Raw genomic sequence first — 141956 nt, 5'->3', positions numbered from 1 at the left:
GAATATGTTGTCCAGTGTCATGGCTAGAATTTACAGTGAAATGCCTCACATAGCTCCCTAGGCCGCTCCAGCACACAGAACAGTGGCGCACACACACACAGTAGGAGGCAGGAGTTCCCCATGCTGTCCATGTGTTGGAGCCTGTCAATGTTACGATGCTCGGAGCTCCACAGAGTCTGCTCCCTAGCAAGCGGCAGCTGGAGCACTCAGCTGTTCGTCTCTGGGCGTCCATGTTCTGCACCTGAGGACGCTGACATGAAACATGACTGAGAGCAAACAGGCCGCCAGGGCTGATGATGGAGGTAGTCAGTGCCAAGCCAAACCAAAGCTTGGAGGCAATTGGCATGGCTGCATTTGGAGTTTTTCAAAACATTTCTAAATGCCAGGCTGGCAGATGTTTACTCCAACTAGCAAATCAACGAGCAAATCTGGCAACAAATGTCTGACACTCCCTTCACCTCCTCCACCCCCCTTTAACTCTCTTGCTCTCTCTTTCTCTTTCCCTCGTGTTGAAAACATTGTGCAGCCTAGTGCCATGAAACCTGGATGTCAGTGTCGGCCAGTATCAACAGTGACGCGCTGGGAGTCAGACTCATTCACTTCCCCTTGCACTGACCCCAGGGGGCAGCGGTGGTGGCAGCCATGGCAGATTGACTACATGGGGTTTCAGGTTACACTTCTGAGCGTTTTTAAGCCTATGACCAGCACCAGCTGTTACACAGTGCATTGATGTGGATGTACACGAGTGAAAGAGAATTTGCTCACTGTTTTGGATAAACTGTTTTTGAGAAAAATGTCTCCTAGATACTTAATATAAATACTTAATGTAATAAACATGCTATTGTTATTTGATATACAAATACTGTAATCTAATGTAAGTAATATTGTGATTCAATCAAAAACGTGGACTTACAAGACACCAGGCCACCAGAAAAACAAGAAAGCAAAAAGGAAGCAAAACATGCAGTCTAGTTGGTTTAGACGGGTCCAGACCAAGCTCCTTCCCAGAATCCACAATGTGGCGCAGAGCTAGAAATTCAGCTCTTTCAAGACAGATGGGTTGCAGAGGGCCAGACTAAGGAAAACAATAGTTTTGGTTTGCGATGAGGGCAGAATCAGCTGAGCGTGCACAGTCCTCCCCACGTGATTTTTTAGAGCAAATAGTAAAATCCCAAAGAGTTGAACCAGGCTGCTCGCCCTTGTGCAGGGTAACCTCACTCTAAAAGCACCCTGGTCATTTGAGGCTTTGGGTTGTGGTCAGTGAAGCTGAAGCCCATGTATCACGCATGTTTAGCAGGATGCAGTTTTAAGAAGGAATACTACCCTTCACTGGAGTAGTATTTCCTCTTAAAACTGGATCCCTGCTTACCCTGAAGGATGGGTGAATCTGTTACTCCCTAATTGTCATGTCACCCTAACCCTTAGTTAACGTGTATATGTAAACAAGACCTTTGAACCATATAAACATAACCATCTAAGAGCCTGTCAGGGGGAGTATAGGAGTTGGCCTTTGTGTCCTCTGAGAACCAATGTACAGATAAGCTATAGTGATTTTGACCTATAGTCATAGATTGGTACTGACATGAACACATTGAAGTTTCACTGTAAGTGTTAAATGGCCCTGTTATGATCTGAAGAGAGTAACATCTCTAACTATTTAACAACTGTCAGAGAAGTTTTAACACTAATTGAGTGGGACTTGACTCAGAATAGTGTTAGAATCAACCCTTAACTGAACATTGTTGATTTTACTGTACTGTACTGTAAGCCACTAACTCTGGGTTGGGGAAAAGTATTGTGGCATTCTAACCAAACAGAATCTGTATGTCACTCCAGCAGAGACAGTAAAAAACAGAAATGAAAGAGCCCCATTCATGAGGAGCAAACTGCATCATCACTTAAGGTTAAGTCTCAATCGAGCTGGGAAAAAGACACACTGGCGAGGCAAATGAAGAGGCAGAGTCTGGTATCCCTCAGTGTGGATGACTCAACTTACGCAAAAGTCCCCAGACCCCCCCCCCCCCCCCCCCCCCCCCCCGTACAAGGTTACGATGGACTCTGCTCCCAACGCAGCGCCCACAGATGGTCTTGCTTAGCATCACATAATTTATGAAGTGTGTGAATTTGTCTCTTTTAGGACTGTTCCTCTCGACTACTTTGTTTCTCACATGACTCACGCCTTTTTCCACTTTCACAATAAAATTTGAGTTGGAGGCTTTTCTTCCATTTCTCATTTTTCAAGATGAACTCATCCTAAAACACACCACTTGTGTGAAGCCCCTGTTAACAAAACAACCTTTCAGAAATCCACTGCCCTCACGTTCACCGGGCGCAGCACAGGCGGGTGGTGGATGGAAACTTTGCGCCGTCCAGCCACCCTGACCGAGCTGTCTTAGGTCATCCAGAAGTGACACGGAGGATTATGCAGTGAGTTATAAGCCAAGGTCGAAACGGCGCAAGAGTGGAAGAAGGACTCTGTGTGGTTGTGGTCAGGGCAGACCACAGACCACAAGAAGTTCAGACATCTTGGAAGGAATGACCCTCGATCTGAACTGACCCTCTTCTCCACACCAACATCAGTGTGTCTGTGTGTGTGTGTGAGAGAGAGAGAGAAAGAGAGAGAGAGAGAGAGAAAGAAAGAGAAAGAGTGCTTGAGCGTATGTTTATGTGTGACTGCATACAAGTGGCAGGTGCTAGGATGGGGAAAGGAGTGATAGCAAATGGTTAAGTGTGAGATAGAGATTGAAAGATTTGGTGAGGATTATCGAGTGAAATGCAACTGTGGTAATTATCACCCTGTGGAGAGGACCTAACACCACGCTGAAGAGCACAAATCTCAGCCAGCACCACAAACAGAGAAAAGCAAAGGTCTACTGTTATCTGTGTTAGATTAGCACCTCCTTTGTGGTGTGTCTATACTGTGGTTCACTGGCAGGAGTTTACTTAGCATCTTCAGTGAATGAGGTCACACTGAAAAGCATCAAAGAGAACGGCTTTCCTCTTAGTATTTACATAGGGAAAGGATATTTATGCCATTTTAGTTGTGGTGCATTTGTTCATCTAACTAAAATGAAAAGAAAGTATAAAGATCACTTGTCTTCTTGGGTTTGCGGAGTTGACATAACTCAACAGCAACTAGGGGTCATGCCACTGTGCTTCTACTGAAGTGAGACAGTAAGAGAGAGAGAGAGAGAGAGAGAGAGAGAGACAGAGAGAGAGAGAGAGAGAGAGAGAGAGGGATAGAATTTGTTGTAAAGTTTATGTGAGTTGAGGATGTTTGTACTATAGACAAAAACAGCTATATACATATACAAAGTTTATGTGTAATCAGAATGGTCCCAAATGGCAGCTTCTTCCTGTGTTTATTTGTCCCAGAATTCCCCACTGACTGAAAAAACACCCAATCCAATTGGCCATTCTTGGCTCCTGCTCCCTCCTGCTCTTTCTGTTTCTCCAAAAGAGGAAACTCTGATGAGAGAGATTAAAACGGCCACATTTGTTGCACTCAGAGAAATCCACACATACATTCTACTTTAATCTCGTTTTTATTGCTCAGCCTCTCCCAGTAAAGATTGTCTGGCCTTTGTGCAAAACGCAACTTCAAGAGTGTGTTTCCTCATAACTAAAATACGGAAAAACAAGTGGTCTGGATCACAGCTACATCAGAGCCATTCAACATTGTGAAAAGGGGCATGAAAGAATACTCTTTTAAAAACCTTCCAGTCATGTTTGAGAACAAGATTGCTTCAAGTGGAAACCAAAGAAAACTTGCACAAAACAGGGATTATGTATGTTTTGTGGGGAATTGCTGTCCCGAAGGGATATGGATTTTACCTTTCAGAAGAAAAGGTTGACATGTGAGAATGTAAAGATTCAGGCAAACAAGTCAGCCTGTCCATCATAAAGAGAGTTTGTGATAGTCCTGATTGCCCTGTGGCGTTTGACAGGCACTCTTGCCAAAAGCTGTGTACCAAGTCTTTGCCGTATTGAGGTAGCCTGAAAAGAGAACAATGAAGGGGCATGTCTGTGCAGTAAGAGATGGACCCAGTTCACTTAAATTAAACCACAAAACCCCCACAAGTAAGTAATGGAAGAAAAACATATTCAAGAGTTCCATATTTTCCCCTTCCATTTAATGTGAAGTCATTCTTTTGCTCTAGCTCATTCTTTGGACATGAGACCAAGAGACTCCAAAAAGACTACAACTAGCTACAGCCAAACCCCACAGAATGTGTTTTTTGAGCACTTACACCACCTAAACTTGGCATATAATGTGTCTTGTTAACGACACACACTCACTCAGAGCTATAACCACTGAGCGGTTTCACCATGTGAAGAAGTTATAAGGGTACTGAGTGGACAGGATTTACTACGGGCAGAGTGGACAGGTGTCACTAGAGAACTTGGCCAGGAGGGAAAGGGTCGCAGCTTTTGCCCCATGATCTCATGATCCCATGAAGTGCAGGCAGGTGTGTTTCCTGCTCTGAACACTTTGGACCACTTTGTATTTGGAGAGTTTCTTTTTAAAATAAGGTGTTATTATTTTCCACTTTTGGCAAGGAGACATCTAGAAAGTAAAAAGAGTAAGAATTCCTCCAATATAAAAAAATCCAATGAAAAATGAAAGAGAAGTACAATCCCAGTCCCTCTATGGAGATAAGGGAACAATACAGGTCTGAGAAACATCCAGAAACATTATCCAAAGAAACAAGGGGAGGAAATTATATTGAGAGACATTTTCAGTTTCTACTTTCACACTGCATTCTGCACACCTGTTGTTTGCACCAAGATTCACAATGTGATATCTAGCCATATATATAGATTTGTCAAAATAATTATTTACTTTTCTTCTTCAATAAGACATGTATAAACATGTTTTTATTCATTACCATGTGTTGATTAAATGTCCTTTTTTAGTTGATTATTTAGATGCAGGTATACTGCTATAGTGAATGAAAAAACTTGATTGTTTGTTTGATTCAGAGGTTTGAAACTCAATCCCGATAAACTTGTCAGAGATTTATTGCCGGTACAAATAAAAGTGACACTTATAGTTTACCACTTGTGCTTTTGTAAATAAACAAGAGTGTTTGTAAGAGCTTGCTGATTTGTCCTCTGTCAGTGATGCAAGTATGATTTCAAAGTATAAATCAGTACAAAGCCTGAAGGTTACAGCCTTCTGCGCTTGAAAGCTTTTGCATCACAGAAGTAAAGCTCCAAAAAGGTCACACTGAAAAGGCTGGCATCCACTCACAGGCACTGAACACTAGAACTAGAATGGTGGAGGTGAGTTGACAGAATTGATCTTCCTCTGTAGGCTAATGCTCTGTTTAGCGGTCAGGGGGCCTTTGTGTGTTAATCAGAGTTGCTTGCTGAGTCCATGTCAAATAGCCACAGTGGGAGGTTGTGTGTGTGTGTGTGTGTGTGAGGGGGGACCAACCCCCCCTGGCTAAACTGGCTTTCCCGAGGAGTAGCACGTCCCCTTAAGGTAAGTCAGTGTGTGGGCCCTGGGGGAGGTGAAAGGGGTTGAATCTCTGGTTACCACGTGCAACTTTGCTGACAACTGGAGAGGACCTACTGACACATCAAGGAACAGACAAGTCTGACCCCGGACAGGGACAAGTGTTTCATAGGTAGAGGGGCCTCACAGAGTTTTGGCATGCCGGTGTGCTTTGACAGAGCCAAATTTAACCACCAGTGTCTTGACCTTTTCAGGAAGCTCCACAGCATACAGCTAAAAACAAGACAAGTATGAAAACATCTCACTGGCCTTATAAAAAATAAAACACGGCATTACATTAGGGTGTTGCATTGTTGTTGTTGTTGTTTAGTTGCTGGGAAAATGTCCTCTTAGAAATGCATGTGTGAATAATGTTTTCCGAGGGTGTGGTGGTGGTGGTGTCTAGGCCTCTGAGGACAGTGTGTACCCCTGTTGAGCCTGGACACTCCGTCTCTCGTCCAGCACAACCCAGAGTGACCTCATAGGTGTTTCTGAAGGATATCCCTCTCCCTTCAAGGCACAATGACAGAGCTTCCTGTTTAAAGAAAACAGAAAGTCAGCCAACCCATGCACGGCTCACTTAAATTGACGTAATTCCAGTTTTAAAGTGGACCTCCATCAAGAGTCTTCATCTTATGTATGGAAAAGGACCAAAAAAATAGAATTTGTAGACAGCGCAGATTTTAAATAGTAGTAGAAAAAGTATAGGATATATCAAATGCATCACCAGGAAGAACGATGCGATGTGGTTTGAAACCAAGCTTTTAGTTTTGTTTTTTGTTTTTTTTCCTTTTTGAATGTTTTATATAGGCTACATTAAATTTTAAAAAAGGAACAGATTCCAAAAGGAAATCAGTATATTATTAATACATACTGACTACTGTCTTTATTAAAATTAGCATTATTGACCTAGTGTTTTCAACAACAGGAAGTAGCCTGTATGAATTCTGTCTTTTGTTAATGGACACACACACACAACATTTATTTTCATATTTAGCACTTTCCCAATCCCATAGCTCCCTGGAAATATAGTCCTTCAACTTTTGATTCATGATTCTATATTTAAGAGTCTGAGAAGGTACCCAGGGTAACCCTTAGGATTTTATGAGTAATTTTAGTTAATGACCAATGAAAACAAACAACAGGATAATCCTTTAGACTTTAGGCCAAATCTTGATTAATACAGCCTATAATAACAAACGGAGGTCGTATCGTCTGGTGATCACACACGGTGGGAGTGACCCAACTCTTCACTACAGCTTCAACAGCCAAACAACGAAAGTCGGAGAGACCAGCCCACTTCTCGTCGACTCATGTCCTTGTATCAGATGAAGTTGCGTTACACTCTTTTGGGACCGAGAGCTCAGCATACACCGACAGTTTACCTCAGACTAAACTCAGTCACTCTGAATCGTGAAGGTAAGCTGCTGTCTCCTCTTTGCCTAGGCTGTATGGAAAATGTCAATTTCAGCATGACTTCGTGGGGTGGGAATATGAAGACCCTTTATAGGCTACATTGTTTTACTGTAAAATAAAGCCAACCAGACAGCTAAAATGTTCTGAAGTAAGACTCCAGACTCTAGGCTACTAACTTAAACTCGTAAATTAAGAAAAACACTGATACTCCAAATGTGTCACTGTGGAGGAAGAATAAGTAGACTATTTTTTATATGACTAATGTAGTTGTATTATAATTTATTCGCGTGACATTGTTTTCAGCCAAGTGGTAAACATGAGTGTTTCATCGCGCAGTGACTAGAATAATAAATTACGGACGTAATTTTGGAGAACATTACACCGTTTTAATTGCCTGGTAGCCAAACAACCCATCAACTTGGCTACATGTTTAAGACATAATGGGCACTAATCTAGGAAATACATAGCGTAGCCTACATATGGGCATTGAAGTAACAGATAGTCATCAATTAATTCACCTACCACTCCGTAATGCACCGATTTGATTCAAATTAAGTTTGCAGGATCGCAGGATGTTGGCGTTCTTGCGCACGGTGTTCACTAAAGCCTTTCTGTTCCCTCCAGAACACCATCCTGTGGCGGTCGGTGATATAGCACAGCTGAGATTGGAGCTGAAAGGGAGTTTCTGAAGACAGCCGTGTTTTTTTTTTTTTTTTACTTCATATCCACCCAGTCTGAACCAGCGACCCAAGGACCTATTTTTTTGTATCAAAGGATATCTTCAAATTCAAATTGTATTTTCACGTTTATCATAGCTGAAAAGCTATGATAGTCGCAAGAACTAAGTGGTGACAGGAGTTTTCAAGGGGACTATTTTCTGGTGAAGTAAAATCACTTGGACTAAAGATGGAGGAAGCATCACAATATGCCTATTCTGCCACATTGCCAACTGTGGCTCCTGCCGTTGGCTACCTCAGTATGTTCCATGAATACCACAGCAATGCGGCTCTGGTAACACATTACAACTATACGGGAAAGCTGAAAGAGAACAAGTACAGAGATGGACTAAAACCAGAGGCCATACTCTTTCTCATCATCTGTCTGCTCATAGTGCTGGAGAACACTGTGGTGCTGGTGGCTATCTGGAAGAACAAAAAATTCCATCTGCCCATGTACTACCTGCTGGGCAACCTGACACTCTCCGACCTGTTGGCAGGCTTCACCTACATGGTAAACATCATCACGTCTGGAGCAAACACCCTGAAAATGACACCACTGCAGTGGTTCCTGAGGGAAGGTGGGGTCTTCATCACTTTGGCTGCCTCTGTCATCAGCCTACTGGCTATCGCCATTGAGCGACACGTCACCATGGTGAGGATGAAGCCTTACCAGGGGGCCAAGAGAGGACGCATGTTTGCCCTTATCGGAGCCAGCTGGGTGGTCTCGGTGCTGCTGGGGGTCCTCCCCATCATGGGCTGGAACTGCATGGGCCGCCTGGACCACTGCTCCACGGTCCTGCCGCTGTACGACAAGAGCTACATCCTGTTCTGCGTCACAGTCTTCAGCGCAGTGCTGATGGCCATCGTGGTGCTGTATGCGCGCATCTTCCGCATCGTCAAGTCCAACACTCAGCGCCTGGGCTGCGGCCCCCAGCGCAAGGGCTTGGCGCGCAAATCCCAGAAGTACCTGGCCCTGCTGAAGACGGTCACCATCGTGCTGGGGGTTTTCATTGCATGCTGGCTTCCCCTCTTTGTGCTTCTCATCCTGGACTTCTGCTGCCCGGCGCGGAGCTGTCAGGTGCTGTTCCGCGCGGACTACTTCTTGGGCATCGCCATGTTCAACTCCTTGCTCAACCCCATCATCTACACGCTCACCAGCAAGGACATGCGGCGGGCCATCATCCGGCTGCTCTGCCGCCACTGCCTCATCACCAAAGACGGACAGGTCAAGAAAATCGGCCTGCCCTTCCTGGAGTGCAGCACCAGCAAGACGGAGCTACCCTCCCACCGGCTCGAGGGAGTGGAGAACACCGTCTCCTCGGGGAACTTCACCCCCTCTACCATCAAAGCCATTTACCCAAGGATGTCCAAGAGCTGAGCACATTATTGGAGCTCTCAAAAGGACTATCCATAACATGTAGAGGTGCTGGAACTCTGACCTGGTGAATGGAACTCTGAAATGCACTTCACGGCACTACTACATTGAGTGCCTAGTCCCTACACTTCCTCTGAAGACTGAGACTTTTAATGACTTCACATTGATAAGTTGGCCCTCAGCAAACTATTTTATGCATAGGGTTGATCATCCCTATGAATGAAGTCTCTAGCACTGTCAAAGTTGGGATATCATACTGAGAGAGAAAAATGAACACCTTCAAGGTAGAGTACCATGCAACGTAATGCACTCAGTGCATTGTAAACCAGAACTCTTTCAAGCATAAATATATTATCAGGTTATGTCTGAAGATGCATGTTCAGAAGGAGCCGAATAACTAGACTGTGTTGATGCTGAGACTATTTCAACAAGGCTGTGTGCACCACTTGGTTTTCCCTCAGAAACAGTATACACAACCAAAAAGAGAAAGATGCACACATAGGAAAATAACAGGTTTCCAAGTTTTTCCTTTCTTTGCCAATGGTCTCTGGGCTGTTTGGCCAGAAATCAGGTTCTTGTGGCCTCAATCTCCACTCCTTAGCATGGGGTTCTGGATTGCTCCAAAACATGCGCCTGGCAAGCGCAAGCACAAACGACTAAACAGATCCATGTGGCTTTTCAGGGCCTTGCTGGTTTTGTGAAATATGTTGTCGTAGAGACTCGAGGCCTGAACCTGCCTCCGCATTTACTCCAATAAAAATGTATGAATACAAACAATACAAATTATCGGTAGCATTCAATTAACTGACCACAATGGTAGCAATACTATGTATGGAATAAACTGCATTTAAATGTAATGTACAGAATGTTTAGAGATGAAATGCCTATTTTATAATGTATATCTATGTGTTGTGTACAGTTTGACGGAATGATGAAAATAGGTTTACTTTTAAGTTATGTATCATCTTGTAATATATGTAAAATAAAAGCTTTTGATCAGTTATTATGGCTTATCTTTACTCAACTGAACCGATAACATACCTTCAATATTCAAAAACAACTGAGAAAGTTAGAAGAACTCAGTGAAGTTTAGTACATGGCATTTTATTTTTTGTAGCCTTTAAATATGCAGAGAAAACAAATACGCAACAGTCAACTATGCCTATTATATTAACATGGTGGCTGATGGCAACCATCAGCATGCTGCAGAATTTAAGATTGAAAAATGATCCAAGATTCTTTCTCCAAGTCGCCATCAAGCAATGGGAAAAATGAGTGCACTGACATCTAGTGGACAAATAAAATAGTATGAATATGAGTAGACTTTGTGAAGGTATTATATCACATTAAAAACATCAAGGACACAAGGACACAATAGACAAGACACATAGAGCAGATACAAAAACAATTTCAGAGACAAACTAGTTCCATTCTGTGCTGACTAAACTCCAGAGTTTATCACTGACAGCACATGGCGAGAGCTGGGAGGTGTCAATGTTGATGGGGGTAACCAGGTCTTTCCCATAGTGAACTTAAAGGAAAACAAGACAGTTTGTGAGGGAAAAAAAAAACTACCTGCATTCAATTTTTTATAACATACATTTAACAAAAACACATGCACTTTCTCCAAATTTAGAAAAATATACATTGTTGAGTTTGTTTTCAGGATAAGAGTGGCAACTCCATTCCTTCTCTTATTTTAGGCAAGAGTAGAGGAGGTCCTATTAAACTGACAAAAAATTCCATTCTCCAAACTTTTGTTTAAAATATCCAAAGTAAAAATTCCAATGATACTGATACTTAGTAGACACAATGATACTAAGTGTTATGTGAGCAATATTACCTCCTTTCAAGATTTTTGGATCCCCATCCATCTCCAGCTTGATCTTAGTGACTTTGTAGTAGAGCTGAGCCAGGTATCTGCAAGACAAAAGGTAAGAACAGAACTGACAACAGAACTCTACACAAGACTTTCTCCCCATCATGTGACACCAGCTATTTTTTTTAGATTACTTTGGACAGAGTTCCATATTCAATGTATGAACAAACTGATGATGGGTCATGATTTAGATGTGCAAAAAGCAGCATTTACTTTGAGCAAGCTATGAAAATATCTGGAACAGAGGATGGAATTTCTTGTATATTGGCTACCATCTAAATTTTGCAGACCATGTTTGAGTTGAAAACACTGCTATTCAGCCAAAGACAATATGAGAATATTTAAGTTCCTCACATGGCAGAGGGGATAATCTCTGTGGTGTCCTCATCCACCTCCTGCTGCAGGGCTTGCATCTCCTGCTCTGATTCACGCAAGTGCTCTAGCTCCCTCTGCAGGAACCTGCCAAAAAGCAAGGCAAGTTAATGCATGTTTCACATTGATATGGCCTCTTCTCAAACCTCTATTTGCATACGGCCTCTCTCCTCGGTCCTCCAGTTTGTGCCCCAGAAATCGTTCAAAGCCTAACGTCATTTTTTCCCTACTAATTTTAACCCCCACCCAATTTTGGATGTCTACAGAAGTTACCAAATATATTTTGACGAAAGAAAAATAATTGTGTGTGAATTACCTTCACAGCTATAAATGCCCAATTTTAGGGTCTGGGCTGCTTGCTTTTGAAGCTGGCTGTACATATTTGGTTGTGCTTACTGGCTGAGGCTGACTGTTGAGACTGACGTGCACTGGAATGGATTCCCTTCAATATTTTAGAAAAGTTAGACTAAGCTATTTAAATATTTTAATAGGCCTACTTTATATAATTTACTATGTGCATCTATTGTCCCATATGCAGCACAGCAAATTAAAGTTAATCCACTACTTTACAAAGATTCTAGATGCCCAGCGCAACTCCAAAAAGGAGGACAAATGCGCATCCGGCTTGAGGCTGCGCCGGACACCGGACAGGGGTTTTAAAATCCATATGTCAGGCCTAAATTCGAACGTATGGCCAACTTATTGTTAACTGGCTTACCAACTCTTTCTCCCGCTCACGTAGGCTACCTGAGTATCTCAGGCCTCGGCTACACCACGAAAACGTCAGGCATATTTGTACATACTGTATTATTACCATTTTCACAACTTTAACCACACCCGTGAAAAATATCTTCACTCTGCAACCACTACACTTCCTCCACTTCCTTCACTTACAATTGCGTTTTAAATACACAAAACAGGATGGAGACATTTCACTCGCTCTCTTGCACTCGCTGGCGGTCCCATACGCAAATTTAATACCTCCCTTTCGAAAATTCAAGACATCCCAGACTTTTTAGGCCTTAAAATCTGAAAGTTGTATTTAAGACTTTTTAAGGATCCGCGGGAACCCTGTATATGCTGGAATTATTATGAACTACCATGCAAACTTTTTTTTTAAAAGTTCATGCCTGTTTTGTTCACACATTGTATAATAAGTATTTGTTCATGTCGAGAACTATCAAACATTACCTCATTATTAGGGTGAATAAGTGGGAAGAGAGTCCATGTTCATATGACATTTTTTGGCTTTGGTATAAACACATATTCTCTGCAATTTGCGTGTCTGTTTATTCTAGCCTAAGAGGTGATGCGCCGCATCAGTAATTGACGTCTCTTAAAAGTGATGCGTGAGTGAGGAGGACATCTCAGCTCTCATATCGTCTCTCCTTCATTCCTTCATCATCCTATCATTCCTTCCTCGTTTCCTTCACAACATTAATTAGGAGGGGCTAGGACCGGAGGAAGGAAAGAAGGAAGGGAGGGAGAGGGAGAAGAGGCCTATGCCATCAGAACAAACACACTGCTTGAAGCATCACATGGCATCATGAATATGAACTTCTTGGTAACAGCACTGTGTTAGGCTATACTAAAACCAGGGTTCCCACTCTAAGTGAAATGTAAAATTCCATGACTTTTCCCTGACAAAAGAAAAACTGAATTTCCATGACCTACTATATATGAAGGTCTATACTAGGTCTATATACTATATATGGCAGGTGTGCACAATGTTATTTTTGAAAATAGCCGGCCACGTGTAAACATAGTATTAATGGTTGAATATTCAGTTTCATTTTTTAATTCACTTGAGTTGTCCAAAGCATTTGTTTTCAGAGTTGTCCAAAGCAGAAGTCAAGAATAAGGGGTGTAGCTTACTGTGACTCTGACTCCAGGTTCATGCCTTGGGTTTGCTTCTTTTGAATCTCCCGCTGAAGCGTCTCTAGTTCCTCAGTCATTTTATTTGTACGACTCTCCAAATCCAGAAGTGTTTGGCCCACTCTTTCTTCGGACTGGATAAGGTCTTAACATGGCCAACACATGAAATGTATTGTTACAAAATAAGAATTTGCCAACAGAGCTGTATTTTACTACTTAAAATAAAAGCTCAGCGTTTACTTACCATTTAGGAGCTGGGTCGAGGTCTTCTTTGTGTCCAGGTGGTGATTAAACAGCTGTGGTGCTTTATCTCGTATACCTTGCATGTTTCCCTCCGCATTACTGCTATCGATTAGTTGAACACATGACTCTAGAGACTCTTCCAGGTCGTTAAGATCGTACTGTGACCCCATTTCTTAGGTCTCGAAAGTCTTCCAATCTTGAAAAAAAAAAAAAATAGTCTTAACAAACTAAAAAAGAATGTGTAGCTCATTAATAATGCAACTACTAATCGGCCATGGACGTCTGTGTGCACAGACGTAAAAAGACGTGTCAAATTTGAACACACTGATTTTAGCCTCAACAACATATAACTTGTTAACTTTACCACTAATCTTGCATCGTAACAGGCTAACAGCAAGCAACTGTAGGTTACGCTAAATTTAATTATTATTATTATTATTATTATGCTGTCTGTTTGGTAGGCCTACTGGTGCTAGGTAACGTACGACTAGCGTGTTAGCTAACGCTAATAAACCGTGAAGCAAACACAGACATTTGATGTTCTCCGATAATCTACGATCCTTCAAATTTAGCATATTTACAGTAAGCTTATTCCATTTGTGCACTATTGTGTAACTATTGTTGTACCTTTAGCACATCGAGCCCTAAAGTCATAACTTACCGTCAAACACAACAACAAATCCTAGGTTTAACATTCGCTTGAGTACTTGAAAAATCCCGCGATCTTCTTCTTTTCCTGCTACTTTTGAGTTGACAGTTTGAAATGTTAGTGCATTACCGCCATCTGCAGGACTGAAATGTGATTGAATACTTCTGGCCAATATTGATAGGCGGGTTCTCCACTTAATCCTGATATTTCCAAGACTAATTTTGCATTTGACTCCATTAAGTGATGAAATCAAAACGCCAGAAATACTAAAGAAAAAACATTTCGTAGTCGGCAGGATTCGAACCTGCGCGGGGAGACCCCAAAATTAGACTTGGAAATATCAGGATTAAGTGGAGAACCGCCTATCAATATTGGCCAGAAGTATTCAATCACATTTCAGTCCTGCAGATGGCGGTAATGCACTAACATTTCAAACTGTAATGCACTAACATTTCAAGACAGTTTGAAATGTTAGTGCATTACCGCCATCTGCAGGACTGAAATGTGATTGAATACTTCTGGCCAATATTGATAGGCGGGTTCTCCACTTAATCCTGATATTTCCAAGACTAATTTTGCATTTGACTCCATTAAGTGATGAAATCAAAACGCCAGAAATACTAAAGAAAAAACATTTCGTAGTCGGCAGGATTCGAACCTGCGCGGGGAGACCCCAATGGATTTCTAGTCCATCGCCTTAACCACTCGGCCACGACTACTTCATTACATAGTATTTGAACAGCGACTTTAGGGGTCCAAGCAGCGAACATACCCAGAATTCGAAATATTTAGTAAGGATGACAACTTTCCTTTCTTTTTTGCGTGAAAGTTTCTACGCAGGTACCACTACAACGGTCACCAAAGAGTACAGCAGCCATTAAATAGGCTACTTTTAATTTGTTATGGATGTCTCATAAAAATTGTAATTACCTCTGCATAACTGTAGGAGGTACTAGGTTCCATAAATAACACAGAGCAGCAGGTTGGAAGATTTGCTTTAAGTTCTTAATGCATTTCAACAAAATCCCAACAAAACTAAATACACACGCAACCTTGGGGAAGAAAACGCTCTGTGGCCGGCCACAATGTTATAAACTTATAAACCTAATAGTCGGCTGCTGTAAGCTAGAATCACAATTTGTTTATACCCTTGCTGTCTCAATGATAATAACATCTCATTCCAGACTTTATTTCAGTTTGTCTTTTATTTGCATTATTGATATAACATAACATCTACAGTTTTTTGGCAAAGACATGCATTCCTTTAGGGATATTGAACATTCTCTAACCATCGCTTTTTTCGATAGGTGCGGTTTTCAGTACAAAAACTCCTTATAATCTTTTCATGGAGAGCACTGCTCTATGCTGTTCTTTTGTGCTTTCTGCCCCATTGTTGAGCACACATGGGTTTTCAAGTTCAAGTTCAAGTAGTTTATTGTCATGTACACATAAAATGAATTATGGAATTCTTGTGCTCAAAAGCCAGCTCAACTTTAAAGAATACATTAAAAGTAGTAATTAGTAATTAAAAATATATATTGTGTGTGTAATGGGGGGGGGGGGGGGGGGGTATGGTGTGTGTGTGTGTGTGTGTGTGTGTGTGGAGGGGGGGTGTAATGGGGTGTGTGGGAGGGGATGATTAAATGAGGGATAATGGTGCTAATCAGTGTTAATAACAAGTTAACAGTTAACTGGTGCTCTATGTGATTGTTGGTTTGATATGTTGATTTGATGCGTGCCTAATTTGCATACAGATATCTGCAACGTCATTTCACCTAGTCAAAACGTTAAGTTTGACTATCCAGAATTAACATTGTAGATATCAACAACATCTTTCTGACTAGTCGCAATTACATTTTGGATAGTTGGAATTGTCATTCAAGATATCTGTAAAGTTAAAAGGGCTTGACATACTTTTTGCCTAACTATCTGAAAAAGATATCTGAAAAGGAACATGTAGATCTCTTGAATTGAGATTAATTAAAGATATCTTGAACTGGAGTTATGGCTAGTCAGAATCAAATTACAGATATCTAATTCAGTGGCAGATATCCGTAATTCTCATATATCTGCAACTGAATTGTATATCTGTAGGCCCTAATGATAAACCCCATACAAATGAATGGCAAAAGTGACGTCATTTGTCCTAGGAAGAATGTCTTTGTGGATATCTGAAATGACAATTGGATAGGAAGAATGTAGTTGCGGATATCTGACATTTTTTTGAGGCAAAACTGAATTACAGATATCTGCAACACATATCCAGTCTAGCTGTTAAATGTTAAAATTGCTTAGCATAGTCTAACGTTATAACAGATGCTCAGAGATAGAGAGTAGCACTCAAAAAATCCTCCATAGAAATACATGGGGTTAGTTTGTAAGGAAAAAATATTGTCTACACATCCGCCCCTTCCTTTCGACATGTACATTGTGCCAATCATGTGGTGTGTTGTGAATACATTGTGCCAATCATGTCTTGTGATCTTGCTGCTGGAGAAAGGTTGGTGTCGTGAAGCCTTGCACAGGCGCATTTCTGCTGAAATAGATGCCCTATCTATCTATCTATCTATCTATCTATCTATTACAGCTTGATGGCAGTAACGTTAACGTTAGCACGTAGTAGTATGTCTCAATTAAATTTTGTCAAAAATGCCCTCCTCCTCTCCTCGCCTTTGATGCTTCCCTAACTTAGCTGCAGTGTAGACTATATCCTTAGCAATAAGTAGATGCAGCATTGCGTCTTGAACAGGGTAGTTGAGGCTAAATGCAAGTAAACACAGTTTCCACCTCTGAAATTTCAGAAATAGTTATTCCATCTCTTATTAGAGTTTATCCACCTCTCAAAAGAGTTTATTCACCAATTACAACATTTAAAAATCACACTATTATCCACAATAACAATAGGCCTATGTACACTCATCAACACTCTATGAACCACTTAATGCCACTTGTTATAAACATTGGACAATAACCTCCACCATCATCAAACATGTTCTGAATGCCTTTTATAAAAATCCACCTTACCGTGATCACAGAATTCATAGTTTACCCACCTCTGATTTTACCACTACATTCCTGGTCTTGAAATATTCACAGGAATCCACAGGAATTAAATATTCATGTTGTTTTATCCAATATTGTGCATAATATGTATCGTCCATCTTATACACACCCATGAAGCCAACAAAGAAAATGCAAAAATAGAGACATTGGTGTAATTATTCCATTTTGTGTAGTCATTCTATATCAGAACCTGACATAAGCTACAATCCAAATAGTCTACAAGAAACCTCAGAAATGCATACTTTTATTGTCAGTATGCATTTTGGGTAACCAAAAATATGGGGAGTTTCCATAGGGCATTACAAAACGCATGAGCATACCTTGGCAAATAATGATCTAAAGTACTCATTTTTCATTCTATATTGATCTACTTTTGCACACAGCTTTACAAGACCTGGTGCTAGGGCTCAGTTGTGTTTCTAAAATCATATCAAGAGGGCTGAAATATGGTCAATTCAGAGATGCTTGTTATCCGGCAGAAAGAAAATAACAATATTCTAGGCTCTGTAACTCTGTGCTTCCTAAGAAACTACATGATCTTAGCTTGCTATGTCCAGCATTTGATGGTAGGCCAAAAGAACACGCTGCCCTCTGAAGTAGGGGGGGCTAAATATGGCCCAACAGGTATGGGAAGATTTAAAAAGAGAGACTGGCACTCTTGCACTCTGGTATCATTTGTGTGGTCCAGGTAGGCCTACCATTGCATAAACAAATGGTTGTCATTCACAAGACTACAACACAGTATTTGTACTTGAGTACGGGAAGTGAGTACCAGTACTTTTGCCATCTCTGCCGCCGAGTAGGACTTGCCTAAAAGGACTTCGGTATTATTGCTGGGGGCAAACACCTTACTGTCTATGGGCAACATTTGCCAGAACACCGGCAATCAGAGACACCTATATGATTTCCAGTCAGAGTCAGTCATGTTTCTCCATTGTTGCCACCACCATGGCGGCGCTCGTTCTGGAGCCCAATGCTATCAAAGAGTATAAGTTAGGACTACTTCTATACTATTTGATGCGTCATCTAGCTTTCTAATATGGTAATGGTATTAAGCAGACGCGTTTGTCCAAAATATATGGTAAATTCAATTTGATTGAGTCTTATTCGCTCTTGGCCTAGACAGAAGTGATGAAAAGGCCCTAAATAGGCTATTTCATGAGCAGGTGAAACAAAACGGCTATCTGTTCTCAGTTGCTCCTCCATGGGTGATGGAGACTACAAGTCTGTCGACAAAGCATGGCCTGTTTTATCAGTTATTCTATGATAGCCTGTTACACAGATGGAACGTGAACTATGCGTAAATCTAAAATAATTCCTTTACTTAACCCATTTGATGTCAGATTGTCCCCAAAACAGCCCCACAAAACGTGAAATTATACCTTACATACCTTTATGTTCGGTCATGTAGCCTACGTGTCTTCATCTTCCTTTCTTCTTTTCCGCGGAGAAGTTCTGCTTGCATACGGCTATCCCGTTATTTTGCGCTTTGCCACTAGGGTCACAGAAACCAACTGTAGCATAACTTTTTTCTTGTTTACAAATCGTATACTTTTTTTCTTTCACAAAACAGATTCATTAAGAGAGGATACTTAATTAACCATCAGTGCCACCCTGTCCCCCTCAACACACAAAAAGCACAACTTCTGAAAAGTGTGCAGTCATTTGGGATTACTTTGATAAAAAAACAATGTGGTTTATCCTGATCCTATCTGAAGGATTGATTCGAAGTGGATTTCAGGCACAAAAAACATTAACGTTGGTCAAATAATATATTAGTCATGTATAGCCTAAGCACTTTTGTTAACTGTTACAGTAGTAAATATTATTTATTTGTTGTGGATTAGAGAGGGGTCTGACTGTTTATAAGAAACTGACAAAGGAAGGGGATGTTTATGTTTTATTGTGCTTTTTTCTCACTTGGAATAGATAACACAACTAAAACAACACAATGGATTATTCTAACTGTACCTTGCATGACCACTTGGCTAAATTGTGATATGAAGTCTAATTTAGTGGCATTGATAATCCAGATTATGTAATACTGAAAAGTTTGTACCTGGATCAGGGTGATCCAATTCAAAATAGTTTTGAAAAACCACTTAACAGTCAGATGGCTAAACTGCTAGATAGTAAAACGTTGGATTTCCAAATACCACATGGACATGCTTGGAAGTACTTTACATCCCTATATCTGTAAGCAGCCTATTGTTACACATGAACTTCATACTATTTCTAAAGGATCACATCGTTCATAATTTCTCCAAAGGAGCAGAATTAAATTCAGATGCATTTTCATGAAATCACATAACAGCTACACAACCGTGACATTTCCTTAAAATGTGCTATTGTCATCACTCTACATTGCCCTTCCCAGAGATCTGAGTTATTGTATGTTTCCATTTAACAGCATTATATTACAGACAACAACATATTCTGGGAGAATTGATTCATAAACCATTTAATGAATTTACATCAAATATACAGTGAAATAGACGTGTCCCTTTATTTGGTGCTTGTGCACACTGAAACTGATGAACAAAAACTAGGAGTAGCTGGTGACAAACATTGTCAAATGCAGTTGGTAGTCGTTATGTTTTTTAGGACCATTTCTCTTGCATTTCTTTCTGCAGCAAGGCAACAACTGCCTTTGTTTAATAATTAAATACAGGTGACCCCCCTCCTCTTCTCCCCCTCACAACTCGTCCACAAATGGTGTGTTCACCAGATGTCCACTGCTGACCATTGTTTTCTTGCCGGACACAAACTTCTTTGCAGCCTGCAGGAATAAGTACAATAAAACCAGTAACTAAACATTGTTCAATCAAAACACATGGGGCATATTTGTTTCACTGAATATTTCATCTACACAATCAATGCGTTTTAAGTGGAAAGTGAGTGATAATAGAAATTTCACAAATAACGTTAAAAGTCACATTATTTTACCCGTTTTCCCACAATTTGATGTAGTTTCTTGAGGTCTTACTAAAACACCTGTGTCAAACTTTGGTCAAAATACCAAAAGGAAGAAGCATCACCACAAAGTTATCAACCCTGTCTGAAGAACTCTGTTCAGAGCACCTTGTTTGTGTGTCTGTTCCTTTACAAATATGAGCATATTGCACGATAGCTTTGCTTTGACATGTTTGCAGGATGAAAAGCTAACTTTCGCTCTTTCATTCTTCAGGTGTTAGTGGAGACTTGGTCCAGATCGACAAAATGTAGGTGGTTTTATTTAGCGGTTTAGCAGGTGGAGCAGCGATAACGTCACTGACTACGAATCGATTGACTGGGTCTGTGTCGCTTCCTCTGTGTCGCTTCGGACAAAAGCATCTGCTAAATATCAGTCAATGTTAACTTCAACTTTATTCAACAAGCTTCCCTTCTTGACATCATGAAGGCCAAGAAGTTCTGAATGGCTCATTCTCATCTCACTGAACCAGGTTTCCAGACCTAGGCAGCCCATAAATGAACAATTCTGTTTTATTTATCAAGAGTCAGGCTCTGACTTGATTGGGGCATAACTTCCAGTCCACAACCAAAGTTGGCATGGTAAATCCAATTAATCCTGTCTATGATAAATGTGTGTATGGTGGGAACACTCACGTTTGTAACATCACTGGAGGTTACAGTGTCGATAGCCTGGAGCACTGCCTCAGGTTTGCTATAGGCTCCACTGCTAAATACCTGTGCTGCCACCTCCTCCAGGAGGCCTTCTGTGGTCTCTAAGGACATGAGGTACTCTGCCTTCACCTGGTTCCTGTAGGAGAGAAAAAACAAAAACAAATCTGAGGCTCTGCTGTGGGAGAACACATTCTTAAAAGGCACCCTTTAGTTTAGTTTTTTTTACCATATCATTTCCAAAATCATTTTGATGGCTCATAACATGACAAACGCCACTTCTGCCATTGTCTTAGTGGCCCTCTATAGGCGATTACAGACCTAGCAACAAACACTGCCGCCCCTCCTCCGAAATTAAAATGGAGTTATGTTCATACTTTGTAGCAAAAGATTTAGTTTGTTTATTATTGCAAGAGCAAATCTTCTTTAGTGCCGCTTTAAGGAGGATGTTGGTACTTTTTGTTGCAGATGTGTTTAAAGGACAATTCCGGCGCAAAATGAACCTACAGTGTAGGGGTTAATATCACATGTGTACCAAGTTCGTCCGTTCTCTGGGATATGTTTTCATGCTAATCGAACGTGACCAGTTTTACCACAAACCGCTAATTGGCGTTTAACGCTAGTCTTCGGGGCACACGCAAAGTAAAAAGAAATCGCTATTTCTATACCACTAACAAGGCTCAAAATAGCACCACACTTCCACGGTAACATAATGAGGGGCCCTACATGTAAACCGAAGCATTGAGAAGTTTGTAAGTGTACAGACAGTTTATCGAAAAGATTGTTTAGAAACAGTACCGTTCACAGTATACAAGCGGGCGCCATCTTGGGAAAACAGTCACGTGACAGTTCAGCTAGCGTTGCTCCCATAGACTGTCTATGGTTACTCCAGTCCAGCGTCGTGCAACGTGAGCTGAATTGTCACATATTTTGAGCCTTGTTAGTGGTATAGAAATAGCGATTTCTTTTTACTTTGCGTGTGCTAGTTGCGCCACAGCTGGGGCGCATATAAACCATTCTCAAAGTTAGATATCGCTTGCCTTCTCTGAAGATCTCAACTTGAGTATGTCAACTAGCATTCTGTGTTGACATGAGGCCTGATGTTCTCACCACACAAATGTACAGTCATGTTTATGTGGGTGAGCTCAGCTGTGGTCTTACTTTGCCCTGGCCAGGTCCTCCGCGGAAAGTCCTCCATCCGCAATAGCAGCCACCTGAGCCAAAGCAGCTCTGATCACCTGAAGGGGCCACATAAGGGAGATATGTGAGGACATGGCTATGTTCTCCAATCTGTAAAGTTGCTCTGGATGAATAAGTGGGAAAAACACATAGTGCCCTTTTTTGTGCACGAGCAAGTGTCTTTACTAGTTTCTGATCTTTACTGAGTTTTCTAACCTAGTGTCCATATCAGAATCCGAATTAGAATCAGTTTTATTGTCCAGGTTTGCATAAACAAATGAGGAATTTGACTCCGGTTAATCTTAGCTCTCAAAGTACAACACTCACTTAACATATAAGAATAAAAAATAAAAGACATAAAAAGAATAAAAGACTAAAAACAGAACAGTCACAGAAAACAGAACAGAAACCAAATATGGTTTCATATAATAACAGTCCCCCCTAGAGCAGGGACTTACTTCACCCTGTTAAAGTTCCTGAAAGTGATCATACTGTGGCAGTTCCGCCGGTGGGCACACGCATAAAGATGGGAGAACCCCCCAGTTCCTGCAGTGGAATAGCCCCTCTAGAGTTGCTCCACCCTTGGGCTAAGCCAGCTGATGTCAGTCTTTCAAGTACTGACTGCCTACTGTCTATATCTGGATGAGCATACTGACCACATGTAATAGCTTCTGCACAGTTACTGAGCAGTACTCACATCTCCAGCAGCATCATATTGTGAGATAGTGTAAACCCCAAAGAGTCCGGAGTCTGAGTATGTGGCACTGAAGGCTGTGGCCTACAAGAGAGATCATCCATCATCACTACCACAACATCATCTTTCTAAATGTTATTTCCTATCTCAAAAAATAAACGATATGTGTAGATGTTTAATCATTGGTAAATAAAAATCATAGCAGCTGAATGCCTACACATCTACTTACATCAAATGGTTGTGTGGTGGCCTTGGCGATGCCCTGGCAGAGTTTGCTGCAGATGTTGGCTCCTCTCTTGACATGAGGGCCAGCTCCCAAAGCCCTCTGCAGCACACTGAAGGCGTTAGCCTCCACAGAGCCAGTCACTGCTAACTCACTGGCCACTAGAGCATGCACCAGCCCATCAGCACTCTGCAGCCGCATCTCACCTGCCAGGGAAGAGTCGCCAGTCAGCTTACACATCCATATACACCATATTCATCTTAGGGTTTACATCAACTGGCAATATGCCGGCTTTTAGCCATGGCACGGATAGTTGTCTGGTAGATGAAAATATCAAAATATGCGGATGGGAATAAGCCAAATAAACTAAATCGATATTAACAAAATAAATATACTAAAATATGCTTTATATGTTTTGTAACCTACTAAATATTTCGCTCTTACCTACTGGACAAAAGTATTGGGACACCTGGCCCTTACACCTACAGGAACATTTATGATGTTCCATTCCTCATCTTTAGGCACTAGAAAACTACAACAGCTTTCAAACTCCTAGGAAGGTTTTGGAGTATGTTTTGCGGAATTGATTCATTCATTGAGTTCATCCCAAAGGTGTTTAATGGGGTTGAAGTCAGGGCTGTGTGGGCCCATGAAGTTCTTTCCCACTCAACTCAGCCAACCATGTCTTTATGGATCTTGTATGGTGCACCCTATGACCGTACCATGCTTGAATACAATGGGATCTTCTTTCACAAATGTTTGTTATCGCAGACTACACAACTACTGGTAGGTGCTTAATTTTTTGTGGTAATGGGTCTGAATGAAACACATGAATTAGTTTTATCCATATGGTGAATAAAATGTGTTGCCAAGACAACTTATGCAAAAGTATATATTGCACCACAATCACTCTATAGCAACAGCCCTGTTCTGGCCCAGCCCTGGCTCAACTCTGCATATTAGCGTGAAATTGGGGCTCTTGGATTCTAATCCAAGAGTCAAAATACCTGTAAAAATGTGTGTCTTAAAGAGAGCACTCTAAGCCTCATGAGTGAGACTACAGTAATAATGGCATCAATTCTGGCCAAAGGCTGTTGAAATTTGAGCTCAACAGCAGGGCTGCACAATTATTGCAATATAAACCAACACAATTACCCAATTGCAAAATCTACAAATAATCATGCACAATCACAATCATGCTCATGTTAATTTTGTCACATTTCTGACTTTTATATTAATTTCATCATCACTGACTATACCGCTTCTGGTTAGTGGGTGAGCATAGTGTGTGAGGGGCACAGCAATTCTGATTGGTGAGCTTCACAGTTGGTCATGGGTGCTGTGCTTCTTGTGCACCGGGTGCACTCACCAATCAGGGGTGGCACAAATCAAAGAGAAATTTGGAATAGTATTGAGCTGAATCAATTAATTGACATTCAAAAATCATATCTCAAATCGCAATTGCAATATCTGTCAGAAAAAAAAACAATTAGATATTTTCCCCAAACCGTGCTGCCCTTCTCAACAGCCAATCGAATTACAGCCCTCACTTCCCTGTTCCTGAATCAATGAGTTAAAATCATTGGAATAGTCACTTTGATTGTTTTAAAATTTACAGATCCTGGATTGTGCACAAACAATATATTTTTAATTGGACACACTGGCCAGAGAGCCAGAGGAATGTCAGGAAAGTTTCACTTTGTGATGTTGTAATAGGATTATCAAGGATGGCACCTTGAAGCTGCAGCAAGTGAAATAAACAGTACTCCTTGCATTTGTTCAGGTGTTCCCAATTCTCCTACCTCCACGGTACACAGCTTTGGCCCCAGGTACACCAGCTCCAGGATGGACGTTCAGGTACTGCTCTCCCATCTGCTTCAGCACGGAATGCTTTACACCTGTGTAAAAAAAGCACATTAACAATAATCAAGCCAGGGCACAACAGTGACATGGCTAACCTACAAGTACAACATATCACAAACTCAACTGTTACTCACCAAGTCCAACAACGGTCATTCTTGCACTGGTGTAATTATTCTCCACAAAAGACTGCAGCTAATTAGAAAATTAACACAAATAATTAAGTTAAAATACATTTAGAAATGGGCACTAGAACTTCAGATCAGAGACTGTAACATTATTCTGACACTATCAGTGTGTCTGTACTGTGTTCTGAAAAACCCAGTGTCTAATATTTACCAGTACTGTATGTAGTGCAGTGCAAACCTGCTCTCAATTTTTTGGTGAAACATGTCCTTTACCTGGTCAGACCTGATTTTGCCCACATTGAAGTCTGGGCAATACAACGAGTTGGAAAGGCCATTTTTGTATGCAGCTTCATGCAACTTCTCCACAACACCTACAACATATTGAACAAGACATGATGTCTTATAAGTGTTTAGGGGGGAAGATGTTGAGATTCTGAGCATGTATGAACTCCAACATCAAGGGGGGAAAAGTACAACCATGTCACTGGTTTGAACTGTTGACAGACTTACCGATTTGTGGACACTCCTTAGCCATGGCTATGTCAACCTTGATTCTTGGGATGAGGTCTGACAATTCCCATGGTCTAAACTCAGGGGCAGTGATCACGTTGATCAAGTACTCCATGACTGTGTCACTGTCAGAAATATCAGGGCAACAGATGAGAGAAAATGGTCACAATTTTGTTTTGCAAACAATTATAATGCTGGTACATTATTACCTTGTGCACTCACTGATTTAAGTGGATGTTTTTCACAAAAAAACATGGCAACGATTACTACGCATTATCAAAACATCTTGTTTTAAAACACAGCCTGTGAAATTTGTTCCCTACTATTTACATACACCAGGAAATAGAAAAGAATTGACAGACTTACAAGTCATCTCTCAGACATTCTGCAGAGTAAGCCATGTGTTCCCTGGATGATGTCACACTGTGAGATATAAATAATAAATAGAGTTGTCTTAAGAATGGGACTAGCTCAAAAGTCAGCAGAGGCCCTGTGGCAAAAGGTCATATGAGTATAGTTGATAGCAAACTGACCTGAGAGAGCCTCCCACGGCCTCTATACTCCGACAGATCTTTAACGCAGATGCGCCTTTTGTGGTCTGTAAACCACGAACAACCGTCAATCAGTGCTTCTGTATGTAATCAGTGCATTGGAATATGGCATCATATGCTATGCTGTGATCTTACCAGGTTTCCTGCTAATCGCAGCACATGTGTAAGCCCAACAATGTCTGGTGTCTCATAGCGGCTGCCAGCATTCACAAACACACCGATTTTGGAAATGGGAGAATAGTTTTCTAAGGAAGCAATCAGCAGGCCACTGGGCAGTTTGGATACCTGAGGAAACAGAATGCAAAGACAACCATGGAATTTTGCTCAGCACAGTCTGAAATAGTTCCATGCCAAACCATATTCAATAGGAAAGCCAATGGAACCATCGTAGTTATAGGTCTAAGTAAAGCCTTAAATTGGAAAAGGAATTCAGGTGTGCAGGAGCCAACCTGGATATCCTGTGGCTGGAAGACTGGCTTGACAGGGGCATTGCGGCGGTCCACAGGTAAAGGTTCGGCCAGCGAGCTCCTTCTGGCAGCTGCATAACATCGTCTCTGTGAGGATGGAGGAACAAAAAGCTAACCTCAAAAATCCAGAGGGAATCCTTAAACTCCGAAGGAGGTCTCAGGGGTGGGTGAATACAGTACTCAAGGTTTAGGCACAGGGACAAAACTAAGTGAAACGGGACACCAGATAGAGTGGCTATCTATAGCTTCAGTAGTGTGAATTCATACGACCTGGGATAGTGACCCGAACGGGTCGGCATACAACCTAACATGACCCAATACAGTACCTTGTGTTGACTGTCAGGGAGAGAGAGGAAATGGCAGGGGGAGAGAATTAAACACAGACATAAGGATAAGAAATGCACGTTCTTTTACCTCTCTAAACTGGTAACTCCCTGGTCATTCTATAGCCTAACCCAAATCTGAAACCCTTTCCAGCGGTCAAGCTAAACCGACGGCACAGCAGGGAATAAAAATCACATGCCCGTATGTCAAAGCATCCCTTCATGAGGGTAACGTTACATAACATCTGAACAGTAACGAACACTGATCTATGTCTCGGTGAGATTACAGGTTAACTTTACAAGTACCAAGATGACGTTAACCTGGGTCTTCAGAGTGGTAGAGAAAAGTCGACTCTGGAAGTCCGGTGCTTGCATCAACTAGGCTAACGTGAGTGCTGCCAAAACAGCGCTAACTAACAGCATTAGCCAGAGGACGTCTTTTCTGTTCGGCTTTCTACGGTTACCTTGTGGTTGTATCTCTCAAGACCTACACCGATAGATCGACTCTCAGAGAGAAGTGGGAGATTATAGTGAAGTTTATTTGTATGATGAAATATCTATCTCCATATCAATACAATGACCTTCAGTAGGCTACCACTAAAACGTTAGCTGGCTATGCTAACGTTGTTGCTTGCTATGTCTATGAACACCTCAATCAAACCTTGCTAGCACGTTTGCTAAATGTCAACATCATATCAGGACTTTGGGAGTAAGCAAGCACTATTTCACAAAATGTAAGCTCACAGCAGAACTGAAAATAGATGTAAAACTTTAGTCATACAGCCATACCTGAAACACGTTATTGCAAAATCTAATCTGACTGTAAGTGGGAGTCCTTGCGTTAACAACCGATTCACTTTTGTTAGCTAGCTAGAAGCTACTATATCAGCGTCTTAATATTTTAGAGATTGACAGTTGACCAAAAGCTATCATATACACAGAAAGAACAGAGGGATTTAAATGAAATATTATCAAGAGTAGGAAAACTTACAGAGAGATGATTCAGAGGTCGAACTCCTTTCATGACTGTTTCTCGATGGGGGAAAAAGGCAGATATGGCTGACTTGGCGTCCTACCCCAAGTACTACCCAGACTCCACGGTAGTAAAAAGCAACCCTACTGGCCGAGCCAAAGATGGTCACAAGTTACCTCAGAAAAAAAATGTTCTTAGAAAGCTGGGTTCTTCATCAACTACATGTACCGCAGAGCGGTACAAAATATGACCGCCGCCCAGTCCAGCACATTTTTTCCACAAAAAGAAATCACGCTGAAAGGCCTATATGATTCTAACTGTCTCACTAAATTGCATTATCCACACTCAATTCTCACTGGTATCTGCTAGACAACAAGTACCAAAACATGATTAGTTAATAGATTTCACATGTAAAATTCATTTTATACAACCCCACCTCCATCTTGCCTGTTCATAATTCTGAGAAATTCTTGATTGTTTGTGTTATGTTATGTGTGTGGGTGTGTGTGTGTGTGCGTGCTTGTGTGTGTGCCTGCGTATGTGCCTGTGCATGCAAGCGTACATATGTCTACTGTGTGAGTATGTGTCATACGTATGATTACTGTAAATGTGTGTGTGTGTGTGTGTATCTGTTTGTGCACATGTGTGCACATGAAATGGGTTAACATGACCCCTGGAGGCAAACATACGGAAAAAAATGGTCTAGGCCCTACAGTTCTCAAGATATTCACAGAGAACACAGTGTCTGCCCTACCCTCCTTTCGGGGGGTCCAGTCCAGCGGGGGGGCTACAGATCAAAACGAAAAATGACGGTTCCATGCTATCCATGTGGGGGTACATGCCCACCAAGTTTTGTGTACCCCGGTCTTTCAGTGTCCCGGGAATCCTTGTTGGTGTACGTCCCTAAATGTACACATAAATTATTTTATTGTAAGGCCCCCCATGAACGAAAGTACACAAAACTTGGCATGCATTCGGAGGGTGTCATAATGATCCTACACTTTTAATTTCGTGCAGTTTTGATCTTGTCAGCCAGAGATATTGTGATGAAAACACCTATTTTTTTGCTTTTTCATTTTTAACTAGGTGGCGCTATACATGAAATAAGTGGTAATGGGATGGGTTGACATGCCCCCTTAAGACCAACATACATAAAAAAAGGTGGACCTCCTAGGCCCTACGGTTCTCGAGATATTCACAGAAAACTGTCTCCGGCCACCTAGAGGCCCGTTGGTGTATAGTAACATAAATTAATTTATTGTGTGGCCCCCCATGAACGGAATTCCAAAAAACTTGGCGTGCATACAGAGGGTGTCATAATGATCCTACACTTCCAATTTCGTGCAGTTTTGACTATGTTAGGTCACAGATACCTTCAATTAACACCTCATTTTTACTTTTTTTGTGTTCAACTAGGTGGCGCTATACATGAAATGAGTGGTTATGGAATGGGTTGACATGGCCCCTTGAGATCAACATACAAAAAAAAATGGTCCTCCTAAACCCTATGGTTTTCGAGATATTCACAGAAAACTGTGTCTGCCCTACCCTCCTTTCGGGGGTCCAATTCAGCGGGGGGGGGGGGCTACAGATCAAAACGAAAAACAATGGTTCCATGCTATCCATGTGGGGTTACATGTCCACCAAGTTTCGTGTACCCCGGTCTTTCAGTGTCCCGGGAATCATTGACGGAAATTTGGGCATGCGAAAAAGAAAAAAAAAAAAAGAAAAAAAAAAAAAAATCTGACTAAACCTATATGACCGCCGCTTCGCTGCGCGGCGGTCATAATAAGAAGCAAAAAGGCGACGAACGACCGTTTAGCCTACCTATCCTCGTGGTTGTGGAGGATGATCGTTAGCAGCTGTGAAGTCTTATTCTCAAGATAGCCTAATGGTGTAGCCTACTGTCTACGAAGACGTAGGCTAAAATACTACTATCTACAGTCATCCAAAAATGAATTGCCAGAGATAGACTATGAAGGGAAAAAGTGCAGCATTTTAAACATGGCAAGATTACTTTTACCGGAACAGTTTGTTCTAATTTGTCTCGTGAAATTCGTGCTTGTGGACATCAATCACCTATCTTCTGTCCTTCTATTTCAAGTTATCATGAGTGTCATTTGATTATATAATCACAACAAATGCTAATAAATGAAAACAGAATAGGCTTATGTGCTATAGGCTAACGTTATAGGTCATGCTAACTCCCGTATGTCAAAATAAACTGATTTGATCCTAATTGTTTAGCGATCACACACAACTTAACACAGCAACCTCAAACACCACTGTTGAACCTAGGCTACTGCTTCAGTCATGTAAGAAATAAGCAGTTTATGAATTACCTTTACCCGTTTAATCAAGTCCACATGACCAAAATAACAACATATTTAAAGGCTGAGCTAGCATAACAGCCTAATATAGGCGATGCTGCAATGGATAACTAATAAAAAGTTTCATACAATTAATGAACTTTATCACTCACATTCTGAGTTTTTCTGGGTGGTTATATCAAAGATTGTTAAAGCGGAGCCTTAACAATCTTTGGTTATATATCCATGCAGATCGTCTTCGAATAAGCCATCGCTGTTATATGATATAATATGTTACAGGATTCGCCATTAATGTTACATGATGCTGACTGACTCTGGCTATAACAGCAGGCTACCGTTTTAACGTCTGCTGAGTCTACTGCCTACCAATAACGTCTGCTGAGTCTACTGCCTACCAAGACCTGTCGCTGTTCAGTTGAAGTTAAATGATCAAATATTGTTTGATTTTGTGTCAGCTTTCAGAAGGAAGACATGTTCCTTTCTGGTCAAATTTCACAGCTTCTAAGAAAGGCTAAACCGAGTTTTGAACAGAGAAAAAAAGTTAGGCTACCATTAGATCTACATGCAGGTTCTCCCATAACGTTATCGATACAGATCAATGGACCAAATCAGGGCGATTTTAGCGAAACAACGTTCCTGTGACAGGCTATCAAATATTGAACAATGGGATAACGTTTCATCATCACCTTTATTGATGCCTGAAATGTTGACATTGCTGAAATACAGAGATGTAGCCTACTGAGAGGCAGCTGCAGACAACGATGTTCAATGGGTTCAACTTGTCCCTTGCCTACCAGCTGGATGTAAACAAAGCTATAAAACCTAGAATACGTCACATGAAAAACGTTAATAGACCCTTTCAAGAGAGTTCCATTATCAGCATCATAGTTGGCCCCTAAGGCTTCCGTTTTAACATTCCATATGTTATCTTAATGCAGAGGAAGTCGATTGGGAACCAAATAGAATGTTCAAGCATTGTTTTTGTTTTTATTGTTGAACCCTTTACTGATATCTATGTAATGCGTCTTGGTGATTGTTTACACTTGTATTTAGGGCTAACCACTTGTGATCGGATCACATGCATTTTAAAAACAAATGTAAATGAGAAGTAGTCTACGTGGTTTAGTGACAAACCTGGGTAGGTTAACACAGAGTAAGTGGTAAACCTCCTACAAGGATACAAGGAAGTTTATTGTCACATGCATATAGTTACTAGAAATGCAGTGAAATTATGTCTGGTGTCAGCCTATTTGTGCATTAATGGGGGGGGGGGTAAAGAGTGCAGTAGAAGAGGGGTTTAGTAGATTAAGTGGCAAGGGCTGCATAAAAAAGGTGGTGGAGGATTGGGATTGGGTGGGGGGCACCAACAAGGAGCACCCAAGAGCAACAGGGGCAAGGAAAAACTCCCTTACCAAGGAAGAAACCTTGGGCAGATCCACGGCTCAAGGGGCTAACCCAACTGCCAGGGGTCTTGGTGTGTGTGTTGGGGGGATGACAGGGGAGATGGGATAGTGTGCTGTGTATGTGGGGAGAGGGCAGTGTGCAGTATGTGTGTTGGGGAAGCTTCCTCATGAGACAATGTGCTGTGTATTGGGGGGGGGGGGGCAGTGTGCTGTAAGTATGTTGGGGATGTGTGTTGGAGAAGCTTCCTGATGAAATAATGTGCTGTGTATGTGTGTGTGTGTGTGTGTGGGGGGGGGGGGGGGGGGGCAGGGACTTCCCAGATAGCAAGCATAGTCGGCCCGATTCTGGCTGAGTGCTGGCAGTGTCGGCTGAGGTCCGAGTCGGCTGAAGCACAGTAAACACAGTCGGCCCGATCCTGGCTGAGTGCTGCCACTGTCGGCGGAGTTTCAGGTCGGCTGAGGCACTGTCCCCTTGAATGGGCCGACACTGACACGCAGTAGTTGGCCCGATTGGGGTTTGATGGGCTACTGCCAGTTTTCGAATCAATCTCGGCAGACGGATTTCATACAGTGTGTGGCCCGATACTTCAGGAACGAACACTGATCAGTATCGAGGCTGTTGGCGGCAAAAATGAAACATTTAGCGACAGCCGGACGCTAAACGTACATGGCCCAATTCTGTGAAGTGACTGTCGGCCCATTACATGTGGAAGAGCCACGAGCAGAGCAACTGTTCAGTTTGAAACCAGCAGGACGGCGCGAAACTGTCTCGTTTTGGACACTGCCTGTGGTAAGTAACATGCAACTTTACCTGTTATTGCATGTAAATCATTATGAATGTACGTAGGCTTATTATTGCAGACAAAGTTTAACAAGTAGCATAACAAGAATGGGTGTTTCAGTCTAACCCCCTTGACGATGACGAAGCTAGCGGTAACATACGTTATGATTTCTTAGCCTACTTTGTTGGCCTAATTAGCTGCTACCTTTAACGTCAGTGTTGGTGGTCAAAAACGTTCAGTGCTGTAACGTTAGCTATACTTGCATAATTATGTGGTTTTCAAAGAAAAGTGTGATCTAATCATTTTAGAAATAGCTTAACAGTTAACCAGTATTGCGTGACTTAGAATATAGCGATTGGTAATTGGGCATTTCATCGTTATCTATCCAACTTCAGGCACTAGGCAGGCAGGACTGAGACTGTATGCCTTAAGAGAGAGTGTGTGTGTGTGTGAGAGAGAGAGAGATGGTAGCAGGGTGGGTCCTGTCCTGGTCATGTAAAGCTCATCAAAATCTGTATTTTAAGGTCGTTCTGTATTTTGTACTGAGGGGTTGTTTTATGATCATGTAATCATTTTGAGCACATATACTTCCATTAACCTAACGTTACTGTGACTTTTTTTAAATGTACACCTCAGAATCCAGGCCACACTGACCAGAGACCTGCCTGCACTCCTTTGGATGAAGAAGCTACCTGTGTATACATGTGTGAACCATTTCTTGTGTTGGAAAAACAGGAGACCTGAAGAGCTCTTGGTAAGTTGTACATTGATTTAATAGAATAAGTAATACGTTTTTGTTTAGATGAGCCAAAATCATAGGAATCAGCTTTCATCTAGGCCTGTGTTTTGTGATGTGTCATTTTTAGATGCTTTTGGTTTGCCTCATCCATTATGTCAGCAAAGAACAGGAGTGGGCAGGAAACATGCGCTGTTGAAAACATGGCCAACCAACTGGAGCACCCACAAGGCTCTTGTGAAGGAAGTCCACAAGTGCTTCAGGTCTGTATGTGTTGACAAATATGTCTTGCTCTTGGTGATTGTCATTGGTAATATATCAGCATTTAACAATCACACAATGTAAATGTTGCCCAAAATAACTACCAGGGAGGTGTTACCAAGACAGCTGCAGAATGGCAAGACTGGGCTTTAGTAATATTTTGTCAGACAGTAAAGGATACATAGTTTAATGATTTTTTTCTTTTCTTTTGAAATGACATGCTGTCCATGCATCTCAAATTGAAGGATGGATGGAAAGAACTCTTTGATCAACCCCCACAGAGAGCTGAGGTGGCTATCTGTAAGTATATTTGAGTGGACAGACAGAACTTCTGACAGATGACATGTTGAAATCTTGCTTTAGACCTCATAATGATCTTATAATATTCTTTTATACCTAAATGCAGTTTGGAGACACCCCCGGCTGGTAGTGCTGCTGAAACTGGTGGAGGCAACAATGAAGCGGCAACAGAAAGAGAAGGCAGGTGGCAAAGGTTGCTGCTATTGAAAAATACTTTGAGAGTGAGTATGTGTGCATGTATGTAGCTGGGTAGGTCATGGTACATGGTACAAAAATACAGAATTTAAAGCACTTAACACTTAACTCACAACCCACAACTACTGACAATGGAATTACTCTTTTAGAGTGAGTGAGTGAGGGAGAGAGATAGAATATTTCTGTAAATATTTAATGTTAATTTAGAATCATTTATTTCTTTGAATCATTATACAGTTTTAAAATGTTTAATTGTTTGTGTTTTTGTATATGAAAGAAGTCGATTGTTGTAGATAAAAGTAGATTGTATATTTTAACTTGTTTAATATCTAAAGTGTATATATGTAAAAGCTTGTATAATTTTTAAATGTTTGTTTTATTTGCAAGGTTGTGTTTGTCAAACTTGTTAATAAAAGTAGCTTGTGCTTTTAATTACTAGTTCTGGATTTGTGTTTATTTTCAAGTACTTTTGGTAGTTAATGGGCCACATGTGGCCCGGGGACCCAGCCGACATTCAGCCAACACTCAGTCAGATCAGTTTTATAGTGCGTGGGCCAGTACAGGCCCAGAGGCCCAGCCAACACTCAGCCAACACTCAGTCAGATCAGTTTTATAGTGTGTGGGCCAGTACAGGCCCAGAGGCCCAGCCGACACTCAGCCAACACTCAGTTATATAGTGTATGGGCCAGACCTGGGCCAACAGAATGCATGACAGTCATTTCACAGTGTGTGGGCCACACCTGGGCCAACAGAAACAATAAGAGTCATTTCACAGTGTGTGGGCCACACCTGGGCCAACAGTTCCAATAAGAGTCATTTCACAGTGTGTGGGCCACACCTGGGCCAACAGAAACAATAAGAGTCATTTCACAGTGTGTGGGCCAACAGAAACAATGAGAGTCATTTTGCAGTGTGTGGGCCACATCTGGGCCAGAGGAAATTCTTTGTGTCAGTTATCAGTAATTGGGCCATTGTTGAATGGGCCAACACTCACAAAACCCTGAGGCAAGGTAGTGGGCCAGAGGTGGGCCGGTCAAATTTTGCTATCTGGGTTACTATTGCAAGCAGAGTACTGGATGTATGATGTATGTGAGTGATGACAGTGAAGATGTGTGTGTACAAGTCGAGCCCTATACGGTATTGTTTTTATTTGGAGAATGAAGCCAAATATAGCTCTTCTACTAGGAGGTTTACCACTTACCGAGTTAACCACTTACCAAGTTAACTTACCGAGGTATTTGGAATACCCCCCTGTTCACTCCCTCGGAGGGGTTATGATAAATGGAGCCCTTTGGCTTTATTTAGTTTGAAGATGTCCCGATTAAAACAAGTGAATATTTTTTTAAAAATTGCAAAGTTATGAAATAATATCAATAATAAAGAAGGACTTTTCATTTGACATGTTAATCAATTGGCGCAGGATTATGACACACCGTGTTCGGACACGCCCCTCAACTGACGATTCTGAATCGTTCTGAACCATACCCGGGAACTGCAGTGTGCGTATGTGCTCTCAACAGCAGGAAAGTGGCATTTCCCTCCTTATATTAATTTTTTTTTTTTTTTTTTTTTTTACAAATCAACGTTAAGAACAAATTCTGTCCTCCGTGAAGCACACGCCGAGAGGACTGCATAAGACTTATACATTTTAACTTTACCTACTACGAAGTTAGTGAATATGGTAAGTCATGCACCATTTGCTAAGTTAACGGCTAGCCAGCTAAAGATGCTTATTGCTGATGTTTGCTGTTTGATGTTGTGAACGTGTGTACCAAACACGACAAGCTCTTGTTCGTTTATCAATAAACGAAGTAAAATAGAAATAGTTGCCTATCGTTGATAACTCCGTGAATTAGCTAGGTAGCTCGGGCATGCTAGCCTTCAGTTACAGGCTAGCACTGTTGCTGTGACCTGTGGCTGCAAGTAACCCACGTGCTGTCAGCACTTTTGTGTACAATTTGATGGTTATGAGTTTATTTTACAGGATTACTATATATATATAACGAATGCAGTACTGTTTATTATTCACTACTAGCTGTATTATAAGTACAGATCGAGTCACTGACATGCTTTCCGTTAACATTACAGACTGAACCAGAGGTGAATCCAAAAGCCTATCCGCTTGCTGACGCAACGCTGAGTAAAACAATACTGGATCTTGTACAGCAAGCTTCCAATTATAAGCAACTGCGGAAGGGGGCTAATGAAGGTAACCTTTTGTTAATGTTTTTACAGCGTAGAGGCATATATACAACACAGCTTTGGTTGTAACACTGTAACCGCAATCTCCAAGTTAGCCTAATCTTTATACATTGTCCACACAGCCACCAAAACCTTGAACCGAGGTATTTCGGAGTTCATTGTGATGGCTGCTGATGCTGAACCACTGGAGATAATTCTTCACCTGCCACTTTTGTGTGAGGATAAGAACGTCCCGTATGTATTCGTGCGCTCAAAACAGGCTCTGGGACGAGCCTGCGGAGTCTCCCGACCAGTCATCGCCACATCTGTTACCATTAAGGAGGGTTCACAGCTCAAACCCCAGATTCAGTCCGTGCAAATGGCCATTGAGAGGCTGCTGGTCTGACTCTGAAGTCATGATGAAAGCATGATGTGGACATACAGCGTGAAATATCTATGATGAGTTCAATGTGTGTCCTTTGCATGGCAGAGGAACCCTTTTTTTTTTTTTTGCTCTAAAAGGCAAGTTATTTTACTATCCTCTCTGGTTTATCTGCAACTTTTTTTTTTTATTTAACTTTCACGTTTTAGTGTAGTTTTTCTTAAGCTTTGATCATGCTCATACCACATTGTTAAGCCTGTGAACTTTTTTTGTAGAGTTAAGATAAACATTTTGTTCATGGTAGTACTTTCAGTGTGATTCTTACAATGTTACTGGTTATGTGCTTGCAAAATGTATTTTATTTGAAGACAGAACAGCTCATGACATCTTAAAACATGGTTCAGTATTTAATATATTAACACACATATTCCAGGTAGATGTCTTGAGGTTTGAACATTAAACAAAACAGATTCATATACACACACCCTTCACTCAAGGGTAATTACCTGATTGTCTTAAAGCACTAATATTCCAGTGATGCTAACAATCCATGTAAATGGCATCTCCTTTATACTGATAAATATCAGGTGTGCCCATTAGGCAAAACTTATTGTATGCATGTACTAATTGAAGTAAATAATAAATACAAAATTAACATCACAATAGAAAATACTGTACAAAAATACTACACAAAAGACTACAGATTAAGTTACAATAATACACAAATGGACGCTACAAAACAAAGCCCTAAGGGCACATGATCACATCACATGTTATACTCCAGAGCAGAATGGGACGACACGGTCTACAATCACAAAAAACACACTGCACACATGGGCGAGTGTTTCTTCGACTCCCACCTTTGGATAATGGAATGAATCCACCGGAAAAGGCATATGTGCATGGACCCTTCCACAAGGGTATGTTTTAGCAACCACCCGTGTGTAAGGAGTTGGTGCCTCTTACCGACACACAAATTCACGGGTGCAACACCAATCGTCGTCTTGCTCTGACCACAGCGAGCGAAGTGCTGGCAGAATTTGCCCCTGCATGTGACCGCAAATTTGAAGTGTTCAGTCAACGTCTGGGAACTCCGTCTCAGCAGCAGTCCCAGGACAACTGCCGCCCCGAGTGTCCTTCCTCAGCTGCATCGACACGCAGCTTAGCCAGCTCCGGCTGGTGGGCATCTCCCCTACAATCTCCCAGCTGTCTGTTTCCTCAGAGTACCGCTCGATTGTATCGTGGTACCTGCCAAACAGACAGATAAACTCTGACGTAAGCAATATGTAGCTTCTCATGCAGTTCAGAAATGGAGATGAATGCGAGCAAAAGGGGCTGTTTCTCTCTATTATTATTATTACTACATGTATCAGTATACCTCCACATTTAATTATAACTAATGACTTTGGGCAGCCGTGGCCTACTGGTTAGCGCTTCGGACTTGTAACCGGAGGGTTGCCGGCAAGGCACCTAACCCCTTACTGCTCCCCGAGCGCCGCTGTTGTAGCAGGCAGCTCACTGCACCGGGATTAGTGTGTGCTTCACCTCACTGTGTGTTTCACTAATTCACGGATTGGGATAAATGCAGAGACCAAATTTCCCTCACGGGATCAAAAGAGTATATATACTTACTACTACTTACTTACTTAATTTTCTGCCAACATGCAACCATGTTTGCTAAACTGAAAGCAGCTTTGGATTCAAATATATGCACTTAAACTACAGAAACCTGGATGTCTATTCTTTTTCATTAAACTGAAATATACATTGGAGTGTTGAAAATGTGTTACCTACCTATCCCAACCCTCCTCTCCCCCTAGAACATAAATCTTCCCGTCCACTACAGCCACACCAGGTCGGTACCGCCGCTCCTTCATTGGGGCACACATGGTCCACTGATTGGTCTTGGGATCGTAGCACTCCACCTTGTCTGTGTTCTCTGTGGAAGCATGCCAACCCCCTGTGTGCAAAGGGCAGTGAAAAAGTGCTACAGAATGAGCAAAAACAGGCCGCGAAACAATCCGACGTGATTGTGGATAAACATAACAGAGGAGAAGAAAAAAGTATTTACACAACCTCACCGGAAATAAATCCTAAAATATAGATACAGAATTACTTTTCACATTCAGTAGTATTTGGATCAACTCCACAAAGTCTAATGATCTGGTTAACTCATAAATCTGTCTTTATTTATTTATAATTCTTTCTGGGAGAAATAAGCTAACAAATCTGAATACAAGTTAAACTGATTTGAGCAGAGGGTCGTGTAAAGTTACAGGAATGTATGATATTTTTCTAATGTGGTCCAAAACAAATATCAGAGTACAAGTCAAGTACTGATAACTGGAAGTTAGTGAAAGATGTGACAATTATCCAACTCACCTATAACATAGATCTTGCCCTTCAGGGTGCAGGCAGCCGACCCTGAGCGAGCGATCTGCATGGGGGCTACCTCTGTCCACGCACAAGTTTTTGGGTTGTACGCCTGTGCAAGATCTGTGCCATCTCCATCCTCAAGAACAGCTCCACCTAGTTATGGGAAAGAATAAAAAAGTTATTTAGTTCAATGGGTCAGTGTTTTCTTTTTTTTGTTGGATAAAAAAAATACAGGAAGGCAAAATCATCAAAATTAAAAGTGCTTATAAACTTCCTGGAGCATGTATCATATCAGTATCAGATCGTATGTATGTATCAGATCAGACTAGATCACAGTAAATACAGCTCTGGAAAAATTAAGAGACCCCTGCACATTTTTCTGATCCATTGAAATGTCATCCTACAGTTGCTGAGTGACATTTGAATGAGTTGACAATCATATTCAAATTTGCACTGTTCTCTTCATTGTGAATACGACCTTCAAATCATTCGAATGTCACTCAGCAACCATAGGATGACATCAGAAAAATGTGCAGTGGTCTCTTAATTTTTTCAAGAACTGTGAGTTAGGAGTTACTCTAAGCAGATTAGCAAGCAATGCAATGACCTGTGACATAAAGAAGACCATCTAATGCTACCACAGCAGGGCTGGTGACTGCCATCTTGACTGATTCCATGAACTGCCAGCTGTTGGTGTGGGGATTGTAGCACTCCACTGTGTCTAGGCGAGAGCGGCCCTCCCAGCCCCCCACAGCAAACACATATCCATCCAGCATGACTAGACCTGTGGGAGAGAGAAGGGGACATCTTGCTCAAGAAAAGGAAATCATCACCAAATCATGTACTCTATAAAAACTAATTATTTAATGAAGATTACGTAAACTATCCAACTCAAATCCTTTTCCACCTGCATGCATGACAGTGGCTGTAAAGTGGCTTTATGGGATAAACTTGCACTATATAACAAACTGTTGGATCTTTAAAAATATAACTTGCCACTGGAGACACTGTTACTGATTCAGCAAAACTCATTTTGAAAGCAGTGTCGATGACCACATATACTGTTATTCTACTATCTTTGCATCATTTTGCTCACAGTGTTGGTTATTCTGTGCACATTGCAGAACAAGTGGGGGGGGGGGGCAGAGACAAATAATTGTGCTCTCATGTAATATTCTCACCCAGTTCTGAGCGTGCTACATTCATTGGGGCCATCTCCTGCCATGAGTCAAAGCAGGGGTCATAGCGCCACATCTCACGGCTGGCTGAGCCATCTGGGAACTCCCCTCCTGCTAGATATAACATGGAGCCTGTGGAGAGAAGAAGCAAATACCAATAGATAAAATTATTAGGTCATGTTATAAATCCTCTCCCTACAATAACATTTCCAACATTTTCTGCTCCGTCGACATGACCTACTACCCAATCACCATCGTAATAGCGTTTATCAAAGGCCCAACACTAAAACAAGTGGGTTAGATAAAACCTGATAGCATCACGTTTGGAGCTGTTCGGAGTGTCTCACCTGAAACAACTAAACCGTGTTTGCTGACAGCAAATGGAAGACAAGCAAGGCTCTTCCACTGGTTGGTCATGGGGTCAAAGCTCTCCACACTTCGTAGAACCACCTTGTCGTCCTCCCCACCAACTGTCACAATGACTTCAGCTGTGCCTGTCAGGTACAGTTGCGTATGATGAGAGACAAGATCAATCCACCGTATATTTCAAAGATATTAATCTGGATGATAGTATGGGAAGTATTGCCTGCTGTATTCTCCTTATAGCCATATGGAAAAAATAAAAGGAGGCATCAAGTTGATATAATCATTAAGCATTTTTTATAACACGTATAACCATATGAAAGTTTAAAAAGTGCAAACTTTGAAAATGTACAAAACCGTCAAATGTGATTGTGAGTAGTGTAATGTTACATCTAATTAAATAGTTGCCAATACAAACACCAGAGATATTTGCTGACCGTCTGGAAACAGAAGGTGCGGGGTGGTACCTGTGGAGCGGCGAGGCCGAGCCCTGGGGCCGTAGAGCTCCCCTCTGCGGTCCTGCAGCAGCATGTAATCCTTGGCCTCGGAGATGAGCCTCTGGCACTTGAGGGACTCCTTGACCACATCCAGGGACTCAATGACGTCATGGATGTAGTATGGGCTTATGAGGGGCATGCGAATGTGTTCAAGCACCTGTTGTATACAAAAGCAAATGTAATTGTATACACATAATTGAATATTAAAGGTGCTCTAAGCAATGCTGGGTAACATTAACCTGACTCCGCCAGATAGATTGCTTCGCATTTGCTCCGCATATCCATCTGGGAACTTTCCGTTGGAGAATTTGGGAAGGGGCGAAAATATTGGTTAGCTGATTGGATAAACCATCTGTCTATCACCACCTATGTTGGTGATAGACGGGCCAAATCAACCAATCAGATCAACGAAGCGTTCTTCGAATGGCATCTTTTAACAGACAAGTTAGGTAAGTAGCTAACGTTAACGTTTTTAAACTTACCATTTGTATGTGACATGAACCTCATCAACGACAATCCCCACCCAGTTTTTATGGTAGGCTACACTTCTGAAGAAAGCATATTCCTTCTCGTTAAGTAACTAAGATTCAGGGCTACCAAATACTAACTGGAATTGGCCGTGGAGGATATCTGTGTCCTTCATTACTCCAAGCTACATTGCAGAGACTCCTAGCTTCCTAGCTTCCCCAGGAATACTCGAATATTCGGATAAAACTTCAGAGACAGCTATGCTCATCTTATCCGTGGAAGTCGCCATGTTGTTTAGATTGAAGAGTAGCTTCTCGTTGCGTCACACCTAAACCCGACTCAAAACCAACGCTGATTGGACGTTCGTTTGGCGAACTGCTCCAAATTTTCTCTATCGGAGAGATGCCAGACTAATCTGCGAGTGAAAACCTGAAGACTACCTCCTCCCCCTCCCTCCTGTGCAATTGAAACTCTCCTAAACGCGCATCTTGTCGGTGATTTGCTGGAACAGTTTGTTATGTTATCATTTTTTTAACATTTTTTTACAGAGTATTCAGAACACAGGCAGCTAGCGGATGGTGAGGTGATGTTTGCTGTAAGTGACAAAAAATGTTTTAGCCTACAAAACGTCTGACACCGCTTAGAGCACCTTTAATGTGTGTGTTTACATAAAACAACAAACTCCTCTGCATTATCTTTGTAGGGCTTCAAAGGATTGTTGAATATTTGCTGTTGACACAGTGATCCATTTAATTCGCATAACAACAAACCTTAAAAATGTATGTATTTCCCAAATTCACAGTTTTTAACTACTTTATGAGTCTAAATTGACAATAATAACAGTAACCAAAAACATATTCAAACTGATTCTGTAAGGAGAATCAATTAGTTAGATTCAGGGTAAACAGATGGGCCTTATTCAATCAACCAACCAATCATACAGTACTACTAACCATGCTGAAACATGATCCATATTCATAGCAGAGAACAATGCCCATGTCATGTACAACAACAATAACTTTGCCTGGGCAGTCTGGACAGCTGTGCCCCCTTCTGAGAGGACCCACCCTCTCAACTGATCTAGATGGATTTCAGAGCTTAGCATCTGAATCCCCGACATTTCGAGGCATCTCGTGCCGATACAGAGTAAACCAGGCCAGTCTCTTCTGTAGGCTTAAGGCCAACAGGACTCACAACTAACTACTATTTCAAAAGGGTCATTGTATTACATTAACAATACTGTTTTCTCACTTTGGCAAATAAATTGAAACTCAGACCAAATTCTGAGTTTGTGTCAGTCACTCACTTTTTCAAAGCTCTGTCTCCGAGACGTGCTCTTGTTTAGCCAGAGCATTGCTGCCTCAAACACTGTTTCCTCTTTTGGCACGTTCAGGTGGTCGCTGGAGATAATCTCGGTCAGCTTGTCAGCGCACAGAGACAGGAACTCCTCCTGTTGGCATGGGCAGATTTATGTAACGTAAACACACAGCAGCTCCAAATGAGGAAACAAACAAACAGAAAAAAATCAGTTAAACTGTGTAGGCCTCCTCGATCCCACCTGCTGGCAGACGGTGCTGAAGTGCTGCTGGATGTACTCCATGCTGCGGCGCTCCAGCTCGTGACAGGAGTGCGCCTCGGCGAAACAGTGGATGCCCACACAGTTGATCTCGTCCATCTGGCGCTCCATGAAGCGGCAGCAGGCCTCACGCACTGCCATCACGTCCAGGAGGTTGGCGGCGGCCAGGAGGGCCTGTACGTTGGCTTTGGAAATGACCACCTCGGCCGTGTAGGCGTAGCTCACCAGCATGCCAATCATCTGCGGCTCCACACCGTTGATGGCCACACGCTCCTGACGCGACTCCATTAGATCAGTGGAAAACATGGCCTGCCAGGGATAGTTGCCATAGCATCACTGCATGGACTTCATGATGGTTGTTTATTCTTAAAAGGTGACTGTGACACTATAATATATAGGACACAAGACTTGGAAAAGACTTCTAGTATTTTGATGTTTTTTTAGTTGTGATCATTACTGTGCTTAGATGAAATGCCTTTCATAATATGGCAAAAATGATGACAAAAAACTGATTAAACTGAACTAACTAAAATATTACCAATCTGACATGATGAAGCCTTCAAAATGGGTTATTCTCCTACAGGTTAGCTACCAAAATCTCCAATCTATCTCAAATATGTAGGATATCATCTTTGAATGATTCATGAAGCACTAATATCTCATTAGGCAATGGTAGAGCTATGCTTTGCTGATCAAGAGGGGTGGGGGTTGATTTCACATTAGCAAACACACCAAATGCTCACGTCTCAATAGTCAAGATGTTGTTTTGTCCTCACTGGAGCAACGTGTATGTGAGCCTTACCTGAAAATAGGAGCTAAAAGAGGCAAGCACGATGCGATGGCAGGGAAACTCCTGTCCTCCGCAGCACAGTGTCACATCACAAAAGGCATTATTCAGGCGCAGACTGTTGAGGCCTTCCAGCACCTTGTTGGGATGGCGTGCCTCTACAAACACGTATTCCTCACTGTCCAAGGAGGCGAGGGGAAAACCGGATTCCTCCAGAACAGGAGATGGAGGAAGAGTTGCCGTAGCAGGGGAAGTGGGCGATACGTTCACAACCATTATTTCCATTTTTCTGATCACTGTTCTGTCACTCTGGTTATAGAAGTAATAGGGATAATCGAATTATTCAACTAATCAAAAACATCTTTACACAGTAGGCTGCAACACAGCGATGTTTAACAATAAATATATACAAATTACTCGTAAGGGATTTAAGCGAAGCAAAAACAATGAATACAACGAGCGTATTGCACGTGTAGCCTATGTAGTAGTGACAGTATCACCGACATCGACTGTGACAGCCAGACGACTGGGAATCGCTGGGAAACATGATGGGTATCAAATATCACTATTGACTATCATTTTGCCTCCATACTATTTCCATGGTGAAAAAGAATAATCTTACCACTGTGTGTGTGAGGTGAAATAAAGACCCCGTTACTGATGTCGATGAATCAACAATGATGAACCACCTTTGAAAATGTTTTTGATAAGGGGTGGAACATTACCTCTTACAGATGGTTCATGTTCTTCCAGATCCAGTGTTTACGTCAATGCAGCGGACACCTTAAACCCATAAATCTAGACAAGCAAACTACAAAGGCATCGTGGTAAAGAACCTGATGGCAAAACCACCTGTTGAACATTTTTCAGCAGTCAAATCTTCTAATTTCTGTCAGTGTCGACCTCAGATTGTTTATGCGGAGTCGTGACGCCATGTCTTCTTCTCTGAATTTCTCTAAGACATCATCTACGAAAAATGACATGTTACCGCCCCCTGTTGGAGTTTTATAGAACTCGCCTGTCACCAGGCAAATAAACCACCACCAGATTTTTTTTTTCATCGTCTGCCTTTGGTGATAACCATATTCTTCAGGTACACGTGCAAGACAAAAAAGTCATACAATTCCTTTATTTGCAAGGTTAATAATAGATGAAAAAGACATCACTCACAAGAACCTTTTACAAATTCTAATGATACAGCAGAGAGAGATGGATTTAATATAGACATGCATTTATATTTGGTGATCATCCTTTATGGATATGCATTCATAATTTCTTCATGATTCATCATAATTTTGGTTTTATACATGTGTTGTCATAAAAGCAGTCGCCCAAGTCACTCAATTCTTCGTGGTCCCTTAATCACCCTAATGCAGCTACTTACAAATTCAACACCAGAAAACATGAATAAAGCTTTAATTCAATTTAGTTTGTTTTCTAACAGGTTGTGAATGTGTGCTTCTCCTACTGAAGTATGATGTTGCTATTCAGTTCAATGTTTTCCTTTCTCCTCTTCATGCTACTTCACAGGAAGGTGTCTTTCAGAATTCCAGGGTGGTCCAAAACTGCCTTGTGTCTTGCTGCCGCCTCCAGAATCTTCTTGCGGGGGCCCAGCTGGATGCGAATGCCCCTAAGATCCTCATCTGCACACAGCATGAGGGCATCCAGGTCAAGCTTCTCACGGACAAATATGGGCGCAAAGTCCATAAGGCTGATGGAGGACAGGAATGCATCCAGCGGAGTCGTCTCCTCGTCAAGGTCATCCAATCCGATCTCCTCCTGGTTCCAAGGGACACTTCCCTCTGCTGCGAAACCACCACCGTCATCTTCCTCTGTCTCAAACACCTCCTTGTGGATCAGAGTTGCCAGGTCATCCCCCATGGGACCTTCCCAGTCTCCACTGGGAAGGTCCTCGGGCTCCATTCCCATCTCCATGGAGAAGTTCTTGCGGAACACCATTTTGCCCAGGCCTGGCCTCTGGAAGATGGACTCATGTACTCCATCGTCCTCATCCTCATTGGGATCACCAATTCCGGTCTCGCCCTCATCTTCATCCTGCTCATTGAACATGTCGGCAAATTCAGGCTTCTCTGTGGAGCCGTTCTGTTTCATGAAGATCACATTGCTGTCCCCCTGCCTCTCCACCATTCCCGTGTCTTTCTTTCCAAGCTTTCGCTGTAGGGTTCCTTTCATTCTTGCTGTGAGAGAGCCAGACTTGTCTGAGGCGATGAGCTTGGAGAATTGATCGTTGACGCCACTGATGGAACCCATGTTGTTCGAGGATGCCGTGCTGGGCTCTGGCGCTATACTTCCACGGTACCTCTTGTCCATCTTGGACTGGTGCTTCTTCTTTACTTTCTCGCATCTTTTCACACGCTCTTGAGCCTCCTTGGTGGCACGCTTCTTCAGGGTCTCCACCTTTTTGGCATTCTTGTTGGTTTGCTGGGAGGCGGCGCCGTCCAGAAAGCTCACACATTGCATGTGGTCTCGTGAGGCGGCCACATCCATAGCTGTGTGAAATTCATTGTCTAGGGCGAAGATGTTGGCACCGAAGGACACCAGGAAGCTGATGATTGCCAGGTGACCATTGGTGGCGGCATGGTGAAGTGGAGTGTTACCCCAGATGTCACTTCTGTCAGGATCCCCTCTAAGAATATTTGATAAAAGATCAACACCACTGTTAGATACTGTACAATCATTTAGTCATTCATGATTTTATACTGCAATAACCTTAAATGAACAAAATGACAAATGAATCCCAATGTTATACTCATTATGTATTGAAATGAATATGGAAATATATAGAAGCCATACGACTGGTTTGAGTATGGATGTGGATTAGACCAGACATAGGAGGATATTGTTTTGGTCAACACCTGACTGTATTCAGTGACAGGTGATGAGCCATCTGGTGGCTAGTTAATAGATGAACCATTAAAAACTAAAGTCCTTGCATATACACACACCCGGGATCTATAAAACTCTTGATTGCTCTATCTGTGTCACAGCTTATCTCAGTTTCCAATACGTGCTGCTGACGTTATTCCTCTGTTGCTAGGGTCAACACCAAACTCCATGATAAAAGTTAATGATATATATATATATATATATATATATATATATATATATATATATATATATACATTATAATTACAAATGACTATATAAACACAAATAAACTGTTATAGCATATTGATGGTGTAACAGCTGTGAGTTTTATAGGCAACTCAGTCAAAAGACTGCTAGGAAATAAAGGGTGATCCTTTACATAATACTGTGGTCTAATTATTTTGGCCAGATTTGGGCATTTCCTCATGGGAACACTAAAGCAGACCAATATTTGCAATATTTACCAATAGAATGCATACAAACCAAACTCAAATGGCAGACATGAGACATGAGATATGAATCTGGAGTTTTGTGTAGGGCGAGGGCTTTCCTGAAAGCTTTGCATGATAGTGGTTTTATAGACCAACTGGAATGTCGCTCAGAATCATGCTTAATCAGAGAAAGCATCATAAACCTAACATTTGATCTATATTAACATCTTAACAAACAGCAAATTCCAAATCTGCACGTCTTGTACCCCAGATAATATGAGATGCCCGTAGTACCCTAATCCTAAAGGCTGAATTTCTGAAACCTCATTTTGACATCTCTGAATTTCTGATTCTGACTAAACCAAAAATGCTTTGAATAACAGCAGCCAATAACCTTGTCTGAGAAAATGTGTGTTTACAGTAGACCTATGGTCAACTGGTGTAACTCTGCATAGAATTACTTTTTTTTCTTTCATGATTTTCGTTTTTTAATAATTTTTGTTTTAATAAAAATACTGAAAATTACAATCTTAGAGAAAGGGTTACAATTCCACGGTTAAGAATGGAAATTAACCCAACTCCATTTGTGTAATTTGGTTATATTTAGCCTACCTCCTTCTATACTTTAGTCTTTTCAAATCTATAATTCATCTTCACTCACCTCCTACTGCAAATTAGTTGTAAAGCCTCTAAATTTCCATGGTAGGCAGCCCATAAAGTTGGTGTCATTCCATCTTCGTCTGGAGTGTTGAGATCTTGTGTGGTAGCTTCTTTCAGAAGTTCAAGATAATTATCAATGGCTGCCTTGTGATATCTTGACATTTTGTCAAAACCTTTCTCAGACAGAAAATACAAAAACAAAAGTGAGTTAAAATGCCCGTCTTAGCTGGGCATATTTGGTAGTGCTGCTCTGGTGTCAGGCTGAAAAAAGAAGCCTAGTGAATTGTCAGGGAGGGACATGACCACAAGTCATAAAGCAAAAGCAAAGTTCAGTTCGCTGTGGACTGGGAGCGCCTCATGAGGTGCAGGCTATGCAAATTATGGTAGGCCTATACAACATGTGAAATATGCTGCTAATAATGAAACAAACAAAATGTTAGTATATAAAAGTGAACATAGACACTGACATAGCTGTCATTCTTGGCAAATGGTTATTTGAAGGTGCCTCGCAAAACAAAATGCGGGGTGACAAATAGGCTATGTCGGCTATTATTACTCATGTGATGAACAACAGGATATAACATGGTGACTGCACAATATGAATTAGTTCAAGTTAGACAGGTAGGGTCTCGCGCCAACTACTCAAGGCCGTGCGGGTGCGTTAGTTTTGGGCAATGTAGACTATATGTCAGACTGTAACATATGAATTAATCAGATCTTCAAATCAGATCTTCACACACAAAAAAAAAAAAAAAAAAACATTTGTTGGGACATGATATGCTTTGCCACATCAGTAAGCCACTCTAAAAAATAATAATTAAAAAACAGTGTTGATTAAAGAGAGATATTAACTCCTACTTCCTGAGAGTCAGGTGACTAGAGATACAAAGGGCCAAAGGGCCTGTTCAGAAGGATTTTCATCAGAGGGGGACAGTGAACTCAGGGACAGACCATATTTCAAGATATTTAATATATATATATATATATATCTATATTAAAATAAATATATTTTTAATTTAACAAATAGCATGTGGTGAGACGCATTAGAAAAAGTACTTTGCAATTATAGTTAAAACATACAAAAGATTAGATTTTTATTACTTATATACTTACTTACTTTATATTTGCAACTGAAGTATTTTTTTTTTTTTTTTTTTTTAAATGACTGGGGAAATGGCATTTTAGAGTGCTTGCACCACAGTCAGAGCCTATTTTAGAGTTAATAAACCCTGATTGCATAAATAAACCTTGTTTTACATAGTGGAGAAGGGCTTCATTTAGTAAGCAAGCTTGAAAAAATAAGTATCAACCCCATTTTTAGACAACTTATACTTGATTATATCACAACACAAATAGCACTTGTTAAGAATGACAGTATCATATGTGCCAAACTCGTTTTAGGCAAAGCATCATCATTATTCCACATTTAAACTCCACTACTGTAGGGGGCAGTCAATATGTACATTGAAGTCAAATGGTTTAGCTCTAGGTAGAGTAAGACATTTAGGGAGGAAGGGCTGTTTGCTTACATGAACCCGATAGGAAGTCTATTCATTATGGTCTGATGTCAGCGAAAGTTATCAAGTAACCTAACGCAAGACAGGAGAGGCCGTTTGACAGCTGTGCGGCACTGTTTGCACGAATAAGTACATGTAAAGTCATCCGTTTGAAATACAACATGTCAGACAATGGCGGTGTAGTTGATGGCCTTCTGTCTTACGAGACCCTCGTCCATGCAGTGGCAGGTGCAGTGGTGAGTGGGACTAACGTTACATTTTCACATCAGATTCTTGTCTTGTCATAGGCTTACTTAGTTTGTATTTTTTGCATAGACCTGTTTCTGAACTATTCAGAAATTGTCAGCCATGGACCTTTACAAACCCCACTCTCTTTATTTCGCAGGGTAGCATGACTGCAATGAGCGTGTTCTTTCCCTTGGATACAGCCAGGATCAGACTGCAAGGTGAGCAAGGGGAGAGGCGTAGATTGTAGATTAGGCTACTTCGAAAGACTTTGAACGGGAACAAGGGGCCATAGATGGGGGTTATACTATACTCAGGATTATCCAAGATTACATTACACATACTTACACAAATGTTAAAGAAGTGAGTGGGCAATTGCCTATCTGGTGATGTTCTGAAATTGACATGTCATGTAAACTGTTTTAGTGGATGAAAATCGAAAATCAAAATCAACACCCTTAATCCTGGCAGAGATAGCAAAGGAGGAGGGCGTGTAAGTATCTTTTGAAGAGCTACATTGCAAGCTGTGATTACTACAGAACAGCTGTGCACACTGAAACATTTTATACATTACATAACCTCCAAGATGGCTTGTAGCCTACACAATGCATTTTGTCAGTTCGTAAGATTTTGTTTTCAGGGTCATTCCACGCCAACTCAGCCACCCATGTACATGACACCTCTCAGAATTTGCTGAAAAGCGGTGAATATATGCCTTATGTAACCAAACGAGGGAATCTGAAGTTTCAGGTTAATATGTCAAACGGTTTGCCCGTGGCGTCCATTTGAATTTCGGGTGCCACGGCCCTAATTGACACATTGGAATTTCACATTTCATCCTTTGCCATTTTTGGAAGCCCATAACGTCTGTTCTAATAGTGGTAGAAGGCTGGAAACTGGTGTGGTAGTTCATTGTAGCCTGTGCTACACAATTCTGGAGGCAGAATCAACATTCCTTACTGTTTGGGTGAGAGGTGGGTCGCCAAAGTCCTAAAAAATGTTGACGGCATGTTGTGATTTTTCACTTTTTGGATGGCCGTAGCACCACAATTAATTATCATATTTATTCTAAACAGGATTATTTGTTATATGTGGGAACCTTGCTCTTGCCAAAATTCATTTGAAGGGTATGGTACCACTGGTGGGGGTTTCATGGGGGTCCAAAAACCCTCTCCGGCAGAGATGACTCTTTTGGAACCCCGTATTTGGACCCCCAAATGACCATGTGGGCACTTGATGATCCTAATGGGACTTATACCAGATAAAGATACATATTTGTTCTTTCTTTTAATGAAATAACATTTTTGACTATGAAGCTCCATAATATAATTTTATTCTTCATAATGCACCATTTTGGACATTGTTTCCAGAAGTCGGGAATGTAGATCAGGGGAAATTTAGTGATGATAAAGCATGAAAATAGTGGAAATAACTATTAATAACTAATTCATGAAGTGTGTCAGCAACATCCTCACATGGCCATAGGACTAAAGACAGATCCCCTGGCGGATGCCATTCCAACATATCATTTGTTGTGTCAGTGTGCCAGACATCTATGGACGCAGTGCTCACCAATACAAACTTGACCAAAAGGACCATGACAAAATTATTCCACTGCTTCCACAATTTCTTGGATAATAGTTAAAGACACTATTCAATGTAATTATGACCGCCGCGCAGCGAAGCGGCGGTCATATAGGTTTAGTCAGATTTATTTATTTATTTTTTTTCTTTTTCGCATGTCCAAATTTCCATCAAGGATTCCCGGGACACTGAAAGACCGGGGTAGACGAAACTTGGTGGGCATGTAATCCATGACAGTCTCAGTATTTAATTGTTTGCCATCACTGAGGATAATACTTAGTTATTAATAGTTATTTCCACTATTTTCATGCTTTATCATCACTAAATTTCCCCTGATCTACATTCCCGACTTCTGGAAACAATGTCCAAAATGGTGCATTATGAAGAATAAAATTATATTATGGAGCTTCATAGTCAAAAATGTTATTTCATTAAAAGAAAGAACAAATATGTATCTTTATCTGGTATAAATCCCATTAGGATCATCAAGTGCCCACATGGTCATTTGGGGGTCCAAATATGGGGTTCCAAAAGTGTCACCTCTGCCGGAGAGGGTTTTTGGACCCCCATAAAACCCCCACCAGTGGTACCATACCCTTCAAATTAATTTGGGCAAGAGCAAGGTTCCCACATATAACAAATAATCCTGTTTAGAATAAATATGATCATTAATTGTGGTGCTACGGCCATCCAAGAACTGAAAAATCACACATGCCATCAACATTTTTTAGGACTTTGGTGACCCACCTCTCACCCAAACAGTAAGGAATGTTGATTCTGCCTCCAGAATTGTGTAGTACAGGCTACAATGAACTACCAGTTTCCAGCCTTCTACCACTATTAGAACAGACGTTATGGGCTTCCAAAAATGGCAAAGGATGAAATGTGAAATTCCAATGTGTCAATTAGGGCCGTGGCACCCGAAATTCAAATGGACACCACGGGCAAACCGTTTGAGATATTAACCTAAAACTTCAGATTCCCATCATACGTAACATAAGGCAAATTTTCACCGCTTTTCAGCAAAATCTGAGAGGTACCATGTACATGATACCCCGATATTGGCTGTTTTCACATGGAATGACCCTTCAAGTAATCCCAGAGAAATCATGATATTGAACTTCTAAAATGAAATGTCTGAGGCCAGCTGCCCTGTTCCCCAACTCTGTCAATTTGTTCACTTTCTCTGCCTGTCACATTTATTATTGGTGGTCTTGTTATCTTGTCTTCCAGACTGTCACTGTATCGTGGATGGTTTCCTGTCATCTCTAGCCTTTGCTGCTCCAACTTTGTGTATTTTTATACGTTCAACACCCTAAAGAGAGCATTGGTGAAGGGCAGATCAAGGCCTGGCAAGGACTTGCTCATGGGCATTATCTCTGGTGAGGGGGCAAATCAGTTAATGCACTCCATTCAGTATGTTGATACTCATAGTCATGAGGTCAAGCACCAATATGTTAACTGTTAGCACATCTTAAAATGGGATTGTGAATACATGTGAATGCCACAAATATGCGGGATATCTGAAAGATGCAGGTTATACCAGTGTGGTAACTTTAAAGCAGGTGTGTATACGATACGGCCAGGGGGCCAGATGGGCTCATCAGTAGGTTTCATACGACCCTAGATGTTTTGGGTATGAAAAAAAGATATTCGCATGCAGTTGTCATCGACTATGTGTAATAAGCAACAACGCTAATGATATGATATAATAAATCAATTAAACCTAGCACGACAAACCATCCCCAGGAAGGACAATGCAGAAAAGGAAAGTGTGGTTTGCTGCACCGACATTATGTTGGTGCAGCCATATACTCTCTATGCTGGTGACCGAGAGAAAGACTGACATGAAAGGAGAGGATATTTCAAGAAAGACAGCAGTAGATTACAGCAGTACACAATAAACTATATGCCTTGTTTACTCATCAGTTGGTGTAGTAAAGGCGTACATCATCAAACAACGATCTGATACTCATGCAGAAAACTTTCAACATACTGGATACCCATTTGTTGATGGGAGATCCAATTAGTCCAAAGCCGGTGAAAAGAGTTCTGCTCCTACCTGCGACCACACCGTTACTTAGTGCAATATCAGGTGCTCTGAGTGATCGCCAATGTCAGAGACTCCTCTGTGTATTGTAAGGTAAAGTATTTATATTGTGTGACTTTTATAAGGAGTCAGTATGATGAAATAATTAATTTATTGAATGATGATGGAATGAGTGTGATTTTTTACACTTCCACAGGGGCAGTGAATGTGCTCCTGACCACACCCATGTGGGTGGTGAACACTCGCCTTAAACTCCAAGGAGCCAAATTCAGGAATGAGGAACTGCAGCAGACCCACTACAGTGGCATTTTCGGTAAGTGGTATATGCCAGAGATAGCCCATAGATAGCCTTTCACTCTCATAACTATGGTGTACAGAAAATAATATTTCTCAAGATTTCATGGAAGGTGTGGCATAGCGTGTAAACTCTAGCCAGATAGCCACAGAGTGCTAAAATCTGTGTTGTCTAGTCATTGCTTGTGTTGTGTCTCTCATATAGATGCCTTCTCCCAGATCATTGCTAATGAGGGAGTGGGCACTCTGTGGAACGGGACACTGCCCTCCCTGGTGCTGGTCCTTAACCCTGCAGTCCAGTTCATGTTCTACGAGGCCATGAAAAGGAGGGCAGGACAAGGGGGCAGAAGGGTCTGTTTCTTTATTGTTTCTTTACCTGCTGTCTTCATTTAAGAGGCATTTAACCATCTGTCTTTAATGTGATTGAATTTATTTTCTATTTACTTACAGATTTCTTCCATGGAGATATTTCTCATTGGAGCCATTGCTAAGGCAATTGCAACATCAGCAACCTATCCACTTCAGACTGTCCAGGCCATCCTAAGGGTAACAGTTTTTCCCACTCATTTCCTCAGTTAACAGTTAGTTTGACATGTGATGAGCTGTTTTTGCTTTTATTCTCTTCAGTTTTTCAATGAGTAAAAACAAGTAGAATGGTGTCTTTTGGATATAACTTTAAATACTATAAACAGCAACAACATACATGTAAGTTAACATAATTCTTTTTAATTGCCTGCTGTTTCAGTTTGGCCAGTACAAAGCAGAGGGCAAAGGAGGCTTGCTTGGAAGTCTTCATAATGTGATGCATCTGCTGATGGACAGAATCAAGTAAGTGCATTCATACAATGAAGGCCTACTATCCACCCCAGCAGTACAGCTGTGCCCCTCCATATGATGCAATTATGCCCTTCACTGTACAGTGTAAATGCCATGAAATAGTTTTCTATGTCTTATACTGCCACCTCTCTCCTCTCTTGGGCACCTTTTTTACCTGGCAGGAGACATGGAGTCTGGGGTCTCTACAAAGGTCTGGAAGCGAAGCTGCTTCAGACAGTGCTAACTGCTGCCCTCATGTTCGTTGTGTACGAGAAAATCATGACCGCAACCTTCAAGGTTATGGGCCTTAACAAGAAACTGAAGCAATGATGATCTCTCACCCATGTGCTCTCTTAAAAACTAACCACTGGCAGGCTGTTTTCTCTCCACTACCTCTTCCTTTCTGTAAGATCTCACTTTGCCTCGGGACTAGTTATTGCTTCATCCTCATTGGTGACCGCAGTCACGCAATTCACTGTTGACCAGGGTGAGTGAGATGCTTTCTTGAATGTTATTTCCTAATGGGCATAACATTATTAACACCTGTCATATTTGATTTATAATATTTAAAAGATGCTCTATCTGACTAAGTGCCAGTGAGAATTTAGTAATTGGTGCCTCTTACGAAATAATCCTAATCTGATGACCGTAACAGCATAGTTTACTAAAAGGAAAATTATTGTGTGGGGGGTAATTTGAATTAGGTCAGCATGGAGCTAAGCCGGGTTGGTGGGGGCTGTTTGTTGTGTTTTTGGCACAGGGCTTAAACAAAGAATAGGGAGTTTATAGGAAGTGTGTGAGGGGTCAGAGATTTTTTTCCAACGGTACTAACTTGGCCATAACATTGCTTTGTGTCTTAACACATCAACATGTGAAGGTCTATACAGCCTATCAGCTACAATTTTAGAGATATTGCTATCTTACAACCACACAGTGACCGTTATCATTTCCTCACTGAATCACTTCCTCATTGATGATCTGATCTAGAGATAGTCTAATAATTAACAAGTGATCATACAGAGCTTTGTCTTTCTTGTCTACAGCTAATCAACCATTTATGGTGATAATTAATAGAAAGAGGACAATATGATGCAATATGACAAATTAGACAGTGGTCAATATGAGTTCCATTCCAACTAAAAAACAAAACAAAGTTGCGTCCCTATAAGCACAGCCTTTCACACAGTTGTTAGGATGATTGCAACTGTTTGTGCAGTTAATATTGTACTACAATGGTGCAGTTCCGCTGAATCCATCTAGATCGAGATGAGGCAAACTAGGACTTAGTTTCAGTTTATACTGCTGGGACTGCCAACCCTTTTTACGAAACTCTTGTGGACAGGTTTTCTTGTCTGTTCTTCTGCAAAGGACAGAATAAAGGTTGAATTTTGCGGTCGACCCCAGAAACCAATGCTGTTTTTCCTCTCCATTTTATAGCAATCACAGTAAATGTGATGGATATTCATGTTTCATCAAGATGAAGGATGATCATGTTTCATCAAGATTCCATTGGAATTATATAAAAAAAAAGAGAGAAATAAACCAATTAGCTAGTCGAACTCTGGTCTGAAGAAAATGCTAGAAAGAGTTAATGTTAACTGGATTGCAGTTATGTTCTTGTATAATAGTAGACTGGCCTCTAAACTGTCTAAACTGATTGAATAAGAGATTAGAGATTAAATAAGACAGTGGTTAAAGCAACTGAATGTGCAATTTCATTATGCATTAAAATGGTAGTTTGATTCAACTCTAACATAAAATTGGGCAAATGTGACTGAAAACGGCTATGTCTGTTAATGTACTGACAGAACAAGAAAGGAACAAGATTTTGCCGAAAGGGTTTGAAATAGTAGGTGGTGAGATTCATAAGCTCTGTGCAGGATCAGAACTCGATAACAGTTCCACTCTATGCAGCATTATAGAATTAGTCCATTTTACAGACACAATAGCAAATATGCAATACTTACTGTGATCATGATGGGCGACTTAAGAAGCCATATTACACTCTTCAGAATCATCTAGATTTATGCTTCCTTTAAATGTCTTAAAAAGTGCCTCAATACCAGGTGATGACCAGGGAAGAGCACTGTGTTCGCACTGGGGTGGCCCATGTACCCAAATTAATGTTTGTTTTTAGTGCAACTTGATCACTGGAATTGTTGGTCATTTTAACCCGTCTTATTCTCAATGTGAGTACATTTAAGAAAGTGTTATCTTTGCCAGTGTTGATACAGCATACAGGGGTATTTATCCAGAGGGTGAGTAGTTGGATAAGAAATGCATGTGTCTTGTGTTACTATAAAGGTAGACTCAGGGTGTCATTGTTGTACATGTACGGACACATCAGAACTGTAACATATACATCTTGTCATTCTACTTAAGAGGGCGGCATCTTTGTCTGAATGTGTTGTACTTTTTTGCCAATGAAAATAACAAACAACAAAGCTTAATATCTGTTAATTTAAATGATTCTGTCTTTGGTCTTCCATTGTGTGTTTCTGACTGCTCCTCTCGTGTGTCACTACTGATGTTTTGGCACTCTGTCAAACGATTTTGTTGTAAGCATAACCGTCTGGGTCATTCTGTAACCTTTTGTAATTTGTAACATTTGTATAATTTATGATCGTTTACAGTACTGTTTACATCAGTGGTTCTCAACTGGTCTGGCTTTGGGACCCACAATGTTCATAAAGTCGCGACCCATATATTGTAGCGTTCAAGCCAATGGATATTGTGAGCTACATGGTAAGCGAAGTGCCTGTAGGCCTACTTGTTTGGAACATGCGCATGTTTGGCATTAGCCTACATTTGTGAAGTCTTCAACTCTTGGATGTCACCTTTCAAAGTACTCGACAGGTATCACTTTGACAGGGGTGCCTTGTTTCCATGTGGCATTTTAGTTTTGATGGTTTCATGCCCTCATGTGCCAGCCATCTACTGCACACCACACAATGGGATTTTTTGTCCTATTTTGTCCTCAGTTTAAGTGAATCCATATCCGAGCCTACTGTAGGCTACTTCAAATATTCAGAGTAGCAGCCTACTTGCGTTTACCACTAAAATTATGTCTAACATGACCTGTCACATAAACATTGTCTATGTCCATGGCAATGACTGATATGTAGGCTACGAATAAAGTTTATCAAAATAAAAGGTCCAATATTAGATCTGATAAGGTAGCATTTTAAATTGGCATTTTTTTTTTTTTTTTTTTTTAACCACAAGCTCCCGACCCACCAGTTAAGAAACACTGGTTTACATCCTCATGGAGAAATTCTAAGGCAGTTCTGTTTTCGGCCCCTGCTTTGATTATCTTTATTCTTAAACACTTTTGTCTTTGATTTGTAAGTATTTACGAAATGTAATGCTTTTGAACTGTCCTGTATATTGACACCTTCCCAATATGGGCAATAAATAATAGTAAAAGACATAACTGGAGTAATATCTTTGTGTTTATCATGACTGCCATCATGGCTGAGTTTTTAAACCAAGTACTAACATTATAAAAGCAACAGAATAAAATATGTCCCTTTTACAATGATTACTGAAATGTCTACATTTTAATTTAAGAAGATATCCTTGTTAAATTGATAGCTTTATCACACAACAGCATCGTTGAAAGATTTTTGACATCTTCATGTGTGTAGCTTTGACCATAGGGAAACATGTTTTTATCTGTTTTAAGTACCTTGACATTTGTTTGCATGTCTGCCAGACAAGAGTTCATGTAAACAAGAGTGTCTGGGTGTCAACTGGCCATTACATTAAAGCTTGTCTTTCTGAGCCGACGATTGAGAGTTATTGTCAGAGTAAATATCTGTATGCATTTGTCAGTGATCTGTGGACATACAGCATATTCAACACATGCTTACCTATTTACTCATACTGGAAGCTTGAGCTTCAACAGATTCAAAACCGGTTTTTGACATTGACGTATAGAGTATGATACACTGATAAACCACTATCATGATCGCTGAGCAACTCCCATTTCACCAGATTTCGGAAGAATTTCAAGCAGCTACAGTATTCATGTCTTGTTATGGCTCCTACACACAGTTGCGTTCCGTCAACGCATGCCAGTGGGTGTTCCCGACGGTAGCTATGCAAATGACTTGAAGTATAACCGTAATTTGATTGGTTGGTGCCGTCAGTCGATTGGCTTGATTGGCCGGTGCTATCTGTCGGTGCAGCAACAGCTGAACTTCTCAACGCGAGCGGCGGGAGAAACGCGACGCAACGGACCCACAATTCAGTTCGGCAACGGATGACGTGAGCCCATGTAAAGTGAATGGGATGAGTCTCCAGCAACGCAACGCAACGCACGCAGCTGTGTGTAGGAGCCGTTAGCCTCAACACCTCACATGGCAGTATTACACATTTAAAAAAAAAAAACAGTTTAATTTCTTCAAACTATTTACAGTATAAAAATCAAGACAAAGGAAATACATCTGAAAGAATGGAATTTGAAAAATGTAATAAGATGTCTGTCCATGTATATGTCTTCACGTTCACAAGTAAATGCCTTTGAAATGCACAAAACTTGGGTCTGTAAATTCAGACACTGCTTTTGTCATTCAAGCTTAAAATAATTCACCCTGACTGACATGCATCTAAAGTCTGTTAATGGTTTAGTTTAATTACAGGTACGTGGTGGAGCGGGAGTCTCACAGAGAGGCCTTGTCATTTCTTTCACAAACCAGTCAGGCAGGAAGGAATACTCAGAGTCTCGGTGGATTGTGAATGTGACGTCTTTGTGTGGGTCCCACGAGAACAAGTACACCGTCCTGGGGGAGAGAAATTACTTGTTTATTACATGTTATAAACAACCAGTGGCGCAAAAAGTGGGTATGCGCTATATGCGGCGCATAGGGGCGCAGCTCCATGGGGGCGCCAAAGCGATGGTAAAAAAAAATACAATAATATATTTGGTATTTTCTATATGTAGCTACTGCTGTCCGTTTCTAAATCATTTCAACATTTTCTCAATGTTCTATAACATTTTAGAGGACTAACAGGCTAGAGTAGGCACCCTATCTCATAAGATTCCATCATAGAATTTTGACATAGAAGAGGGAGTGGGGGCGCTGTGAGCGCTGGGCAAGCAGATAGGCCTACGAGTAGTGAGTTGCCGTCTATGGAAAAAGATGGATACAGCAAAAAAAAATACAGCTGTTGACGACTAAAAATAGAAAAAGAAAGAGGGAAAAGGAGATGGCATGTCAAGGGATGCAACAGCAGTTAAATAAGTGGACGGTAAAAGGCAACAGGATTTAAAGTGAGGACGTCTGTACTTGGAGGCTCGCAAATATGAATGTTAACAGACTAACTAGCGTTTCTTAAGCATAATGCCGATTGAAACATAGCCTATTCCATTCAGATAGCTAGGTGGCTACCATGCTCATACTGCACGCCAATATTGTTGTTGCATACCCCTCAAAAATGGGTAGCTGCGCCCCTGTGAACAACACAGCATGCATGTTGGCAAATTGTAGACATCCTCACCTTGGATCATCCTCTCTGACAGTCTCTCTTACAAAGGACAGAAAGTCACTGCAGAAGTTCATGCAAACTGTTGGTTTCCAACAGTTGTATTCAGTCTGCATCAAGTGAGAGAAATCATTGTTACACATTTGTATATGGAACATGTCTGAGGAAAGAAACCCCATAAGTTCACACAATGTCATATGTCATACACCCCTGGGTTTATGCTGACTGATGCCGTCTTCAAAGACATCTTAAAAATGACTCATGGAGACAAACCTTGATTAGCTGGGATATTTGGGATGTTTTAAATGTCTCCACGTCAACCACTTGTCCATCATTGTCTCGAAACCCAGCCACAATCTTGGGAACTCCGGGAAGAAAAGACTGTGCCCACCATTTAAGAAGCTTGTACCTGAAAACACAGTGGACAGATAAGTATAATAGAGAACATTTTCCTTTGTAACTATAATTGTTTTCAAAGCTCAACATATGGATGACATTGTTCAGACCTATGGAAGTTGCTGCGTTGTTTGGGGGTATGTATCTCAGCAGAGGTCTTCAGCTCAATGTAGCAAGCAGGAGCTTGGGGTGCTTGAAGATCGGCTTCACGGCAGTCCACTTCCCCTGAGAAGAGCAGCTTGTGTTCAGCAAGTCGTGTCTGGACAACTGTGCAGAATGCTTCATTGGTGTTCACCACCCCTCCAGAGTCAGGACAACCCTGTGCTTCATCTGATGGGGAAACATTTTTCATTCGTAAAGAGAACATGAAAATATGCTGATGAAAAATATACTATGAAAAATGTTATATTTGGCAGAAATGTACCTGCACAGGTGTACTGTTCAAATTTGTAGCCCCAATACATCATCTCCTCATGTCTTTCCGTCCGGTTATCTCGGTTTCTGCAGGCATACTCGGTTTCCACTTCACTAATGTAAAGAGTCCCAGCCAGTTTGGACACAGCAAGCAACCAGCCCTCCTGTGTCTCATATGGAGTGGTTAACAGCTTGGTTAGGTGGCCACGCCAAGTAACAAAGTCTACACCTACCGGACTGGGAATGAAAATGGTTTACAATATTACTTGTTTAAATCTGCCAACTATCCAAACAGGTGGGCACCCTTAGGACTGAAAATAGGTGACTTACCAGGTGACATTTTTAGACTGCACTTTGTGCCTATTTGCCAAAATCCATCGCAGAATGTGGTCAAGTTTCTCTTTAATGCTGTCATCCCTCTTCACGAAACGATCACGATAACCATCCCTTAGGTTGAAGTTGGGACATTTTTCAGGCTCAACGTAATAACGAAGTTGCCTTGCGTCATTCCAAAACTTACGCTTGGAATCTAAAGAAAAATATCCGATTTCCACAGGCTGTTTATAAACAGGAAAGTCTCTGTCATAAAGCTGACGCAAAACGCTCATGGTTTGTAAGGAAGAAACGCACTCATTAGGTCTCGCACGTCTGGCATTAATTTCATTTCCCCGGTCATGTTCACGACCTCTTTTTAAGGATGACCTCTCCTGCTTAAAACGATTTTGATGGCCTTCAGAGCTGAAGTGGCCTCTGTTGTAGTGACGGTCCATATTCACAAATGACGCTATCAACGGTTAATTGTAATAACGTTACCACCGACCGGATTCGGCTACTTTAGACGTTGTTAGTTATGATAATCAAGCTAATCATGTTAGGAAGTAAACATAGCACAGGTCTGACATTCAAGCTGATTTCAGAGTTGATAGTGGATGTTACACCGATGCATTTCCAGGTTCATCACCGGCGAGATATACATGCAAACTTCTCATTCCTGCATAACAACACTTTGGGCAACATCAACTTGACTCTGCTACATCCAAATCGCGCTACATGGACAACCGTAGCATAGCCACGAGGTTCATTACACTTTATGCAGCATTGCGCAGATTGGACTGCAAGTGATGCATGCTGGACTTTTGTACAATACAAATAGCATTGTGTGATGTCCAGCATGCATCGCGTTCAGCCAGATTTGCGCAGCGCTGCATGGAGTCGAATGAGCTTATAATAACAGCTCGTACTACTTCCGGGTTTTATATTGTCATATTAAAAGACACGTGGGAGCGACCTCTTCCCATAGCCTCTTCACGCAAACTAATTATTTTATTATTTATACAGTCTGAAAAAGATGCTGTTACGTGGTTTAACTGTTCTTTAGACTAGCCTACAATATGTTATTTGATAGGCTTGTATTTTGATTAAGTCCCAGTATTAATGACCCGGAAAGAGTTATAGAAAGTTGTGTTTTGAAACAGGGAGCTTTAAAATGCTAAGCAGAACCGCAGAGACAGTCTAATATGTCTAAAGCCAGCAGCCAGTCCAGATATAGCCAAATAAAGAAAGCTATTTTGTGTCCATTGTGTGATATTTCACTGGCAAAGTACTAGGCATGATATCAATTTTCCGGTAAGTCATGTTCAAAAGACACATACGTATTGATAACGTTAGTAATGAGAAAAAGTTAGAGAAGTTAGCCAGATTCGTCCTGTCTTAAAAGCTAATAATAATATGTAATATGTCATCACTCATCGCAGGGATGAACAGGAAAAGGACACTGATTTCGGACACGTTCAAAGTTACAAAACGACGTTTTACAGAGAACACGTTTGGTAAACCACGATGTGGAGAGGCAGACCAAGGTAAACATTGTTGTTATTAACGTCCTTGCAAATAACTTATTTTATCAAAATGCCTCTATACTTAAGCAATTTCTTTACTTTCCTTACGACCTAGATGGCCCTCTGGACATGAAATCCAGTTTGGAGTACCTCATGACTCTCTTTCCTCGCAAAGTTTTCAACGACTCTCTGCCACCAATAGTAATGAAGCATCAACTGTACAGCCTACACAGTGGCAAGACCTTTGTGGACAGGCAACTGGTGAGTGGTCTGGTTTGGTGCATGGCACTGGTCCTATGCAACCCAAAGACACTGATATAAGATATTTGTCTGTAATTGTAATTGCATTTGAACTTGACTATAATGATTGCGACATTATTTCAATATCATTAACAGAATCTGCTCAGGGAGCAGGGAGAGGTGATGATGTTCCAGCTGGGTTTTGATGCAGACACCTTTGGGCTGGTGTTTACAGCAGACTATAAGGACAAGGTCCTGGCAGGGATTGCTGGGACAGAGAGCCAAGGAACAGTAGAGAGGTTTCTGAATAAAGTGGTGCCATCCTGCACTGAACTCAGCTTCAACAAAGACAAAATGCTGAAGGAGTTCTTGTTCACGGATTCAGAGATCACGTAGGGGAGAAAATTAAATAAGCTTTAAATTACTTTTTAGAACTGTCACTGATATAGAGGGCTGAATTATTTGAATCTGCTCTTTTCATTTAGGCTGCTGGTAAAATGTGGAGTATTGACAGTCAGAGATGCTGGCAGCTGGTGGCTTTCAGTTCCCAACTCTGGCAAATTCACCAAGTACTTGATTCAAGGTACATTTTCATTTTAGCAGGCATTTTTGTCAAATTCAAAGTAAGTCTGATTATATATAGATTGTATATCCCCCTTGATAATTTAACTAATGAGTTTAGTGTTTAATTTTTAGTTTAGTGTTATTAGCCATTTTCTCCATCACTAAGAGGTGCTGGTTAATGTGTCTGTAAGAATACAAAATAAATCACGCACATTCAATTTCTAAAGTTCATCAGATATGTCTGACGAAGGGCTCACACCCGAATCGTTACAAGTAAAAAATACTATTGGGAGTTATTGGTGTGGCGGATTTCCTTCACTTGTTTTGTAATGGTTAATGTGTTCCAAGTTGGTAGTGAACAGTGATGTGATGCTTGTAGTGTGCATATTTTAGAATCTAAAATATGCACACTACAAGCATCACTGTTCACTACCAACTTAAAATTTAGATCCTCAACCCTGAATCGTGAATTAGAGTTGAGTAACCTTTGTCTTTCTTAGGACGGAAAGCTGTAATGAATATGGTCAAAAAAGCCAGATATGGGGAGGTCTTGAAGAATGAGCTGGAGGAGAGGCGCACCACCTCCCAAGTGAAGTTTCCCATTAAATACCACATCTATGACCTCATGGGCGCAGAGCTGGTGGAAAGGTAAAACTCTACAAAACTACTATAGGCCTATATTCTTTAGTATATATCTGTGACAAACTGAGCTTGCCACTATCTTGTTTATGGTTCATAAGAACATACATTCATGGATTGAATTCTAATGTGTATAATTATTTGTGTGACTAGGTGATGAGGGAATAATAAAGGATAGCCTTGAAGGCTGAGTCGAGCGAGCTGCAGCGTAACAAAATAACACGTTCCTCCTGTGCGCTAAATCCGCAATCCATGGCAAATGTAAATCAGTCTCTTTAAAAAAACTCCCGCAAGGCAAAAAATAAGGAAAACAACCGATCTCACCCATGTCAGAAGTCCATTTAATCCTGAAGTGCATGTGTATATTCCACCAAAAAGGCATATTTAAGAAGCGCTCAGTATATTCCCGACGTATGCAATTCTACCTGGGTCTTAAATTATATGGAGGTTACTGGAAAGTTAGCTATTTTAGTTGTATTACATATGTTGCAATACTTTTAATTTCCACATTAATCACCTTTATGTGGCTGATGCTACAATATACATCTACTATACATACTACAAATTCAGTTTAGTGTTGAGCGAGCTTTTTCCTCATTGTATTTTTCTCCTTCAGCATACCAACAACATCAGGAACACTGCTCCGTTACGTGGACACATGAACTCCAAAGTGCAGTTGCAAAATTCAGAGATTGCCATTGAATGGATTTAATTTATTGCCTTATGTTGAGAAGAGATTGTGATAAATTGGAGTTGGAGAACTGCCATTTCACATTGTAAAATAAATTATTTTGTTGTACTTTGTGTACAGACTGTTAATGGTATGAGTTGTAATTGCAAATAGGTGATAATTCTAAATAAATACAAACACAACATAATAGTGTTACATTTTATTTGATTTTCACTTAAAAAAGTTGATTTCTTACAATTACCCATAATAACTGGGTTACACTGCTGGCTTGAATCTTTTTCCCTAACATATTTTCGATTCTTTTCCTTAGTCACTGGTTCAAAGAATGTATAATATGTTTAGGTATCAGCAGCCTATGTATTGCACATTTCATTATGTCTAATGCCAAAACCTGTTGCATGAAAAAAAACATTTAACAGTTTAGTACTACAATGATAATAAAAGGTTATTTGTGGTACAAGTCAAGATCAAGTACGGAGTGAAATGTCTACCTACTTTTTAATAATGTATTTTCCTTTATCATTGTTTTTTACACTTGCTTGTACACCAGCAGTAGAATGAAGTTGGCTACTTTGGCATCAGTGTTCTCCTTGTGCATATGGAAATAAGTGGCTGTGTGGCATGTTCACAAATGGTCTGACCTCTGAGGCGTATTAATCAGGGTTTGGCTATTTCCCCTTTCTGTAGGTATAATGTAAAAAAACTAACATTTGCGGTGATCAGAGTCATAAGCAATACTGCAAGATCCTCTATTGGACCTCCAATCAGACCTCTTATAATTCACCTATTTCTTGTCTGTAGATGGTATCCCAGTCATCAACAAAAGACACATTTATCAGGACAACAGTGTTTTGCAAACACGTTCTTTCTACCTGTTTTCCAGTGATTCATTAAATACCCTCCCTTCTCTGGTAACTTCACAAGCAAGGAGAAAGTGGTGTTTGTAATATGAGCTGGGCATGACACTGCCCTGATGGCAAACTCTTCATATTGTACAAAAATACTGTAAACAAACTTCTAAATAAAAAAAATAATAATAAAAAAAAGCACATAATTACACAACAGAAAAAACCCTTTTGAGAATATTTCAAATTGAAGCTCAAGAAGGCTGCAGGAATTTCAAATGCTTGTCGTGTCTTGCAAAAAGTGGGACTTGGAGTTGATTTGTAGTTTGCATTCACACAACTAACCAAAAAAATCTGCTTCCTCATGATACACATTTGTAGTGGTAGTTACAATAAGCAGGGATAAAACTCTGAACACAGACTTCCCATATGCCATTGTGCTCCTTTCTCCCTCCTCTTAGTGATGAGCAGCTCTAGAGCAAAGAGCACTTCCTCTTCCTCCTCTTGACTGGGGGAGGGCACAGGACAGCCCTGATGGCTTCATCGAACACAGTCTTCAGGCCACGCTGCGTCAGGGCGGAGCACTCAAGGTACTTCACAGCTCCTGAGAAAGGAAGCACAGCATATTCAGGTCAAAGGCAACCAAAGGAGAGATCAAAGATGTAAGATGCAGGCAGAATCAATTTATTGTGGGGTCATTGATATTGAAAAACAATCACCAGAATAGTGACATTTTCCTGTGAAGACCTGTGAGTGATGCTAAATTGCCGGTCATTCAGAAAACAACCTACAGGACCATAGGTTGTAGAACCATAGCTTCCTGAATTAAACTTTTAAAAAACTAAAATTTTCACCACATAAATCACTTTCCAAAATGACCGATGACAAAGTAAATGCAGCTGCTTGGTTAAAAAAAGAAACACAACACTTACCGATCTCTTTTGCCATGGCCAGGCCCTGTGGGTATGTGATGGGAGTGAGTTTCTTTTCTTTCAACTTCTCGATTGTGTCCTTGTCATCTCTAAGGTCAAGTTTGGTGCCCACGAGGATGATGGGAGTGTTGGGACAGTGGTGTCTGACCTCTGGGTACCACTGTCAATAAAGTCATCCATATGTAAATACAATGTCCTCAAATTACCACTTGAGTTTTTGCAAATTCAAGAGGAAATTCAAATGTCAAGATATCCCTTTACCTTTGCTCGAACATTTTCAAAAGATGCAGGGCTCACAAGGGAGAAACAGATCAGGAACACATCCTACAGATGGGATATTCAATATGAATGTAGTGCACACACACACACACAATCCAACAGGCTTTACTCAAATGAGTAAAGGCAATATTGATTTGAATATGTGAAAAATATTAGTTACATAGTAATTAATTATGATGCCACTGGCTTTTGTTCATTCAATCAGTTCCAGCAGCATTCATAGCACATGTTTAAAACTTTCATTTTTATGCTAGTCAATGTCAAAAAGAGCATACTGTCTGGGGATAGGAAAGAGGGCGTAGTCGGTCATAATCTTCCTGTCCTGCAGTATCCCACAAGCCAAGGTTGACCGGCTTCCCATCCACCATCACATTTGCAGAGTAGTTATCGAACCTACCAAAATAATACATATTATTTTTAATCAAGGAATACAGCATTGCATTTCCTGAGAAACAGCAACATTGTGCCCTCATTCATTAGACTTCTCCCTAAAGACTACATTTGTTGCGATGAACACTTGCTGACATAGCAACAGTATAAGCCATCACAAGTCCTGTACACTGACTTTTTGATGAAAACAAAGATTTGGTCCACTGCACACAGCTTTGAAAGCAGGCCGTCATTAATGAAACATTTACTTTGAACTCAATGATTGATTACTTACACTGTGGGGATATACTCCCCAGGGAAGGCATTTGTAGTATAGCTGATCAGGAGACATGTTTTTCCCACAGCCCTAATGAGGTAAAAAATAAGGTGACATTAGACACTTCTGACATGAACTCTACATCTTATGTTCCGAATATATTGTTAACTAATGCGCAATACAGTTGTGTTAACAGCCCTCGGACCGAATATGATATATTCCTGTAACAGAAGTCGTTCGCTCCGCCGCTTCTATCAACAGCCATGATTTTTGTGTTCAAGTTAGCGGAGGCGCTCAAACTAGTGAAGAAATTAGTCATTTCAAGGAAAAACGGCAAAACGACAATTAACACTAATCTTACAAATAGTTGAACAGTTATTGCTTACGTAAATAGCACATACTATTAAAATACTAACTTAAAGGAACCGTATGTAAGATTGTAGCCAAACTGGTACTGCAATCACTTTCAAATTACTGTATAGCAGTGTATCCCCTCCCCCTCCACCCTGATTGGCAGAGCTGGCAACTCAGATGCTGAAACACTACTGACTTTGTGATTAGTAGATAGGTGGAGGTGGTGCATCAGGCCAAAACACAACATGACAACATCAACATCAGTTGAGGGCTGCAACTTCACTTTTTAAATGACAATATCCTGGCCGGACTACTGTTGTCAGTGATATAAGTATTTGAAATGAACATGATTTCTTAATGTCTAGTGACATATCAAGGCCATTTTAATCCATGATGTTATGTTAGTAAACATTGCAAAGCAGACACAAACTAAACTTATAACTTAAACTAATAACTTCTTAAACGCATTACAACCAAACCTAACTTAGCTACAGGCTGAGCCAAGAGAACAGAATCTCGCTGTGTTTACAATGTCCATGTGTTATTGTTGACCTCAATTTCATTGAGACATGGTGATAAAAACATACAAGAAAATTCCAATGTATGGAGAAATGTCATTATTTACATAGAAGGCTCTCAGTCACAAAATGCAAAGTTTCACATATTCATGCCCTACGACTTTTGCAACACACAAACCCTTATGAGTTAGTTAACCAAAATGTATTTACACCGTTGCTGCCTTGCTTTTAGTCGATTTTGCGGATGGAATAACTTTAATGAGTAATGTTAATGAATAATGAAACAATGCCGTATGTCATTTAAAAAATGTCCTGGTGCAAATCCATAACGTTCATTCCCATGGCCTTACTAACCGAGGAAGCAATGTTAGGACGCTAACAGCCCTAGCTAGAGAAGAGGAAAGCACAGATTGAGGCAACACGGTGGCCGAATCTAGTATGCTAGGATAACCAGCTAATAAACGTAAACGTTTACAAAATTAATGCAACGTCCAGAGTCGTCAATGTCAATAACTTAAAGTAAATACAGCAAACACCACAAATAAAAGGAAAAGATGATATCAAGGCTGAAGTACGTGCGCTTTACTTTACACGCGCTTCATCGCTTAAAACTAGCCAAGTTACATTAACGTTACAACCACAACCAACGTTAGCCTCGTGCTAACCTCAGTGTGCTGGCTAGGTAACTTAGCTAAAGAAGTTGCTGCAATTTGACGAGATGCTAAAGTTCACAAAGTTAAGTAGCAAACAATAGACAATGTGATGTAATTCTGCTCATTAGAAAAAAATATAAATGCAAATTAATGTCCGTCTCGTTTTGTGGTTGTACTCACCCGTCTCCAACAACTACACACTTTATGGCCTGCATTGATCCGCAATATCTTAAACGTTTGACTTGACCGTGCTGTTACAAACTATCAAGCTAAACAGCTAATTTGTTAGCCAACTAGCTAGGCGTAGCTCAGTCCTTGGCTAGCAAAAACTTAGAAAACAGACAGCTAGCTTAAATTTCAACCTTTGCTTCGGTTACTATATGTTGGTCTAAAATATTAATATATTTAAGATCCAAGTAAAAAAAAAACTGCCGAACACAAACTGGAACAATTTCTCAAAATTCTCACGGTTAACCATACAATTATGGAAGTCGGTCGCAAGTTTTGTCCACCAACAGCCACCACCCCTGAAAAATTCCCGGTTGTGGATCATGAATCCTGTGGATCGAACTTTAGCCAAAGCCTTGTTGTTCACTAGGGCGTGTTCGTCTGACTGTTGGGCGTGTTCAGAGTGAAATGGGAGGAATGTAAAAGGAAGCAGTGGTATGTGACTTCACAGGAAATTTAGTTGGAACATGTCTGTTTCCCGACGGCTGCCGAAAGACAAGACGATTTTCTAGACTATTTTTTTTTTTTACTAGTAGTCCACTCAGGAGCAAGACAGGTCCCCTAAAGTATAGGGCCTAATTAAAGGGTGTCAGTTGGCCTCTTTCTAGAGAATGACAATAAACCCCCTTAAATGTTTGATAGTACCTTAGCCTATACATACATACATACATAGGCCTACTATGCTAAATTGTCCTAATGTGGGGGACACTGCCTAACGTGGGACACCATAAGCTCCAGTGGGTGTGGCTCTTCCCCAAACTAATGAATGTCCCCAACTATGGGAAAGCCAAAGCTGTGGGTCCTGTGATCAAAATTGATGTGGTTTTAATGTGTTGCCCTCACATTGTAGCTTAATATAGCCTACTACAAGGATACAAGGAAGTTTATTGTCACATGCATATAGTTACTGGATGTAAGAAATGCAGTGAAATTATGTCTGGTATCAGCCTATTTGTGCATTTATGGGGGGGGGGGGGGGGGGGCACCCACAAGGAGCACCCACAAGGAGCACCCAAGAGCAACAGGGGCAAGGAAAAACTCCCTTACTAAGGAAGAAACCTTGGGCAGATCCACGGCTCAAGGGGCTAACCCAACTGCCAGGGGTCTTGGTGTGTGTGTTGGGGGGATGACAAGGGAGATGGGATACTACAGAAGTCCGAAATAATTTTTTTTTCCCACATTAGGGCAACCCAGCCCTACATAGGCCTATTATGTACATATATATATATATATATATATATATATATATAAAATAGCCTATGTATAAAAACAATCCAATCCAATATGGGCCCAACCGGTTTACAGGGATCCATCCAAAGATGGGATACATGCATTCCACATGGTCTTATTGGTCTAACCCTTGCAAAATACTGTAAGATTTCTTTAGTAGTGTATAATACTTCTATTATATTCTGTAATAGCCTACCTTATTATCCTTGCACTCGTTTACCTGTTATAGAACTTAAAGTATATCCCCAGATATTATAAGATTCCCCTAATTGGGGGCCAAGCAACAAAGCTGCGTGGACCATCTTCAGACCATGCCTACCACCGCATTACTTTCTGGAGCGATTGTCGAAAGCATTCGCCTGTGACAGCCAATCAAAATCAATCATATCTCAGGAACTCTTTCATGTATTAAAATTAAACTTGGTACATGGACTAAGGACCCAGGAAGAGGCTCAAGAAATTTGGTGACCTTTCGAAGCCGCCAAACAGGAAGTGAACTCATATCTCAGCAAGGCTTTCATGTATCAAAATCAAACTCGGTACAAGGACTCAAGAACCAATTAGGAGAAGGGCCAATATATTTGGTGACATTTGACCACTATGGGGGTGCTGTAATCACAGGAAGTAGGCTCATATCTCAGCAACACTTTTCCCTATCGAAAACAAACTTGGTACATGAAGTCGGGACCCCATCCTGAGGCTGCACAAAAAAATTTGCTTTGGTTTTTGAGAATGAATGAATGAATACTTACTTAAATACAACACATGAAGAAAACAGGCATCAACTTTTAAAGGGACACCAGGCAACATTTTCGTGTTAATTAATCATTAGAAGACTTTAGACATTAGAAGACTCTTGCCCGCCCCTACTGCCTGTAGGAAGAATATCCCGCTTGCAAGTTCGGTGTATCCTACCCGCGACCTTCAGTCTCAGACATTGCGAGAAGCAGGATCAGTTTACATCCTGCATCCCCAGCAGAGGCAGGCTAACAAAACCTGGCTAGTGATTGTTGCAAACATGTGTATAATGGCAGAGCCGGTGAAGAAGCAGCGAAAACCCTTGACGGAGGATGCTGTTGTTTTCTGACAGAAAACGTTTCCACGTAGGATGCTGTTTTGTTTCCTCACGCATCGTCCCTTCCTTCTCACCTTCTCTGGTAGACAAATGAGACCTCCTCAATGACGTCAAGCTTTGAACAATCTCCAGGTCACGAGCTGAAGCCGCCGAGCCGCCAAAGCCAATCGAAATCGGCAGCAAAACCGCCAAACAGGAAGTGACTGTATATCTCAGCCAATCTTTGGTTGCTGCTAGACATGAAACTTGTTGTGACTGCTTACAGCCATGTGTCTGTTGTTGCCATGGCAACTCCTGCCTGCTTGGCCCCCTCATTGCTGCCTGCAGCTATAATATCTATAGTATTCTTATATATAGATTACTATAATATTGTATCTCAAAGTACAAGATTCTTATAGTTCCTATAGAAATAAGTAGGCCTAGCCTATATCTGATCCAGGTCAAAATTGCTAAATTCAATCCATTACTACCAGTAACAAGATAAAGACAGTAATAACAAATCACACCAAGTTTATTTGGACTTGAAACAGCCACACTCTCTCTCTTTTTCTCTGTGTGTGTGTTTGTAAGGGGATGGGGATGACAGGATACAGTTCATGGTTCATTTGCTTCATTAATAAATAAGCTGTCCTTTCAGTAACAGTCATACTCATGCTGCCAACAAGACAACAATAGGAAACGCCTTGCCTCTTGACATGTGTTAGCTTAAGTCTCACCGTAAATCCAATGATCCATCTCAAAGTGCTTTGAAGTGAAGTTTTTTCTTTTTTTACATAAAAAAGTACAATATAAAAATATGGCTAAAAGTTCACAAAGCAATGCAAAAGTTTGACTTCATCCTCTTCGGCGTTGCTTGAAATCTGGCCTGGAGATGGCACTGTTACTTCTGTCTTCTAGTTAGTGTGCCTAGACCAGACACACTCAGTGGGGGCCTGCGGTATCCTTTTGGGCAGTGGCGTAAAACAAAGTCATAGTTAGCAGATGTGGACATGGCGTAGAACACATTGGCTTTGTCTGGGATGAGAAGCTCTGTAAAAGGAGAAAAGATTATTGAGGACATTTAGATGACACTATGACAGGGACTTTCATTTTGAATCATGGCAATGTAGGCCAAGTTTAATCTGCATTTGCATTTACATCATGTTTATGAACTCTTATACATTCACACATAAAATACTGGTCCCATCAACAAAAGTGTGTGTTATGTAAAAGGATGCTTGAGGCACTAATAACTTCGTCAATGGAAAGTTTACCTTTTCCTTCTGATAGAACCTGACTCAGAGTGAAGTCGTGGCTGTTCATGTTCTCAAGGTAGTGTTTTTCTAATGCTTTTTGAATCACCTGCACTGTCTTGTCCTGACTGGTGAGCTGAGGAGGGAAAAAACAAAACAGTCATGGTGGTTTTGTTGTCTGTGACGGAAGCCTTTAAAAGAAACCGGAACAACAACTCAGTCCTCGGTACTCATCCTACTTGACTTATTGGCTGCCTTCAACAGGGTTAACCACTGCATCCTTCTGTCCATTTTCTCAAACATGGACATGACAGGCACAACACTGTCCTGGTTTGAATCCTACTTCATGGGGCGCTTGTTCAATGTATCTTGGCTAGAAAAGCAATCCACATCCCACATCCCACTAGTTCATTACAGACGTACCCCCAAGGCTCTGTGCTGGGGCCCATTCTCTTCGTCGATAAGAAGCTCGCTAGGCTTCTCATATCACTGCTATGCAGATGATACACTCTGCACACTCTACATATTCCCTGACAACAATTTCCTCATGGATAAAGAGACATCACCTTCAGCTGAAACTCTCAAAGACTGAACTACTGGTCCTCCCAGCCAAACAAACTATCAAAATTGACATCTCTGGCTCTTACCAAGGTATGTTGCCTCGATCACCCAGTCATACCGCACTATTCAATATAAACAAATCAGGCCATATACTCAATATTCTACCCAACTCCTGGTAAAGGACATAGTTATTTCATGCCTTGAGCCCTCAACTACTATAACAGGCATCCCAGCCAATAGTCGTGGCACATATGTTTTTGTTGAGAAGATTATTTCTTTATGATATTCCTTTTTCTCAGAATCCGTTCAAGATTTGATTTTTCCTCATTTTTTTCATTGCAACACCAAGATAAACTGCCAAAAGATTCATTTTTATACCTCTTTTTACTTAACTTTATCAGGGGTTCCAATAATTGTGGAGGGCAAAGTAAGTTAACATCACCAGTACTCTGTATAGATGTGAATGGCCTTCATGATTGTAAAACGTTAGCCACATCTAAAGGCCCATTCACACCAAGAACGATAACTATAAATAAATATCGTTCTCGTTAATATGAATGACGACGTTCACACATAAACTATAACGATAACGACATGAAGAACGATATCGTTGGGGATCACTTTCAGAGCGATTTTAAGAACGATAAAAGGCTAATAGCCAGTCAGAACCCATCGAATTTTAACCGTCACATTCATTAACACAAGGAGAGACTTTGTTTATCGTTGTTCAGTGTGAACGCTTTTATCATTGTGGTTATAGTTATTGTTATCGTTCTTGGTGTGAATACGCTTTAAGACATTTGATGAACTACAGATTTAAAGTTATGATTGATGAAATTAGATGTAATTCTAACCAACATTTCCTCATCTAGGTCATGGTCAGGTATGTATGATGACCCTAACACACAGGTCATTGTATTAGTGTTCTCATTGTCATAGATCATAGCATCCCCCTCCGCCTGGCTTAGCCATTTCAAGAATGTGAACATTTTAGTAGGTCTTACCAGAATACTTTTGTACATGTTTCCATTGCTGCTCTCGCAACCCATCATGCTGACGCGGATTATGCAGGAGTCAGCCACCTGCCGGTTGTACACGGGCAGCGAGGTCATCGACACAGACCGCTTGTGTGTGGAGGACAAAGCGCTCTTGGGTGCAGCTAGAGAGAGTGGAGAGGGAGGGGGACCCGAGAGGTCTGGCTGTGAGCTGGAGATCAAGGAACCACAGGCACTGCTGGTGTCCGAGGATGCAGAGGATGGGAAGGAGTCAGCCATGTTGTGGCAGGAACTAGAGAGTGACTACAGACAGAGGCGGAGAAGAGGGTAGTTGTTTGTTATGACTTTAGTGGAAAATAAATCCATTTATAAGAATGGCTTTGTGTGGTTCATTCTGGTTGAACCGAGGTTTATACATTGATTTTGTACAATTTCTTCAGCTATAACACAATGCCTTTCTTTTCTTCATTCTTCTTTCTGTGTAAAACACAGAACTTAAACTTGTTTTCTTTTATTACTAATATTCAGCCTGCACAGCACTAACAGAACTTCAGCAAACATTGTATAATATGCTGCACTCAGATAGGAATTAGTACAGCCTCTAGGAACATTAATTTCAGTCCTGTTGATGCTGAAAACTCTAAATGCAAATGCAAACCTCAAGGCCATGTTTAGTTAACATTGCCTGGTGCAGCACGGCAAGGACAGAGGTCCCAACAGATTGTTGAATTAGTTAAAGCTTGGGGGAGCACTATGATAATTAATCATAAGTGACACCACTTGTCTATTGGCTGTGTAAATGTATTGCCCTGTAGGGATGGAGTCTGGGAATGACCTGGATGTTTGCTTGGCAATGAATACTAACTGAGGAAATGTTGCTGGTTCACTGGTTTGCACTAGTAGTGGGGTGGGGTGTGAGGCAGGTGTACAAGAAACCAGTAAGTTGTACCTCTAGCCGAAGTGGGGAGGAGTTTGAAAGGTCTTCCATTTCAGAGCCACTGGAGCCAGAGGAGGAGACACTGATCTGGTCTGCGTACATCTTTTTGGACCCATCACTCACCATCAGAAGGCTAAAAGGATCCCCAAGAAAGAGTTGTTTGAGAAACCTCTTAACACTTCTTTGGTTCCAGAACCTCAACATTTGAATGTGAAAGACTTAAATGATTTGTCATCCATTAATTGATAAAAAGAGCCTTTTTTAGGGAAAATGGCCAGCACTTACGAAGACAGTTTCTTGGTGAGGGTCCGATGACTCCAGGAACTGGAGGTTTGGGGACAAGTATCCACAGGAGGCTCCAACTGACGGGAAATCTCATAGCTGATTGAAAAGAAACACACGAATGCATATGAATAAAGTAGAAAGTATTAACAGAGACCAGCAACGTAAAGGTTTTTGCCACATTATAAAGCATTTCTTATGCGTTATGGTTTGTATATTATAATATTTGTTTATTTTCATTTTCATCACTATTGATTGAATTGACGTTGTTTATTATAGCTATGCTCCTTAATTATTAAAGTGTAACTCCGGCGAAAATTGACCCCAGGGTCTTTTTCTGCATTAAAACACATCAAATAAGCACCATGGAGACAGTATTTTCCATTGATCAAACCCGGTATACGCTATAGCAGGGCTAGACTGGTCATTTGGCATACCGGGCATTGTCCAGGTGGGCTGACGCACTTTTGGGCCGAATCGGCGATGTAATTATAATTTAGGATATAGGCTATTAAAGGCCTGTCAGCGGCTCACTGGTTGCCCATTATCGCAAGGCTTCGTTGTACTGTCATGTTTGGTTAATCTATTGTTCTATTGGAGTTGGAGGAGCTGGTAGGGGGACAGTTGGTAAGTCTTCTGTAATGAACTCCAGGTTCGCTAACTACGTTGTTGATGCTTCGTTTTATGTGTAGGGACCCTGAGCAAGCTACTGATGAGGTCTGGTGCTGTTTTGAACAAAATTACTGGTTAAAAAGTGCTATTTGGGAAGCGTTTGGCTCACCGCACTTAGCTAATCCACTGTTTGCGATTTGGGACTATAGCGTGTACCGGGGCAAGCTTTGTAGTGGTTGATCAACGAAAAATACTGTCTCCACGGCTTTTTTGATGTGTTTCAATGCAGAAAAAGGGGATACATTTTCGCCAGAGTTACACTTTAATGTAGTCTTACCAACTTTTTTAAATAGTTTACTGTTAAATTTAACTATTGTATTGTTGTTATTTGTATGTCGATTTGGACTAAAGCGTCTGCTAAATCATAACCGTAACCCTAACATTCATGTAATGGTCGATATAATGTTTTTTGATACTAATGATAATGTTTATACACAATGCATTCACATTTATTTCACATGCAGCTTGTGATGACGGCAACCAAACTTGTTGACAATTGACCTAACTTTTTCCTAGATAAACACCCACCTTTCCTGGTCTGCGAGTAGCCTCTGACCTTGGAGCCAGGCAGCAATTTGGGGATGATGAGGCAAAGTGTACTGTGAGCAGGAGAACTGCATCTGGCGGATCTGAGAGAGAATCTCGTATTCCTGCAAAGATGGAGTGTGACAAGCACAGTCAGGCATATCTCCAAAGGACAAACAAGACAAGCCACTACACTCAATTATATCAATTATTTTGTGAGATGTACATGAGATATGCAAAATACACATTTGAAAAAGATTTATTTATTTGGATTGATTTATTTTATTCTTAAATGTCAGCATCTAAAATAGAGTGAAATATGCACTGTTGGAAAGAAAGCAGGAACTCACCCGTCTCTTCTTCTCGAAGTTTATAAGACCCCCCTGATGACACACACCAAAAGGCAGGAATAGAGAACGACAAGTTAGATGAAACCTCTTTGAGGTAGCTATGGACCATGTAATACATGCCTGTTTTACGGCAACTGTCTTTTCAACGAAATATACTGATATAATATGAACGTATTAATATAATGTATAAAGTGCTTTAAATTGGTAAATGGTTGTCTATAATGACACTTATTCAATAGACACCCAACACCCAAAAAACATTTACAAATCTGATGCTCCTTTTAGGTTAATCTACACTTTAATGTAGAGCACTACGCTAGGACATCATTCTTGTCAGCGATAACGCAGGAGTCTCACCTCCACAGTGTCTGTCAAGGCCGTGTCCAGCATTGTGAGAACAGTGAGATATGTGCCGAGGTATGGAACCACTCCGTTTGTGACACTCTACAAAAAGACAAGGACATGTCTAAATGACAAGAAAGGACTGACTTATTGAAGGTTAAATGTTGGCTGATGTTTCACCTTGAAAGCAACACAATTTGACTAAACTCTGTAGTGACTTTCAAAGACATGTCATATAAAGCAACAATCACAACAGAAAACTGCCTTTCTCAGCTGAAAAGTTAGTTTCTACACATGATTTCCCAGAAGATAAAAACGCTAACCAAAAGCTACAGAATAAAAAAAAACACAGCCCACATGTTCTCTTTGTGTACTCCTCAAGTCAGCATTTTCAGAGCTAGTGTATACGTTTCTTTTTTCTTATAGTCAGTTCTAAAGAAATAGAAGAAAGGAATATAACAAAATAACATAACATCTCTCCTTTGTCTAGCCTATATTTCTCATAGATAAGATTTTGACTATATTATCTTTATTTCAACTCCTAAAAAATAACTCCAATTTTAATTGTCTCAGCCCAAGTCCAAGTTAAGTTCAACTTAAGAGCTTAAAACTAATCTATTTTCTTTTACTGCACTGACCTCAGAAATTATCAGTTTGATATCAGTTATAATTGTGCTCCTTATTTCTCTGAAGAGCCCATTTATTGCAAAGAAAGAAAACTATTTCCTCCGAGTTCTTACTATTTGTCTTGAGATGCTGTATCTTTTCAGTGTCTTAGGAGAAATGGTCTCCATGGCTGGTTGACTTCCATCCTAAACCAAAACAAAGAATATCACATTAACATGAAAATAAAGGTTGTTTTCCCTTTTCTCTAGCTGGAAATATTTCTTGTAGGTTCCTTTACTGTGGTTGTGTTTTCTACTGTTAAGTTTTTCTTTTTTTTCCCCATATAAGAATTCTGATCTTCAGTCTCATAGCAAGTTTTCTTGAGTCCTTAATTACTAAAAGCCCAGTGTTGTCAAGCAGAGGCATTCAGGGACTCCTAACCTCTTGATATTCTAAAAGCAGAGTGAACAATGGTACTTTCATGCAAGGGAACACAGCGAGAACATTGAGCTAAAACAGCACTTGCATGCAAAGTACTGTTGACAAAATAAGTCCTTGGGACTGGGAGCACCTGAAACTCATTCCCTAATCATGTGGGTTAAAGTCGCTGTGGATCCTGGAGAACAAAACACCTTCATGTGGGACAACAACAGATATCGATTTTTACCACACCCCATACCCACCTCTAGGCCCCCAGGATACAACTACAACCCGAGACCCACACGTGCCTTTATTTTAAGACATCCCAAAATGACTACATTAGAGTTAGTGGTGTCAAGTAAGAATTACAAAAATGCAGCAGAGTAGATATCCAGGCACAGAAAAGCAGTTGCCGATTATTCTGATCAGTTTAAGTTGAGTTCTTAAGTTCAGGCAAAGACTAGGCAAAAGCTCAGGTTAATGAACACACAACTCTGAAGTAGTTCACAAAACATTAACTCTGACAAATAACAGAAATGGAGGCATAGGGGAAGCACAACCCATAAGTTAAACACATTATGTAACCTATAATGCCAATAAAGCTATACTAGTTGTCATGGTTACAGAGTGGAAGATTGAGAGACATTTTCTATGGACAAGGTTCATGCTCGTTCCAATCCAGCTTTTTCTGCTTTTCACTGTCAGTCTATCTGTGTATGTTAGTGGGTGTGGGTGCCATTTCTTCCTCACCTCTGTGAAGATCTCCCTGCTGGTCAACACACAGTTCTCATCTGGTAGCGTCTCACACAGGCTCTCAAATGTGGCCATGCTCTCTCTGTGGAGACCCAAGAGAGAAACACATTGCGGTCAACATCAATTATTCATTCTCTCAACCTCTCACACAGTCACCTGTGGTCACCTATGGTCAATTGCCCTGAAATCCTACAGCATGAAAGTGGTACCAATACGTGTAGACATGTTCTCATGCAGATATTTACATATTTGGAACAATAAAATGGCAAAACTTTTTAGTCAAAAGGATGCTCTTTAGATTTGTCCGTATCCATTCATGTGATGCTCACCTACTAACAGCAGACCAGGTCTTTCTTAGCCTATAGATGGGATTTGATTGTAGGGCCGACAGAATGGCTTTTAAGGAGGAGAAATTCTTCAGCTGCCTACACTCCTGTAAAAAGACATGTAGACCCCCAGATAAACATTTGTGTTTACACTGTATACATTTGTATGAGTTGTGGCATAACTAACTTCACATAGAACATGGACAGTGACGACGATTCAGAGCTTTAATATGCTGGGGTGCAGGTGTCCTCACCTGTGCCACCTTTATCCATTTCTCAATGACCTTCGCCCTCTGGACGTGGGGTTGGCTGGGGCAGCGTGTGGAGGACGGGCTGGAGCTGGCTGCTTGGCAGAGGATGGAGGAAATGACCTGGTTAGTGACAGCATTGAACTGAGCGATGGTGGCACGGACGGTGGGGGAGAGGTTCTCTTTGTCGCGCTGAGACCAGATGCAGCCTAAACACTGGAATGGAACCACCTTCACAAACAGCTCCTGTTTGGGTAACAGGGTAAAAAAGGATAGATTAGAGGGATGCTAACTTGGCAACTGCTCCACCCATATTGTTTATGGTGGACGTGGTACTCACAGAGTCCAGCCGAGTAAGTTGCTCAGCAATCCCCTGCACAGAGAACTCCAAAAATCCCCGATGGTCCAATGGTGTGTCTGGTTCTCTCTCATCTTCATCTACATCGGACTCTTCTGGACTAGCTTGCCCATTATTTATGTTTGCTGAGAGGGAGGGAAATGAGAGAAAATAAACATTAAAAGGACTAATACACCCACCAGGTTTATAAAAAAGACAATAAGAACTATGAGAAAGTTATTGAGTCTTGAACAGTAGAATTGGTAGGATCGTCTAGATAGATAGATAGATAGATAGATAGATAGATACTTTATTGATCCTCAAGGGGAAATTCAAGAAGACTATGAGTATGATGAGTATTAGTTTCACAGTACCTTGACTCTGGAACTTCTTGAGGAGTGCTTCAGAGCGCTGAGCCAGAGAGCGCAGGGAGGAGTGTTGCCTCAGGTGGAGGGAGAGAAACCGCAGAGATGGGTGCTGGGGAGGGTCCCAAAGGTCCTCACTGAACTCCTCCAACCATGTCTGCACCAAAGCCTCCAGAGGACTGGTGGAAATAACAGAATGCATTTTTCCAAATATATTGTGGTCTAGAATAAGCCAGTGACAAATGAGAGGATCAAATGAGTCTTACCCCTTTTGACACTGCTTGAGGTCAGCTTCAGAGTTGAGGCCCTCTCTGTTGGACAGAAACAAAAATAGTCTATAATGTGAGAAGAAGCCCAGCAACACAGTGGCCACATTGTTGTGGGTGGATTGCCCCGGAGTTGTGCAAGCCTTTGCAGAGTCTTTAATAGCCCTTGTAGAATGCTTATTATGTGTCACAGCAAAGTTGTTGTCCCTTAAGTGAGGACACATCAAAAACAAATAGATCCTCTGAGTCAAAAAACCAGCCTAACTAAAAGGAGCAGTTTGAAGAAGTAATAACAAAACACTTCAAGCGGCTTTCATGTCTACCATTACAGAGAGACAGGTGAGGCCATTGCAATTTGAAGGGCTTTTACACTTAAACGAGAATCCCCGCCCCCCCCCACCGACACACACACACTGACACAATGAATGATTTTCTGTCCATTATTTGGTCAGCACCTGTTGAAGATGAGCTCGATGAGCGTGCTGGTGCTTGTGAAGGCGGGGTAAGTGGACAGGAAGATTCGTGCGAAGTCCTGCTCCTGGGAGTCCAGTGGGTCCACCAGCTGGGATACCAGCCGCTCCAGCGTAGCCGCCTTCAGCCTGCGCACTTTACACGTCCTGTAGTGGACAAAACTGTTGGAGGGCACGGCCACGCTGGCGTCCGCCACTGGCTGGACGGGCTCCCTGCGCAGGGTGACCCCATACACGGCACCATCCTCAAACTCCTCACCCCACTCCTGAACAGGATCCTGCAGGACACACGGACAACTGGGTGAGGCAGCAGACAAGAAACAACAAATTTGCTGTGATTCAGGTGGTTTTAAGGCACCCTCATACCATTTCTTGTGAACTTCATGGGAGAACAGACACAGAGTCTATGTCAGTGTCAAGACAAGACAAGACATAAAAAGAGCTGATGGATCAAAATGGGCTGATGAAGTTCAACATGAGGGTAACACCAGGTGTAGTTGTTTTTTTTTACCTGATCTTTGACCTTGCTACGATCACTTCCTGGTGTTTTTGAAAAATACAAGGAGGCTTAAAGGAGAAGTTAAAAGTAGCACTGAGTTGCTTACACCAAATATGCTGGAGGGTCTACAGTCAACCCCCCAAGGGTGTGAGGTGATGTAACGTCATCCCAACTCTGGTAATCTCATGCAGACATGACAGGGCAACAACACAGGTCCTGATGGCTTACTGCTTGTAATGCATGGTAAGCAAAAGCTTTGAAGTGTCAGCAAAACCACTGTCTAGTGCAAGCCCATAATAATCAGTCCTGGGGTAATGTAGTCCAGACAGCAATTTAAAACACCAGATTCCGTGGACATGCCCAGTGTTTATCTGTTTACATCTTGGACATACATGGATAAGCTTATGAGCTGATGGGTTAAAATAATAGAGGCCTTGCTCTGAAAATTTAAGAGGAGTTTTTCAGTGCAGACACATGTATTGGGTCCTTTGCATTTGCAAAACCATCATCAGTATTCTCAAACTGACTCATTTCTTGTCATTAGGGTCTTCACTCCTGCTTCTTCCCCTCACTATTCTGCAAATATACTCCTCCCAGGCTCTCTAGCAGGCCCATTCCTACTGCTTCACCTAGTGAAGAAAAGCAAGCCTTATTAATGAAGTAGACACTCTGCTCATGTCATAACACACTTGTGGAGCACCAACACAAAAGGACAGATGACCCTACACATAAAGGGAAAAGATAATGAAATGCAGCTGCTTTGGGAAACTAAGACTAATCAACCTTTAACAAAGCCTGAGTGGGTGCTGGGCTTTAACTCAATTCATAGCATCAGCATAAATCTGCACTTCAATACGCAGGCACTCATCCCACATCTCTATTCATCTTTTTGAAATACAGTAACACAGTGTTCGCTTACGTCATCTCAATATCCCCATTTATTAGTTATTTCCCCATTTTCTATCCATGGCTTTGTTCCTGCTGTCTTGAAACTGAACTGTCAGGTTTTCTTAACAGATGAATTCATGGATTATAAAACCAAAGCGCGTCACTAGCTTTTACGTCACATGTTCAAATACCTCAGTAGGGGAAATAATGGCACAGAGTTACAGCCAGTCAGACAAAGGCTCATATCAGTTTTCAAATCTCTTAGATTTCATATGACAAAAGTGCCAAGGTAGAAGGCTGTACATCATGTCCTTGAGAGGCGCACTGATGTAATGATTAATAAGGCACCAACAGCAAAACACATGATACTGGGTCAAGATGAAAATTAAGAGTCAAGTTAATGATTGAACTAAATGCCTTAAAGAGGCCACTGTCAAGGTGGGAAGAGTTAGTAGGCCTGTATTTTTGCTGAGGTTGTGCTAGAATGTCTGGCTAGACCTGTCTGAAAATACTTTCTACTACGAGAGATTGGCCAATTGCCCTTTTTCCTCTCAGAGGTGGAACACATGATGGCATAATGAAGCTGTTAAACTTAGTCCTGAACTGACCTATGTTTTTTGGCGAATCATTATGCAATTGTATCACAGTTGATGACACCACCAGGGGTGGTGTCCCTATAGTGAAAGCTGCACCAAATAAACAACTCACAGAGCCAGCTTTCTCACATAGTCTCTAATCCACAGCTGTGGTTAAACCATATCCTGCGCAGTCACCAACATTTGAAAAAGCCTGGCATCCAAATTTGATAATATGATTTGCATCTACTGACTCACAAAAGACACCCACCTAAGATGAGTGATAATCCATCTTAATGCATAACAATGCTACACGTAGCAGATCCTGCAAAGGTAGACTAGTCCTGTCGAGTGGTTTTACAAAGCGTCCAATTTAGCAAAGACAATGCTGGTCAAGAGAGGTTCACGCCATACGCAGTCAAACTGTCAGGGGCCTGCCTGCCTGTCGACCTTCCTCCAACCTCCCAAATGTCCGCCAACCTTCCCTCTAGTTCGACCCACACTACATGACTTATGACTAACAGGTGTTTAAATGGAACGATGGCCTCCCTTCTCGCTGTGTCTGAACTTGATATGCGCCACTATTTCAAGAGCATTCAGTCCACAGAGCTGACACAGTTAAACAACGATGTGCAGAAAATACATGCACAGACATAACAGCAGTTTAACAGACTGATCACTGAAACCAGATTCATAAAAACCGGCATAGGCTAATTAATATACTCTAAATTATCTTACATTATGTAGTCTGCTGCGCAGAATTAGCCTACCATAGTCAGTTGCCATTTTCCCATCTTCCGCTGCTTTTCTGTGAATGTTTAAGGGGTAATCCCATCCATTTCAGTGATTTGTCAGGAATGAAAAATATATCTTCAGTCACCCACTTCAGAGAGAACAAACGCGAATACTTTACGGCTGCATGATTATACTTAAAAAAATGTTAATCACTGATAAAAAAAAATACAAATAAACATCTATTTAAAGTAACACTTCATAATAAAAAAAATTATTGATCGTGCAATATTTGTCACATCTTTCAAGCATATACGACTGAAACGTTTGTCCCTCTTTAAACTGTTTCCAAAACACTGAATATACTGTATATCAAAAGTCTGATCTATAGGCTACTAATCCGATTGCAGTAAAGCGCGATCCCAGTCGGTGAGGGCCGTCTTCACCCACAGCACAGTCACTCTCCCTTCATTGAGCAACTTCACCTGTGTATGCATGTCTGTCAGGTGGGTGGTGTCTACGCAGGAAGAGAGGTCCCTATTTGTGAGCTCACAGGAGGGCGTGTGGACTGCTGTCAAACCCGCAGGGACTCAAAACAGAAAACTTATCCGCGCTCTTTTACCGTCTGACGCAAACCGTCGTTGTCTGCAAATCTGCTCAGTTTGAGTAGGCTATCCTATTATCAATAGGCCTTTAGTGGTCACCCTGGTAACTTTGATTTATGCTCATGAAGAAGTGTTATCCCGAGTCGCTTTAGATAAAAGCATCTGCTAAATGAAGAAATGTGTAAAGTCCTCAGTGACGGCACAATCTTACACATGTATTTGTAAACTCTGCATAGAATATAGGTCTAGCCTGCAACAAGCAGAAAGGTAGTAAGTAGGTCATACAAGATTTTGTAGTCTGAGCCCTGTTTTGTCTGCTTGTAATTGGCAGAGGATCTGAATCAAGCTACTGTTCCAGCTGAGCAGGGCTCTGGTCACAGAGCAGGGGACACAATAAGTTTATTTACAAACATAGGCAGAAGTTATTTATTGCTATTCAAAGCCTCAGGTGAGAATTACTCCCTATGTTTGCATAAGTTGAAGCGAAGGTCGTAGGCGTAGCTCCTTTGTATTTTCACATAATCTCTCTGCTGAAGGCAATCTTTCATTAGAAAGCACTGAAGTAATTGGTGTGTGTGATACTAGAGGCCTAGTAATGTAACTTTTGAGGCTGAAAATGAACCATCGCATGCAATCCATTTAATATGTCTCCAGGGCTCCCTTGGGAAAGATTTCAATCTTATTGGGACTCATTTAGTTAAATAAATGAATGAAATGAATTTAGGCCTTTAAAAATAACTAGATTACCTTTGAATGATTATTTGTGGATTCAATTACTCTTTTTTCTTCTTTTTTTTTGTAATCACTTATTGGCAGATGATACCCCTGATGTCTACTTTTCTGACATCAGCATCTTACAGGATGTTTACCATTGATTGTTTCTCATGCATTACAGTAAAGGAGCTGGATTTTATGCTTTTGTCTTTTCAGTAAAATCCATCATAGTCTCTCTCCTTTCATCAACACTGAAACTGATAATTGTCAATATCAGCATATATTATTGTCTTTATTGTCAATAAAGTGATTAAGTATGAAGATATTTCAATAGACAGCTCTTAAAGCTTTAGCATAGGGCAGATTGGAAAAGTTAAATCATACCATATTTATGAACATAATTAAATAGCATGCATAATAAAAAAAATATCTGAAAATCTACTCTGCATTCTGGCCAAATAAGGTTTGGGATTTACAACACAATAAGAATGTCTCCAGACGGCATACTTCGCTGTTAATGGTCTCATCTGCTGCATGTTTTAAACGAGGTCAAGACGGCATCATTGAAATGGAGCAAATAAGACAGTCTAAACATTTTCCCCCCAACATGGCCTGAAAATATGTAGTCCGTATCTAAATATTCACTAAGTTCTCCCCTTGTTCTCAAGGACCTGAAGATTTTGGCCATAGAAAAAGAGTGTGTGACTGACAGTGAAAGTATGTGGTCTGTATCATCTCTGAAGAGAACTAGACCTCTGATTCCACCACACAGAGAATGCAAGGAATCCACCAGCATGTGGGTTGTCACAATGACTCATGGACCACTCCTGATCTGCGGTGTCAGTCTTGTAAAAGCTGATATTTTGATATATTCTTGTACACAAAAGCCAATCCACACTTAGTTTCTGATAGTTGATGGTTTCAGTCTCCAGCGTTGTTTTTCTTCTTGCTGATTATATGGGTTTTGAGTGAAATATGTAACTGGGTTTGTAGTTCTGTGCCATATTAATCCCCTTGATGTTTTATTTGTGTAACTCTACCAACTAGTAGTGCCTATGGTACTGGATGTCTGATATGAAGCGTTTAACCCTGTTAACGGTCAGGGGAAAGAGATACAGAAATTGTTGCAATGATTGCATTATGTCCCGTGTCCCAAAACATGCGTCATCCTCGTACTTTCATCTCCCCCAACACACCCAGTAGTGTTTAGGCCGTAGCCTGAGATAGTGTCAGCAAGTTATGCAACCTGTATTAGATTTCTGCCTCCTGATGCACAGGCACACACAACAGGGACATTGCAACAAGATGCAGCCATTCTTATACAAGTTAAGACATGCCACTGAACCTCTTCAAAGACAACAAACAAACAATAGACATACACACAAAATAAGGCTAACAAAAATAAGTCCCTTTTAACATCAATAAATCCTGTAATATCTCAACATCAAAATGAATCTCTGTCAGTGCTTAGGTTTGCTTACTGTATTGACAAAAACTGCCCTATACCATTGATTAAATGCTTTTTAGCACAATCAGTAGGCCTAGAGAGAGCTCCCTCTACTGGAGTGATACATTTTCATTTCTCAACAAAATGTCATGGAGTAGATGAGATATTAACTGGATATGAATTGCTCCAGTGTAATTGTTACAATCAAGTATTTTATACCTGATTTATTATGACCGCCGCACAGCGAAGCGGCGGTCATATAGGTTTAGTCAGATTTTTTTATTTTTTTATTTTTTCCGCATGTCCAAATTTTCGTCAAGGATTCCCGGGACACTGAAAGACCGGGGTAGACGAAACTTGGTGGGCATGTAACCCCATATGGATAGCATGGAACCATCGTTTTTCGTGTTGATCTGTAGCCCCCCCGCTGGACTGCACCCCCCAAAAGGAGGGTAGGGCAGACACAGTTTTCTGTGAATATCTCGAGAACTCTAAGGTTTAGGAGGACCATTTTTTTTGTATGTTGATCTCAAGGGGCCATGTCAACCCATTCCATAACCACTCATTTCATGTATAGTGCCACCTAGTTAAACACAAAAAAGTAAAAATGAGGTGTTGTAATCGCAGGTATCTGTGACCTAACATAGTCAAAACTGCACGAAATTGGAAGTGTAGGATCATTATGACACCCTCTGAATGCATGCCAAGTTTCGTGGAATTCCGTTCATGGGGGGCCACACAATAAATGAATTTATGTTACTATACACCAACTATGACACCCTCTGAATGCATGCCAAGTTTTGTGGACTTTCATTCATGGGGGGCCTTACAATAAAATAATTTATGTGTACATTTAGTGACCGTACACCAACAAGGATTCCCGGGACACTGAAAGACCTGGGTACACGAAACTTGGTGGGCATGTAACCCCACATGGATAGCATGGAACCATCGTTTTTTGTTTTGATCTGTAGCCCCCCCGCTGTACTGGACCCCCCGAAAGGAGGGTAGGGCAGACACAGTTTTCTGTGAATATCTTGAGAACCGTAGGGCCTAGGATGACCAATTTTTTCCGTATGTTTGCCTCCAGGGGTCATGTTAACCCATTCCATGTGCACACATGTGCATAAACAGATACACACGCACACACATACATTCACAGTAATCATGCGTATGATACATACTCACACAGTAGACATATGTACGCATGCATGCACATGCACAAACACACATACGCAGGCAAACACACAAGCACGCACACACACACACCCACACACATAAACATAAACGTGTACACGCACACATTTCAAGAATTTCTCAGAATTATGAACAGGCAAGATGGGGGTGGGGTTGTATAAAATGAATTTTACATGTGAAATCTATGAACTAATCATGTTTTGGTACTTGTTGTCTAGCAGATACCAGTGAGAATTGAGTGTGGATAATGCATAAGACAGTTAGAATCATATAGGCCTTTCAGCGTGATTTATTTTTGTGGAGAAAATGTGCTGGACTGGGCGGCGGTCATATTTTGTACCGCTCTGCGGTACATCTAGTTTATTATTTGACTCATAAGGAAGAAATGAATAAAATGAAAAGGAATGTCAGTACAAATGTTTTCCATCTTTATTTCTCTTCCAAACTGAACATATAAATACATATCAACGCTCCAAGCAGAAACAAAACTAAAACACATGAAAGTATTTGAGGGCATACTCCATACTTTCCATATTAACCTTTTAAGCACCAACTCCAAATAAAGGGTTAACTCACTTAAAATTGTGTGTCTTTTGGCAGATTGTAAAAGTAAAGAAAATCTAAAAACATTGCACACATATTTGGAAAGACAAAAAAACTTGTGTTCTTTAGCTATTGAGATGGGATAAGGCACATTTGAGATTGGCTTCACATAATGTAATAACAAGACAACAAATCACAAAGCATAACAGTTTTTTCTATAAATATGGACTGGAATTCCAAAGCGGATACTGTATTTCAAACTGAGCAATATTCATGCTAATAGAATGCTAGTAGTGCTTACAGCTGACTTTAAAGCTTTGTTATGTAACGGACTTCAGTTTTTTTGCCAGACACAAAAGTCACAAATTATTTTAAAAAATAAAAAATACAAAAATAAAAATGCCTTTGGTGTGATGTCATACCCCAGTCACATATCATTCATGTTATCTAAAACTGTGTAAATGTGATACACGGATACACATAGAGAACAGTGTCCAGTCTTCTTCGAGTTGCATAGAAGTGTGATATATGTTCTTTCTTCTGATTAAAACTCCATATATCTTCTGGTCCTGATCAGTTTTGAGTGTTGAGGTCAAAAATTGTCCTTATACTTCTTTATATACAGTTTATATGGCAGTTATGGAAAGACTAGCTTAACGGAGATGTTCAGCAGACCTGCTCCAGTCATCCTCCACTTCACTTCAGCGACACCTTCACGCCACTTGGGGGAGCACTACTACTCGCTCTCCGTCTTGTTCTTTTTCTTCAGAACTTTGAGCAGATTGTCAGGCATCAGGTAGGGTCTCTCTGCACTGCCGTCGTTCCTCTCCAGATCCTCCACTGTGTAGAAGACAAAAAGAGAGAAATGAAACAAAATGGCACATGGAACCACAGATGTGTAGGCCTTTAGGTGGGGGGGGGGGGGGGACACAGAACCACAGATGTGTAGGCCTTTAGGTGGGGGGAACACAGAACCACAGATGTGTAGGCCTTTAGGTGGGGGGACACGGAACCACAGATGTGTAGGCCTTTAGGTGGGGGGACATGGAACCACAGATGTGTAGGCCTTTAGGTGGGGGAACATCTATGTACTCAGAGCTTCCGCCACTACTCCTACAGAGCTCTGCTTAAAGGGGCTCTGCTTGATAGCCACTCAGGGCACTCATGTAAGTCATTCACTTAGTAAATGGTATGTTGGTGAGAATGTGTAAGTGTGTGTTTGAGTGAGAGAGAGAGAGTTTATGTAAGTTTACATTAGGCATGTGAGATTGTATTGCATTGCAGACATTCATAGTGTTTTTTCATGATAAACTCATCAGAACTCATTGTCAAAGAAAAGTAATGGGTATATCAGCATACTAATAAGTTTCTGCATGGAGAATGTAGATGTTTATGTAGAAAATCCATCACTGCCCCACACATTTACACCACTTGTTGTTGAGGCAATATTGTTTATTATATTGATGATTATTGTTGAGGCAATACATATTCATAGCCTAGTGTTTCACCCTTAGTGTGTCTAACTGAAGTACAAAAGTACAATGTCCTGATTTGGAGAAAGGCTGAATGACCTCAGCACCGTCCTCCTGCACTCTACTCAGCCGCAGGCTGGACGTCCTTATCCTCCCGCTCTTGCGGTGTTGCCTGGTCGCCTTTAAAGAATATATCATGGATCTCTGCTGACATGTAGTGGGGCCTTGCTGCAGAGCCATCATTCCTCTCCAGATCATCACCTTCAGGGATGTTGGTGTGTGTCCAAGTAAGTGTGTGTGTGTGTGTGTGTGTGTGTGTGTGTGTGTGTGTGTGTGTGTGTGTGTGTGTGTGTGTGTGTGTGTGTGTGTGTGTATATATATATATATATATATATATATATATATATATATATATATATATATATATATATATATATATATATATATGAGATGCAAAGATACAGAAATGTAAGTAAATTTGTAAGAAATGTAAGTAAATGTCAATTTGATTAGGTGTAGAAAGTGAGTTAGTTTGAGGAGAGTGTCACAGTAGTGGCAGTGGTAAGGGTGATGAAAATGGAAGAAAAGACAAAACATAAAAGGGAGAAGAGAAAAAGGAAATAGGTCAGAGATTAAAAAGAGGAAAAAAGCATAGAGCATTAGCAAGAGCATGCATTATAGTGGCTGATACTGAGGTCATCTGTGTGAGTGATCCTTACATGGTCTGTTGGTGAACATAGCACAGGACAGTAAAGAGAAGATGAAATGATCATTGCATATCTAAAGGGTAATATGTTCCGGGTATTGCATATTCCCCAGAGGCACATCATAGCTAAAGCCAAAGCCCAGGAATCAGAACAATAAGAGTAGAGTGAGGGTGTCCATTGTTTGTATTTAAGGAATGAGGTCTGCCAAATAAACTAGCTTAGACAGACAGGACTTTCTATCGTAACTCCCCCTATTTCCACCGGTCCCGTATTTCCACCGTCTTGCGTGTATGTGTCACTTAATATCCATTTCTATACAAACCAAGACAGCGGACTCCTATAGAAACGCAACCACGCACAACATAGGTGTATCTAAATTAACTATGTACCAAAAATGACATTTTACCGTGACTCGAGGAGCTGTAAACAGTGTTGTAAGGCTGTGTGTACACAACCGCTTGGAGCTCCAGTGGAATTTTAATTTCACGACGAGAATTCTCGGTCTAACCGTCCATGTGCCGTTGAAACGGTGTAAATAGGCGACCCATCAGGCCAGCACTATAACTCCGAGCGTGGTAAACAAAATCGGATATTTCAGGCAGTAAATGCTCCCGTTAAGAACCAGACCAGATTTTGTTCAAATCTACACAACTATGGCTACTGAAAAATGTAAGGTTCATTTAGTAAATGTTATTTTGAAGTGTTAAAAAACATCGTTGTTTTAGAATTTCTGAACAAAAGTGGTGATAATTGGGGGTGTTACGATATGTGCCAAACAGTCTCATGTGCAGCTGAAACTCTGAGATTACATTGAGGTGCCAGCAAGGTTTCAGTTCCTCCCGAGTAGAACAGAATGGCTTTCCGCTAAAAGAGCATGTGTCGCGCGCCATATACAGCTGTGGTGGTCTGTGGTGACTTACAGAAGCAGAGGAAAAGTGTGTCCACACACATGGCATAGACGCTGAAGAAGCCATGGGCTATGAGGTAAGAGCCAACAACAACCGTCTGTGGAAAGAGAGGAACACACAGAGGAACACACACACAAAAGTACATATTAGGAACATGAACTTGTCAGACATCACTGAGATGATCAGACAAGGAGCATGAGCTCTCTTTCCCTCTTACAAATAGCCACAACAAAAAAATAAGAACATTTGTGTTTGTTTGGATGATTATGGAGAATCAAAGAACTTTGTCACCAAGGAACATACAAAAACATGAGGTCTATAGTTATAGAATGTTATTTCTGTGGCATGCTGCATGTGGGAGTTATGAATATGAATCCCTTACCAGGATGGGAACCCAGTAGTAGTTGAGAGTGGGTGCTGTGTCCTCGAAAGCCTTCACTCTTCCAGAGAAGAAAAAGAAGGCAAAGACCCCTACAAGACAGAGAGGAGGATGGGTCAGATGTCAGATCAGATGTATTTTTAAAAGTAAGAAAGTAACTTTTAGAAAATCCATAGTTCTGCAGGGTAGGCATCTAAACCGAGCTCCATGGAATTCAGTTTTTCAGTTTTCATTTAGTGATAGAACTCAAGTCTCCAGGAAGGAGACAGTTTCTCTCACCTACTAGTCCTACAATGAGAAGCTTTCCCAAAAACAACAGGAAGTCAGTCACTTTGTCCAAGACAGTAACCCTGCAGAAATGAGAGAAAACAGGGTATGAGCTTGACTAGACACATAAATCAGAATTAGAATGCAAGTTTGACAAGACTTTGACATTCAGGATCTCATCACTTCACAATCCATTTGTCTCACCTTATGATATTTCTCATTAGAAGGAAGAAGGCATCTCTGGCCGAAGTGCAAAAGTTTTTGCCATATATGGCTACCTGATGAGAGCAGATGATCAAGAGGATTAGGAAATACGGGTGTGGTCACATTAGACAACGACTGCAAGACAATGTTATGACCTGATTAAACGACCGACTGACCCTCATCCCAACCCAAGGGAATGTCACCTCCAATAGAAATATTTCCCATGAGACATACCATGATATATGCATTCCTGTTGATGAATTTGATGAATTTCTCCAGGCACCAGAAGCAGCACTTGAGACAGCACAACAGGAACTTTGTACATTTGTTTTGGGCTCCTAAAGATTAAGAGCGATAAAGAAAAATGTGACACAGATGAAAACACACACAGCAACTAGCGAAGGTAGCGGTAGGAGTAGTAGTAGCATAACGTGACAACATACATGTGAAATACTATCAAGTACTATTACTTTCTGTTTTTCTACACATGACATGGATTGCTGGGTGTGTTCTCAGTTGAATGGCTGAGGGTAGGCCTACATAGGTGTGCATCTGCTGCCTCACCTTTGAGCTTGTGATCCAGATACTCCAGCAGCACTCTGATCACCTGGATTATGGAGAGGATCAGAGAGCCAAAGGCCAGGGAGCCTGTGTGATATCTGCACAGGGAGGGTAGGGCAGGGTGGCAGAGGGGGAAAAAGATAAATGTGTGTGTACAGGTACATGCTCATAGACATACACATGCAGTCAAGTACATACAATTAGAGCTTTAACAATGAATTGATTAACTGCCATCCATTTTGATAATTGGTTAATTGGTTTGAGTAATTAAAAAAAAAAAAGTCTGAATTCTCTGATTCAAGCTTCATAAATCTAAATGTTTCCTGGTTTCTTTACTTCTCCGACACTAAATTGAGTATCTTTGAGTTGTACAAAACAGGGTATCTGCACATTTCCCAAGTGCAAATTTAAAGACTTTTAAGACCTTTTCAAGACATCTAAATGGAAAAATTAATACTATACCACGGCAAAAAAGATACAACTTAAAACTGTTTTATGCAATAGTTTTTTTTCTACTATAGTAGAAACTCTTCTACTATTTTTTTTTATTTTAACACCCACCCCATTTGGGATGTCTACAGAAGTTACCAAATATATTTTGGTGAAAGAAAATAATTGTGTGTGAATTACCTTCACAGCTATTCAATGCCCAATTTTAGGGTCTGGACTGCTTGCTTTTGAAGCTGGCTGTACATATCTGGTTGTGCTACTGGCTGAGGCTGACTGTTCTTCACCTGTGTCTGTAGTAGCCTGTAGATGTGTTTTTTTTTATGTAGCCAGTCGCCGACAATATGCGGTTATAGGCCTATTTCACAACTTTTGCGAAGTAGGCCTACTGGGAAAGGCTGGCAAGCAATCTGCAGACCGATATTACAGGTAGGCTATTATAACTTAGAGAGATATTTACTTAGGCGAAGCCAGCAAAACACGCTGGAGAGATGCAAACAGATACACTTAACGACCCGTGAAAACATCTTCACTCTGCAACCACTACACTTCCTTCAGTAGCCAGTCACTTATAGATTTCCGTTTAAAAAAAATACACGAAACCAGATGGAGACATTTCACTCGCTCTCTCACACTCGCTGGCGGTCCCATACACAAATTTAATACATCCTTTTCAAGACATTCCAGACAATTTAAGACTTTTCTAGGCCCTAAAAACCGAAAGTTGTATTTAAGACATTTTAAGACTTTTTAAGGACCCGCGGGAACCCTGACAAAAGACTGACATTTGGGGAAGTCATCTCAAGGTTTAAGAAACACCGATTGACATTTCCCACCATTTCCTGAACCAAGCAACTAGCGCCCACCTGAGTGCCCTGCCGAGGGAGGAGAAGATGGGACAGGTGGGCATGTCGTCCGGCTTGACGAAGGCCCAGTAGTAGGAGGCAAACGCCCCTGCCAGAGTCATCTGCCCCAGCGCAGTCACAAAGTTAGCACACCAGAAAAACAGGAAGACGTTGTAGAACTGCAGGCCAATGAGGTACTTGTGGTAAACAGTCTCCCCGCCGTAGAAGGCAAACAGGCACTCAGAGTCGGGGCACTTGGTCTTCATATCAGATGTGCTGAAGTTCTGCAGAGAGGAGAAAGTGTGTCAGCGTGGGTGCAAGTATATGCGTTATGTGTGTGTGTGTGTATACGTCAGAATTCTTGTAATGTGTATGTGCATTTATACTGACCTCAGGGTTACATGTCTGTCTCCCGAACTCACACTCGGTCTCATTGAAGACTTTATAAATGGGTTCATTGGAAGTGGACAGGAACCTGGCCAGGGTGGGTCAAGGGAATACAAACACGGTGTATTGCAACAGGCAACATTACTCATTTTCCCCCATTTTGTTGCAGTTTTGGTGCCAAAGATATATTATCTGATGACTGATTACATATAAAACAGACTGAGTATGTATATCAAAATAGACCTTGAGGTCCAGTTCATACCCAACTATGCCATAGTGAGTCTATGTTGAGCTAGGGTCTGTAGATAAGCCTAAAACTAGACAATCTAACACCAGCGTGGGCTTACAGTATCCCATCGGCCAATCCATTCAACAGCTTCCTGGACAGGTTATAACTGTACACGAAACAAAATTAGAAAAGAAAAAGGAAACATCTGCAGAGTGCAAGATAAGGGCTTGATGAACCCATAATGCACTGGGCCAACTCCAGCAGAAAGGATACACGGCTGTGACTGCCCAGTAGGCGATGACTATGGCCAGCAGCAGAAAGGTCACCAGGGGGTAGAACAGAGAGGACATCATGTGACCGATGGCCCTGTGGACAGAAAAAGTTACTGTTAAAGGAGAAATCCGGCGCTACACTCTGGGGGTATGTCCGTGAGCTCCCACTTACATGCCCCCAGAGTGTAGTGCTGTAGCTGCCTGGCTACGTTAGCTGCTGGCTGTAGCAACTCAAGCTAGGTAAAACCTAACTTCAGGACTAACCTCTTTTCTCCAAAAGAACCCTTTACATGTATTGTCTCTGAAGTGACATCAGTTAGATCAGCTGTAACTCACCAAGGTAAGCCAGTAACCTTGCTTCGTAATATACTGTACCCCTCAGGTGACATGTGTGTGTTAATGTACAGGTAGTTAAAAGTTAGCAGCAGTGTTGTGTGCGTGAGCTTTGGGGAAGTGATGACTAGACAGTGCAGTCAATGTCTCTGCCTGCGTCAGTGTCTGGGCGTGACTGAGTGGACTATGAGGCACGGGCCCAGCCCACTGGTCACAGACCTGCTGGCCTCCTTGATGAGAGCGATGGCAATAAGGATCCTCTTTCGGAGGAAGATGAGGAGGAGGATGATGATGACCTCCAGGATGGCCAAGATGATCACTGTGGACAGATGATGTGGATGTGACCATGCATGGGGCAAATTGTGAAAATGGCAGTGGATATAAGATGGACATTTGGACTGCTGTGTCCATATTATCCATGCCCATACAAGCAAAAATCATTCATTCAAATGGTTTATTTCAGAAAATGGAGGGTGCACAGTTACTATTCTTTTATTCAAACGTTGGTACTGTACTTACTGAAAGCCAGCCATGTCTGTCTGATCTGCAGGTAGATGGAGACGTCCATCTGGAGGCCCAGCTCTTGGAGCGTGATGTCCGCCCCCGGCTCATCCTTCAGGTGGGCATACTCCATGTAGCAGTGGAAGATACCTGGAGGAGGGAGACCAGACGACTACTCAGAGGGACATGGAGGTAACTGAACTTAATCCAATTTATACAAGCCAATACAGAGAGTATCGAGCAGGCTGAAATTAGATTAGATTAGATTAGATTCAACTTTATTGTCATTGTGCAGAGAACAAGAAGAATGAATCTGAATCAAGAACTTATAAGACATATTTATGGATGCGGGGGCTGAGAGAGGGGCTTACCATATCCGATCACCAAGATGACCAAGACGATCATGACCCACACCATGATGCCAGCTAGGAAGCGCAGCAGGACAATGAAGATGAGACTGATGACCATGGCCAGCACTAGTGCTCTATGGAATGAGAGAATAAAGAGATAATGGAGATCACATTTCAATTTACAGAGCAGGCAAAATGAAAGACCAAGCCCTTGACTGGTGCACTCACATTAGGATCCAGTACCATGACTGTGTGTAGTCTTCAAAGATCTTCATGGCCACTTGTCGTGCTTCAATAACCACAGAGGCATTTCTGTCCGTCAAGAAAAGCAGAGTTTAATAAGTAATTGAAAGATGTGGGCTCAGGTAAGAAGGAGCAGCAGTGAGCAGTATATAATAAGACTGGTATGGGAGGTTGCGAACTCATGAACCTAAACGCGTTCTCTTTCTGCTTGCTGTGTAGGTGAAAAGAACAGTACTTTGGATGGATGCTTCATCATTTCAATTACAAAATTACACTACCCTACCTCTTCCCAGAATTGTGAGTCGTTCAATAGATTGAATCTTCCAAAACAAACTTCTTATTTTTCTTTCAATGCAGGTTTGCTCGTTCTTTCATTCTACAGAAATATGTGTAAAGTTTAAATGTCACTCTTTAGATAAAGGGAATGTGATCTTAATTTGCCAGATGAATAAATCAGACTTGAACAGTGATCAGTGCATTCAAATGTTGGCGTAGTATTCAATTTGTCGCCCAGGCATAACCTAATTGACTGGAGGAAAGGTTAGTTTCAACAGGGATTTATTGCTCTCCAGCTTGGGTCGATAGCCTTCCCCCATTTCCCCTGCAATCAGTACAAATAACCATGATGCTACCTCTGAAATCACAAACAACATTAGTAAGCAATCAGCATCTTGTGGTAGATGGAGAGGCCCATCCCGGGTTGGGAAAAGTTTGAAACTCACTTCACTCCATCGAGCAGGTCTTTGGCGGGTCTTAGGCCACTCCCATCATCAAACTGCGACTGGTTGCCCACGAGCACGTCCTGGCCCTTCCTGCTGAGGGCAGGGAAGCACCTGCGGGTGACTGCAGCAGAGCAGAGGAGACAGGCAGGTTAATGAGCCGAGGGGCACACATACTGTAGGCTGGCCCACATGTGCTGGAGGATAATGTGACGCCTTGGGCCCTTAAAGAAGCACTATGCAACAATTTTAGCAAAAATGACCTTAATTATGCAGGTTGAGAGTCGTTCTGATACACTTTCTGGGTTGTTTGGTGGGTGCTTCGTCTCCCCCTATCGCTTCTCCGCAGATATATGCAACTTGCAACAATATGCAATATGCAACTTTCTGTTCACGGTCCGAACAAAACCGGATGTGACTTCGTAGAAGTATCCAATCGAGCCTCGAAAATGTAGTCAGATTGTAGTTTCGAAGAAGACTGCAAAACGGACGCCAACTTGGCTTTGTTGCTGTTGAAATTGTAAGTAGCCTACCCTTGGGTGAACTTCGTTTTTGTAATGTGGTTTGATAGTCTCTTGAACAATGTTTTTTGAACAGTGTTTGCTTGACCGTTTTATTGTGAGCCCTGTATGTGTTTAGCTTGGTTTCTTGATGGCTAGCTCGCCTAGCTAGTGGGGATTTAGCATAGCAGTCACTGACAGTGTCGTGAAAAATACGAGCCCAAATCCAGCGAAAACCCAGAAACAGCGAAGGAATAACCAGACCTGCATAGGGCTTCTTTAAAAGGGGAGACCATTACTTTCTCTCATGAGTCTCAGTCATTTTACATCATTTTGATGAAACAGAGATAGGATTATTTTATGTTTTTGGCTTTTAACTTTTTTGCATTTGTTTGTACTTCATACTTTGTGGCCTTAAAATACCTTTTTAGTTAAGCAGTATACTAGAATACATGTTAAGGGTATTTACTGATTAAACTGCAGAGTATGGGTATCCAGGACTTACAGGATTTGCTTGGCAGAAGCATGGCAGGACACAGGCCCTCCTTTAGAATCTCCTGTGCAGTCTACAGCAAGAACAAAACAGTTCAGATCAACTTGTGTCACAAGCCGCACGTGCGCGCGCACACACACACACGAAACACACACACACACACACACACACACGAAACACACACACACACACACACACACACACACGAAACACACACACACACACACACACACGAAACACACACACACACTGGACTCACCTTTGCTTTAGTTGCACCTTCCTTACAGAAATCTTTGTAGTAATCCCAGTCTTTGCTTACAGCATGTGCTTTCAACAAGGTCATGAATTGCTTTGGACATTTCTCTACACACAGCTGATGAAAGGAAAAAAGAATTAACGGTCAGGACTAAGGGTGTTTTCACATATAGTCCTTTTAAAAGAACCAAACTCAAATCCCCTAAAAGGTGACCATAAAGTGGACCAAAACAAAAGGGACTCAGTTCATTTTGTATTTACATTGCGAGTTCATTTGAAAGAGGACTCTGAAGTCTTTCTGGTGCACTTCAGCTCTGATGGGGCCTCAAGTTTTCTTTCTGTTCACACTATACCTTCTCTGGGGGTCTCACACTTACTGCTTTGGACTATGGGCTATATAGTTGCTTTGGGTTAGTTATGTATTTTCATCATTATTCATCATTAGGTACAAACAAACAAAAACATGATTAGTGTGGTGGTTTGTTTCATAAATATATATATTTTTCTGAACACACACACACTATAAAGGTCATTCCAATGTTTGGGCATTAATATAATAAAAACTAGATGTACCGCAGAGCGGTACAAAATATGACCGCCGCCCAGTCCAGCACATGTTTTCCACAAAAATAAGTCACGCTGAAAGGCATATGTGATTCTCACTGAATTGCGTTATGCACACTCAATTCTCACTGGTATCTGCTAGACAACAAGTACCAAAACATGATTAGTTCATAGATTTCACATGTAAAATACATTTTATACAACCCCACCCCCATCTTGCCTGTTCATAATTCTGAGAAATTCTTGAATTGTGTGCATGTGTGCGTGTACATGTTTATGTTTATGTGTGTGTGTGTGGGTGGGTGGGTGTGTGTGCGTGCATGTGCTTGTGTGTTTGCCTGTTTATGTGCCTGTGTGTGTGCATGTGCATGCATGCGTATATATGTCTACTGCAGGGTTTCCGTTGTCCGGTAATTACCAGACATTGGCCGGCAAAAAAATGTCAGACAAAATTAAATCTCTCCGGTCAAATTGTCCGATTGGAATTGGCTAATAATCCCGCCCCCCTAACGCAATCTGAATTTGAGAATAAGCCTTAAAATGTAAGCCTATATTAAAGCAATACGTCCTTTGGCTATGTTTTCAAATGTACAGGCTCTACCGTTTGAAAGCTATTAAACAACACGCATAGCCTATGCTGCATTTCAAATAGGAAACATTTCAAATCGGAAGTGCACGCTTAAAACATCCATGTTAAACAACGAACAAATAAGTGAGGCGGTTCAAACATGGCCAGGCCCAGGCAGACTAGTCTTAAAAGTTTTTTCAGAGGCCAGACGCAATGGATGATGATAAATTGGTAACGTCTGAAGCCTCAGATGTCCGGTCAACTCCACCACCACCAGATAAAATGCATAGGCCTAAGTGTCGGGCGTATCTGTCGGAACTATGACGTTGGAAGAGGAGTTGCCTGGTTGCGGCCCCTCCAAGACACTGTCTTTCTCCGTGTACACTGGACATGCAACTGTGTTCTGTACCCAAAGCATACAGTAGGCCTATGCTTTCTCTGTCTATGATCTGCAGGGTTAGGGCCTCCTCGACTAGGAGATTGCTGGTCCGCGGATAATTTCCGGCACAATTAAACGGTATCATTGAACCGGACCGAAAGAAAAAGAAACTAAACATTTCCCAGAATAGGAAATATTTCTTAATGTATTGTTATCAAATAAAGAGGCATAGCCTTAGGGGGTAGTGGTGTGAGCGCTCATTCTTGTGTGTGCGCATCTGTGCAAGTTAAACAGTGGAACCAAGATAACGTGGGTAGCAGCAACAAACAACGTAGCCTTTTTAAAACAATGAACGAAGCGGACTCTTGCTGTCCATGAAAACATAGATACTGGCTAGATCTTGTTAGGCATGTTTACGTAAGTTAGGCTAATGAACATGTTACATTCTATTCAGCTTGATTATGTCATTCTTTAAGCTACATAGCCAGTTTTCCTCAACTTGACTAGGTAATTAAGAAGCGACAATATATTTGACCGGCATATCATCAAAATGTCCGGAAAACGAAACCTCTGGCACCAGATCAAAACGAAAAATGATGGTTCCATGCTATCCATGTGGGATTACATGCCCACCAAGTTTCGTGTACCCCGGTCTTTCAGTGTCCCGGGAATCCTTGTTGGTGTACGGCCACTAAATGTACACATAAATTATTTTATTGTAAGGCCCCCCATGCACGAAAGTTCACAAAACTTGGCATGCATTTGGAGGCGCTATACATGAAATGAGTGGTTATGGAATGGGTTGACATGGCCCCTTGAGATCAACATACAAAAAAAAAATGGTCCTCCTAAACCTTACGGTTCTCAAGATATTCACAGAAAACTGTGTCTGCCCTACCCTCCTTTCGGGGGGTGCAGTCCAGCGGGGGGGGGGCTACAGATCAAAACAAAAAACGATGGTTCCATGCTATCCATATGGGGTTACATGCCCACCAAGTTTCGTCTACCCCGGTCTTTCAGTGTCCCGGGAATCCTTGACGGAAATTTGGACATGCGAAAAAGAAAAAAAAAAAAAAAAAGAAAAAAAAAAAAACCCCTGACTAAACCTATATGAGGCTTCGCTGCGCGGCGGTCATAATAATATGAATTTTCTATATGGGGTCTTAAAAGCCATGTATCCTTCTAGCCACAGTGTATTTGTTTCAAACATGATCCTAATCTAAGCGTGCTCGGATGACGTGATAGACCAGGCGCTGTTGCTCACCTGTCCATCATCGTAAAGCCTGATTTGATTGGTCCGCCCGATTTAGGGCGAGCATACTTCCACCACAATGGAGCAATGCCTTTCATTAATGTTATTAACAATATTTGAGGTCTCCACATATAATGGGCTTGAAGGTTTTAAGTATTAAAACATGGGAAGGTTGTGATTTTCGGTCATTTTCAGATGAGTAGAATGGTATGTGTAAGGGTAGCTAGTAGGCACATGAAAATCTATGTGGCAGTAGCTCAGTGTATGGGCATTTAGTGTACAAAGTGCCAATGTTGTTCCATAGGTAAAGAAATAAAGTCAAAATCATTGTTTTACCTCAGGGACAAGAATGAAAATGCACAGGTATACAATGAAGGAAACATGGTACATCATTGGCACTCTAAGCATGAAATGACTATAAATTGAGGTAGGCCTATTCCAACATCGTTCGACATTCATAAAGTATTGTATTTGCAGACTAAATACTGATTGGTTTGTTCCAAATCTAGGGCTACTAATGGGCAAACAAACTTTTAATGGTCCAGTCATACTGAAAACATGTTTGTCTTCAATCTTACAAAATTGTGCAGGCTAGGAGTACAGCTTTTTAAGATATCAATGTCCAAACATGGCCACCATGATGAGTGTAAAATTGATGATAAGGGTAAAAAAAACTACTGAAAACATTGGAATAGAAAAAAAAAATATTTTACAGGTCTAACTTCTGGGACCTAAACATTATGTAGACAAACTTTGAGCAAAATCTAAACGGGGGAACAACCATTTTCCTGGATTCTGTCTGATTTGACAGGCATTGACCCTAATGCAGAGTGGTAACAGCCTTTTAACTGCACTACAGCTTCTCTCGTATGTTTCCCTTTAGATGGATCGGAGTTGGTTTGGAGTGTTCACTTCACACTTACTGAGTCATTTGGAGTGTTCACTTCACACTTGCTGAGTCATTGATCTGAGTCTGTTTAGAATGCTGAACGTGACAACACCCTATGACTAATGGTGGAAGGATATCAAAGAGGCTCTGGGAGGTGAGAGAGAGGGGGACAGGGTAGCAACCTGAGTGGTAGGGCACTGGAACTCCAACAACACCATGGGGTTGGCACACTTCATGATGTTAAAGTAGAACAGCTTGGTCTTCTTCCTGCCATACAGAACATGGAGGGAGGGATGAAGAGAGGAAGGGAGAGATGGGGGTAGGGGCTATTGTAGATTTACAGATAAAGTGAATCAGTGAATGTTCGGCTCCAAACCAAAGATGTGGTGTGTGGTCAGAGGCATTTTCAAAATACAAAGCACACCAACAACCAGTAATGTGGATCATAGCATTTAGGCGAACTCGAGAAAGATGGGAGGAACTTACGCCAGTGGCGTGCCAGCCTGTCCACAGAACTGGCCTCTGCTGTCAGTGGGGTAGATCACCTTGCGGGGATCGCCCTGGGACCAGGCTTAGAGGGGAGAGAGACCAACACACCATCACAGACTGGCCAACACATACTCCTACAGGCACCAGGGACTGGCCCTGGTCCTGGCACAACCTCAAAGTCCAGGAATACACCAATGACAAACCCAATGCTGGAGAAAACCTGTGGCCTACTCTTATCAGTGTCTTAACAATGCAATAGCTCTTAGCGCGCACACAAACATTCACACACAAAACTGATAACATAGCCTCTATTATTAGATAGATGTTGTTTTTGCCAGCCTGGTTTTATGGAACTGGCCCTAATGTCGTTGTAATAATAAATATACACTGTAAGACTAATGACAACTGAAATTTGATCCATCTTAACAATCATATTAATCATATTATGTTTGGTCTTTTTGCCTTTAATCAGATAGGAGCGTGAGGAGTGACAAGAAGCGAGCAGGAGAGATATGGGTGGGATCGGGAAATGACTGTGGGTCGGATTCAAACCCGTTTCCCCGTGGGCACTAGAACCCGCATGTGGTACGGATGCTGCCGCTTCTGCCACAGCTCCTGCGCTATTTGAATATCTTAGATTTGGCACACAGATGTTAAACAAATACTCTCTTTTCTGTGATGTCTCACTCACCCAGAATGCCAACGGCAAAGTAGCCCAGGATGGCCACAATAAAGAGGATGCAGCAAACAATGTCTGTGCAGCCCCTGTCATTGGAGAGATGGCGAGAGGAAGAGTGGGTGTTAGAGAGGAAATGAGAGTAGGGTTGCAACAACTAATTAATTGGGAAAAGACTGATCAACATTATTTTTTTTTACCATTTTCTAACATTTTAGCGATCAACTAATCGAGAAAATAATCGACAGATTAATCGACTATGAAAATAAGCCCTTAATGAGAGAGAGGCTTTCCACCTCTTGGCATTTCAGTTCAGCTCTACTTTTCTTTACCTGTTGTGGATTGGTCCTTTGAAGGTGGGGTCATACTTCCTGGGTTCACCTGAACAAAGGGGGGGGGGGGGGGGGGGGGGAGCATTTATTAATTTAGACTGATGCTGGTGGTGCACATATTGTTGCCTCTACATAGATAATAAACAACAGGGAATATCCACAAAACCAAAGTAAAAACCAAAGTCTCTCCAGTTAACAGTGGGAGCAATTCAGATAGAGGGGGCACAGAAAACAGAAAAGGTATTAGAATAGAAAGGATAACATGATATCTCTATTCACTGGACAGTTAACCATAAGTATCCTCTAATTACTGAGTAGTCCCTATAAGAACAGTTATCTTCATATGTTCCGCTGCCTTTTCCATAAGGGATCTCCAGAAGCCAGTGCGTGTGGCATTCCCACACAGCCACGAGTGAAATGTTATTCCTCCCCCAGGACAGACACGCCTGGCAACCCACAACATTCCTCCTTAGTGATTCACACAGGCCTCCACTGACCCGCCCCCCCCCCCCCAACCCAACCCTATCTTTACACTAGGCCGACAGCATGATGCACATTCATACTGAGATTGCCTGAACAACAAGTCCACACCACAACAATGGCCACACATTACTATAACCCTCCTCAAAACAAGGACAGATGACAAACAACTAGTCACAAATTTTTTAGAAGGACAGTCACACACACACACACACACACACACACACACTATTTTGTTTGTTTGTTTTCAATTCTTAATATTTGAATTGGAACATTTTATGTGTATAGGGATCTATGACATGATGTGTTGGAATCTATGATGGGCATAAAATAATAGCCTACACAAATGTACTTTGTAATGTATTTTGAGAACAGATTGTTGGCTTTAAAGCTTGAAAACAACAGGGGTGTAGGATGAGTAAGCCCATCTCATTCATTTCCTCCAAGGCGTAAATACCACAACCTCTAGGGTCATTCCACGTCAATTCAACCAGGGCCCACGCACTTAGGTCTTAAAAGATTCTGAAAAAAATACCAGGTGTTACCCAGGAGACACACTGTAAAATTACTTTTATGTAAGATCAATACTTTCCAAGATACAGCATTTTTTACGGAGGGGGGGTCAAAAAAAGGAATAAATAGGAATATAGTAGGTAGCAAAATCGTCACGTTTGGCCTGGATGATCCTGCATGGTCCTGCGGTTTATACACAATAAGGCTAATACACTGTAAATTACTGTAAGTTACTACCAGCTTTCTCACTCTCAAAGCCCTGTAAGTAATGGAGTAACACCCCAATGTAGGCGTTACAGTATGTACACCCAGGCCTTTTACACTTTAATGTGAGAACCTTTCTTTGTGAACCTCTGTATATGAACTTCTCTATGAACATAAGTGGACCTCTTTCTCGTCATCTTTGTACAGAGAGAGAGAGAGAGAGAGAGAGAGAGAGAGAGAGAGAGAGAGAGAGAGAGAGAGAGCGAGAGAGAGAGAGAGAGAGAGAATGACCACTTTCTTTTTGGCCTTGAATGCTCTTCTTCCCTAGAGTCTCCTGATCTTCATTAATGCCAGCCTGTTTGAGTTAACGCTAGGAGCATTGCCATGTCCAACAAATTGAACTACATTCCATTGTACAAATGGCTTCACAAATGTCCTTGAACTTCGGCAACATATGGTAGTCTTCCACTGCCCCACTGTAGACTCTAGACACAAAAATGTGTGAGTTTGCAACTGGTTGTAAACTTTCAGTCATACAACATTTGATGGCCATTGGACCCTGATTCTGAAGGAGTCAAGAAAGACTTGCCAAAAGAAAGAAGATAACAAAGAGAAAGAAAGAAGTTAGCAGTCACCCTTATGGTCTTCAGAAACTGCATTGCAAGCCAACTTTAAGCAGAAAAGACATTGTGACCCCTTTAGAAGTACAAGGAGATCGGAATTCCAGGTCACAAACAATTGGTTGAGGTTAGAGAGATCAAAGTCATTTTGGCTTAAAAAAGAAATATTCGACTAATCCACCTGATGCAATGTAGCAACAAGGTGACGAGGCCAAATGACACCAACGGATGACTCATGACCTAAAGTGACTTTACCCAAAGGGGACAGAACAATCTCAGGTTTAAATGCAAGTTCACACAAACAGTCACAGAGTTCAGGACAGCTACGAATGAATACGAATGAAGCACTTTTCCTCTGTCGCACACACACTATTTGTTTATCTAGCACTGGCTTTGCAAATAACGATGTCCACAGACAAGGTAGACTATGTTGTATGATTTTATGAAAGTATGATGTATTGCGACATCAGAAGCAATTGAAATTTGTAGTTTCTTATATCTCATTCCATCGAACTACAGATCCGCTACCCGATCTGGCAAACTTACATAGTGTGGTTATAGCCGATAGAGGGTCGCGAAGTGAATGCAGAAGTGCCGAATTGATGAACCACTGAAACGATTTTGGAAACTTTATTTTAAGGTACAAAAAAAACTCTTTGATGTTGCTTTAATGATATATAATAATAACTGGAAATTATATTCAGAGGACACTTTATACTTCATATAAAGTCTCTTGATTGTGACAAATGTAAATGGTACCATTTAAACAGACCTCATCCCACATGACATGATGGTCATTTTGGTACCACAGATGCATGAAGACCCAGTCAGACCAATGGTAGGAAAAATCAAGAACAGAGTTTAATTTACAATGATGTGCATTAAAGGGGAGAGACAGCATGACTTCACCTAAAGATCCACCAGCTGCTCTAACTAGACAACCACACTAAATCAGACTCTGAATAATGCTAACCTAGCAATCTGGAGAGATAGCTACTGATGCAGGGGGGTTGCACCCATGCAGAACAGTGAATAGGGCTGTCACTTTTGTGAAAAATTCCTGTTTTTGAGACATAGTGTTCATTGAATCGATTGTAAAATCGATTTTTTATGTCTAAAGACGTTTCCATTTTCAACGCCAAATATAGGCCAATCCACAAACAACTGCATTAGGACGATTGTAGACGCAAGCCAGCAATATTTCTGATTTATTGGCGTGAAGTTTCGTGCACAATGACAAACAGAAGTGCAACATTCTCGAAAACCAGTAAACCGAGTGGACTGCCATTACATCAGTGACATGACAGCAGGCTTCAACCTAGCTGTGTCTGTGTTTACGTCAAACAAATTTCGCCTACGTAGAACTCGATTGCACAGGTTGCGTAGCCTACCGCTTTGTTCTTCTCCATAGTTTGACATACCAAAAATCAAGTTATTAGGGCCTATCACTCGTCTCTCTACATGTCGCACAGGTTGATCGCGTTGTCCTCCATTTTTTGGCAAAACACGAGCAGCACAGCAGCTGATTGAAACAGCTGTTCCCGGTGCGTAAAATTGGTGGGAATTTTCTTTTTAGCGTTCGCAATGCTTTCTGCACTTCGGAATTATTTTATATTTGGTTAAAATCGATTCCCTATTTTAGTTTTCGAAACTTGTGTTGTTTGGTCCAATCGATTGTGCAATCGATTTTCGAACGTAAAGTGACAGCCCTAACAGTGAAACACTGCAAAAACATAATATTCCCTTTATCTCTGAACACAGTCACACACAGATATATGGTCATCTCATATGTGGAAGAACATAACAAAAAGATCAGGACATAAGTTATGAATATAAAAATCAGAAGTTCTGAAACCAATACTCTTAATGAGCGTGTGTCTTTCAAGCATGATCTGAAATTCACGTTGCATGTCTACAAAATCAGACTGAAGCTAATGTTTGGGCAACCACATTCTTCTTTTTAAACTCTCCCCACAAGTAAACACTGACCTCTAAACATTCACTTTTGCATGACTGCAGTAAAGCGGCCGACTACTATGCACTGATCGGTCTGTGTGATTTTCTGTCTGTGTTGACCTTAAATCAATAATACATGGAGGAGTGCAGACACTCATGCTCTCAGCATCTCCTGCATGTCTGATGACATAGGCTCTTTACAACCACACACAAGCTAGCTTCTCACTGAAGTCTTCTGCAGAGTGCAAGGGAGAAAGAGAAAGAAAGAAAGAAAGAAAGAGAAAGAAAGAGAGCATCAGTGAATGTTTGTCTTCAAACTAAGAGCATGGTGTGCGATCAAGTGCATTTGGTGGGAGGAGAGAGAGAGAGAGAGCGAGAGAGAACAAGAGCACTGACTAACCGAGAAAGTGGGTCAACAAAAGGTACAAAGACAAACAAACAAAAACAAAGCCCTACAAGAGGCATATAGAAAAAGATTCAAGCAAATAAAACCAAATTATTTACCAGTAAATATGGCTTTAACACTCACACTGACCTCTGAAACACCTCTGTGGGGATACCTCCACTTTAATTCCATTCAAAACACAACAAACAAACAAAGCAGTGGCTGGTAGACTAACTTGTATTTTTTCCAGCAACACACAGCGAGCAACCTTATTCCACCCAAAGCTCCATAGCTGGTAATACCAGAACTTGTCCTCTCTGCATGCCTATTGGTGTGCACCTGTTATCTCTGAAGTTTCGGTCGAGAAACTCCACAGCCAACAAGCATATAGCAGTCGCGGCACCTCTCTCATGCACTCCCTCCCAGCTTCCTGTGATCTGCCCAAGCCGGCTCCAAAACACCTGTGCCCTCCGAGAACTCTCCCTGCTTAAGAGAGCGCACATGTGAGGGAGAGGGCTGACATTTACCGTGCTTGCCATAGTGGGACTCCTCCTCAGCCATCTTCACTGTCCTCTCTGCGGTTGGTTTCCGGTCCTCTCGTCTCTCCTTTACAACTCTTGTCTTTCTCCCCACCTGAGAGTTCAACTTAACCCACACCAACTAAACCAACTGCCTCTCACTTCCTCTTCCTCTCTGTATAGCAGAGTGTATGTATGTGGGAGGAGTAGCGTGTGAGACAAACCTGTCTGGCCAGTTTGTTACCGTGGGTATCTATCGGCAGTTTCCCTCCCTGTCTGTTCAGTCGAGCTGTTGCTATTGAGCGCAGCTCTTCTTGGTCCTGTGCCTTTTGTTTGTTTTCTGGTTTCATTCAGTCAAGCCCCCTGAGACTTCCACGGGTAGCTCATTTGTTGGGGGAGGGAGGGGTGGGAACTTGGCTACCTATCAAGGTAGAGCTGGTGCTACAACAACTCACAAACTCAAAAAGTCTAATCTCCCTGTTTTTAACCCTTGCTAGCTGGTTCTCCTTTTGCTAGAATTATATTCTCATGGAAGGTTCATTTTCACAATCCCTTTGTGCAAACAATTCTAAAGTAAAATATGTTGAGCTTCAGGTGTTACTTATTTGACCTGATGAGTAATAAGCTAAGCACTGCAGTCTGTCATCTGGACAAAGTACTGATAAAAACTGGGAGGCACGTCTTCAGTAACCTTTACACCAGACTGTTTCAGTATATTTCTAGTGAAGTTTGTGTCAGTGGGGATTAGGAAGAATGTTGCAATGGAATGATTTAAATGTTTCCTGGCAGGTAGACAACAATGCAAGATGTTTTTACTGTCCCCTGGTGGTATCAAGTGTTATTGCAGCCACATATCTGTTGAGGTCTGGTAGATGGTGTTTGATCCTTATGCAGCACTGATTATGTGTCTGTCTTCTCCTGAGCTCACTCTTAATAAATATAGCTATGCTTCTAAATCCATGTCATGGATTCTGGTCAGGTCTTCCAGCCTGCGCAGTGAAACCACTTCAGATGATCCAGAACGCGGCGGCGCGCCTGGTCTACAACCAACCCAAAAGGGCACATGTTACCCCGCTGCTCATCCAGCTACACTGGCTACCTATGGCGGCCCGCATCAAATTCAAGGCTCTAACGCTTGCCTACAAAGTAGTCTCCGGTTCTGCTCCCACCTACTTGAATGTCCTCATACAGACATACGCTACCTCCAGACCCCTGCGCTCCTCAGACGAACGACGTCTAGCTCTACCACCGGTACGCTCAGGCCAATCCAAACTTTTCTCATCTGTTGTTCCTCGTTGGTGGAACACACTGCCAGTTCCTACAAGGGCAGGGACATCCCTCTCCATTTTCAAAAAACTCCTGAAGACCCAGCTCTTTAGAGAACATCTCCTCTCATAGCAACACTTACAACAAGTCTTGCTGATCCTAGCACTCACCAGCCGTCTTAAACTGACAAGTAACTGTTAAAAACAGCACTCACTGATGCACTTATTCTTACTGTACTCTAATGCTTTTTAAATTGTCCTAAAATTGTTGAGAATTGCTCTAAAAATTAAACTGTTTACCATGTTGTAAGTCGCTTTGGCTAAAAATGCGTCAGCCAAATGTAATGTAATGTAATGTAACTGATTTTTTAAATAATTTCACAATCACTGTGAATGCATGTATACCTCAAACTATGTCATCATGTTGGATAATTTCAATTTCATTTTTAAGTAAACTACTTGTTGCAGATGTCAATTCCAACACACTTCCAATAAGTGTGCATATTTTAGAATGGCTACCAGTTGGCATGACATGAGATCCTTCAACATATATATATCTAACATGTGTAGGGCTATATAATGAGCATCAAAAAAAGACATCAAGGTTTAATGTTCAGTCTTTGAGAGCTTAACTGTGAAACTACCCATGTGCTCCATGATGTTCCTACCAAATACAAATGTTGTAATAAATTAAACTTACAATAATTCCACGGGGGCAAATATGATCTCAACCATTTAATCCACTTAATTGTGCTTATGTGTATATTAAATCAAGCCAAGACATACCATTGAATTCCTATGAGCAAAATTGCTTGATGGCTCCAGTGTTGAGACATGTAATTACCTCCAGAGCATCAGCCCTAAATGAGTACGTGACACCCCACCACAAGACGCAGGGCTGGTTCTCCACTACTACACACTCTAGTCAGACAAAAGTGGCGGCCATGTTTTGCGTGGGCTGAGCCAAGTCGTAAGGCAGCCAAAACCTAAGGAAAAGGAACGGCTAGGAGTGTGAGAATAAAAATAGACATGGCTGCTGGACGTGGGACTGTTCCATCAGGGTGGTCCCACGACAGCCAAGAGAACAGCTCCACCATGGAGGACAGAGATTTTCACATCCTTCTGCGTGCGAAACATCAACAGGACACAAACTCTGAAGCTGGCTTCAGGGGTTGAGCTACAAATTTCAACTAAGATACAAGTTCTTACGATACAAACCGAAGTACAAGTAATGAGTCCAGCACGTGTTTAGCCTACATTCTCACTAGCTTCTTGATATGTTTCTTTTTAATATATCACATTACAGAGAGAACGCTGTCTTGCTTGCTTTGATAAACTGGAAGCTGAACAGCCAGTGGGATCAAGTGTGTCAGTTAATTTATAAACCCTAGTGCCACTGTGTTACACCCCACCTTTACGTGGCCCTTTAGGTAGGGGTGAGCAAAAACCCACCACTGACCCCAAATCCTAATAAATAACAATTTATTACTAATAAATACAAAAATGGGGTAAATACCAAAAAAAAAATACCAGTGGGATTTATTACATCAAGATAAACCATAACAAAACACTACATAGACATGACACAAAGTCCAAATCAAAAGACGAGACAATCCCAGGCTGAGAGGCAGCAAGACAGCCAGCAGTCCCCACACCAAAAGCCTCTCCTGAGGAACTGGATCCTGGAGCCTTTAAAGGAGAATTCCGGTGTGATATTGACCTAAAGTGTGTTGAAACATGATACCGAGTGTGAACATATGTCTCATAGCTCACCTCGGCTTGTCCCCTGCACTCAGAAATCTGGCGCTAGTTAGCCAATGCTACCAACAGTGTTTCGTTGCGGTGCCTCGGGCATCGGCCTAGCCATGCAAATAAATCACTGTTTTACACCATTTACGAGGCTCAAAGTAGCTCCATACTTCATTGGTAGACTTCCGAGGGTCTTGACATTTAAAACGAGACATGGAGAACTTTGAAAAAGCACTGGTAGTTTATTTACAAGACGATCAATGAATGTCATCCGCTCTGTTAGTTTCTTATCTTATCTTCTACTGTCTTTATTGTACAGTGGAGTTTAGTTATATGTTTATACTATACTAATGTTTACCATTTCTGTTGTAAGTGCATGTTGTGTGTTATGTCTGTATGCTACTGAGACCCTTGAATTTCCCCTTGAGGATCAATAAAGTATCTATATATTGTATCTATCTATCTATCTATCTATGTTTCAACACCCTTTAGGTCAAAATCACACCGGAATTATCCTTTAACTCCCAATCAATCACCAAGCCAGGTGTTGCCAATCAAGGTCATTACAAGCAGAGCACCTGAGCAGAGGTAGAGAGGAGGGAGAGCACCGGAACAAATATACATCACAGGGAACACATACAGCCGTAACACACTGCATGGATCTTTTTTCATTTGATGTCAGCCATTTGTGAGGTCATTTGGACTGAATATAAATTTTGAATAATATGGAAATTTTGTGAGGTGCCACCACCATTCTCCACACTATTATCCTTTTCATCAATAGTTCTATGGAGTAAGAGAATATTCTATTAAATTTCCCACACTTCTCCCCCACCATCACAGCAACACTAGACACAACACTCTTTTGAAGATCATCCTCTCATCCCGAAACTAACACCTCCAGTCTGTCTGGACCCAATTCCAGTCAGACAGGTAAGCAAGGACAGTGAGGGAATGAGAGAGAGAGAGAGAGAGAGAGAGACACACATCTCCCTCTGCAGGGCATCTCTGTTCCATCCACCCCAGCCCCACCCCGTCCCTTCACATAGCCGCCCTCAGAACAGGCGTGGTTCCGCGGGGAGAACCAGGCCCAGTAATGGAGGCCAGCTGTGCTACTGCTCCCAGCAGCATGGGCACCAGAACAGTGCTAAACTACAGCACAGCACAAAACCCCACCAGCGCCAAAAATAAACATCACAGAGCCCCGCTCCACTTTCAAAGGGCCTCACTGCATGTGTGTGTGTGTGTGTGTAAATATATATAATATATATAGACTACAATTACATGTAATCTAAGTCTCTGAGCAGGGCTGTGTATGGTACAGTGCAGTTCTGCTGCTCTGTGATTTGGGCTTTCCTGATATAGCCCCGACAGGGCCTGCAGGAAATACACCCACTCATTCTGCATGGACACACAGGTGGGGCTGAGTTCCTCGTGGACACACCTTCACACACATACACATAAACACAAAGCGTGCGCGCGCACACACACACACACACACACACACACACACACACACACACACACACACACACACACACACACACACATCTCACAGCTCTTCTGCAAGGGCTTAAACCTTAACATGTAACTGGCCTGATGTAGCCTCTCTCTAAATATGTATGCATGCATGTATGCATGTATGTATGTACAGCATGCATGTATGAAGCAGTGCAGACATGGTTTGTGTCAATGAGACTATATGTGTGTGCTTGTGTAAATGTGTGTGTGTTGGAGAGGGACTCCTGGTACATTCTGGTGGTGCTGCTAGAGCTAGCACACTCCAGCACAGCTCCACAACTTTCTGTGTGCCAAACAGGCCTTTAGTAATTTCCTGTGTATTAGCTGCATTGTGTATAAACCGCAGGACAGTTTTATGTTTTATGCAAGTTAAAAAAACAAACCCATATTAATACCATATTAACTGCCCCATATTAATCTCACAGCTGAAGAAATTTTGCCAAATCAATGTATAAACCGTGGCTAATAGTCGGGAAATTAGGGTACGCCAGCAACTCACTGTTAATACTCTCATCACCACATTAAAGTGCAATTTTTGCGGAACAATTTCCCTTCTATATCTGCTCTCTTAGGAGCTGTTAGTTTCCTCCCATGAGAAGCCAGGAGCCTTCGGATAAAGCGTGGATATCATTATGTCTCTCCATTAACAAAGAAACAATACGCTCTCTCTCAGAGGGCTCTTCTTGCAAAACAGAGAAATGAAGGTGGAGCTGAGTGTTACCAATTCACCCGGCTGCTCTCTCAGAGTGGCTAAATGCATAATGCATGAGCCACAGAGTTCACACACAAAATGAAATCGATGGTAAACAGTCCCACCGAGCCTCAAGACTGAGAGCCATTTTTTTATGATGTGAACAACAGCCGCAGAAAAACAGCTGGCAGCGTCTTGAGGGGCCGTTGACCGGCAGTTTCCTCAACAACAGCTTCCTGTCTCATAATTAGCATGACTGGCTTGACATTTTTTCCATTTGCTATAAAGAAATCACAGGCAGAGAGGGTTAAATCAGAGGATCTTTGATATGCCAAAGGGTCACCCAGGCAACCACCAAATCTGATTTGATTCAGCTAATACTATTGCATTTGGACAAATAGGCCAGAGCGCGTATTTGTCTGGGCATCTGTGTACGCCACTCAGAGAGGCTATGGCTGTGTGGAGCACTGAGGAGGGACTGAGACAGGAAATGCCATAAATGAGCAATTAGATACCAGGCAAACAGAGAGAGAAATAAAGAGATAGTTTTGTTTAGATCGATGGGGAGAGAGAGAAAGAGAGAGAGAGTAAGAACAACATGGCTCGAGTGACTCATCAGGCTTGGCTTGTGGTTTAGGATGTTACTGCTCTCTCAGATGTTGCTTCACTCCTTTGCACACAATAGGCATTAATGGGGTGAAATCATAACCAGGGAGAAGACTTCTCTCTCTTGAATGAGGAAACATATGCACAAGACATCACTTAAACACGTGGGCTGCCTTTCTAGAAATCAGAGGTGTCACTTTATCCATGAAACCCAATTCATACTCTGATTTCAGAGTTCAAATCAGAAACCAACAGATATAGTTAAGTGAAAGGACATATAATAGGGTATGAAGTGGTCCATCCCTGTTGTAGTGTCACTCCAACAATAATCCTTGTCTGGGAGATCAGACACCAGAGTCTGCCTCCCCACATTGTTGCTGATGAAGCTATTCCACAACCTATTCTTAGATCACGGGTGACTCCAAAAGCATTTGCAAATTAACTCCTCTATTTTTATCAACCCAGTGTTGTCCACCTCCCACCAATGGAGAGGAGCTATTCTCTGGGATGCTATACGTGGAGGAATGTGACACCTGGGGATGCGATGGCAGGCCTGAGTTAGGACGCTGAGACCCCTGGGAAGTCACATGCTATGCTTAGTTAGGCGTCCACAGAGTTTGGCCTGACTGACATGACTTGAAGTCTTTCACAGAAGCTCAACAGTTCTGCTGAAGACCTTTCTGTGAGTGTGCTGCAAGTTTAAATTTTTGAAACCTTAAACTTCTTATAGTGTAACACACACAGGGAGAGAAAGAAGGGAGATATTTTTGTCTCGTTTCATTTCTGTTTCCTTTCAATTCACTTAACTCTACAGACGTTTCGATGTTAGAGACAGACTATCACATGATTTATTCAGTAGGCTGCACTGTACAGTAGTTTCCAGTCAAACTATATCACATCCAGGACATGTATTCAAGCCCTGAATCCATGACGTGTGCCAAGCATTCATCTGGTATTAATTTTACTGTTTCACTGAAAACGCGCACAGAAGTAATATTGTAAAAGATTACTTAACATACGTTGAGTACAAAAGCGTAATTGGATTCTATGGATTAATGCTAATGCATACTTCCACAGTGCACAAATCTACCGTGCATGAGTGTACATGAACATGCAGGAGTAAACATTAACCACGCAGGCAGGCAGGACATGCGTTTTCCACAGTGAGCTTTCTGACTGACTGACTCTGAAAAGTGTCAGACTTGGCCTGGGCCAACGCTACGTGAACGATTAGGGCACTGGACATGCGATAGACCTACTAACAATAAACTAGATATTTAATTTAACCATGTGGTGCCAAGTAACCATCAATAATATACCACTCGCATATCTAAATAATTGTTCTATGAACGTTTTCAAGTTAGTCTTACCATATTTCGTAGTCTCGTCCTCACCATCCATGGCTGGATAAATGCGTATATCCAACTTTGTAACCACAACGTTCAAACTGCTTTCATGGTTTTTAATGTAGCCTATAAAGCCAAAAGCTTTTCACGCTCTTCGGCTTGGAATGAACAAACTAGACTAGAGAAAAATACGGACTTCTCCGAAGAAGTGAGTAGACAGACCCGCCCAGTCTTCAACCCGGTGATTCAATTGAGTTTTTGACCGCCAGTCATAGAATTCACATGTGTTATTGGTCGAATCCTGTAACGGGGTTGACTTTCTTGCATGTTATAACTTGCGAAATGCCAAAGCTTCTTGTGGTGGCCTGGGTTGCTTTAATCGCATTAAATCGCGTAAAAATTATATATATATATATATATATATATATATATATAACATGTCATCTAGACACTAGACGTTTGCATGATTACGTATCTAAACGTAGACTTAGAGAACAAAAAAGTTACAAGCTTAGAGTGTGTAAATAAAACAGCAGCAACTGCAGTAAATGAAGACCTTTGAACACTGTTTTTGTTAACCCTATAGACATTGTTTAGTGTCCAGTAAATCAAGGCTCTTTTCCCACAGACATGTAGGCCTATGTGTTCAGCCCAGTTCTATTCCCATTTCATTCCTGTTCCAAAGGTTTTACATGGGTATAGTTACAGAATATTGGGTTATATGGCTATCAAAACCAGGGTATGTGCTTTGTTTCTTAAGGCCTAAATAACGTTATTATTACTATTTTGGGTAGAAAAAAATCATGACAATTGGTCATTAACATTAACACATTTTTAGATAGCCTATGTATACTAATGCACTGTGTTGGAGTGGACATCTGAAACACATTTTTCATTTTCAATTTAATTTCACTTATAGAGTGCCAACACATTACACATGTCTCTTGGCGCTTTACAGAGTGTTAAACATTCAGAGAGAGCCCATGACAGGCTTGAGGGGAAAACTCCCTAGAATTGGAGATATATAAAGGAAGAAACCTTGAGCAGATCCATGACTCAAGGGCCTGAACCATCTGCCTAGGGTCAGTTACAGGCAGAGATGGCAAAAGTACTCACTTTACATACTCAAGTAGAAGTACAAATACTTGTGTTAAAAAATACTCTGGTAAAAGTAGAAGTACTGGTTTAACTTCTTTACTCAAGTAAAAGTAACAAAGTACAGGCTTGGAAATTTACTTAAAGTATAAAAGTAAAGTCTTGTGAATGACAACCATTTTTTATGCAACAGCACCTGAACCACACAAATGTTACCAGAGTGCAAGAGTGCTAGTCATTCTTTTTAAATCTTCCCATAACCTGTGTGTTCTTTTGTCCTACCATCAAATGCTGGACATCTTTAGAAAGCTAAGATCCTGTAGTTTCTTAGAAAGCACTGGCACAGAGTTACAGAGCCTAGAATATTGTTTTTTTCTTTCTGCGAGATAACAAGCATCTCTGAACTGACTACATTTCAGTCCTCTAGGTCACTTGCTATGATTTTAGAAACACAATTGAGCCCTAGCCCCAGGTCTTGCGAAGCTGTGTGCAAAAGTAGATCAATATAAAATGAAAAATCAGTATTTTAGACCATTATTTACCAAGGTATGCTCATGCGTTTTGTAATGCCTTATGGAAACTCCTCATAGGACTTTTGGTTACCCAAAATGCATACTGACAATAAAAGTCTGCATTTCTGAGGTTTCTTGTAGACTATTTGGATTGTGTGTCAGGTTCTGATTTAGGATGACTACACAAAATGGAAAAAACTACATTATATATTATATACTCTATTTTTGCATTTTCTTTGTTGGCTTCACGCGTGTGTATAAAATGGACTATACATCTTCACAACTAATATTGGATAAAACCTGCCTTTTCAGATTTTTAGAATAGGCATTTAGAACAAGCTAAGGATGCATCAACGGGACTGAGGTGGAGCGTGTCACCAGCTTCAAGTTTCTGGGTGTCCACATCTCTGAGGACCTCTCTTGGACCCTCAACACCTCTACCCAGCGTCTCTTCTTTCTGAGGAGACTAAAGAAGGTCCATCTGTCTCCTAAGATCCTGGTGAACTTCTACCGCTGCACCATCAAGAGCATCCTCACCAACTGTGTCACAGTTTGGTATGGCAACTGCTCTGCCCATGAAAGCACTGCAGAGGGTGGTGAAAACTGCCCAACGCATCACCGGTTCCTCACTCCCCTCCATCGAGGCCATCCAGGGCAAGCGATGCTTGCGTAAGGCGCGCAGCATCGTCAATGACTGTTCTCACCCCAACCACAGACTGTTCACCCCACTCCCCTCCGGGAGGCGTTACAGGTCTCTCCGCAGCCGAACCACACACAACTGCACTACCCCCCACACACACACACACACAACTGCACTACCCTATTCCACCCATAGTATCTATTTATTTACAAATATACATACTGTAATTGCATTATACATAGCCATATTCTATTGCTCTTCATCCTGCACATACACTTATTCTTAATACTATTATAATGTTACTGTTTCAGCACTACAATGGTACTGTTACCACACTGCACATAGCTGTACATACTGTACATATCTGTTTATATAGTTCATACTAAATACCCATATTAATTGAGTTTTTCTGTAATATATTTTGTTAATACACTGCATATATCTATATTGTTCTTACTACTACTATAATGGTACTGCCACTACATAGCACATTGTAACCATCACATGTTGTTCATACATTGTTCACATTATATAGCCATATTTATTCTGCTCTTATAAGGTTACTGCTAATACACTGCACATACTTATATTTAATTTATACTACTCTAAACCACCTTCTGAAAACAATTTTATACTACTGTCTACACTGCACTACTGTATATCTTTTGTCCTGTCTATGCACCACCTACTTTGTATATCACATTGCACTTTTCTGCTTTTTTGCACTTCTGGTTTGACACAAACTGCATTTCGTTGTCACTGTACTTGTACTCTGCACAATGACAATAAAGTTGAATCTAATCTAATCTAATCTAGAGCCATAAAATGGTTACTGCAATAGTTTATTTCATATATATGTACCATGGGCCATATTTTGCACCCTGGTGCATGGCGCAAAACTCGTTTTCCACCCAGCGCGAAGTATATTTTCTTATTTTGCACGTTTATTTTTTAAACAATGCTCCCAGGGGGTTGGCAATTAACCACTTAGGGAGTAGCTTAGCGCATTGTCTAAAAATCCCTATTGTACACCTGGTCAGAAGTGTATGGCGAGTTGTTTAGCCTATATGTTATTTTAAGACCGCATTGTCAGTCATATTGGCGGGTGCACAACGCACCATCCTTCTATCATCCATGAACGCACACCAGCGCACGTCCATGCAAAACATTACAAATGACTAGATGTACCGCATAGCGGTACAAAATATGACCGCCGCTCAGTCCTGTACATCCATTCAGCGAAAATAAATCATATTAATGAATTTGTCTCCATCTTCTACTCCATCCCCCACTCTTGAAACTTTTGTGTATGCTTGATTGGAATGTGTGTTTGCGGGCCCCACACAAAGTAGCCTACTGGTGCTGCAAAGGTGAATAGATTTGTAGCACTTGCCAAAAAATTTGTAGCATTGTTATAAAACCTTTAAAATATCTAAACAATCACAAGTAGAGCAGTTCATCTCAGTCCATCCATTGCAACTGGACTGATGAAAGGTACACCTGTAGGCTACATTGTATTTGGGAAAAGCAGAAGGTAGCAGCATAATGTATTTATTTATTTATTATTAAACAAAACAATCCCTGTCAGTTCCATGCAGTTTTCAACAGCTATCAAGAAGAGAGGTCATGTCATGGATTTTTGTGAATGTTTCTTGTTCTACATATGCATAAGTTTAGTCATCTAGTTCATATGATATTCAGCTTTATTGTCAATGCACAAATTAAATACCAGTAGTCTAAAACAAAATGCCGTTTTACCCAGTGGTGCAAATAACTGACATGTCCAAAAGGGCCTTCATGAAATGCGTTGCTAGACTGTTCATACACATTTTAACGGGCCAAGTTGAAGAGCTACTGTCCGTTATTGTTTGTGCAAATAATATGCTGATTCATGTTCCCATGGGCGGATTATGAACTTTCGGGCCCCTGGGCCCAGATGTATTAAGGGCCCCCCACTCATTTTTGTATATGTGGGAGGGGGGGTTTGGGGGTCCTCCCCCAGAAATGTTTTAATTTGTTTGATGTGATTTCCTGTATTCTGGTGCATTTTGGAGATGGCCAATACTAAATTCAATCAGATTCATAGCCTACATCCTGATTTGTTGATATTAAGGCAATGATTCCATGCAAAGGCTTGGGCTTCAGGGCCCCCTGACCCCTTGGGCCTGGGCCCAGTAGGCCCGTTCAGTAATTCATCCCTGCATGTTCCCTTGCATTTTGCAACTATGAGGTCCATGGTTAGTTGGAATCAAGCTGGAATCAAAGCACATCGACTCCCCTCTCACACCCTAAACACTCACTTCGAACAAACAAAAAACGTCTCAGTCTCACGGTATAGCCATAGGCAAAACTGTATTGGACCGGTGTAACGTTGGTAGTAAATCATCCATCGCAAATAATGATTTTTGTAGCATGTGCAACAAATATGTGTAGGTACAGCCCTGCCCTGGATACATCTCTCAACATGCGCTCTAAAACATTTGGTTTAAATGGAGATGTAGATCACTCGTATACGGGTGCGTTAATCTACATTGCGGCGAGTTGACACAAATTATTCACTTTGACGAATTTATGTAGTTTCAGTCCTAGTTACTTTACTTTGAGCCATGCTCTTCCCTACTTGAATCACCTTTGAAAATAGAGGATTGAAGTAGCCTATATGGGTGTTTGGGAATGAACGTTGACTCAGATGCTTTTTGAGACTTTGAGCTAAGTGTCCCAGCCCCCTAAATTGGTACAATTTAGACAGATTTTTGGAGGATAGGGCTGTAGCGATGTACAGTAGGGCTGTAACGATACACCAACCTAACAATTCGATTCGTATCACGATTTTTGACCCACGGTTTGATACGAACCTCGATTTTTCTTTTTTTGGAGGGGGCTAGACATTTAAATAGCCTACCTTAGAATACCAGAGGATTACAATGTAATATATCTGTATTATTTTATATCCTGATATAAAAAGAGAGAATACTGAATGTCTGATATTTATGACAGCACACTTTATGCAGATTAGCCTATAGCTTAGGCCTACTATTTCTATTACAACTCTACCACATTCAGCTGTCTAGTTGAAGCCTGGAAATATTGTAAACAAAGTAGCATAGTTGGCTAGCATATCCTAGTCTACTGATTGGACTGTTCAGTTTCCTCATGTGTGTTTAAGGTAATACTGTTCTCCTTGGGACAAGCCTTTTGGGAAACATTGGTATTGAGATGATCATTCAGTTCTCCCAGAATCCCCAGCGCGAAACATCGTGGGAATCTCAAGCACAGTCCAGCACGCTGGCGTTGCAGAGATCCCCCAACAAGCCATTGCCGTCCTCGGCGCGGGCGTTCCCACATTCAGTCCAGCAATTAGTCTCTGGCACTGCCACACAGCAGGTGGGGTGCACACACCGCAAGAGCCCTACTCACCCTGGGGAACCACAACCACCAGCGGCCCAATGCGGGGCGTGCTAGCAGTCACCTGGTCTGTCGCGTCTCGTCCCCAGCTCCCTTCAGAGAACGCCCTCAGGTCGCACTTTCGCAGTGTGTACCACTGCAACATTCCGTCGTCTCGCCAGTCGGGGCAGCAGTCTCCAGTTCCATCGCAGCCGGACCACGCTGCACACAGCTACAGCTACCGACGTTGACGTCTCTCCTCTGCTGCCTTGTCGCAGAGCTGTCCTCCGCTGTTCCGGCCACTCCACACCGCCACGATCGCGCCAAGGCCTAGACCTTCTCTCTGGCTCGTGCCATCGGATTTCACACAACAAACTTTTTCCCCCCTTATTTTTCTAAAGAGCACCGGCGAACAGGCCGACTCGAACAGGCTCCGCCAACCGTCCGTCCTCAAGGCACCACCTCCTTGCCGCTCCACCTCTGCTCTGCTCCGCAGCCAGGGCCACCGCCAACTCCAGCCTAAAACTGTCTGAGGGGGTCAAGGTCTTCTCTCGGTGAAGTCAGCGCTCAGGCCAGCGTCACTACCTTATTTTCCAAGGCCGCTTCCTCAGACCGCTCTCCCAGTCGTGTGAAGTCCTTCTCCGCCGTGGCCACTGCATCGAGACCCTCTTCAGGCAAGCATTTCTCCCGTAGCTAGGCCCAGGCGACGGCTGGTCTCCTCCTGCGGCTTCTACTGAAGGCTTTTTAGTACCCCTTACAAGGGCTCTCTTCGGATCCTTTTGCTTGGGCCTCCACCTAGCGGTGAGCATGGACGGATTATGAACTTTCGGGCCCCTGGGCCCAGATGTATTAAGGGCCCCCCATTAATTGTCGCATATGTGGAAGGGGGGTTTGGAGGTCCTTCCTCAGAAATGTTTTAATTTGTTTGATGTGATTTCCTGTTTTCTAGTGCATTTTGGGGATGGCCAATACTAAATTAAATCAGATTCATAGCCTACATCCTGATGTGTTGATATTGAGGCAATGATTTCAATCAAAGGCTTGGGCTTCAGTGATCGAAGTAGCCTACATGAAAGTCCTATGTCTGCTTGAACTACTCGTGGCGCCACGCCCCCTCCCCCTGATCAACAGACCCACCCTCCCCATGTCCCATCGACCCAGCTTCATGAGAGAGCACAAATTCCATTATTTCAAACACACCGTTTTATTTATTCTAGAACCCTATAGTAAATAATAATAAATAATAATAACATAAATTATAATAATAATTTCACCCAAATGGGCCCTTTGAACAGCAGTGGCTCATTCTGCTCTAAACAAACAGAAAACAACCAAATGAGAAAAAGCACATTTAGCCCCAAAATGGTCTCTTGAACAGTGGTGGTTCTGTCCGTGTGTGTGTGTATGTGTGTGTGTGTGTGTGTTTATGAGTGATGTTGTGTGTTGTGTTTGTGGCAGATTTTGATGCCTTGATGACTGATACTGGGGGCTCCCATTTAAAGCACTGTGGTTCAATGTCAGCCATTTTCACAGTCATGAGGCCATCCTTAAAAATATTCTTGTTTGCAGTAACAGCCAAAAAAATAAAAAGAATGGGTCGGTAGGTAGGTCAATATTTTTTTTTTTCAAGATTCAAAGTAAAAAAAAAAAGTACAATTAACTGACTGGTTCCTCAACCCGTGCCTTCAGGCGCATCACTGCAAACCTCAATCTGATGCAGGTTATGTAGACCAGCCTTTCTCAAACTTCTTTGACCTGAGGCCCAGTCATGGCAGACTTTGGGGTCATAGGGCTCATCTAAACGTACCCAACCCCACTCCCTCCAAATCAAATTGTAATTATCATCACAATCATTGTTATGCCTCTATTGTTATACATGCACTTTCACTTAAATGTTTTGTGACATGCACATCAGAGGACTGCTTTACTAATGTAAGATATAATTAGTTTCATTTACATGGTTGCATGATGCTTGCATAAGAAAGGAAATACTTCTCAAAACAGCAACAATTATATGGGTGCTATTGTTTTGGGATGTTTCCCTCATGCAAGCACCATACATTGGTAGGAAATGGAGAAAAAAAATACATGTTTTTAATTAAGTTTAATTTGAATGCCTGAATGTAAGGATTTAGGAAACACAATACCAGCTTTTTTGGCGAGCAGGCGTAAATCACTGATCTGTTGATCTTTAACAGATAGAAAGAAGGCTACAATAGCTTTTGGCCACGTTATATTCAAATTTGACTATACAATACTCAGTGCTATACAGTGTATTGTACAGTCTCTGCTCTGTTTCTATGGAAGTTCCAAAAATCAACGTTGTTCTATTAAGTGTCGTTAAACAATTAAATAGCATTCAACAGGTTGAAGCGGAGCTTTGATACCAACGTTATCGATTAGTTTCAGTTTCTCTCGCGCAGACGCCTGCATTGAATGAACGCTCATACCACCACTTTATTGTATGGCTCCATGTTTAATGACATCGATAGCAGAAACGTTTGTTTTCTTTTTTTGTCGGTCCGCGGTATCTTGATCAACTGCGCAGCAAATTATCAGATGAAGCACCGGGCCTAATTTCACTCTACGACTCCGCGAACCAGCAGTCTCCGCGTTGCGGACCCACATCAAAACAAAACTATTTCCTGATTGGTTTAGAAATCCTATTTTCTGATTGGCCGATAGATTAGTAACTGAACAGCAGCTCACTGAGCTGAATGAGCGCACAGACAGCAACGTTGTGTGACACCAAAGATAATGAATGCGTAGCAAGATGGGTCGTCCTAGTTCATGTCTATGAGGGCAAAGTGGAGTTCAATCCAGGTTCAGACTAGCCTAGAAATCTAGACGCACCCTAGCGGCGGCAAATTAATTTGCTCAGCCTGTACGTATCGAACCATAGGGATTTCTATTGGCTTAGCACCGTGGATGTTCTCCAATCACAGCGCTCTATTTTGTTAAGAGTCTTAAGGCGGGCTTAACAGGATAACGACAGTCCTGCGACTGTGAACAACAAGGAAGGTGGCTATGGCGAACGAAGAGCGGTTGTTTGAATCGGCTTTGGCGTCAACTTTGGAGGAGTTGGACTTGTGCTTTTCTTTGAAAGTTGAGCAACACAATGCACTTAAGTCATTACTTTCGAAGAAGGATGTATTTGCCGTTTTGCCGACCGGATACGGATATGGTCGTAGCGCTGGCCTATTGCATGCCTAGGCAGTTTGAAAGACAATTGCTCTGCCCGCCCCTTGGATTAAGCGAGGTGAATGGTTCGATGCCAGACTATACATCTCAATGATATAGGATGGCCCCGCCAATATAGCGCGGGAATGATGCCAAAAACCTCCCTTCCTACCATCTGGTGGATCCATCAAACGTCATGTCAAACGCCTACCAGCACGTTCATTGCTTTATCATGCAACAACAAATGTGTAGCTACCTCTCCGGAGGTTTTGTTTTTGGTGCATTTTGTCTGTTTGTCTAAAATCTAAGACAGTAGAAAATTATGTTTAAAGACTTAGTTAAATTAAAAACATAATTTTCTACTGTCTTAGATTTTAGTTTCACATTGCAAGTAACGCTTAACATGACCAATAGGGCTACAAATTGTGGTTAACTAGTGTCGAGTTGTCGACAGCATATTGCGAGTAGGCTAGGCCTAGTTGTGAACTTTAATCGTAGCCTATAGCCAAATTGAAATAAATGCGAATTTATGATAAGCCTGTCAGTTCGACTGGCGACCCACAGTTGGATAAGCAGGTCCCCCGAACAGTCTGCATTGCTACACTGAGGGCTTCTCTGTCTGCTGATGTTTTGCTCAAAGGTCCAGGCGGTCCACATATAGCCTTCATCCCATTTCAGCTGAAAACACTTTTCATTTGTTAGCCTATTATACACGTATCTTTATTAGTGTCAACATTACAGTATTAGGCTATGTTAATCTCAAGCCACTCTAAGAAATGGCCATAGGTCTACTTTTAGAGTAAAGCACAGCAAAATCTATTCAAATTGCAGTCCGAGGGATATTGTCCATAAAACGTTGTTAAACTTAGCCTATAGGCTAGGATACATAATCACATATTTGGAGATTTGAAGTGGGCTCATATGCTTCCATAACGTATTGATGTAAGAAAGAGAAAATGTGGTAAGGCCAGCCTATGGCATTTCTCATATCTCGCAGATAATTGGTTGTCCTGTTTTGCCGATGGTTATAACGCATAATAGTTTGAGCAACAATAGCAATAGCTTGTCACTAATAACGACACAAATAGACTAATGAATGTTCATTTAATGAAGTTTCAACATTGTGCAGTGTTCCTACATGTATTCATGTTCCAACACAAGCCTACATGTATCCATCATGTTCCAACAGAATAAGTACATGTTGCAACAATTCTGGGCACATGTTGGATACGTGTAAGTTCATGTAGGCTGCTTATAAAAAGGAAATTATTCTGATACATGTAAGTAAGGCGGGTGGTATGACGTTCGGTTGGTCGATCGGTTGGTTGATCAGATGGACGGTCGGAAGGTTTTAGGCACGATTCCCGCGCCATACCGCCAGGCTAGGTTCAGACGGGCTCTGGTTCAGTTCCCGCCTGCACAGGGGCGTGTCACTGACGTATGACTTACGTTTGAACGGCTCGGTTCCACGCCAGACAAGCCGGAGTACAAAATAAACTTGGTGTACACCTTCATTAATGTTGATTTTCTCCCGACTGGAGGGTCATACTATCACGACATTCTACTGAAATAGGGAGGAGGGTTTGGAGATCATGATACCGTGTCCGAAATGTGCATCCATTGCTCAGAAAAATAAGGCTTTGGCAAATTCTGGGAAATTCTTGGATTCTGCCATAGACCTCAATGTTAAAAAGAGAGCCGATCACTGCATAAATGTGCGGGGGCGTGTACTGCTACCCTATTTGCATAAATTTCCAGGGACAGGGAATGGCCTCTCATGAAGTATCTTCGTAATCAACCATCTTTGGTGACACGTTTGTAAAATATAGCCCTTAGAATTTTCTGTGCGGGCAAGTTAATAATTTCTCGGAGTGAGAAATGCCATGTGATGTGTGGCGTGTGAGCGTGTGAAGTCATTGAAATGCGTGTGTCTCACGCTCAATGCGTGAGACTTGAGAGGTCAGATATGGACTCAGCATCTCCAGTAACCCCTAAAAACATACTAACATGGTCCATTTTGGCCAAGCAGCTCTTATAATATGATCAATATAGGTGATTATGCTAATTTATGCTAATTAGCCCAATTACACAAATTGCCCAACAAATTAGCATCCGGCAGTTTCTGCATGCTGGGAACCCATACTATATATTTCCATCATAAAACTTTGGTGTACTCAACATTTCCGGGTTCACCTTTCTGTCCACTGGACTAATGGGAAACATAATTAGAATAAAGATATTACAAAATACTGTACATCTCATGATGAGTAGTTATTCACCATCATTTGCAAATTGGTAATGACGGCTAAAAGTGATAGGGGAGAGGCAAGAGACACGTATGGAGCACAGCTGAAGACACAGATAGTGTCTGCAGGATAAATGTTTTTTTTATTCAGTCATTTGAGCAATATTAGGGTAAGTGTTGCTTTTTCCAGCCTATGTTTTCGATGGTAACCCATTGTCAGTCAATAGTGAAAGGAACTGCATATAACTGTCTTGTCGTTGACTGACACCATGGTGAAGTTAGTTTCACAATGAGTTCAAATAATAGAGTGCAAATGCGTGAAGGCTATGCTAGGTTTTAGTAAAGCATGGTTTAGTGGAATGACTATTCCATACGGTCTCGCAAGCAGCCTCCTTCAAATGCGCCGTTGAATGTCAAAATACCGATGCATTTATTTGACATCGCGCTTTGTGCCGGTAAAGGGAATGGCAGATGTCATTCTCATTGGTTTAAATGATGTTATACGCCCCAACCACCATGACTGATTAAAAAACCTAGGAACACCTTGTTGCGCCATGCACTTGACGTTTGATAACGAAAACCCTCCCAATGTGGACTGGACATCCTACTAAATTTGAATAAGCTTTTGACGAGTGACGATGCGCTTTTGACTGTCATGAGGTGTAATCAATGTGCCCACTCTTTCACTTTCTTTTGGGGCATTATCGCTACAGAAAATGATATGGACCATGGAAGCATGAAATACTGAAAAGAGCAGAAGAGCAAAATTACACCATGCCTTCTTTCTCCGCCCTGTCTCCAGTAGCATCTCCTGTAGCATTTGATCAGTGCTCTTTTTGAGTTCGAACTAGGGTAGTGCTTAAGTACTAGCTACTACAAACTGAACTTAACTATTGTTGTTACATTCTATATATAACTATTCAAAAGCCCATTGCGCAAAGTTAGGATCCTAAGTTAGTGCTTAGCTACTAGGTGCTACAAACTGAACTTAACAATTATTAGGGGGGGTGGGGGGGGGGGGGGGGCATGGTGATAGAATGACACACGAAAACAATACATAAATTAACATATCAACCCATGTGTTGGTAATAACTGATTTCACCATGCATGCACATTTGATCCTCCCCAATGTTGACTCCAATGCTAGTATATGTGCAGTAAGTATATGGTTAAATATTCGTAGGTCTAATTGTTGCTAAATTCATTATGCCTTATTCATGCCTATGGGGTTCTTCCACAGCAGCCAATCACCAAACCTATTTACCATTAAAAAAAATCACCAACAAAGCAACCTACAATATGTTTATCACTGTTCCTTTTGTTAACATACAAATGTTTAAGTTAGTTGCATCATGATATAGCCTATATTATTTGTTATAGCATATTTATAGAATATGTGTTGGAGTGGACTGGACAAAAACTGTTTAATGGAAAACTTATGGTTTTATTATTATTCAAATTATTCAAATTGTATCTGGAAATTTTGTTGGTAGGCTATTACTAAGTTTGATTCATATCTGAAGTATTTCCTCCACTAAATAAGTTAAACTAGGTCAGCTATATTTGTAAAATTATTTTTGATGGATATTAGGCCTACATAAAAAAAAAAAGTTTTCATTAAAATTTTGCTAATTCTGTGCTTTTTTACTACATCAAAATTGTAACATAGGCCTATTGTATTACAGAATGTCCTAGCAGGACTGGTTCTAGCCTACTACATTTGGGTGGGCTGGTATAGTGGGCAACATAGCAAAGCGGTCAAATTAGATCAAAAAATGGTTCAAATTTAACACAAAACACAAACATGGTACTACCTAGCTCGAGTTGTTCCAGCCAACAGCCAGGGATGAGCAGTATTTCTGATACATATAAGTATTTCAAATTTCAAAAAATTATTTTGCTGATGTGATGACATATGAGTAACTTGTAGGTTGTTCACACATGCAATACACTCATGCCATACCAACCTCAAATTTCTTGATAACTTGAATGATCAATTTCTTGATAACTTTAATCATCTAATCGGATGTGGTTGCCCTGCAGTGTTGCTCAATCTGGGCATGCGTTGACAATGTCAAAAACTTGTCTCCACTTTGTACTGCTTGACAAGTTCAGTTGTGACTTTTTGAGCGCATCTCTGATACAGTATTTAGGCTATGAGATGTAACAGGCAGACATCGTAACATTCAAAATACAAAAATACAGTATTTTATTTTGATACATGGTGTGGCTAATGTATTTTGTAGTTTATTTTGATAATTAAAATACTTATTAAAATTAGGGTATTGATATTTTATTTTAAAATACATTTTGATGTATTTTTGCCCATCCCTGCCAACATCTAGAGGAGCCAGGCAGCTACAGTGCTACACTCTGGGGGCATCTTTAAAATCATGCCTGCACTGCACTGTAGCACTGTAGCTGCCTGGCTCCTCTAGCTGTTGGCTGCAGCAACCGGAGCTAGGTGGCACCGATTTTGTTCTGTTTTTTTTTCTCATACTGACAGTACTCAGTGACTTTGACAAACAGAGATCTATGTGAAAAAGAGTTTTCCTTTTTAAGGCATCAGGAGGGGGATTGACCTAACACACATACATAACCCTACTGTATGTACCAGCTACCATTACACTCAACACAAACTCATCTACAGCTGGGTTTGCAGGTTGCACATTGCGCAGATGCACAACTGAAACAAAATTTCTTGACTTTGTCTGGGTGGGCAAGACACAATGCTTGGCCTGGCCCTTGCCTAGAGCCAGCCCTGTGTCCTAGTGTGGTACGAAACATGAATGAATTTAAAGGTTTTTTTTCTTCTATTGTCTATAGTTGCTGCTAAGTTCAGTCATTAATAATGACATGCAATACAATCCAACATAATTTTTTGAGGTACCCAGACATGTAGCATATGTGAATAATGTCAAGATCTTACCCTGATTGTGAAACTACAATTCAAAGCTTGGGATCAATTTCAAAACTCACATTCTCATAATTTTCATGTAGTATGAAAAACTAAGGCACTGTCCTTTAACCTAATATGATGCTGCTAAAGTGGGTTTAGTCATAGAGTTGTGATAACTGCCCTGTGTTTTTGCCTTAAATAATAAATCTTAATTCATTCTTGGCAAAATTTCTTCAGTCTGACAGTAGTACTCCTGCACGACTTTCCTGGTGAGGTTTTAATAAGAGCAGTTACTGCACATCATGAGGGCGCAATAATAAGGCAACTGCTCATGGGTCCAGTATCTGGACAACAGAACTGTGCATGGCTGCTAATTCTGGCCCTCATTCACAGAAGTCAATTGCTCTTGTACAGCATCTTGCCACCACCTAGTGGTAGCATGGTGTCCTTATTTTTTATCTGTCTTTGATCAGAACTTTAGCTGGTTCAGAGGTAGAGAGATGCTTACAACTGACTTTATGGACTAGGATATGTTAGGATTTCTAAAAGATCCAAAGACACAATGTTTCAGTCTTGAAAGGGGGTGGTTAAAGTTCCTGAAATTTGTTGGGAAGACATTTTGTTGCGAAACACCTTGTGTAGGTTAGAAAACTACTCCTGAAAACATAAAGACTGTAAACTGAATTGTGGAGTTAGACCATTAAACAGGACATCCTCATTTTCATGATAGCAGGCTGAAGAGTTGTGCTACTAGACCTCTGATGGTCGCCTAGAAAAAGGACCCAAAGCTGCCATCGTTGCTCATATAAGGAGATCCTGGTGCTGCTACTAAGCTGCACTGCAAGTTTGCTCCCATAGCAAAACTCATTTATGTCTTAACGTACCAAAGATCACAAAACCCACTCGAGGTCAGATGACAAAAGTGTGTAGGGCAAAACGTCTGCATTTCAGACTTCTTTGTCATTGAACAGGTGCAATTATTAAAAATTCCCATGTTATTTTCACATAAGGAAAAATCGCATGTACCTGGATCTATTATATTGGCAAAGATGGCAGCTTGTTTTTTGTAGGCGAACTTCAAACGTCTATTAGAATCAGCTGGTTTAGTGAATAGTTGGAGCCAGAGTGGTGGAGAAAACAGAGTGGCGACATTCCCATAAGAGACCGTGGAAAAACATGGCAGCGGATCCCTTCAGATTTGTTTGAGTGCATGACACCTTTTCCCATAGCATGACAAACTCGCATATTTACTTTTTGTTCACAAGGACTTTAAGGGTCCTCATGACACAGCACAGTCTGGCTTTGGGACCCACAATTTCCCATTTTCATTTAGTCGCGACCGATATATATATTTTTTTTTGCGTTTTAGTGTAGGTGAACTACATGGTAAGACACGCAAAGTGCCTGTAGGCCTGCTTGTTTGGAACATGCTGATGTTTGGCATTACATTTGAGAAGTCTTCAGGATATTAGGATATTAGATCTGATAAAGTAGCACTTAAAATGGGCGATTTTTTAATTTTTATTTTACAACAAGCTCCACGACCCACCCAGAATGGTTCCGCGACCCACTTTTGGGTCCCAACCCCCTAGAAACACTGCTGTACAAGACTACAAAACTAGGTGATACTTGTGTGAGGAAATCATAATTGCACACTCTGGGGGTGATTTAATTGAATGAAACTGACTTAAAACCTCCTGGGCCAATCAATCAATGTGTTCATTGTATGTGCAGGTGGTTTTCCCGTGGTGGAAGGCCAGGTGAAAGCCTAGTATGATGGCTTTTCATAACATTTCTATGTGCAGATATTAAAATGAAATGAATCAACAAGGAGCCAAGGAACATATTTCAGATTGAATCAAACACACATACACACACAGCGTGTAACATTTTCTTATGTTCATGCAATCTTCTGCAATGCCATGCAATGCAATAATAATCCCAAGGTAATCTCTCTCTCTCTCTGTTTGTGTGAAGAATGAAGCTCAAAGCTATTCTCCTCCTCTTCCCCCTTGGAAAAGCTCCCATATTACAACATTCTGTCTTGTGAAATATGAATGCTGTACTCAATGGTATCAGTCAACCCATCTAGGCTTCCCCCCTGACTAACTACAGAACATATCAACTTTCTGTGAGCCTGAATGCATCGATTAAAAATCAACCACGTTCTACAAAAAAAAAAAAAAAAAACATCAGAGAGAAAAGGCCATTTGTTGAAGTAGACAATTTTTATTAATGGTAATAATGATGATGATAATGATGATATTAATAATTAGTAATAATCATAATAATAATAACGTTAATGTCATAATAAATAGAACTCTTCATCTGAAGCACATAAGAGAGGCATACAGAAGGAGGAAGAACACAAAGTCTAAGAGTACAGAGAGGGGGAGGATAGGAGGAGCTTTTTGTTTTCTTTTTTTGTTTAGTTTTTTTTCTTACAGTACTTTACCTTTTTTAATATATCCATTTCATTTTTTAACCTTTTTAGACTTTTATTTAACATGAACATTTACAAAAAGGAGAGAGATAGATTTTTTAAAAAATCCTTATAAATAAATTTTTGCTGTTATAGAACAAAATACAAGATCTTGGAAGTCAGAGAGGACAGGAGATGGGGGGGAAGCAGGAAATTAAGGAGGGCTTGGGTAGGTGAGTTTTTGTTGGGGGAGTGGGGTGGGGGTCATATGTACATTACACAGGGAATACAAAAGGGGGACAGGTATGGGGAGGTTTTCTCAAACAGTTAGGACCAGAGGGGTTTCTTCTCTGAGGGAAGTCCTGCAAGTGTCATAGCTCACGTGCTTCAGTGCAGAGTCTCTCTCCCAACACCCGCCTCACCTCGCCTCACCCACTGGCCACTCGCACCCTCTGCAGTGGGTGACTCAGCTAGAGCTGGCCTCACGAGAAAATGCTCAAAGCGGTACTGAATACCAAGGAACGTCAGCCTACTCAAACTGCCTTGGTGGACAGTGGACGCAGTGCTTGCCATGGGTTGCATCTGCACTGTTGTAAGCTACCAGTTGAAAAGTAGTGAGTTCACTTTGAGACACCAGACACAACTGAAGTGCAATGAGGCCTTTGACTCAGAGGATGTGAACAGACCAAGCTATGTTGGAATGTCACTGATGGTGGCATGCTGCTTGCTTCAGAAATACGACCTCTGTTGTCATGTTAACGGTAGATAAAATGCAAAGAAGAATATCAAAAAATGTCTGACAATTATAGCTATTGCAAATATGTATCTGAGTGGTTTGTATTACATGTGAACGCCCTGTAGTGATATTGCTGACCATGAGCCAAGCAACATTCTGTGTGCATATGTGAAGGGGCGACTACCTACTGACTATGACTATCTATAACTAAGAGCTGTATTTGGAAAGTGTGGGGCATACTAAGCTAAGAGCGCAGTGTTTGAATGTGCTGGATAGAGCTAGCCTTTCGCAGGGTTTGGAAGCATAGGACGCAACTAACTGTTGCTAAGACGACAGCTTGGAAGTGTAGGGCATAGTTGAGCGCAACTAAGACAAATTGTGTGGAAGTGTCGGGCATATCTAAGAGGGGTGGGGGCCATAGCCGAAGCTGTGATCAAGCGAGCTTGTAAGTGCGGGGCACACCCAGCACACTTTAGGCGTCATCTCAGCTCTCTAGTGCGGCAGCATCTCCTCTCTAAACTAGGTCACATCAGTAGGCATCTCCCTCCTCCACAGCATCGCCGATGCCGCGCTTTCTCTTGATCAAAGACCTCGGAGTCTGTGTTAAATTCACACTTTGGATGGAGAGAGAGACAGAAAAAAAAAACGGAGGAAAAAAAAATCAATATTCATAAACTTTTGCATCTGACATCCGGAATACCTTGTTCTACTTAGCGAGCTTTTATGACTGATCCAATTTCGATGAAGTGTGTATGTGTGTGTGTCTGTGTGCATGTTACCACAGGGCAGGCTTAATAAAAAAGAGAAAGAATAAAGGGAAGAAAATTAGAAAGACGATTGACTTTCTGGGCTTCTTGCAATCTGGTGCTCGCAATCAGCTCTTAACAACTATGGACTGTGCCTGGTGTGGAGTGTCAACTGTCTCAACTGCTGTATATGTGTGTAAGTGTGTCTCTCTCTCTCTCTGTGTGTGTGTGTGTGTGTCAGGGAGAGAGACAGCACATATGTAGGTGAGCTCAAAAGAATTCACAAATAAAGTTGATGGGAGCTGTCATTGTGAGTGCACAGGTGGGGCTGTCTGGAGGAAGTAATTGGTTACGTGGGGCCTCAGTTACTGTCGAGGCCAAAGGAAAAAGGCAATTGCTTATATGCACCCCTGAAAAAACCATCCATAGATATGTATATATACAGAAACAAGTAGTGTCACATCTTTTCACATTTAAATACATTCAAGAACTGCTCAAAAAACACACGTTTACAGGGAACGCTCTCATAATAATTCAGGTTGTTACAGCAAATAAATCATGATAATACCTTTAAAAAATGTATTTTTTTGTTGTTCCTTTAAGTTTTTCTTTTTTCACAAATAATAACTCTAATCAGACAATATTGACCAAACAATAACAGTCCATTTGTAGCATTGACTTTTGAAACATCATTTGGTTAACAGTGTCTGTCTAATGTCCGTCAGAGTCTACAGTTCTCATGTCTGTTTGAATTATGGTTATTGGTGTCATGCGCTGTCTACTGAAGTCATTTAGCACTATCCTTGGTGTTTGACATCCGGACTGTCTGAGTGACACAAAGGCTTGGGCTTCGACCCTTGCAGGTAAGTGATCAAGCTCACAACCCCAAAAACCTGTTCATTCATTTCACCTCCGATTGGTCACTCAGACCACCCCCATTACAAAAAACAAAACAAAAACCAAACATAACCGTTCACCTGCCAACAGGAAGTGACAGGCTATGGCTCCTCCCCAAATAAGGAGTGGTGTCTGAAAAAAGACTGACCCCAGGAAGCTGACTGTTGACCGTTTGGCCCCTGTTCAGGGCAGAGAGGTGGAGACTGAGGGTGATCAAACTGGAAGTAGAGTTGTGACATCCATCGCAGCATGATGGGGACCAGTGGTCTGCCATGGAGGGAGACCCAGATTGACCCTGGTCCTCACCCCCGCACCCCCCCCCCCCCCCACCCCTTGGGTAGCCCTGACCCTGACCTCCCAATACAAAGTGGGATTGGGTGCGATGACACGGGCCAGGGGTGATATGGACGATGTGTGGCACTACTCTAAGGAAGTTGGATGAGTGAGAGCACAAGAAATCAACGACGAAAGAAAGGAAAAATTTCTGACATCCCAGAATAAGAAGGAAGTTGCCGTGGGAACCAACGGACCTCCGTGTGAGAGAGCACACACGCACACTGAGGGTGTTGGTTTGCTGCACCAGGATGCCGAGCTTTACAGTACTTCAATACTTGTATACACACTCATCCGTTAAACATTTGACATCACTGACATCACTCTAAGCAATCTATCTATCAATCTATCTATCTATCTTTGTGTCTGTCTTGGATGAGAGGGGCAGGGGATAGGGTGACAGAGAGAGAGAGTGAGAAAGAGAGAGAAAGAGAGAGGGCTAAGAGGGTCCCTCTTAATCCTGCAGATGAAAACATCAACAATCCAGGGTGATCTGTTCCATCTCCCCTTTACCCGTTAACATAAAAACATCTCTGTTCATATATTTATATACTGTTTTATACATATCATATTTTTCAACTGTTTTTTTAAAGCACAAAAAAGCATAGAAAAATAAAATGTTATTGTCATAATGAAGCGTGTTCCCTCTTGCTTTCTCCTTCTACCTCTTTCATTCACACTATATCACACGTTAATGTCTTATCTCTCTCTCTCTCTCTCTCTCTCTCTCTCTCTCTCGCTCTCTCTCTTTCTCAGTGTTGGTGGTCCCCTGGTGGAAACAAGTTTCTTCTTTCTTGTCAGGCTGCTGGCAGATTTTTTTTGTGTGTGGCCGCGGTTCCGCCTTTCTCTCTCTTCCTCCCCAAACTCAGTCTCTTCTTCTTCTTCTTCTTCTTCTTCTTCTTTTCTTCCTCCTCTCATTTAAAGCTAGTTCTCATTTTGCGTTTGTCACCTTCTTGTCATTTTTTTGTGTGTGATGTCCATCATTACTGAGCACAGCGTCCTTTCATGTTATTTACTAGAAAGGAAAAGGAGAAGAGAAAAAAGTTTAAGAAACACAACAATGCAGAGTCAGGCTTTTAGTTAGTAATGCTAGTGATACTTTCAAAGTGTTCTCACGTTAAGACCTTGTCATCCTATGCCACAGTACTGACAAAGGTTGTTTTTATTCCGACTCAAGATTTACTTTACAATCACTAAATAAATATAAAAATACATCTTCAAGCCATGACTCCTATTCCTTGAAAGCAAAGAATAGGGAGGCACATTATTTTATTTCAAGGCGGCGCTATAGAGGGATGTCAACACGGCTGCACAGTGGCAGAAGTGCAGTGCTGTTGCATTTGGCTTTTGAGAAACAGGGTCCTCTTTGCTCTTGCCAGTTTCATTGTATAGACTTGAAAGCAACAAGGAGATTGTGAGCGTGGGCCAAACCCAGGGCGACAGAGTGATCTGATCAGAGACAGAGAAAAAAGGCGCACACACACACACACACACACACACACACACACACACACACACACACACACACACTCTCACTCACACAGGAGTTCACTCAACTCTAAGCCTCATCATAGAGCAAAGGGAAGTAAGGGCAGAGGGAGAGAGAAAGAAAGAAAGAAAGAGAGAGAGAGAGGAGGAAGAGAATGAGAGAAAGAGCAGAGAGGGTGAGTGAGTGAGTGAGTGAGTGAAGGAGCGCGAGTGCTGGGGTGCTGTGGGACTCTTCATCATGACAGTCGCTCTAATTCAGAGAGATCCTCAGTGCGTCGCGGCCCCCTCAGATGAAAATAAAACCCAGCTTTAATTTTGACGTGGCTTTGTAGTGTTTCTTTCCCCTCCCCTCCTGCACACCTCCCCTGGAGAAATAAACAGGCAGCGCGATAGCATACTAATCCCAGCCCAATCGCATGGCTGTCTGTCTCCCTCTCTCCCTCTTTCTTTCTCTCTCTCTCTCTCTCTCTCTCTCTCCTGGTGCAGGAGAGGGTAGCTGAGGCTCTGGATCCTGTATGTGCTCTCCTTCTCCCTCTAACAGATGTCTCTCCACCACCACGGAGTGCGGCGGGGCCTAGCTCAGCGGAGAGAGTCATGGACTACAGCTCGCAGAGCAACAGGCCCACAGAGAAGTCCAGTTTTAGAACAAAACTGGACTGTGGTCCACTTCGTAGGAGAGCTCTTCAGACAAGGACTTGACAGAGAATGGAGAAGGCTAAGTGAGGTTTGGCGTCTGTCCCACAATATGGCAGGAAGATAAAGAGATGAGTGAAGTCATGTGCATGCGCACACACGCACACACAACACACACACACACACACACACACACACACACACACACACACACACACACACACACACACACACACGCACACACACACACACGCATGCATTCATAGCTAACTCACAGGTCACAATCTAGATTTATCAATGTCTTTAACAATGCTCTAGAGGAGTACAGCTTCACACATGTTGGTTCCATGTCACTAGAGAAGAATCAATTGTTTACAATTGATTACAAACTAATGATGATAGATTTTAGACAGGCATCTTTATCAAGCAGAATGTTTCATATTAATTCACATATTAAGTCTTAATTGAACACAGCTGCAGAGATCGTTATGAATGATGTGTATGAAAGATGGTTTACATCTGGTAGAGATCTGGAAAAGGACACCATTTGGGGAGGGAATTCTATAAATCACTATCCACTTTAGTTGTCCAATTTCATTAAAATCAAGGTATGGCAGATACAATTTGTTTCGTATAAGCAAATATGCAAATCATTTCAATACGCCTTTTCAGTGTAATGACAGATAAGTTGAGTAAAAATCATTGGAATTCTTTTGAAACATACTATGCATGCCATTTCTGAAGTGGACAATCAGACAATTTGTATAATAGTTTTATTCTGACACCCAAAACACCCAGAGATTATGGAGATATGTCACATATATTAACATTCAATTCAATTTGGAATGAACAGAATATAAGGGCAATATACACAGTACCAATAAAATATGTCAAATGAAAAAGTTACTTACACCTTCCAGACAAAACCAGATTAAGAAATTACAGTACATTTCATAGAACAATGTTAGCAGAATTGCAAATGCACAGATCAAACCACTTTTGATTTGGATATGATAACATATAAAACAGCTTGTTGTAGAGAATCTGAATATACTGTGTGTATATACATGTATATATATGTACAGGTTGTCATTTTTTGCATGTTTCTTCTTGCTTTAGTACAAATTAGGTGGACTAACACAGGGCTTTAGTCAGGGAATTCTGCTGCCAAATTCCATTTGAACTGCAGCTGCATTTGGCAGCTAAATTGCCTGTCTAAAGCTTAAGCAAGAAATACCTGCTTACCAGGGCTTTAGAAAGAGTTTATACCATTGGAAGATGAATTTCTTAAGTAGCAATATATATATATATATATATAGTCATGTTAATATGCAATGTCACGTTACATGTTAGTGAATAAAATGTGTACAGTAAGAGGAGAAAAGATTTCACAGTATGTATGCACCTCAGTTAGCATCTCATTTGGACATGAGGAGGAGGAGTTTTGCATGAAGGTCGGTCTAAATAAAGACACATGTCATACACAGTTGACCCTCTCTAGAGCAATACTCCACATGATGAACTAAACATCAACTAAACGTTTACCACACTTACAGTAACTATTGAGAAAGTCCCATGTCTATACTACATGTGATAGCCTTAGTAAACAGACAGTAGCCAAGTGTTAGAAATGATAGGAGGTGTACAGGCAGAAAGACAGACGCTGAGAAGAAGACCTAGCAACAAGGATGTGATCATATTGTTTTTGTTTTTTTATATTTTGTTCTGATGGTAAAACATGAACCAATACACTGTTCTGAGTGAACAGCTATCCACACGGTACTGTATTAATGTGCAGTGCCCATGTATAGTGAAATAGAGAGTAATAAAATGAAAGCTCCTACGCCTGCCTGGGGGAGTGGAGTTGCTGCATGACAGAGGGGAGGCAACTGTAACTTCAGTCTTCCCACTCAAGGATTCTCATGGAAGACAAGCAACAGATATGTGGCTTCATCACTGAAGCATAAACAGAAGACCTACTGCATAAAGCAACTAATCGAATCCAAAGCAACTAAACAATCTAACCATCTCCTGCAGCATCCAAACCTTGAGGACAGCAGTACAGCATTTTCAGTGGAGGACGAGCCGACAGAACTGCGGCTGTTTGCAGGAAACTGGAAGCTAACCCCCCCCATCTCAAGGGAACAGGACCGTTGCTTAGGGGAACGCTTCAAACCTGTCAGAAGTAACCAAGGTTCCAGTCTGGACTAATTACTCTAGAACGCCGCTCCAAGCGTTGTGCATAAGTCTGTCTGACATCCAGATCAAACAGGCGCGTTTGAGCAAATAGAGGCAACCTTTTAAAGTGCAGCTGGCACCGACACTAATTATGAAGTCACTGTCTCCAGTAAATTTTCCACATGAAGAGGGAAGTTGTGAGATTGGAGAGAAGAGCAAGAGACGTTGGAGTAACAGCTGCAGCCGCTGGCATCATTAGGAGATGGAACGCAAAGAGAAAACGCCGAGAACTCAAAGAGAATGAGCTTTCTTTTGACCATACAGGAGAATTTACTTGAAACTCCCTCTCCCTGTTTTTCTGCGAAGCTCTTTCTCTGTCTTGCTCTTGCTCTCGGTCCCTCACTGCCATTCGGGGAGTGCTGGTTTGAATAAAACTGAGCTAGCTAAAGGAAGTTTGCAACAGTTGGACTTTATTCTGCGGGGGGCTTTTAAGTGGGAGCAGCCGTCTCTTTAAAACCCTGCCACTGCTGCACCCTGCCACAGCACAATAAAGTGGACAAGAAGGGCTGTGCCACTCAAAATTAATGAGCTAACGCTCACCGCAAACGCACACATAGAAACACACACACACACATACACAAACTCTCCCTAGAAAACTCAAGTAAACACGAAATGCTGGCTAGAGTATATGTTCTATTAAAACATGGGTAAAATGTTGTCTGAGGACTTTCGATCCAGAATCTTTGTAGACTATGAGGCAGTCAGACAGACACATTTCAATATGATACAGTAACTTATACTGTGATTCGTGCTACAGTTTCGCACACTGACTGATAAGTAGTAAGAAATAAGCCTTTCACCTCTGGCAAAATGCATCTTTAAGTAATATTCTTGGGCCTGACATTAGATGGTAATCAGTACCAAAAAATTAAATGTGTTTACATGTTTGTCTGCTCCTATCTGATTCTCACAGAGAGAATGTGGACCTGACATCTGGCAGGGGGGGGGCTTAATGCGCACAGGGATGGACTCTTTATCTGGCTAAGGGAAAAGAGCTGATTTGCTGAGCAGTTTTCTCCATATCGATTAGACTCAAGAATGAATTAGTCTGTTACCGACACTACCCCCACCCCCCACTGGGCCCTTGTAGCTCCGTATTGATTGACTTTCCTGTACTTATCCTTACGTCTCTGTTCAGATAAAAAAAAAAAAATACAACTCTCCATTGCCACCAAAGTCTGCACTTTCCCAGAATTTAGAGTGTAAACCCGTATTTCGGACCTGAGAAAGGAGACCAGACAAGAACCGAAGGGGAAGTTATGTTAAGTGAATAAATAAATGAAGATCTTTCTCCTGAGCCCTATTTGCATAGACACAGGGCTGCTTCCCTGGACTAGACTGAAGCCTTGGTCAGAACTAAATGGCGCTTACAGTGGAATCCTTACAGAAAATGGATTCAGTCTGAAAGTCAGCCAGTTGAGTTGAGTTGAGCACCAGACTTGCTTGAGGTGATCAGAGAGTTATTTCACTTGAAGTCGGGGCCAACATTTAACTGGCTCATTCGTAAATGAATGCCATCAGAACTGGTGCTCAGTGGCAAACTGGACATGTTACAGCAATAAACCAGTCTGGCTGATATTAAGACCATAACACATTTAAATGTTTCAACCACTTCACAGAGATGAAACATCCGACTGTTCCTTTGGGTTATCCTGAGGTAGGACAGCTATATCATTTGTGCATGACTGAAAAGCGGTTACTCCTGAAAACTTGCTAAATAGATGCATAAACTTAAGACCATGAGTTTCCATGAACCACACAATAGGGTTCAACGCCTCCTGCTGTTTTACAATGACATGCATGTAACCCAACATGTCAATTAATACAGATACAAGTCAGGACACGAGGGGGAGTATAATGCCTCAAAGCACCCTAGAGTCAATAACACAGCCTGCCCTCAGTGATCAATGAGGGGGGAGCAGGGAGGAACACTGCCTTTGATAGTATCATGGTATGGAGCTTTTCTTCTCTGCAGTGGGAGAGGGGCTAACCTTAAAGCGCGTAAATTAGCTTAGTGTTGGTGATGGAGACTAGGATATAGTGTAACAACAAACTGATATTCGATTTGGCTCAGACTGATGCTCATTGCTTCTTGAAAAGGAAGGAGCAATGATGGAGAAGAATTGTGCATATTTACTCACTGTATTAAAAAAAACTAAACAAAAAAACAAATCAACACTGGTAACACAGAGTAAGGTGTCCACAAGTATGGGGACGTTTATATACAGTCCCTCCAAACCCATCAGTAACACGTCACATTACATGAAGTAAGAACAGACATTTGAAAAGACAGGAGAAAAAGAAAAGAAAAAAAAAATCAGTAGTGAAATCAATCAACAGACAAACATCTGACATCTGGACACAAAGAGGAAAATCATTTAGGCAAGGGGTGAGGGGACAGGGTCAGCCCTCTGATCTGGAAGCTTTAGTCTGAATCAGTACTCCACGCAGGATGAGCTGTTTATACAGTAGCTTGTTTGATTGTTTTTATTTATTTGTTCTTGAGAGTGTTTTTTTGTTTGTTTTGTTTTTGTTTGGTTGTTGTAGTCTGGGTAATGTCTTTGTGTTTCTTTTTCTCTCTCTTTGTCTCTTTAGTAGGGAGTGAAGCGACTGTACCCTCCTCTGTAAAGGCTAGCCTGCAACATCAAAGATGAAAAAGGACCAATCAGTGTTAGGGTGACCGCTCCCATGCAGCTTTTTTCCTCTCCCTCTGCAAAGTTCCTTCCCTTGACACGACGCCGCTTTTGCTTGACAATTTGGCCATTTTGGTGAGTGTGTGTGTGTGCTTGCGCTATTAAGTTTTCGTTTTTTTTTTTTACATTTTAAAATGCTACGGTTGCCTTCAAAATTTTAAGCAGAACACCTAATAGTGGTGTAAATATTCATTTGAATCTGAACTTTATCTGATATGCAAATCACTTCCATTTTATAAAAGAACACCTACTGTATCCTGTGCTCTTTTCCTCCTAACTGCAGGGCCAGATTCACTCATGGAAGTGTTCATTCTAGCGTCTCGGCCTCATTATGAGCCCTGCTCGTCCTGCGTGCTCAGTGGCGCTCTGTTCTGGGACGTGTCCCTCCAGGACAGCTTCTCAAGTCGTCAGTGTGCAGTCGGAGTTTTGGGGGCTGAGGCAAAGCGGTTCAAAGGAGCGCAACGATCGTTACCTTTCAAGTCAGAAACTCGGGGTGGGGGGACACACCTGACTGGCACTGCGCTGCACTGCACCATGCCATGCCACGCCACGCCACACCACACCACACCACGCCACACCACACCACGCCACACCAGGGTGGAGGGCTAACTTCACTACTACATGCTTCCTGAGGGCAGTGCACACAACCATACAGTCTGAGAAACATGCACACACACAGCTACACACAGACACACACACACACACACACACACTAATGCACATACCAAACACAGATGCATACATTCCCACACATACATACATGCATGTACACACACTTCCTCTCCCTCTCTCTGTCTCTTTCGGGCTCTCTCTGTCTCACACACACACACGCACTCGCACACACACACACACACACACACGCATAGACACACACACACACACACACACACACACACACACACACACACACACACACACATTCC

General features: G+C 41.5%; 13 protein-coding genes, 2 long non-coding RNA genes and 1 other non-coding gene across 24 annotated transcripts in view; 6 read left to right on the top strand and 10 right to left on the bottom strand.

The window, feature by feature from the left end:
* The first annotated feature begins 6770 nt into the window (after positions 1–6770).
* Positions 6771–10013, top strand: s1pr5a (sphingosine-1-phosphate receptor 5a). The gene is made up of 2 exons (XM_042087397.1): positions 6771–6919; positions 7541–10013. Exon 2 carries the CDS (start codon positions 7823–7825, stop codon positions 9011–9013), a length of 1191 nt encoding a protein of 396 aa, XP_041943331.1. The 5' UTR covers positions 6771–6919; positions 7541–7822; the 3' UTR covers positions 9014–10013.
* An 85-nt stretch (positions 10014–10098) lies between these two features.
* On the bottom strand, positions 10099–14282 carry spc24 (SPC24 component of NDC80 kinetochore complex). The gene is made up of 6 exons (XM_042086523.1): positions 14041–14282; positions 13381–13575; positions 13137–13281; positions 11244–11348; positions 10854–10930; positions 10099–10541 (listed from the first exon to the last, which is right to left on the bottom strand). Exons 2-6 carry the CDS (start codon positions 13547–13549, stop codon positions 10432–10434), a joined length of 606 nt encoding a protein of 201 aa, XP_041942457.1. The 5' UTR covers positions 13550–13575; positions 14041–14282; the 3' UTR covers positions 10099–10431.
* Positions 14283–14665: 383 nt separating this feature from the next.
* On the bottom strand, positions 14666–14747 carry trnas-aga. Its single transcript has one exon. It is a non-coding gene; the product is annotated as a tRNA-Ser (tRNA).
* Positions 14748–18980: 4233 nt separating this feature from the next.
* Positions 18981–27789, bottom strand: LOC121705512 (cytochrome b-c1 complex subunit 2, mitochondrial). The gene is made up of 14 exons (XM_042086522.1): positions 27639–27789; positions 26307–26411; positions 25993–26142; positions 25840–25904; positions 25673–25729; positions 25307–25431; positions 25070–25167; positions 24806–24863; positions 24611–24706; positions 22815–23014; positions 22589–22669; positions 21874–21950; positions 20698–20851; positions 18981–19870 (listed from the first exon to the last, which is right to left on the bottom strand). The coding sequence occupies exons 1-14, from the start codon at positions 27669–27671 to the stop codon at positions 19787–19789; spliced, it is 1383 nt and encodes a 460-aa protein (XP_041942456.1). The 5' UTR covers positions 27672–27789; the 3' UTR covers positions 18981–19786.
* A 3882-nt stretch (positions 27790–31671) lies between these two features.
* LOC121705350 lies at positions 31672–33940 on the top strand. The gene is made up of 5 exons (XR_006030772.1): positions 31672–32143; positions 32772–32889; positions 33002–33134; positions 33378–33432; positions 33539–33940. It is a non-coding gene; the product is annotated as an uncharacterized LOC121705350 (long non-coding RNA).
* A 1142-nt stretch (positions 33941–35082) lies between these two features.
* Positions 35083–36493, top strand: LOC121705570 (NHP2-like protein 1). Its single transcript, XM_042086610.1, has 3 exons — positions 35083–35308; positions 35716–35836; positions 35952–36493. The coding sequence occupies exons 1-3, from the start codon at positions 35306–35308 to the stop codon at positions 36212–36214; spliced, it is 387 nt and encodes a 128-aa protein (XP_041942544.1). The 5' UTR covers positions 35083–35305; the 3' UTR covers positions 36215–36493.
* An 80-nt stretch (positions 36494–36573) lies between these two features.
* Positions 36574–44464, bottom strand: si:ch211-256e16.3 (kelch-like protein 20). Its single transcript, XM_042086608.1, has 11 exons — positions 44161–44464; positions 43451–43744; positions 42631–42957; positions 42379–42522; positions 40575–40761; positions 40092–40238; positions 39748–39876; positions 39174–39350; positions 38573–38719; positions 37985–38150; positions 36574–37438 (listed from the first exon to the last, which is right to left on the bottom strand). Exons 2-11 carry the CDS (start codon positions 43718–43720, stop codon positions 37264–37266), a joined length of 1869 nt encoding a protein of 622 aa, XP_041942542.1. The 5' UTR covers positions 43721–43744; positions 44161–44464; the 3' UTR covers positions 36574–37263.
* Positions 44465–44546: 82 nt separating this feature from the next.
* anks4b (ankyrin repeat and sterile alpha motif domain containing 4B) lies at positions 44547–47717 on the bottom strand. The gene is made up of 2 exons (XM_042086609.1): positions 47417–47717; positions 44547–46082 (listed from the first exon to the last, which is right to left on the bottom strand). The coding sequence occupies exons 1-2, from the start codon at positions 47575–47577 to the stop codon at positions 44960–44962; spliced, it is 1284 nt and encodes a 427-aa protein (XP_041942543.1). The 5' UTR covers positions 47578–47717; the 3' UTR covers positions 44547–44959.
* A 1071-nt stretch (positions 47718–48788) lies between these two features.
* Positions 48789–57083, top strand: LOC121705743 (peroxisomal membrane protein PMP34). Its single transcript, XM_042086944.1, has 9 exons — positions 48789–49168; positions 49318–49378; positions 49584–49650; positions 51975–52123; positions 52988–53104; positions 53291–53436; positions 53536–53631; positions 53831–53913; positions 54084–57083. The coding sequence occupies exons 1-9, from the start codon at positions 49094–49096 to the stop codon at positions 54229–54231; spliced, it is 942 nt and encodes a 313-aa protein (XP_041942878.1). The 5' UTR covers positions 48789–49093; the 3' UTR covers positions 54232–57083.
* Positions 57084–58358: 1275 nt separating this feature from the next.
* dxo (decapping exoribonuclease) lies at positions 58359–61340 on the bottom strand. Its single transcript, XM_042087602.1, has 6 exons — positions 60529–61340; positions 60209–60435; positions 59895–60114; positions 59662–59797; positions 59404–59498; positions 58359–58685 (listed from the first exon to the last, which is right to left on the bottom strand). The coding sequence occupies exons 1-6, from the start codon at positions 60966–60968 to the stop codon at positions 58535–58537; spliced, it is 1269 nt and encodes a 422-aa protein (XP_041943536.1). The 5' UTR covers positions 60969–61340; the 3' UTR covers positions 58359–58534.
* Positions 61341–61632: 292 nt separating this feature from the next.
* LOC121705276 (serine/threonine-protein kinase 19-like) lies at positions 61633–64357 on the top strand. Its single transcript, XM_042086174.1, has 7 exons — positions 61633–61824; positions 61953–62057; positions 62152–62297; positions 62433–62668; positions 62762–62859; positions 63341–63488; positions 64096–64357. The coding sequence occupies exons 2-7, from the start codon at positions 61955–61957 to the stop codon at positions 64139–64141; spliced, it is 777 nt and encodes a 258-aa protein (XP_041942108.1). The 5' UTR covers positions 61633–61824; positions 61953–61954; the 3' UTR covers positions 64142–64357.
* On the bottom strand, positions 64358–68971 carry LOC121705277 (ras-related C3 botulinum toxin substrate 1-like). Its single transcript, XM_042086175.1, has 6 exons — positions 68578–68971; positions 66891–66962; positions 66502–66619; positions 66209–66271; positions 65948–66107; positions 64358–65619 (listed from the first exon to the last, which is right to left on the bottom strand). Exons 1-6 carry the CDS (start codon positions 68610–68612, stop codon positions 65489–65491), a joined length of 579 nt encoding a protein of 192 aa, XP_041942109.1. The 5' UTR covers positions 68613–68971; the 3' UTR covers positions 64358–65488.
* Positions 68972–71423: 2452 nt separating this feature from the next.
* LOC121705813 (ral guanine nucleotide dissociation stimulator-like 1) lies at positions 71424–83820 on the bottom strand. Of its 2 annotated transcripts, none has more exons than XM_042087057.1 (17): positions 83318–83820; positions 80603–80895; positions 80148–80192; positions 79891–80060; positions 79520–79662; positions 79186–79425; positions 78935–79038; positions 78603–78687; positions 77567–77638; positions 76842–76928; positions 76485–76517; positions 76138–76259; positions 74941–75036; positions 74668–74788; positions 73728–74021; positions 72184–72298; positions 71424–71959 (listed from the first exon to the last, which is right to left on the bottom strand). In XM_042087057.1, exons 1-17 carry the CDS (start codon positions 83363–83365, stop codon positions 71811–71813), a joined length of 2217 nt encoding a protein of 738 aa, XP_041942991.1. In that variant the 5' UTR covers positions 83366–83820; the 3' UTR covers positions 71424–71810. The 2 variants fall into 2 exon arrangements, with proteins under 2 accessions (XP_041942991.1, XP_041942992.1); XM_042087058.1 differs by having other exon boundaries at positions 83350–83820.
* Positions 75088–76392, top strand: LOC121705814. Its single transcript, XR_006030897.1, has 2 exons — positions 75088–75564; positions 76126–76392. It is a non-coding gene; the product is annotated as an uncharacterized LOC121705814 (long non-coding RNA).
* Positions 83821–87679: 3859 nt separating the features above from the next.
* Positions 87680–115123, bottom strand: LOC121705337 (choline transporter-like protein 2). Of its 3 annotated transcripts, none has more exons than XM_042086266.1 (22): positions 107724–107932; positions 103039–103087; positions 102722–102795; positions 102028–102112; positions 101724–101808; positions 97894–98007; positions 97647–97707; positions 96645–96765; positions 95908–95991; positions 95701–95813; positions 95348–95479; positions 95048–95147; positions 94497–94589; positions 93998–94082; positions 93629–93891; positions 92319–92413; positions 91989–92092; positions 91755–91828; positions 91563–91633; positions 91287–91375; positions 90917–91001; positions 87680–88657 (listed from the first exon to the last, which is right to left on the bottom strand). In XM_042086266.1, the coding sequence occupies exons 1-22, from the start codon at positions 107755–107757 to the stop codon at positions 88554–88556; spliced, it is 2115 nt and encodes a 704-aa protein (XP_041942200.1). In that variant the 5' UTR covers positions 107758–107932; the 3' UTR covers positions 87680–88553. The 3 variants fall into 3 exon arrangements, with proteins under 3 accessions (XP_041942200.1, XP_041942199.1, XP_041942198.1); XM_042086265.1 differs by lacking the exons at positions 87680–88657; positions 107724–107932 and adding exons at positions 88850–89550; positions 114917–115123; XM_042086264.1 differs by lacking the exon at positions 87680–88657 and adding an exon at positions 88850–89550.
* Positions 115124–132608: 17485 nt separating this feature from the next.
* Positions 132609–141956, bottom strand: part of LOC121704547 (RNA binding protein fox-1 homolog 3-like) — a 414719-nt gene continuing 405371 nt past the window's right edge. For 5 of the 6 annotated variants that reach the window (XM_042084841.1, XM_042084838.1, XM_042084837.1 and 2 more), the window contains one exon: positions 140528–140976. In XM_042084841.1, the coding sequence (XP_041940775.1) occupies positions 140932–140976 (45 nt within the window). In that variant the 3' untranslated portion in view covers positions 140528–140931. Of the gene's footprint in view, positions 134997–140527; positions 140977–141956 lie in introns of those variants that run through there. The other variant, XM_042084840.1, reaches the window with a different exon arrangement.

Source organism: Alosa sapidissima, chromosome 3, assembly GCF_018492685.1.
Source record: "Alosa sapidissima isolate fAloSap1 chromosome 3, fAloSap1.pri, whole genome shotgun sequence".
NCBI classification, from domain to species: domain Eukaryota; kingdom Metazoa; phylum Chordata; class Actinopteri; order Clupeiformes; family Clupeidae; genus Alosa; species Alosa sapidissima.
The sequence above is the reverse complement of the archived record's forward strand: the minus strand, read 5'-3'. Positions and strand labels throughout refer to the sequence as shown.

Bases quoted from the DNA above. Each gene is read 5' to 3' on its own strand.
- si:ch211-256e16.3 (XM_042086608.1), bottom strand. From the start codon at position 43,720: ATGGAAATAATGGTTGTGAACGTATCGCCCACTTCCCCTGCTACGGCA. The intron at 40,239-40,574 runs GTACCACCCCGC...TGTACCTGACAG, and splicing joins TCGGCCTCGCCGCTCCACAG to GCACAGCTGAAGTCATTGTG. The intron at 38,151-38,572 runs GTGAGTTGGATA...CTTTGCACACAG, and splicing joins GGGCAAGATCTATGTTATAG to GGGGTTGGCATGCTTCCACA.
- LOC121705743 (XM_042086944.1), top strand. From the start codon at position 49,094: ATGTCAGACAATGGCGGTGTAGTTGATGGCCTTCTGTCTTACGAGACC. The intron at 49,379-49,583 runs GTGAGCAAGGGG...AAACTGTTTTAG, and splicing joins AGCCAGGATCAGACTGCAAG to TGGATGAAAATCGAAAATCA. The intron at 53,632-53,830 runs GTAACAGTTTTT...CTGCTGTTTCAG, and splicing joins CTGTCCAGGCCATCCTAAGG to TTTGGCCAGTACAAAGCAGA.
- LOC121705512 (XM_042086522.1), bottom strand. From the start codon at position 27,671: ATGAAAGGAGTTCGACCTCTGAATCATCTCTCT. The intron at 25,730-25,839 runs GTCAGTTTGCTA...TATATCTCACAG, and splicing joins GCCGTGGGAGGCTCTCTCAG to TGTGACATCATCCAGGGAAC. The intron at 23,015-24,610 runs GTAGGAGAATTG...CTTCCCTGGCAG, and splicing joins CAAAGCTGTGTACCGTGGAG to GTGAGATGCGGCTGCAGAGT.
- LOC121705276 (XM_042086174.1), top strand. From the start codon at position 61,955: ATGAACAGGAAAAGGACACTGATTTCGGACACGTTCAAAGTTACAAAA. The intron at 62,298-62,432 runs GTGAGTGGTCTG...TATCATTAACAG, and splicing joins CCTTTGTGGACAGGCAACTG to AATCTGCTCAGGGAGCAGGG. The intron at 63,489-64,095 runs GTAAAACTCTAC...TTTCTCCTTCAG, and splicing joins GGCGCAGAGCTGGTGGAAAG to CATACCAACAACATCAGGAA.
- spc24 (XM_042086523.1), bottom strand. From the start codon at position 13,549: ATGGGGTCACAGTACGATCTTAACGACCTGGAAGAGTCTCTAGAGTCA. The intron at 10,931-11,243 runs GTGAGGAACTTA...TTTGTCTTGCAG, and splicing joins GAGATTATCCCCTCTGCCAT to ATACCTGGCTCAGCTCTACT. The intron at 10,542-10,853 runs GTAATATTGCTC...TTTTCCTTTAAG, and splicing joins TCCAAAAATCTTGAAAGGAG to TTCACTATGGGAAAGACCTG.
- dxo (XM_042087602.1), bottom strand. From the start codon at position 60,968: ATGGACCGTCACTACAACAGAGGCCACTTCAGCTCTGAAGGCCATCAA. The intron at 60,115-60,208 runs GTACATTTCTGC...TTTCCCCATCAG, and splicing joins TGAACAGTACACCTGTGCAG to ATGAAGCACAGGGTTGTCCT. The intron at 59,798-59,894 runs GTCTGAACAATG...CTGTGTTTTCAG, and splicing joins CAACGCAGCAACTTCCATAG to GTACAAGCTTCTTAAATGGT.
- LOC121705277 (XM_042086175.1), bottom strand. From the start codon at position 68,612: ATGCAGGCCATAAAGTGTGTAGTTGTTGGAGACGG. The intron at 66,963-68,577 runs GTGAGTACAACC...TTACCTCATTAG, and splicing joins TGTGTAGTTGTTGGAGACGG to GGCTGTGGGAAAAACATGTC. The intron at 66,272-66,501 runs GTATGCTCTTTT...TCCCATCTGTAG, and splicing joins CTCTTTCCTATCCCCAGACA to GATGTGTTCCTGATCTGTTT.
- LOC121705337 (XM_042086264.1), bottom strand. From the start codon at position 107,757: ATGGCTGAGGAGGAGTCCCACTATGGCAAGCACG. The intron at 102,113-102,721 runs GTGAGTGAGACA...CTCCCCTCTAAG, and splicing joins CTTTGCCGTTGGCATTCTGG to CCTGGTCCCAGGGCGATCCC. The intron at 91,376-91,562 runs GTGAGAGAAACT...TCTGTCTTGTAG, and splicing joins TCTCATTGTAGGACTAGTAG to GGGTCTTTGCCTTCTTTTTC.
- LOC121705570 (XM_042086610.1), top strand. The intron at 35,837-35,951 runs GTAACCTTTTGT...TTGTCCACACAG, and splicing joins GCGGAAGGGGGCTAATGAAG to CCACCAAAACCTTGAACCGA.
- LOC121705813 (XM_042087057.1), bottom strand. From the start codon at position 83,365: ATGGCAACTGACTATGGTAGGCTAATTCTGCGCAGCAGACTACATAAT. The intron at 80,896-83,317 runs GTAAGATAATTT...TGTGTCCTGCAG, and splicing joins TGCGCAGCAGACTACATAAT to GATCCTGTTCAGGAGTGGGG. The intron at 75,037-76,137 runs GTGGGTGTTTAT...CTTTTCAATCAG, and splicing joins CTACTCGCAGACCAGGAAAG to CTATGAGATTTCCCGTCAGT.
- anks4b (XM_042086609.1), bottom strand. From the start codon at position 47,577: ATGTCAAGATATCACAAGGCAGCCATTGATAATTATCTTGAACTTCTG. The intron at 46,083-47,416 runs GTGAGTGAAGAT...AAATATTCTTAG, and splicing joins CAACTAATTTGCAGTAGGAG to AGGGGATCCTGACAGAAGTG.
- s1pr5a (XM_042087397.1), top strand. From the start codon at position 7,823: ATGGAGGAAGCATCACAATATGCCTATTCTGCCACATTGCCAACTGTG.